This window comes from Pleuronectes platessa, chromosome 12 (assembly GCF_947347685.1).
Source record: "Pleuronectes platessa chromosome 12, fPlePla1.1, whole genome shotgun sequence".
In the NCBI taxonomy this organism is placed as follows: Eukaryota; Metazoa; Chordata; class Actinopteri; order Pleuronectiformes; family Pleuronectidae; genus Pleuronectes; species Pleuronectes platessa.
The window spans coordinates 16,357,330-16,475,768 of NC_070637.1; the positions used below are offsets into that span (position 1 = coordinate 16,357,330).

A 118,439-nucleotide genomic window follows, 5' to 3' on the forward strand; every position below is an offset into this window, starting at 1 on the left:
TGAAGGAACTTTCCGCACTTTTTTTGCTTATTTCCTCTAACTAATAAACAATATTTTAAAAATGTTGACTTTACTCGGCTTCGTTATACATGTCTTTTCTAGCTAAAAAGACTTTTGGCTCCACTCAGTCATTATTTGCTCGGTTGGTCAATCTTTCACAGTCCTCCCTCGTGGCCCGATCTTCCCACTAGGAGGCAGTGTAGAGCTACTGCAAGGCAGAGCTTGTTTTTTGAGTTGTCAGCTTTGTTTTTTTAATTTCTTCTGGTTGAATTTCATCTTTATCTTTTTATTTATTTTTGTAAAAACATTATTTATTCTTTCAGTGAGAATTTTCCCCCTCAAAGCTATAAATGAAATCCTCATTTTTTACCCTCTTGTTTTCTGTTTGTGATTATTTAAATTTAAATGAGCTGTGATCCAACATTCTTGCCATACAACACAAACACGGTGGTGTTGTGACCCTCCTGCTGCTCTGGTCTCATGAGGAATCAGGCCGTCTGGCACCTACACATCGTTTTACACGCTGACCTCTGGCCCGGGCTGGGTTCTTAAGGTGCCCTGTCAGTCCACAAAGCTGGCTTACCCGCTGTGACATGGCCGCCGGGCTGTTGTGCATGAGATGCTCCGTGGTTCATGTATGAACAAAATAAGTTTACACGCCACCTGTCAGTCACCTGCCTAAGCAAATCATACGAGAAAGGTCATTGCAGTGACGCAAAATATACAGGATGATATTACGATCCTTACCCAACATAAGGAATGTTCCTTCCACTGCAGGGAACATCTGAGGAATTGGCTTTAACCGTAAAGCACAAAACTCAAAGCAAAAACAAATAAGTTTGAAATTACATTGAAAATCTGTTCTTAAAAAATTTCTTATAGTCATGTCACACAATTTATTCATTCATTGTTATTACTAACCTGTATTTGTGAAAAATTAAGAATTTCACTCATTGGTTTCACATGGCAGAGATAATTTCTCCCAATGGGAACTTCCTAGTAAAAAAAAGGATAAAAAAAAGTAAATAAATAAAATATTTTCTATTTTAATATCTTTCACTTATATCAATGAGGGTTAAATACATATTTCCCTTTTAAAATGTAACGATATCTTTACATAAAAAGCGCTTCATTAAATCAAAGTTTACAGAATAATATACTAATAAAAAGATTGTGGAGTTGATATATTTGTTATGGTCTAACTGGTCCCAACTGCTTTACAAGCTGATACAGTAATTCAGTAATGCAGGTCTCTTGTAAGCTTGTTAGCGGTTAATTGGGAGGTGATGTTTGGTCAGTCCTGCTTGGCTAAACCTCCCCTGAGCTGATCTCAGAGGTGAGCAACATTTACATGTGGGTTAGACCTGAAGTCAATGAGTAGCCAGTGATCGAAGGGAAACGTTTTCAACTAAAAAAATAAAGACAAAATTAACATGTTGACCTCAGAATGTATAAAATACAACAAAAAGGCACAAAGCAGACATGATTTGAAAATAAACTTTATTGACATTTTTTGCAATCATGGTATTTTTGCATGACAGAGGCAAATTTATTTGCAAGGTCTTATGCAAAAAGACACCAGAATAAAACAGGACATGACGTTGTCCTGTCACAGACTCTCTGTAGAGTGTTGGATGGGATTTTGGAAAAATATATCTTCTTATTTCAAGAAATCACAACATAATCACACGGTAAATACGACGTTTCAGTCAAACAAGTCCTTTCTCCTGTACATGCTGACTTGTGCTGCACAGCGTTTCCAGCTGACCCCTTTCTTCCAGTGCAGTGCCACATGTACTCTGGACCGCTGACTTATTAGCCGTGCTTTTAATTTATGTAAGCAGGCGACTTAAAAGGGAAAGCCTTGTGGCTTATAACCAAATCCAATTCTTTCAAATCTTCTTACATCTTCCACCCATTTGCCGGGGACGTATGCTTGATATTTACGTGGTGCTACTTGCAAGTTCAAAAAAGGGAACAACTCATTTTATTTATTCATCTTTTTCCACTACAACAAAAGATCATTTATTGTAGTTTATATTCCCCAAATATTCTCATGTAACAGTTCAAACTGCATTGCAACTGTAGCCTAATATTTCTATTCACATTAATATTCTTCAATTGTATTTAGTATAAATATTCACAAGTGAATGAAGACAATCACTCTTTGTCATGATGGCAAGTTCAGTTCACTGGAGCTTTTTGTATTTACAAGAATTTGTTAAATGTCTGTTTTCATACTGTCACCTTCGTACGTGACTCAGTTGTGCTGCTTTCTGAAGAACTGTACATTACAGGATACAAAAATAATGATGAGGATTTTTGCACATTTCAATTCCCTCATTTGTGAACACGTGCTCATGCACGTACACACTGTACAAATACACATGCAGGAAAACCTCCATAAATACTTTGCAAGGTCTTGGATGTCTAGCAGATCGCACATGTCTTTGCCTTCCCAGCATCTTGACCTGTGAAAAGAACAAATGAGAAAGATAGTGAGTGACAATGTAAATACCTACTGAGCATCTGGAGTGTAGCAGCATGTTGGCGCTCACCTTCACTGCCTCCGCCCTCCAGCTTCTTCTTCTCATCTTCGATGGCCTTTACCTTGGCCTCGTGGACGTCAGCGAGAGCTCTCCACTGGCCCCTGTTTACATTCAGCCCGTCAAACATGGGTGTGATCTCTGGGTGGAAGCGAGAAAACTCCTGCAAACCATCAGATAAACATAGGGTGGTTGTGTCAGAAAAGCAACATCAATATCAAACACAAACAAATATACACACGCGTTTGTTTCTAAGACAAATATGATGAAGATGTGTGTATGGTACCTTGTACACAAATGAGCAGACAAAATCTATGAAACCACACTGCATCTTGGGAAGCTCGGCAGCATGGTCTCTGTCCATCATGGGCTGACCGAGGAAAAGGAGATGTTTATTATTGCTATTATTACGACAACATAAAAATGCCAACATCATTACAATAGATCAAGTTTCTCTTACAATAGGCTGCTGGTCAAGAACTGTCCTCTCGAGGTCTCCCTGCTCCCAGAATTCTGAAGCCACCATCAGAGCGACCTATGGTCACGATAAAAATAAATAAATTAATGCAATGACATGTGAAGGATGCCTTGTGATGATGTCACAGGGCCGGAGAAGCGAACACACCTTGCTCTGAACCTCCCATGGCTTTGTAATGGCTGACAGGTCACAAGCTGTCATCATCATTGCCCTGCAGAAAACACATTCAGGGATGTTTGAATTACACCGAGAGCATCAACGTGGAGCTATAGAAATGGTGATATGACAAATGCATCCCAGTGGATTTTCTCCAGTGTGTCATGAATAATGAATTTACATTATAATCTCCTTCCTGGTTGCATTGTTGGAGACGTGGCTGATCTTCTCTTTCTCCTCCGGAATCCCCTCCATGCATTCCACGATTTTCTGGAACATGGTTCTCTTCCTGAAAGACGAGAAATGTTTCAGATGTTGACTGAAGTCCTGGATTATCATTAGCAGGCATTCAAAGTTATAAATACTTTTGTTAGTTACTTGAAATAAAGTGCGAGATCAGTGGCAATAATGCAAACTTCAAACAGATGCTGCACGGTTTCAAACTGACGCTTCTGGAGGTTTTGGAAGATATTCAGGTTCTATGAAAGAGAGCAGAAGAGCAAAGTGAGACAACAGCACTTTATTTCAAAGCACACGGAAATGTGAACATTTCAAGGACCCACCTCATCCTCCATCAGAGTCTTGCTGTACTCCAGATGATGCCGCTCCATAATTGAGGTGCTGTGCAGCTTTGCCAGCGGGGCTAAGCTCCTGTGAAAATCCACCGGAGAAAAGACACAACAAAAGAGTGAGATTCGGTTCCTCAGCATCAAATCGACACCGAAGTCATGAACAACGACCCACTAACTCTTACTTTGTCTGGTAGAGATTGTTGGTTCCTCTGTGGTCAATATCGTGGCAGAATCCAGCAGCAACCATGGCAAAGGCCTCGAGATCCGAGTAGTACTTCTTCAGTTTACCTGTCTGTTGTAAAGCAGAGGAGGAAAAAAATGTGTGTCAGGTAAACATAGAGCATAAATGACAGAAATAGGAGGCGTAGATACAAAGAGACGTCTGACTCACTAGCAGCAGCGCGACCATGGTTTGTCCCACATTGAAGCCGTGCCTCCAGTTGTGGTAGGTGATATCGCGGTATCCCTTGCGAACGGTGTACATCCAGCGAGTCAGGATCTGCAGGTCAAAAGTGATAACATAAAAGATGGCAACGATGATTCTTTGCAAGAAGTGGATCAGGGAAAACACGTCCTGTCTAACGTCTACTGTACCTCAGCTGGGACTTTGAACTTCTCGACCACGCCCAGCTCAAAGAAGCAGCGGATTCCACACTTGATGAGTTCTATCTCCGACAGGGGGAAGTCACTGAACCGGAACTCACGCAGCTCCACGACGTTGGCTTCAGGGATGGTGGATCGCTGCACGGAGGAAACACAGTGCGAACAGTCGGTGTGGCATCACAACCACAAACCACCAACCAGAGATTATGATGAGAAGCATTGTTATCTTTAAAAAACATCAGAGTCACAGCACGCACCAGAAGTTTGTACATCTCCTTCTGGTCGCAGTCCTCAGGTGTGGAGCCAAACTTCTCCTGAGTGTTCTGAAGGGAAAATGATCAGTAAAACAAATGTCAAACTACAGATCTGTGAGTTTAGACTCTACGAAGAAATATCTCATGGATCTGGATCTCATGGAGTAATATCAAGTGTGGGAGCAGCTCACCAGAATGGTCTGCACGTTCTCTGGCGTGGCCTTTGTCTGGTACATGAGCATCTCCTGGGAAATATCTTTACCCCACTCAGACCTGTTCAGTTTGTCGTACGTGTCGCTGTTCAGAGTGGACCAGCCCAGGAACTGGGTCAGAGCCTGAGGACAAACCCATTCAAATCACTCTGTAATTTGAATGATTACCTCATTCTTCAAAACTAGCTATATGTCATAGTTAAACTATGACAATAAATTAACAAATACAATTTTTAACTTCGAAATTAAACAAATAAATCGATCCATTGTAACGTTATGGGAACAAAATAACGAACAAGATTAAATAAAAGAGTTTGAGCCAATTTTCATACCTCTGTAATTTGTTCATCATTCTCATCGAATGGTTTTCCGTCTTTCCTGTTGAAGAAAGTTGCAACACCAACAATTTCTTCCTTTTTGTTGACGATAGGGAGCGAGAGGACATTCTTGATCGTCCACCCAGACTCATCCACCGCTACTTTCTGTCAGACGAGTCAAACCACATGATGTTGTGTAAACAAAGAGAGCTTAATAGAAGAGACTGATGTGATCGGTCGTCAGTGAAGAGCGTCTGACCTGAAATGCGAAGTATTCGTCATTAGCGACGTTCATCATGTTGCAGATCTTGAAGATGTAAAAAAGGAAGAAGAAACAAAAAATTAAAGTTTGAGCAGACCATTGTGGGAAATAATTGAGCCTGGGGTATTTGCACTACATATATTAACACACAGGTGGAACTTACCATTCCATTCTCAGCCACATAGGATGGGAGTCCGCTGACCAGAGCCCAGTGGTCTGCAGGAGGGCCACTGGGAGTAAACACAGGAGTAAGAAACTCAGATTGGGAAAGCACTTAATATCCACAAAGAGGAAAATAAACCTGTATAAACAAGAATGGTACCAGTGCTGCATTAAATCATGACACTTACGGGATAACTTTAATCTCCTCTTTGTCTTCCAGCAAGTAATCGATAATCTTGTAGAAATTGATCTCCTGAAAGTTAGGAAATATCTCTTTAAAATGTTCAGATACTGGTGCATTGGAATAATGTAACAATAACAAACCCAGTGTTGGACTTACTCTGCCATCAGGGGTCTTAGGGCCCTTGTAGGCCTCCTGCTCTCCAAGTTTGATTGCCCACTCGTCGTAGAATTCCTTGTGAGGAAAATGGTATAATCACGTCACTATGTGTTATTATCCGTTCGTCTAAACGCTGAGGCACAGGCAGCTTCAGACCGGTTGTTTGCAGTTAGAGTAAAACAACCTCTCATTGAGGTTTCATCTTTTCTCTTGACTTTCCTCTACACACCTTGTCTTTGGTCATGTCCAGCAGTCCCACAGAGTATCTCTCACACTTGATATAGATCCTCACTGTGTACAGGGCTTTGTGAAACTGCCTCTCAATGTCTGTCAACTCCTCAAACACTTTGCTGGCGGACCACAGCAGCACCTACAGATGCCAGGGAAACAAAGAACCACTCAGGAAAGGCTGGAAAAGAATCGTGTCAGGAAAATTGAAAAGTGGACTCATTGCCATGTTGCCTTACCTGGCTCCTCCTGGACTCTACATCCCACATGTAAGCACTGTGGGCTTGGAGAATGACCACGGAAGCAAAGTTCATGTATTTTGTGAAGAGCTGAAGCAAAAGAATCACAGTGCTTTATGAAACAGTCCCTTTCAATCCTCTATGACAACAGATCACCCCTCTGGCAAAGCTTTGCTTGGACGTCTCAGCTTCTACGCTCTAACAGGATTATATATGTTGATCTGTCATAACGGTGACCCACAGTCCAGCCTGTTAATATACAGGTCAGAGGCAGGAAGCTGTGGGGCTAAAATTGGCCATTTTACTTAGTCGCGAAAGGGATATGACCGTCATACTGTTCACAGTGTGAGCCTCAATGACATATTCCCGGGGTCTCAACACAGTGTGTGCACGTGTGTCATTCTGCTACGTGTGGTCAGTAGGATTATGAAACGTCCGGCGCACCCACCTCCTGATCGCTCTTGGAGAACTCGGCGGCCCCTTGTTTGTTGAGAGCCATGATGACACCGATCGGCTCCTTTCCGTTCATGACGGGAGCAGTGATCATGCACTTTGTGGTGTATTTGGTCTGTTTGTCCACAAAGTCACTGAAATGAGAGTCCTGAAAAACACCACAAAAAACACAGCAGAGTTATAGGCAGTTGAGTGCTAAAGACAGGATGGAGCCAAGATATGACAGATCCAAACTTCTGTCGTGCATGCTGCAGTCATAGTTAGCAACACATTTCCTTATGTTTATAATGCATGTTTACTTATGTATCGCTTTTTTAAATGGAGCCTCTATTTTGTTACCACCTTTATTGCTGCAATTGAGTATCTTACCTTATCTGGTCTAAAGTATTATCTCATCTAATGTAGTAATATCTTATCTTATCTACAGTATTATCTTATCTAAACTTATCTTAAATTAGCATGAGAATCACTCCCAACAGAAATATTTGAGCAAGATTGCATTTAAAAGAGTTATTGTACTTTGACGTGTAGCTGCGGTAGTATGTTATTACGCAGTAATAAATGGATATTAATATCTGAAATGCATTGTCTTGGTCCATCAGAATGTCATTCATCCGTCTTCACACTGTGGGCTAAACATCAGCGTATGTCTGCAGAGACAACACAGTGTGGTTGTGTTCAACCTTTGCCTCACCTACCTTCTTCACGTCAGCAACATTCTGGGGCTTCTTGGAGTGCGCCGTCCACCCGACAATTCCCATGTCGGTGGGGAAAACAATCTCTACGTTGGGGTTCACGAAATTCTTCTCAAACGCAGAATTGTGCGTCACATCGAAGAGGACCGTGCTCAGCTCAGGGGTTCCGTTGCGAGCCCTGCTGCTGAAGAAGCTGCAGCGGTCGGCTTGGATCAGCAGGGCAATCCTCTGGAGGACTTTATGCAGGGCTTTCTCCATCTGGTTGGGGCCGTGCATCTCCTTTATGAGCTCGAATATGAACGCGGCCTCCTGGATGGTGGTGACATCCTTGTAAGAGGTAGGGTCTTTGACCTGCACCTGGTTGTTGAAAGCAGCAGTGATCACGTCTGCCTGGACTTTCTTTTCGTAGTACCCCTTCGCAAACTCAGGATTGCTGTCGAGGAACTTCTCTACAGTGTCTTTGTCTGCCATCCTGTCCGAGTTTGGATGAACGATCCCGACTGCACAGGGGGGAGTGGGGTTAGGGTTAGGGTTAGAGAGATGCTCCCCTCAGATGGGTACAGCTGGATGGAGGAGGAGCAGAGCAAAGCAGTGAAGGTTCCCTCCAGGAGAAACAGACCCTACTGTGATATTTCCCAGCCTCCTCAGTGCACACAGGACCAAAGCTGCAGCACCAACCCTCTCCCTGGTAACAGAAGGTAGTGAGTGGCTTACTGGGTAAGGGGATCCTAGGGGACACTAATAACAGTGACGCAACATTCATAAAGCCCCAGAGCTTTCTTAAGTTGTAAATCCAGCCACTTGTCATTTTACAAGGGGCAAATCCCTTCACAGGGAATGATGGCCTGCAGTCTGACCTGCAGTGTAGAGGAGGGCAGGGAGAAAGACTGGAATTCTTCCTGGTGGGATGTCCTGATAATTCATCATAAGATCTTTTGATCAGTGGTTCATTTTCTTCTCAAAATACACAATAACACTAGAGGGGAAATCAGTAGGTCCATGCAGTCCCCCTTTGACACCACATTTAAATTCACTGGGTCTGGATTTGTATATGGATCTGCACCAAATTCCACACACTCAAAAACATCAGCCACCCAAACATGCCTGACTTCTTTCATCAAGATCCATGAGTTATCCTTAAAAAAGTGAAAAGGAGTCCCTGGATCCAAATAACTATTGAAATATTTCAAAAAGTAGCCAATGTTATAGTGGAAAGACTACAATTAGTTACACCAGGTGAACAGGAGCTACAGACCACTTTTTAAAAGCTATGTTTTATTGGTGTCTGACACGAATTTAGAGATTATAGAAAGAATAGAAAATCTCCTGTCTAGCATCAGTTATCTGTGATCTGAGGAGTCATAGATCACAGAGGAACCTTTATGATATGGTGACACCTGGCATGTTGAAATAACTATTCATCCGCTGGTCACATCAGCTCTATGACTGACCGCAGAAGTCATCTCCAGCCGCTCCTCCAGAGAGAGACTGGAGTGTTTATCTCATCAGCCTGCAGGGCTCTGCTAGGCCACCTCTGTCAGACAGCGGCTACATTTAACCATTGATAGGATTAAGGGAGATTGTTTACTGCTGCCTGGAGTTTAATTGCTCATGTTGGCAAGCAAACAGCCACGTGTTAGTCTGTGAGACACGAATTCTCTCCTGCTGCAGATGACAAAAGACGGAGATGACGTCACTAAATCATGTGTTTTAATTTGCTACCAGCTTCTGAACATCTTTACTTACGATATTTTCAAAACACTAATGGAGAATATTATTAGTTTTGCTGACCTAGGAACAGTTCAGATAATAAAATATTTTTTGTAGACTGATAAAAGAGCTGCAAATAGCAAAACTGTTTTAAAAATATTTATTATAAAATGAAAGTCTCTACAGTGTTAGAGCTTTGAAATGTCTTTCAGTTTGAATGCACCAGCTCAGGAGCGTAGCAACCATAAGAAAAGTGTGTGCTAGGTGTATTAGGTTTAAGGCCAATATTAAGTGTCTCTCCGCAGTGGCACCACGGCAGAACCACAGCAGAGCTTTCGCCAGCCGTTCTTGAACTGGCACACCGAGTATAGAATAGGATTGAGAGCCGAGTTGGCCAGTGTGAACGTCATCACCCAGAAGAACACGGTCGAGGAGACGTGCAGGTGACCGAGGAAGTTTCTGGCCAGGATGAGGAAGGTGTTGATGAAGATGGGACTCCACATGAGTAGGAAGGAGAAGACGAGGACCAAGAGAGTGCGGCTAGAGCTTCATATCCTGGTGGGAGATGTGGAGGTCAGAGGATTTACACAGAGGACTGGAGGTCACTCATCTCAGAGCTAAAATCAATGTGTGGCTCCTCAGTATCATTGTCCGCATCATGTTAATGTCCTCACTGCTAGGACTGATTGTCCTGTGTAATATTGACAATTGATAAATGCAAAGCTCTGAGATCACACACATTGTTCCTTTTTTCAGCTTCAGTAATTAATAAAGCACATTGCCACAATGACCGAGACATGTCTAATACTTACAGAGGGAACAAAGAGGAAGGTCAGAGTCTGTTAGTGTGACATGCAAGTGCTGCTTTCTTCACACAGTTTTACAAATGAAGGAAAAATGCGTTTTAAATAATGAATAATCATTATCAACATAGAAAACGAAGATCCTGTTTTTTATGCAACATCCCAGTGAGGCTAAAAAGGAAGAAAAAGGAAGCTAATATCCATCAAGATCCATTCATTATTTTCTGAGAAATCAAGGAGAATTATAAAAACAAAGCAAGACCTATCTCACAATGTTAAGTAAGTGAAAACTAAATCACTTACGACCTATATGGACGACCTTTCCAGGCAGCTGGGGGGATGCAGAACAGGTTGTATGTTAGGTGATTCTCTGGTCAATCACTTTATGTATGCAGACGACCTAGCTTTAATATCCCCTAGTAGCAGTGGGTTTCAACAGCTGCTTAACATCTGCACTAATTATGGGGTTGATTTTGATGTGAAATATAATGCCAAAATGGTCTGTAGGACTAAGGATGACATGGATATTAAGTTTCCTGCCTTTCATCTCTCTGGGCAAACTCTGGGGGTGTCCAATAGTACCAAATACTTAGGCACATTATTACAGACACGTTAGAGGATGATGCCGACATGTTCAGACAGAGGAGATTGCTCTATGTCCAAGCTAACATGTTGGTTAGAAAATTCCACCACTGTACAGTTGATGTAAAGATTCATTTGTTTAGAGCCTACTGCACCCCTCTCTATACAGCTCCACTCTGGGTGAATTACAAGAAGGAGAGCTTGCGTAAGCTTAAAGTAGCCTATAATGACTGTCTTAGATTACTCCTGCATAAACCCAGGAGTACTAGAGCCAGTGAGCTGTTCGTTAATATGGGTCTAACCACCTTCATGGCCTTGCTGAGGAACCTTATTTTTAAGTTTATGAGTCGGCTGGACCGCTCAACAAATTCTATAATTGATCTGATGACAGACCCTGTCCGCAGCTCTGTTAAGTACACATCTAAGATCTGGGAACACTGGCATGAGTGCCTTTTTTAGCCCTTCTTTCCTTGTATATTTCTGTGTAATGTATTGATTGTATGTTTTGTCTTTTGATACTGTGGGCCTTGAGCCTGTAATAAAGTTTAATAAAAATAATAATAATAATAATAATAAATCCTGCTTCCACCCACTGATCCAAATCCACACCAATTTAGTATTGAATACTTGTTAGCGTCTTTCCACACTTTACAATAAGAGAACAGAAAGCATTGTTTCTTAAAAGTAGCTGGGATTCCATGATCCTTAAAAGGCCACCACCCTTTCAGTGGTCCCTTCCAACACTTCCCGGCACTGTTGCCAGTTAAAGAGCACAATAAACCCAACACAATAATGAGTCCTGGGAGAAGGAAGCACAGGGCGGTGAAGGATATATTCCACACAATCTCTGCAGTGGAGTCAGGCCACTTGAGAGTACAGATGTGTAGACGTTCCTGAGTGGAAACAGTGGAAATACACAAGAAAGCATCCATTAATAACAGGAACCCAGTGTGGAACTTTCCTTTCGTTGACTGATTCATGGATACCTGCTCAGGAAAATCCACTTCCACCACAGTGAAGAAGAGGCTGATGGGTAGAGCAGTGAGTCCAGAGAAGGCCAAAATGAAGATGACGGTGGCGGTCACCATCTAGGGGTTCAGAGTGGGCGCAGTCTGCATCGGAAGGATCACCTGGACCGTCTCCACGCGGATGGAGGCCAGGGTGGTGATGGTGACGGAGCCGCTCATACAGATGACAAACAGCACCGTGTGACAGGCGGTGAACCCCAGGGTCCAGGACACGGTCCAAAGCACTGCCACTATCAATGGGATCATGCTGACAAACAGCAGGTCGGCCACAAACAAGTTGAGGGTCAGGATGGTGTTGTTGGCGAGCAGTCTGCGTTCCCAGGTTACCAAGGCTGCTGCAGCTCCCTTGTTTGCTGCCACGGACACCAGGAGCACAGTGGAGATGGCCACAGTCTCAACAGCAGTGGCAGCAGCATGGTCAGAGTGGTGCAACTCAGAGAAGAAGGAAAAATAAGTGAAGTTTCTCAAGTGGAGTAGGTGAGGGTGAGGGTCAGTATCCATAGAGGCTGGATCTAAGGTGCAGACTGAGTAAACTGGGTGCCTGATAAATGAATGGGAAAGAGAAGCTGATAAGTGATACGGAGGAGGAGGAGGAGGGATGAAGGGTGGCGACTAACCCTTTACATGCTGTTTGCTCCAGCTGCTCCATGAATGGAAGTCAAATATAACAATCCCCTGCTGTGTAGTTGAGCATAATTTGAATCACATTATTACATTTATTGTTTATTTCAACTTCATCTTCTTTATCTGAATTGCTTAGTGATGTGGCAATTTGCTTTTGACTTCTCAGGTTGGTTTAAAAAAAAAAAACAACACAATAAATACAATAAGCAACCACAATTGCACACACTCAAAATGCTGCATAAGGTACACACATGCCTGATTCTTTCAATGAATGAATTATTTACTGAGAAGTCAAGGAAATGTCCTGGATGTCACCCCCCATAATCAAATCTGCTCCAAAGTTAATGGTCCAAACCCCACCCTTCCACCAAGTGCCACGGAAATCAGTCGTTTTTAATAACAGCACAAGCACTATTGTAGTTTCGTGGGAAGCTGGTTGAATATACAAGGCATATTCAACAAAGTTATCACATTTGGTGTGAAAGCATCTTCCAGAGGGCAGTTTTACACATTCATCCAGTTGGGTATGAACGGCTTCAGATACATTTAGTTGTTGTATCTTTATTAACATCCAAATTGTTTCAAAACAATTGGGATGCCACTGGTCTTACAGTCTATGCTCATAACTGTCGTCTTTTTTTTTCTTTTTTTCCCAACTCTCTCAGCAGCTGTATGCTATGATGCTGTGGGTCCTTTCTTGAGGAGCTCTGGATTTAATTATAACACACGCTAGTCTGTTGTTGAATGAGACTGAGGCGACGTCTCTGAGGGTTTTAATCCTAATTTTATAAGTGCACCTGTTGAACGGTAATGTTGGGTAAATCTCAAATGAGCTGCAGGGATATAATTAATTGGATTTCGCTATTATTTACTGGTTTGAATTCCTGATGAGTGATACACTAACTGACCAGAGTCTGTCCTGAAATGGGATTTTCTTTTCATAGTAAGCCTGCAGGGACCTGCAGGGACTGATAATTATTATTGTTATTGATATGCTCTGAGGGTATTTTTTGTCATGTCTGAGCTCACAGACAGGTTAAGCTCATATTCTAACTTCCCATGAAAATATTTCCATATGAAATGTACAGAGGGTTAAGAGGTGTTCAACCAATATTGTTCTAAAGCTGGCTTTAGCCCTTGGAGTCATGTTCCCAGTACAAAGTCTACAGCCATCGCGCAGACCTCTGACTCCTTATAATGTTTGCCAGCAATACTAATCCATGGCCTTAAATAGGACTAGAGAGGGATTAACTTACAAGCTGTTTTGAGCTATTCATCTGGTTTGAACAGTGTGAGAACTTGGGAGGATCAAGGACCTGCAGCATCACATGACATGTCATCACCTTTTCAGGTAGTTCGTCATGAACTAATAAAGGTGTGAATAAATGAAAACTTTGACTTGTAAAACTTAATTTATAATCTTGGCTGAAAAGCAAGAATCACAACCCCTGCAAATGAACACATTACTTTATTTACTTGAACTTGGTTGAACAGAGTGGCTCAAAAATCAACGTGCAGAACCTGCAGAACATTGCAGAACTAGCAGAACATTGCAGAACCAGCAGAGGATTGAGGCTCAGCTCACTCGGAACAGGCGTCTAGGTGCTTCATCAGTTCTCTGTACTGACTGACAGGATACTCGACCTCGCAGCAGGGACACGCCAGGAAGCTTTCATTCAGCGAGTGTCTGCTAGTGGAGGATGTCACGTGGTCACTGCAGAACTGGGAGGGTGGGAAGTTTTGTATAATGATTGAAAATCAGATGCTGTTCATAGTGTCAAACATGCAGAAGATACATATCCCCCTAGATATTATGAGGAGTTTAGGCTATTTTGGATCATTCATTTGATTTTCTAGCCAACATCTTCAGGGCTGTTTTCAGTCAAAACTGAGCATTTAGCAGCTAAAGAGTCAGATATGGCCCTCAGGAGTTAGTGGAGATCCAAACAGAGCAGAAAGGGCAGTGAATATTGGGCTTACATGTCTGTGTGAACAGTTGTTTCCCACATTCCCCACAATAACTTTACGAGGTGAAATATCAGTGCTTTGTTTTCTGCCTAATTCTCCGGCCCAGAGTTTAAAAAAAAATATCAATAGCTGCAGCTTTGAGTTTCATCACTAATGCTAAATACATATGTAGTCAATAGATCTATTAATGCCAACCTCTGTCGTGTTTGTATCTTGGCGTACGGTCTTCTTCAGCAACTTCAGGACCTTGACCATTTGCTTCTTTAAATGTGAACAATCCTGTCTCGCATCCTCAAGGTCTTGTGTAGAAATCTGGATCTAAATGAATTAGTTAACAAAGATTAATAATGAAGTCACTTATGTGAGGAATAACTTTCCCTGGGAAGGAAAGCAAAGAGGTTGTCAAGTCTCCACAAAGTGTATATTAACTGTAACTGGGTTACAAATCTAAGACATTTCACACAAAGTGACTATGACTGTCATCAAGTACCTGACGCTCCAGATCTGCAATCTTCTCCTGGTCTGCACTGTGATTATTTAACACAATCTTCTGGAGGAGATTAACCTGAGAAAAGAGAGGTTTGTGTTTTATTTGGTGTCTTTCCTTGTTTGCATAATGAAGTTACGTCATTATTTCCTGCTGAGAAAAATGATTCAATAAATACGTACCTGCAGCTCAGAGTTAGTTGCCCGGCGCTTCTCCTCATACAGCGTGTCCTCAAGGTCTTTGTTCTTATCTGCCAGTTCTTCTAATTCATTCTCAGAGTGATGATCATCTTCTGGTGAACTTTTTACACTCAATTCTTTATTCTGCAGATGCTGCTTGAGCTCCTCCAACTCCATATCCCTTTCCTTGCACCTACACATCAACTATTCGGTCATGTGGCTGACTAAAATCCAAACATTCTCCAACTGAATGAGACCATGTATAGATACACATTAAGCAGACTTACCAGTTAGTGGTTGTTGTCAGGTTCTGTTGGGTGATGTCGATCTGCCCCCTGAGCACCTCCAGCTCATCTTTGGCTTTCTGTAGGAGTCTATCATAGTACTCCTGCATCTGGACTATTCGCTTCTTCTCTATAATGAGAGACAGTGAATAAAAATAGTTTAAAAAGAGCGGGAGACTACACAATTGTATACTCAATCAACCATGTTAGACATCGCTTAATACATGCACAATGAAGTATTAAAACACAGTTTTGAAAATGCAGTGCAGGGCTGCATATCCTGCCATGCAGCAGGCTACGCCAGTGTAATCTAGATATCTTAAAAAACTTGTTGTGACAGTCTGTTGCCCTTTGTTGCCCCAGTGTTGAGTTCCCACTGCCCACTGCCCCTCTGGCTCACCATCTGAATGGTCCTCATTGTGCTTCCTTGAGCAAGACAGATTGGCTTCGTTCAGCTGCTTCTCCTGCCATGACATTCTGTCCATAATGGCCCTCACATAGGCATCTCTGTGCTGGTCATAATCCAGCCACTGCTTGTTCCTCTCCAAGGCCTCCAGGGATTGAATAAAAAGAATGAGAAGCACAAAACGGAGACAGAAAGAAACAGAGCTGTGCCAGGGGGATGGCCCCATTGCACAAACATTCATCAAGACATTCACTCTGCACACAAGCTCCGGGCTTACTGACCAACAAATGGACGAAAAGTAGAAACTAAAAAGTTACACAAAATACAGATTTGGTGTTTATCGACAAATGCAAACAGAAGAGAGCCTGTCAAGCTGTGTAGAACCACCAAAGTGCTTACATCTCTGAGCTGATTCTGGAGCTCTGTTACTTTGGTGCTGGAGGCCTCTTCATCCAACTTGAAGTCCTAATAGAAATAAATAAAAAACAACACAACCTTACACATAGTGTATGCAGATAGATGAAAGTATATGTGATGGCATCTTGCCATATCACAACGAGGACCAAACACAGGAGTTAGAACTTCAACTTGTTGGGACCTCTGCCACCTCTAAATGCAAGAGAGACATTTATATACAAGTGCTGCCATCTAGTGGAACCGAGAAGGTAACTCCAGTGTCATTTAGACACAGGAGTTTTTTTTCCTATAATGACAAATAGAAATATCTATTTATTGTGTATTATTTAACACTTCAATGATTTAGGTCCCAAATATAATAAATTGTAGAATACACATTTATTTGAAAAATAAATATACACTATTCCATAACATCTTACATATTGTGACTTTTGTCTCATGCTTACATTCAGTCACTTAGGCAAAACATGAGCCTGACTGTACCTTCTTCCCTGCGACTTTGCTCTCAAGAAATTGACACTTAGTAGAAATGCCTGTTCTTGATTTTTTTTACTTTTCTGGCGGAACCAGAGACTCTCTCCGTACTCACCGAGTCTGTCAGGTTCTCTCCTCTCTCACTCAGCTCTGATGGCAAAGCTGTCTTCTTGTCATTGTCCGTCACCTGCTGAGAATTATCCCGCTTCACAGCGTCAAGATTCAGTAATCTCTGCAAATAGACACAGAGGTAAGAGTGCATCAAACCCTGAAACAATCACTGGAAACACCATTACAATGAGTTTACAGTACGAGCTGTTAACACTGACATGAGTCAACAAGTAGTTAGACTGAAAGTTTGAGCAAGTTTACCTTCACTAGCCTGTAATGATCCCAATGCTGGCGAGATAACTCGGCCAGGCTCTTCTTCAGATAGGCGTTCTCCTTCCTCAGGATGCTTACAACCATGTCAAACTCTGAGTTGCGCTTTTTCCTGACGAAACCTTTATACTTGGAGGCTGCCATCTCTGTCACCTCTAAACAAATGCTACGAGAGACGGACACAAACACAACACATCTGAGACGAACGCGAGGGCACACAATTTCAAGCAGATAAATGTGGAATTGGTAAATATATTTGCTTTTAGATTTTGAAATTAGCAAACCAACCACCTGTGTCAGAGAGGCTTCGATTCAAACTCTAACATGATTCCTGAGGTGTTGGCATTACAAGGTGTTGCAGAAACATTTGAAACAGCCAGTAATAATATATTATTCAACTAAAACGGGGCCATTGTTATTTTAAACAGCCATTAACGTCCACAGAGAAAGCAGCACCCTGTGTGCGTAGCTAGGCTAGCTAATGTTAGCCAGCTAACGTTAGCTAGCTAACGTTAGCTGGAGTAAAGACAGGTTTAAACAAGTATGTTAGCTCAGGCTAAGTTCTTGTTAAAATTAAATAGATGTTAAAATTCTAACCCATTCACAACTTACAAAAAATATAATGTATCACCAAGTTCAATAAAGTGAATGCTAAGCTAAACTGTGCTAACCCTTCTTCTGCGGCATTTACCTGTCAATGACAACGTTACCAGTTGGTTAGTGTTAATGCTGCGTTCCAGACAACTCGGATTTTTCATATATTAATTCAGATATTAGTTTGTTTTTCATTATTATTGTTATTATTGTTATTATTGTTATTATTATGCTTGATAATAAATCCCATAAAGGTCCTTGGACCAATGGTACTAAATCGTTTCAATGTAGATTTATGGAAAAGGATTTTTATACAGATTCATACGCAAAGTCAAAACAGGAACTGAAAGTCCATCACTACAATGAAAAGAACACAGAAGAAGGAAATTAACCGAGTAAACAAAAACCAGACAAAAGAGAAGAAATGATAGAAATAAAAGAATCATAAATTAATATCATATCTTCATCTTGAGCATTAATAGAATAATAATTAAAAAAATATATTATTATGAATCAGTCATTTATTAATTAGTTGTTTTACTTTTCTCTGGATATTTGAATGCTGGTGGACACGTGAAACAATCTGATCTGAGATGTTTCATGTTATTCTTGTTTTATTATTCTTCCACAACACCGGTGACATCAGTGTTGGCGTGAACATCAGCAGGCAGAGGAGGCGTAAATAATCCTGCCACTGGGAGGCGCTGCAGCACCAGAGGGACTGATCACCTGGCTGTTGGGTGAATCCACAAATTGATCTGCATATTGATCTCAAAGCTGTGACCAGGGACGGTTCCTGAAAAGATGATGAGATTCCTCTGCACGGGTCGGTTTTGACTCTTTACATGTCATCTGCAGCGGCACAGCCCGGCGGGGTGATGCATGCTTCCTGTGGCTGTGACTCATGAGAGGAGCTGCCCTCCTCTCCTCCTCGCATCTGTGCCTCAGTTCCTCCTGAGAGGAAACTCCCCGTGCCACAGCTGCAGCGAAACATGTTTTCTTTCTGCGAGTAAACTTGGACCCTACGTGAAAAATGCTGCGGGTCATTGTGGAGTCCGCCACTGGGATCCCCAAAAAGAGAATTGGAAACCCAGATCCAATAGCTGCAGTGACCTTCAGAGGTGAGAGATCAAATTTGACTTAAACCTTTTTTTATTTCCTCCTCTGTAAACTGCTGCGTGCTCTATCGATGCCAGACTGTTTCAGTTTCTGTCAAACTTTCCTATGTTTCTGTCATCCTCAAGGATCAGGACAGGACTTTTAAATATAGCAGCTTATGCTTCAGTGATTCCTATAAAGTCTGCATCCTTATAGGGTCAAAACAATACTTCTGGGCTGTGGCTTAATTTATCTATTTATAATAACTTTAGTATATTTGATTCCTTTTTGCAGATGTCCTCTCAATATGACTCATGCCAGTAAAATATATATTTCCTTTGTTGTTACAGGTGAAAAGAAGAAAACCAAAGCGATTGATAACGAGTTGAATCCTGTGTGGAATGAGGTAAGTGTTGATTTGAGTTAATGCTTCATAGGGAACGATTAATGATCAACAAGCTGTTATTAAAGTTGAAACTAGTTGAGACTAATCCTGTCCCTGTCGTTGTCCTGCAGGGGCTCGAATTCGATCTGAAAGGCTCCTCCCTGGATCCATCCTCATTCATCAGTGTGGTGGTGAAAGACTATGAAACAATCGGCAAAGATAAGTACGTGCATGACAAGCATCACTCAGACAAATGGTCACATTTGCATGTGTCATAATGTGACTATCAATGCACCACATATTCCTTGTATCCATGATTGTGAAGTGCTTTGCCTCAACTCCTACTGCTTTTGATGTGTCAGTGAGAACAATCAGTCTTGACATGATATGACATGTGTTCTGCTAAAAAGCCCCCCCCTCCCCCAACCAAACACTCCTGTTACACCAAGTAAAGCAGGTAATGACTGAAAGTGAAAAACACCACGTCAGAGTTTTAGCTTTTGAGAAGGTACCTGTGTGTTTAAAATCTGTGTCAGTGCCTGATTCTCAGCAGTTCTTCACTCTACAACTAATATTACTTTACTGTTTATACAGTGTGGTTTAAAATAGTTATTATGATCGTTTCCCATGGAGCAGAGCTCCGTCTTTTAACTTCACAGAGCTGCAGGACGCACTGCGACCATGTCAAGACTTGCAGTGTCAGTAAACACAGTGCCTTGTCTCCGTCATAACAGTGCTTCAGCTCGTGTGGGAGGAATGTTGCCTTAAAAGGAAAAGATAGCTTCTTTCTAACTTTCCCCTCTGTAGAATCCGGCTGCGACGATGATGCTGATGAGATTTATAACTCTGCTTAATTTTCTATTGGTTTTCATTATGTTCACTGCATTCTGTACATTATGAGTCAGAGTCACTCTGTTTTTCTCAGTGCATGCACAATGGTAATGACATATCCACCCTGTCACCAGTGAGTGATTGTTTATGATGATGTATTTTGAGGATGAGGGTGGAGTGCCGACCCCCTCGGCCACACACGCACACACAATACTTTTCCATGATCACTGTTTGCAACGCTACAGTGGGCTGAATGAGGGAGCTTGCTCTGGCTTGTCACTGGCACATCTGTAGTGACTGGCAGTGGTTCAGCCTCGAATGCTTTGCAAAAGTATTATGCTGACTGTGGGGGAAAAATGGGAAATGCAGGAAACACTTTGAGAGCAACACTGCAATATTGAAAATATTCCTCAAGGAATCTGACTCACAGACAAGCAGGGGTATCTAATCTGTGGAACCATCAAGATCAAGTCTGTCCCCAGCTCAGCAGCAGTGAATGCCAAGTTGATATTTTTGTTTTCTAAAATAAGCTTGTGTAAAGTGATTTGTATGTACTGTAGTAGAAAATATATCAGTTTACCAGATACATTATCCACTGGCTCTCTCGTTGCAGTCAAAATGTAATTTCCCTTTTCCTGCTCTGGAGCAGACCCAAATACATAAAACCAGAGTTCAACTGGAGTTTATTTTCTAGCTTCCTAGGAGAGTTTGTTATATATACAAAATCTTAATCTGTGTAAACCACTCTAGGCATGTGGCGTTTGCAGTGGCAGGGACAGTGAATACCGCATTTCGGCTGACCATCATTTTCAAGCACATGCCCAAAGTGAGTTGAAGGGAACCTCTGGCTTTCAGGCCCATATGTTTTTTTTTTCCTGCACTCAAGGAAAGTAAGATAAAATAGCAGACTAACATTCATGGTGGTCCCTTCTGGCTGTATGCCTGTCAGGACAGGGTTAATAAATGATACACCCACTGTTCTGTGTCATCATGGCATGACAAGCATCATGGCAAAGGTCTAGAAAAGAGAATAAGACGAGGAAGGTTGCACTTAAATGATTATTATTATGTTGATTATTTATTCTGTTGGCCTTATTTGTAGGGAGGTGGTTGCGGTGATGAAAAAGTAAAATCTAAAAAACTAAAACATGTTGTGTGAACCTTGAGTTACAAGGAAAAAGTTAATACTCTTAAGTGGAGGTTGGTTTTCCTACAACCAGCTTACGTGAGACTGCACTTGACAGAATTTTAACTGTTGTAGGCCTACTGGCATATAGTGTGGTCAGTGCTCTAATAGCTAGGAGGGTAAAACCTCCTTCAGAAAGAGAATTTGTGAAGACATGCTGAGTTGCTGCTGCAGAACTGCTAAACAAAGTAAGATTGTGGATTGTATGCAAACACTGTGTATTTTCCTAGAACAAAAGCGTGCTATGATATCTCAATATGCAGCTAGGTTTTCCAAACTCCTGAAGGGAAATTGGCGAGATTAAGAACATGAAAGTAAACAAAAGGAATGGAATGTATTTGTTAAGCCGCTTAATCCCAGATGATTTTCTATTGACCTGCAAAGCAACAGTTAGCTCCGAGCTCGGTTCACCAACCTTCCCCTGGTTGAAGTTTACTCACAAGGCACTTGGCCCTCGAAAGATGTTATAAAAATTGAAATGGCCCTTGATAGCTCATATGTTTTGAGGATAAGAGAGAATAAGAGAGTACCAGAGCATATCAGGAGTATGACTCGGCCTGTACTCATGTTACTTACTTTAGACAAGCTTTTAGCCCGCCTCCTTTCTTCTGTAGTTTCCTACTTTCAACTGGGCAGAGATCGCCCATCACATGCCTGTGGTAAATGATAATTGTTTCCATCTTCCGTTTTTTCCCCTTGTGCTCTAGTTCCCCCCTGTGTAACCAGCAGGGCCTTGTCATGCAGCAAAGTCTCGGCCCCGTCCAATGATGCCATTTTTGCTCACATTATAAATGTAGATTCTTAGTAAAACATTTTTTAACATATGAATCATAGCCTCCATTTGTGTTTGCAATTAATCTAATACTTTAAATCATGGCATTCATATTTGTCTTCTTCCCTATTGTTGCAATCCATCACAGTTATTAATCACCGTTGCTACACGACATCTGTTTGGTAGACAAAGAAACAATGTAGGTGTCGTTGCTTAGTTCGTCATAATATGTGAAGAAGTGAAATTAGGAAGTAGAAACTGTCAAATATCCAGAGCGGCCAGAGATCACAGCATCTAATTCCCTCATGTTAGAATTGCACAAGTTTGCCCCCCTTGTGATTCTGTTATAACCACCCATCCATGTGATTGTTTCTCACCAGCTGTGATTATTCATTTGCTTATGTGCGTACGATCAACTGAGCAAAGGAATGTTTCTGTCTTTTTTTCAGACTCATCGGCTCGGCAAAAATCTCTCTGAGAGACTTGGCCAGTGGTCAAGTGAAGTCCCTCCCATCCAAGAACGTGCCGCTGATCAATGAGAAGCAACAGGCTACTGGGGTGAAACAACTTTATCCTAAACGTTGCAATTTTATACCAAGAGGCCGCTCCTGCTCTGGCAGCAGATAATGCCTGGTATCTGTGTAGGTCTGCAGGAAGTGGCTGACTTTGCTGAATCCTGCAACATGACATTATTTATCAGACATATACAGCAGAGAAGCAAATACTAACTGAGAAAATGTTCTTTTTATTCCCAGGCAACTATTGATTTGCTCATTAGGTATGATCCACCTATCAGCGCCACACCAAACATGAATGAGCAGCCAGATGGAGACGTGACTCAGAATGTGGATGATGGTAAGTAGACAGTTAACTACTTAAAAGAGATGATAAGGTTTTATTTTTGTACACAGTGTTCAAGTCACAATTATAAACAAACAAAAGCACAAATTCAGGACAAATATAAATAATACAATACATAATATATTATATATTTATAATAAATATAATATATAATATAAACACAGTTTAATAAAGTAAAAGTAGCAGTAAATGGATTACAGCAAATGAAGGCCATGATATCTCGAGTCTGTCTTTAGGGAACTTTTTTCAAATTTGTACCAGTTGTCACTTGGGCTCAAACAATCGCAGGGCGGAAAGTCTTAAATCAAAAACAAATTTCATATGGAACCCTGGTTATCATCACACTGACCCACATGCATCACACGGATAAAAAGTTGAAATTTTGCTTGTGCTTATCATCAACAAGAATGTCCCCAATTGAGAGGGAGCATGTTGTCTATTTGTGTTGGATCCACACCAAGCTGAGAAAGCAGTATGTCAATTATTTTGAACGTTATTTCAAATGAGTTAATTGTGACAGGCCAAAGTGACGAGGGTGAGGAGGGGGAAGCTGGCATGGAGGGAGGAGGTCAGGGGGGAAGTCCGGGAGCTCCCACTCAGCCAAACCAGCCTGGAAGACCCAACAACAAACCAGTTCGTATGAACCGTAAGAAGCACAGAGCTCTGGCCAACAAGCCTCAGGACTTCCAGGTATTGTTTAAGTTTTGATTACTCTGTTCCTTGGTAATCACAAATGCCAGTGTAGAGGGAATTTAGAACTGTTAACCACATGAATGACAGCCGGCTGCATCAGTGTAGATTCACATTGAAGGCTGAACATCATATTTATGTTCCCATCACAGGCCCAGACACTTCTTTGAGCAGCCTCTTGTCTATAGTGAATCTAGTGTTTGTCAACAGAAATGGGGCCTTTTCATAAAAAAGACCCAGATAAACGGTTGCTATGACTGTTCAGCCCCCTTACCGATTCTTGCAATGTCCAGATCCGCGTTCGGGTTATCAAGGGTCGACAGCTGCCCGGAAACAACATCAAGCCGGTGGTCAAGGTGAACACTTGCGGACAAACGCACAGGACTCGAATAAGAAGAGGAAATAACCCGTTCTTCGATGAGGTAACAATCCGTGCATCGTTTCCCTTTCTGCATATAAATATATCAATGATTACTTCCTGTACTTGTGCCTTTTATCTTGCTTGTCTGTTCCCTCCAGTCTTTGCGACCTTATCTCCGCCAGCTTCAATAACCTTCTGAGGTATTTCTGCCCTTAACCTTCTCCTCCATATTCACTTCTTTTCAATTTTTGTCTTGCCTCACCCTCAGCTTTTTCCAAAAGAATAAGCATCTCAGATTAATGACTTGTAAAATGTTGTCACAGTCATGATAATAACACGTGTCAGACATCAAACTGTACTGTTCATGCAGTGAAAGGAGAAATAATTAAGTTATTGCTTTTTTTGTCTCACAGATGTTTTTCTACAATGTTAACATGCTCCCATCAGAGCTGTTTGACGAGAGCATCAGTATTCGGGTGTGTAGATCAAGTCTTTATAATGCAATGGTTTTTTTACACAACTAAATGTGTGCTTTTAAACTTCTGCATCTGCTAAAGCTGTACGCCTGCCTTTCATTGACAGGTTTATGACTCCTTCTCCCTCCGAGCTGACAGTGTAATGGGAGAGTTCAAGGTATTCTGGTTCGAGTGTTTCAGAAATCATGATCTATGTTGTGTTTATCTCAGCATTTCGATCTGTAGGGATTTATCTAGTCCGTAATATAACAGAGTTGTGACAGATTTCCCTTTTTTCAAATAATTTTTCTTCTTTTTTACCCAGTTGGACGTTGGCTATATTTATGATGAACCAGGTCAGTGTTACCAAGTCTGTAAAAAAGTTTATACAAATTATATATAAATATTTGAACATGCTTAATATTATACTTTGTCCAGCTCATGCCATAATGAGGAAATGGCTTCTCCTGAGTGATCCTGATGACCCCAGCTCAGGGGCCAGAGGTTACCTGGAAGTCAGCATCATTGTCGTTGGCACTGGGGATGAGCCACCTGTACGAGTTACCTTCTTATTCACCATCACATTCCTTTCAATTAACTACAGAAAGATTTCAGTCTTTAAAAAGATAATTTAATAATATCTTATCCTCTCCTCTCCTCTCCTCCCTTCCTCCAGTCTGAGAGGAAAGAGATAAGTGAGGAGCAGGACGACATCGAGAGCAATCTTCTGTTGCCAGCTGGTGTCACAATGCGATCGGCTACTCTGCGCCTTAAAGTCTACCGCGCAGAGGATATGCCGCAGAGTAAGTGACCTATAATGTCATAAAGTTTCCCACACCCTGCTGGGTAATGTGCTCAGATCCCCTCAGAGAATTCCTACTGATGAATGACTTAATGTTGCAGTGGATGACGCCTTTGCTCAGACTGTAAAACAAGCCTTTGGAGGCAATGGAGACCGGAAAAACTTAGTCGACCCATATTTGGAAGTCAGCTTTGCTGGGAAGAAGGTACTTCATCTGTAAAAGTAAAACACAATGTTTCTGTAATGTTCTTGCTCTGTGAATATTTTTAATTGGGATCTTTCGTCTGGTTTTAGTTGTGCACCAAAATCATTGAGAAAAATGCGAATCCAGAGTGGAATCAACTCATCAATCTCCAAGTCAAGGTGCTGAAGATGCACGAACAGAGGAGTCAAATGAAGTTGCTTCAAATAATAAAAAACTTTTTAACTTCAGCACTAATTAACACACAATTCTGCCCTTGTAGTTCCCGTCCATGTGTGAGCGCATCAAGCTGACTATGTATGACTGGTAAGACAGGACATTTCATTCATACACAGCTTCACAAGGAACAGTAATATCACAACCAGTATTTAACATGGCCGTTTACAATTTGCAGGGATCGTCTAACCAGGAATGACGCCATAGGGACATCATTTTTGAATCTCAGCCAAATGTCTTCTTCCGGTGGAGAGATTGACGGTAATCACGGCATTTGTATGCTGATCAGTGCTCTAGATATTGCAGACTGACAGGCACAGCAATAATAGATGTAACCTCATGACAAGCCACATGGTAGATACTTGGATTTTAGCCTTGAAACTGTCCAGGTCGATTTTTGAAAAGCATCTGTGTGTCACAGCGAGCACCGCAGAATCAGAAGTTGGTTTCCTCCCGGCTTTTGGTCCATGCTATGTCAACCTGTACGGAAGCCCTAGAGAGTTCACCGGCCTGCCCGACCCATATGAGGAACTCAACCTTGGCAAGGTAACACCCCCCACCCCCCATCAGCTCAGTGCTAAGGGTTTACAACTGAAAAGAGACAAAAGATATTTCACCTTTATCTTGAATATGTAAACGTAACGATTTTACATGGATGTGTTGCAGGGCGAAGGGGTCGCCTACAGGGGGAGGGTCCTCGTTGAGCTGTCCACTCAGCTGGATGGAAAGATCGACAAAGCTGTTGAAGACATCCCCTCTGATGATATCCTGGTGGTTCAGGTAAACACTACACACCTGTTTTAGTCAATATTCTCAGTGTCCATCTTTAGGGTTTCCTAAAGAACATATTGATCGGATTCTAGCACAAGAGGTGTTTGGAAACTGAGTGAAAGGGGCAAAACAAAAATATTCCTCACTTAACCTTTTGCACTGCCACATCTTCTTTTAATAACTTGCAGAAATACCAGCGCAGGAGGAAGTACTCTCTGTGTGCCGTGTTCCACGGAGCATCCATGCTCCAAGAGCCGGGGGAACCAATTCAGTTCGAGGTCAGTATCGGTAACTACGGTAACAAGCTGGACTCCACCTGCAAGCCCCTGGCCTCCACCACCCGGTTCAGCTTTGCTGTGTTTGATGGTACGAAAAGAAGTCAGAAAGGATTCTTGAAACATGTTATCAGCCCATTACCCTGTTTTAAGGCTCTAACAACATGACACAAACAATTAGATTGTTCAAGTGTTGTCTAATGGTGCAAATTTAAGAAGGGTTAGGGTACATTTCATAGGACCGTGAAGGTCATTTAAATGCACTATATGTAATTTCAACCATGTTAATGGTATTTTTACCAAAATATAACAAACAATTATCAGTGTAGTATATAAGAAAACATCAACTATAGTAGTGAACATTGGGCAATTCTGTAGTTCCAACTGTCCCTCACAAAATAACCCTCCCCTTTTGTCTGTGGTAAAATCTACAACTTGTATTTAAAATGATTGTGTGTAATTTATTTTGTGTACCTCAGGTAATCAGTACTATTACCTTCCCTGGGCTGACACCAAGCCGGTAGTGATTCTCACGTCATACTGGGAAGACATCAGCCACCGTCTGGACTCTGTCAATGTTCTCCTCTCTGTCGCTGAGAAACTGGTGAGAACTAGTCACAGTCACATGTTGGCAGAGTGTTTGCCTCAATAGTGCACATCTACACAGAAAGTATGACTCAATAATCTTTTATCTGTTGTGATTTATTTTAGGAGTCCCACCTCACCTCTTTAAAAACTGCCATCTTAGCCAAGGTGTCAGATTCACGTCTGGGAGAGATTTGGCTAAAACTCATAAACCACATGATTGAGGATCTTAACGGGTGAGACAGACGTGAATGATCATACACTACAATACGGCGTAACTTATCACTAGGCAACTGTAACGTGCATTACCAAGTGGCTGATTTAATTCTTTTGTTAAACTTGTCTCTGACAGTTTGAATCTTCCGGTGATGGAGGGCCAACCCAACGTGACTGCACTGGACCTCCAAATTAAAAACCTGCGTGATGCTGCTGTTGACAATATCACACAAATGGTCACTCGCATGAGAGAAGAGGCCTCAGACGTGAAGGCTACTGTCAGTGACATTGAAGACTGGTTGGACAGAATCAAGGAGCTGGCAGAAGAGGTTAGAGTCTTCCACTACAAGCATAAATATTTTAAGTAGCTCAAAAAGATATGGGGGAAAGTTTAATGATATAAGTGAAATGTCTTGTGTCTCCATTAGCCTCAGAGCAGCATGCCAGATGTGATCATCTGGATGTTGAGAAAAGAGAAGCGTGTGGCCTTTGCCCGGGTGCCAGCCAACCAGATCCTCTACTCAAACTTTAGTGAACAAGCCTGTGGCAAACACTGCGGAAAAACCCAGACCATCTTCATGCAGGTACAACACCTCACCAATAAACCTTACTGCAATTATAAAAACATTCTTCATACATTGGGATTCATTAACTCAACAAACGGTATGGAAGTTTGTCAAAAAATACATTAATTATTATACTATTGTCAATAAATAACAGAAGCAAGAAGGACGCAGAATGAAATAAAAAAATTATTTATTTATTTTCATCCATTCATCGATAAATGTCAAACACATCTAAATGCATCTGATTCCTCAGTACCCCATGGACAAAAACAAAGGTGTGAAGATCCCTGTTCAGCTGCGGGTCAACATGTGGCTCGGTCTCTCTGCCCATGAGAAGAAGTTCAACAGCTTTTCAGAGGGGAGCTTCAGTGTGTATGCTGAAATGGTATAGTTTTTATACACCGATTGTTTAACATGTGTGGTTTCCCTTTACTGTTCTTTTTTGTAAAACATTGTTCCTAAACACAGATGTTGTCTCCCTGCAGTATGAGAACCAGGCTCAGGTGTTTGGGAAGTGGGGAACCACCGGACTGGTCGGGCGCCATAAATTCTCAGATGTGACCGGAAAAGTGAAACTCAAACAAGAACGCTTCATGCCACCGCGAGGATGGGAATGGGAGGAGGACTGGTTCGTTGACCCTGAGCGATGGTAAGCTTAATTAGATCACTTCATCACGTACAAGCACGCACATACATAGACACACACACGGAAACCTGCATCATTCATGGCTTGTACAGTTTCAAGTACAAACATGCTCTTGTCACTGTGCACTTTATCAGATTCCTGTTCACAGTCCAGATGCACATCAAAAACACAATTAAAGGAAATGAAAAGGAATTTCAGCCGATGTTTTGGTTCCAGGCTCCTTCCCTCTCTCCCCCAGTGCCTCCTCCTTCTGGAGTGCTTACATTCTCCCACAGAGGCTTGTGTAAATAATTTTAGCTCTCTCTGATCCCACCCTTCCTGAGCTGTTAATCATGGTCCTGCTTTTTTCTATAGCCTGTTAACAGAAGCAGATGCGGGCCACAAAGAGTTCACAGATGAGGTCTTTCAGAATGAGACACGTTTCCCTGGTGGGGAGTGGAAGCCGGCAGGGGAGCCCTACACAGACGTGGTACGACAAACACACAGTTCAGCTTTGAGACACTATGTGAAAAATGGGGGTGAAGATAACAGGACACAAGCCTGTCGAGTCATGCTTGTGTCCAATGATGTCAGATGCTTTTGTTCTGTTATATACTAAGGACAGGAATATGGCCCAATGTCTGTCTGGTTCTGGTGTGTAGATTTCATCAGGGCTACTTATGATAGCATAACTTTGGGGGATTTTGTCTGAATAAAACCCCAATCAAGCTAAAGCTGCTATACTCAATATGCAATTATTATAGGTGCTGTAGAAGGGGTCCTGTGTCAGCCTTATCAACAGCTTCCCCTTGGATATTTGGAATGATGTAGCATCCACCAGCACAGTGTTACGGTCCAAAGCTTCACCCTCATTCAAGACAGAGTAGGCAGTTGTTTTCATTTAAAAAAAAAACTCTGATAAACCCACTGCAGATTACTCACTTAGCTCCAAACAGGAAAATGACAAAGTTAGAGACTAGTTTATTAAAACAGTGAAGAATTTACAGTGCAAAAAACAAACATTTCACTCGGAAGTTGGTGATCGAGACCAAGAAACTAAGCTAAAAGGAAAGTAAGGTGGAAGAAAATCTAGTAATGCTGATTTAAAGTTTGTAATTAATAATAATAGTATGAAAAGTGAAATCTTTGTGCTTGGGAAGCTGTAATAGACTTGTACCATTGAGAATATTTCCTTCGATAACTCAGACAAGCAAATAGCAGTCATGGTTGAAATAAACAAATTTAGAGTTTATTAACCGAACCCGGAGTAGTTTGAGCTAATAACTGTTATGCTACAAATACACAGATATACTTGACGTAAATGAGTCTCTGTTGTGCAGAATGGAGAAAAGGTTCAGAGCCCAGCAGAGTTTGACTGTCCTCCTGGGTGGACCTGGGAGGATGAGTGGAGCTTTGACAGCAACAAAGCTGTGGATGAGAAAGGTAACACGAACACATAGACTGAGATCAGAAGCTTCATTTCTGAAGTACTGTGAGCCTCACAAGGTCTGTGTGTTTGTCTGTGTGTCCTGATGTCAGGTTGGGAATACGGACTTACCATTCCTCCTGATGATAAACCCAAATCCTGGGTTGCAGCAGAGAAGATGTACCACGTCCATCGCAGGAAGAGACTCATAAGACCCAGGAAGAAGACGTCTGATAAAGTAGTTGTTGTCGAGGTGAGGAAGTGGTAGATGAGAAAAAGAGTGGATTTGAGAGATCTGATGAGTGTAGCTTCTCAGTCTTTCCTCTTGCTTGTCTCCTGCATAGCGACGAGAATCGGTTGAAGGTTGGGAATACTCTTCCCTGATTGGATGGAAGTTTCACAGGAAGGAGCGCTCCACCGACACGTTCCGCCGCCGCTGCTGGAGGAGAAAGATGGTCCCATCCGATTGCATCGGGGCCTCCGCCATCTTCGGACTGGAAGGGGCATTAGTGAGTTTGGCTTTACCACACTAAGTAATGTTGCTGAATATGCATAGCATTCTTGAATGTCGTCCAATTCCAAAGCAGTTGACACAACACATTACTTACAGGAATAGCATGTGAGTCATATCCTGTCATCACTCTTCTGCATCTCTCTGTTCCTGTCTTTTTGCATTATTTAAGCATTTTTATTTCGCTTAGATAGATTCTCTGAATGTTTCCTTTCAGCTGCTCACCCTGCATTTTGTCAACAGGGGGTTGATGTTGATGAGAAGGCCAGTAAAATGGATGCAGCCAAACGATTTGGTGCCAACACCCCCACTGTTTCCTGCCACTTTAGCCGTAAGTAGATGCGTCAGATAAAGTGCATTCCTGGTGACTAAAGACCTTGTGTTTCTTCAAACTTCCCCGACTGACCCTAATGCAAGATAACAATGAGTCAGAAAGTCAGTAAATCCTGGATAATGTGTGTCTTATCAGCGGTGTCTTGGTTATCCTGTGAGATTAACTTGTTTTTAGCTGTGACACAGTTTGTCAGCTGATCAAAACAATCATCTTCCTCCAGGGTCTTACATTTACCAACTGAGGGTGTACGTGTATCAGGCGAGGAATCTCTGTGCCATGGACAAAGACAGCTTCTCAGGTACAAACAAAGCCGTCCGTTTATTAAATTAAGTCTACTCATGATGCGCCATTTACCAAAGTAAATATTTAATTAAAAAGTCGTTTCAGTCCAACACTTCCCTCGTCTTCTCCAGATCCCTACGCTCATGTTTCATTCCTGCATGTGAGTAAGACCACAGAAGTCATCAAAGCCACTCTGAACCCCACATGGGATCAGACTCTCATCTTTGAGGACATTGAAATCTACGGAGACCCACAGACAATCGCTCGCAACCCTCCGGATGTGGTCTTGGAGCTTTATGACAGTGATCAAGTTGTATGTTGAGTTTGCTAAACTTGTGATCAACTCACAGAATCATACAGAGTTCTGAGCAGACTTTGCTAATTCCTTGTGTGCTGCTGCACTTTTTAAACTAGGGTAAGGATGAGCCTTTGGGTTGCTGTACGTGCCCCCCAGTGGTGAAACTGAATCCCAGTGTGGCCGTCACCCCGAAGCTACTGTGGTTCCCAGTCTCCAAAAAGGGTCGCGGTGCAGGGGAAGTGCTGCTCGCTGCTGAGCTCCTACTGAAGGACAAGGTACAGCAGACACATACAAATAAACATATTGTAACTCAGCTTCATGAATCTAAATGCAGGAGGGGGTGCTGGTCTTTGCCCTACAGGCTAATCAGGGAGAGCTGCCCTTGGTCCCTCCTCGACGAGGGGAGAAGCTCTACATGGTTCCTCAGGGAATCCGGCCTGTGGTACAGCTCACTGCGATAGAGGTAAAGAATCAAGTCATCCAGCTCCTTTATTGCTTCAAACACAATTGCATGATCAGACAAGACCAGCCCAACCCTAAGATTTCTCACATTTCTCTCTGTGTGTCTCATCTGAGAAATGATCTGCCTGCAGTATTTTTCAACTGTGTTTATTTGCTTCTTTGACACCAGGTCTTGACTTGGGGTTTGAGGAACATGAAGACCTACCAGTTGGCCACGGTCACCTCTCCCAGCTTGATTGTGGAATGCGGTGGAGAGATTGTTCAAACTGCCGTCATCAGGAACTTCAAAAAGAACCCGAACTTCCCTGGATCTGTGCTGCTGCTCAAAGTGGTACTAACCACACGACTCTGTGGAGTCAAAGTAGAACGTGTCCTCTTCCAAATATCCAGGCATCTGTAAACATGTAAACACACGTGGATTATCTTGTTCTTTACCCAGCTCCTTCCCAAAGATGAGATGTACACCCCTCCCATTGTGCTGAAGGTAATTGATCACCGACCCTTTGGAAGGAAGCCTGTTGTGGGTCAGTGCACCATCAACTGCCTGGACGAGTTCCGCTGTGACCCATATCAGATTAACAATGAAGTCTGCATGTCTGCTCGAGGTACCTACACACATGCATGGACTGTTACACAAGTCCACACACTAAATGTGTGGACTTGGCTAAATACAGATAATATTTATTTGAGGATTTTCCATGAACTCTGCAGTGGCAATGATCACTGCTGCCCAGGGAGATGTGGTCATAGACATTGAAGGGAGACCAATCATGACAGCTGAGGTAAAGGAACCTGTTGACACTAAACTCATTTGCCAAATTTACATCTATTGTTATTTATTAATAAGAAATGTTTTTGCTTCACTCTTTGCAGCTCAAAGCAGAAAAGGTAAGAATCTCTTCTTCCACAAATAGTGATCGATATCAGCTGTAAAAATACTGAGTTCATCACGATTCATGTGCAGGAGGAGGAGGCAGTGGACTGGTGGAGTAAGTTCTTCGCCTCTGTTGGAGAGAAGCAAAAGTGCGGGCCCTACTTGAAAAAAAAATACGACACATTGCAGGTGAGAATGTGTCCTCGCATGTTGTGAAAACACAAGAACTGATTTAATCAAAGCTTCATTTTGTGCTGTAACATCCAAAACAAAATTATTACTCTCATGCTGAGGAGTCAAGCATCAGGAAGATACAGAGTGACTTCTTTGGAAAACCAAAAGTGGGAGTTCTGTGAAATCTACAATTTAAAATATGGTTAGACTGAGTCAATTATAGCAAATCATTATTTTGTTTTAGATGCCAAACATTATGTTTAAGTCCAATATATCTCAATTGTAACTTGATATCTGTAACATGTCAGTATCACTCTGATGTGTGTGATTATCAGGTTTACAAATGTGAACTGGAGGAGGTGGAAGAGTTCCAGGGACTCACTGATTTCTGCAGCACTTTCAAACTTCAGCGAGGAAAGACTGAAGACGAGGAAGAAGATCCCTCTGTGGTGGGAGAGTTCAAGGTAACAAAGCATCATTGTCACTGAGCCTGTTCTTATACCTGAACTTTTGTAATGTGAAAAGTCACAGCTTTTACTGCTGCATAGCTTTTGTCTGCCCCCTAGTGGAGAATGTAAATGTTTTGCAAGAATGGTAGCTGTTACTAAATATGAACAGCAGGGAGCAGCAATGTCAACCAAATATAATGTTATCTGTTAAATAAAATGATCTGGTACTTTTTGGACAACTGATCATGTTCCTTTATTTTCCTTTTATTGCATTCATCAGATGGTGGTTAAAGTCACATAGAAAAGAAAAGTGCAGAGTTTCAAGTATTATCTACAATCTTTGGAGGGAATATTAATGTTAGATTGTAATGGCTCAAGTCTGGAGCTATTGAGCCATTCAAAATTAAGAGGTGTTATATTAATAACTGGATTGTCCTTGTTGCTGGTGAACAGGGATCATTCAAGATTTACCCACTGTCAGATGATCCAGGGGCGCCAACCCCAAACAGGCAGTTCAGAGAGCTTCCTGAGAGCGGACCTCAGGAGTGCGTAGTCAGAATATATGTGGTCCGCTGTATTGACCTGCAGCCAAAGGATACAAACGGCATGGTGAGTTTTGTATGTAGATATATCTGGTCAACCATGTAGGAATGGATTTAGTGACAAATCCCTTCCATCATTTATGTCTCAACCGCTGTATTCCCTTGACTTTTTTAAAGTGAAAAACATGCTTGGAATTACTGGAGTTAATATATTTTTCATTCTCATTTCAGTGTGACCCATACATTAAGATTGCACTGGGGAGTAAAACATTGGAGGACAGAGATAACTACATACCAAACACCCTTAATCCAGAGTTTGGGAGGTAAGACAGTGAAATGACCTGCTCAAATAACCTCCGACGTTCAAATGATGATGACTAATTCAAAATTGTTAATAACATAAATAAAAAACATAAACATTATACGTCTTACATTTTTGTGCAGGATGTTTGAGTTGTCCTGCTTCCTGCCTCATGACAAGGACCTGAAGATCGCTGTGTATGACTTCGACCTCCTGAGCAGAGATGAAAAAGTGGGTGAGACGGTCATCGATCTGGAGAACCGACTCCTGTCTTGTTTCAGGTCCTGCTGTGGCCTGCCACAGACGTACTGTGTGTGAGTATCTTTCTGCATGGATACAGATACCAAATCCTCTGTACGATGACACATCCTACAGACCTTGACGTCTTCTCTCATACATTATAGTTTCTGTGTGGTTCATATGAAGACAAGGCTCTGCCGGTGCCCTTTCTTGCAGATCAGGGATCAATCAGTGGAGAGACCAGCTGAAGCCGTCTCAGATCCTCATGAACACGGCCAAACTGCGGGGTGTTCCTCCTCCACGCATAGAGGGAGATGGCAGCTCACTGACTTTCTCAGGAAAAGAACACTACCTGCAAGATTTTGGTTGGTACTGTTTGTCACTGTGTTTTTATTTAAAGGATGATTACATCTGTGTTCTCATTGGTTGTGTCATTGTTTTTAGTTTGTGTTGTAGAGTTACGAGGATGCTACTTTGTTCTTAGTTTGTCTGTTGTTTGTTATTGATCATAAGTTATCATATGAATGTCTGTCACACCCTCTGCAGAGGCAAACACTGTGATCCACCAGCACATGGGCCCAGCCAGAGAGAGACTGGCCCTGCACGTCCTCAGAAACCAGGGCTTGGTACCAGAACACGTGGAGACGAGAACCCTGTTCAGCTCCCACCAGCCCAACCTGTCCCAGGTTTAAACAACAGCAATAACATATGATAACACACTATTAAAGGATACAATACAATTAAGATGTGTGAAGTATTTGTGCTTTAGTTTTCTTCAAAAGTCACATCATTCTTCTCCGCTGCAGGGACAAATTCAAATGTGGGTTGACGTTTTCCCCAAGAACCTCGGTTTGCCGGGGCCTCCGTGTGAAATCACTCCACGCAAACCAATGAAGTAAGAAAGTCTTTACCTAATCAAATATTTTGACTTGATGCATTGAACGATGAAGTATAATAGTATATTTGAAACAGGTACTCCTTGCGGGCCATCGTTTGGAACACAACTGACGTTATTCTGGATGAAACAAGCATCACTGGAGAAAACATGAGCGACATCTATGTGAAGGGGTAGAACACTCTTCCCATCTGTTACCTTTAGCATTCTGAGCATGTTTGTATTAGATGGTTTTTTCTGCCTATTGGACTGAGCTAATCTGAGTATACAATTACCACGTTTTTTCTTAGATGGATGCCAGGGATGGAGGAGGACAAGCAGAAGACGGATGTCCACTACAGATCCTTGGACGGTGACGGAAACTTCAACTGGAGGTTCAGCTTTGGGTTTGACTATCTGCCTGCAGAGCAGCTGTGTGTCGTCTCCAGGAAAGTGAGTGTGAGCCCGAAACAGGAACAAGGCGTATAGGGGTTGTTTTTCATCTTCGTAACATTTGTTGTGTGATGGTATAATTTCTAGTAATGATATAAAGTAAAGTGTCTGTTTTTTTTCAGGAGCACTTCTGGAATCTGGACAAAAGTGAATTTAGGATTCCTCCTAAACTAATTGTCCAGATATGGGACAATGACAAATTCTCCCTGGACGACTACTTAGGTGAAAAACATTTGCTGTTATTTACCTCATTTTACGACATGACCAGACAAAGTAATGGGGTTTAATTCGATGTGTGCGCCATAATGATATACACAATCATTTTCTGTACTCTTTGTCACAGGTTCAATTGAACTGGACCTAGTCAATCTGATCCCCCCGGCTAAGACCCCCGAAAAGTGCAGCCTGAAGATGTTGCCAGGGATGTCAGCCATCTCAAAAAAACCTCCACCCAATTCACTCTTTTCTCAGAAGTCTGTACGAGGCTGGTGGCCATGCTTTATGGAGCAGGACGGGAAACAAGTGCTGAGTGTATGTTAATGTCCGCAGGGTTTCGTCCTTCTTTAGGTTTTTTTTCCTGTTCAGTTTAAATATGGGTTTCAAATTTTCACAGGGGAAAGTAGAGATGACCTTGGAAATCGTGGAGGAGAAGGAGATGGAGGAGAGACCAGCTGGGAAAGGCAGAGATGAGCCCAACATGAATCCCAAATTGGAGGAGCCTAAGTAAGAAATGTAGCTTTTTTTCAAACAAGATTGTGGATTGTTATATATTTATTTACATAATGTGAATGTCGCTCTTCATCAGCCGCCCCGACACGTCATTCTTCTGGTTCACAAACCCCTGCAAGACCATGAGGTTCATAGTCTGGCGCAGATTCCGATGGATTTTCATCGGAGGGATTCTTCTTCTGCTCGTGATCTTGTTCCTCGGGATCCTGCTCTACTCTCTACCTGTGAGATCACTCACTCTGCCGATAATTTCCTTTGTCTAAACCATTCAATGTTCAGATAGTGTTTTTAATGCAGTAACTTTGGAATCCTTCTTTCCACAGAATTACATCTCAATGAAGATTGTGAAGCCTTTTTCCTGAGGAGCTTCCCAAAGGAGCTTCCCTTCTTCCTGCTGAAAATTCTTCAGTATTATTCATCATCACTGTCCCTAAAAAATATGCAATAAGTTTTGTCATAGCAGGCTGATATTCATCATGTTCTCTCATAATCAGATATGACAGTTTTTTGTACTCTCACTATTGCACTGTATCTCATTTCATAATACTCTCTCTAATGGTCAATTTTAGAAAAAAAAAATCAAGAATGTCAAGAATCCTTTTCTTAGTTTTGTATAAAGAAATTGTTGATATGTTGTTGTATTTTGCGTGTGTCATTTTGTAAGGGTGATCTCATGCTACAGTTTAGTAACATGTGTGAAGATGTGTGACAATAAAAAACAAACAATCAATCTTATCACCAACATTAATTGAGCAATAAACACACAACACAACATAATAGCAAATCAATTGAGTTACATAGCTGCCAGAAATTAGGAAATCAAAGACTAAACAAAGGATAAAATCAAATAATTTATAAAAAAAATGAACCACAAGAACAACATTGTCTTTTTCAGGTTGACTAAGCCACTATGCAACCAATCAGAGACCCCTAAAAACACATGGGATTACAAATATCATTAATTGAATCAACCTTCACTTCAACATTATTCCGTTAAATAGCACAAAATTCACATATAAAAACCAAACATTTGAATAAATGAACACATACCTGAAGTTTAGGATTTAAAATAAATGTATATTCTTGAATTATATACTGTTCTTACCTAAAAACTTTAAATGTCATTCACCTTCTACCAGTCTACAGCATCTCTTTTCGCCTCCTTAAAGTTTGCACGACACTAAACCGCTTTCTGTTCCAGTTGCTGGGATACCAGCTCCAGATCCCGCCTCCTCTCTCCAGGAACGCGTTTTGATTGGTCACTAAATGTCCTGCCGTCAAGCAGAAGCATTCAACAGCGAAGTGAAAGTAAAACAGATGCTGGACGTTTGGAGCCAGCAAGAAAAGGCTGCCTTTCAAAATAAATGTTAAATAATGTAACGCAGCCAACGCAGGGGTTTCACAGAGAGCGGGACATGCCTGTAAGTCGTATCTCTTACGTGTAATAGACGCTACACTGCTAGCTGGATGAGGTTGAAGTACGTGGGCGCTATCAACAATAAACGAAGCTAACAGCTAGCGGTTATATTTTTAGCCTGTCAAAGCTAAGTTAGCAGAAGGGGACTTGTGTTGTGACGCACATGACGTGTTTGATATCAAGATTAAAGCGAATAGCCGAGTAACTATTTACACTATGAAGACAAGAGTAAGATATAGTTACCGGTTAGCTTGGTGAAGCTATGTCAAACCTGTCAGTGTCTGCTTTCCCTCATGATGCATCTGCTGTTTGTGTTGGTCAAAATGAATCTGATGGAGGTTGAACTGAAATATGAAACCATCATTACGGAAAACATTTGGCAAGATTTCGGTTTCACCTCAATAGACAGTTTATAAAACGACTTCCACCACAGAGAGCTGCTCAGCTTCATGATTCGGACAAGTGGACAGAGCTCTTCAAGTTTTATTGAGAACAGATCTCTGATAGTAGCCTCCTCTAACCTCAGGCTTATACAAACCTTTTATATTTGTCTCTTCGTGGTATGTATGCTATACCAGAACTCGGATGTCCTGTTTAAATTGATCTAGAATTTTTTTAACGTGGAATGTTTTCCTTCCTCAACAGCTTTTGTTGGTTTATTTTGAATAACCTGTAGAAGATGGATGAAACGATGGACTCTCAGAGAGGGTAAGACGTTCATGAGGCCTTGAGGATCTCTTCTGCTCAAATACGACTGGTCTATATGGCTAAAAATTATATCTGGAAAGAGAAAGACTAACATATATTTAACATACATTTGATAAGCACCAAAGCATTTTACAATTCTGAAGTTGATCAATTATAAGCTAAGTCTATATACTGGACTTATTCTATATTGATATTGATGGAAATTGTTGATGTTGGTTAATACCATGCTAAAGCTCTTTGATTAAGTTTTTGTTAAGTTATATGCACATATAGTTTAATCGTTAACCCGAGGTTGTACAAAGGTTGATTTTATTTACTCAACCTCCTTACAGAGCCATCTCTCTCTCTGTTCTCTCTCTGTTCTCTCTCTGTTCTCCTGCAGTGTGACTGGTGAAGTCATCCCAGTGGTCGTAAACAATGATGCATCCCAACCAAACTTAACAGATGGAGAAGATGAATCATTTTGTGGACAGCAAAAACCTGATACTGCAAAAGACTCTGTACCATCAGAGAACACACAGGACGACATAGCATCTCAGATTTCAATGGACTGTGGGTCTGCAGGAGGGCCAGATGAATCTGGCCTTGCTGAGAGCAGCAGCAGTAGCAACGCGACTCAAACACACTGTTCCAATGGACAGAAATGTAAGAGGGCCGGTTCACCTGGTCCCCATCCTGTTAAAACCACCTGCGTTGATGTACAGTCTCCAAAGCCCAAGCTCACCCTCTGTCTCAGTTATAGTCCCAGAAAGGGTGTAAGCACACCCAGTGATGTGGAGATGCTGAGCCCTGACAGTCCGGTCTGTAAATCCATGGTCACCAGCATCTCTGCAGACAAGGATCATGATGGCGGTGCTTGTGTGGAGGACTCTGGCTCCACAAAGGCTCAGGAAGTGGAATCACAGCCGTCTGTCAAAGACTCTGACTCTGGAACGTCGGCCAAAGAAGGAACCCCACACCTGGCTGCCACAGGGACTGAGGTAGCAGAGTGCAGTGGCTCATCCGATATGAGCCAGGAATTAATCAGTAGCCAGCCAGACAAAAGGTACTAGTTTACTTTTCCACTATTGTTTTTATACCCACTTCCAAAATACTTTTTCCTTCATAATTTATTTTTCTTTTTTCTGTACAGTATTTCGTTTGCATTGCATGACATGGACAAAGGATGGCTGGGGACCCCCATAGATGAGCTGAACCGAATGCCCCAGTGTGCCCCTCCTCTCTCTCACCTGAAAGCAGTGCCTAACCACACTGTCACAATCCGGGTGAGTCTACAGCCACTCGTTTTGGCTGTGTGCGTGCATGTGGGGGGATTGTATGTGACATTTTGTTGTGAGACTACATTGTGTTGTAGTATGAGACAATATAAGACGAAAAAGAGTCAAAGGGAGTGTGACAAATAGGCTGTTTTAGATACTGACTGCGGGAATGAGGAATAGGGAGACACCACTGGGCAGGGTGAAGTCGTCCTCCATGATCCCCTCAGGGTCTCTTGTCAGAAAAGCTTTAATCAGACTGTGTCCTCCACTGCTACTCCCACAGGAAGCAGTGTCAGTGCTGGTGTGTAGATACAACTTGTTCTAACATCTTACAGCTACTGCCACTCAAGCACGACTCTGCCCATCACCCTCTTAATCACAACAATGATATTAGATTTTAATTACTGTTCTTAGTTAATCATAGCTCTACAAGCTGGACAGCTTTCAGTTGTTTAGTCGGCCAGCAAATGAATATGTCATTTAGTAAAACAAAAGTAAAGCTCTAACAAAACAATTTAAATGTAAACAAAGCAACAACTAAATACAGTCATCTGTATTGACATTTATTTTCCCTGTTGCAGACGGATCTCCTTAGAGAGGGAGAAGTCCCTGTGCCGTATCCCACAAAGTTCAAAGATGCGTGGGAGGATATGTCAGTGAAGATGCCCTGCTCTGAGAAGAACCTGTTTCCTATGGAGACTGAGGTAAACTACAAGTTGTCCCACTCTTGAGCTGCATCACAGGCTTTCATCAAACTATGTAAATGTGTTACAACAAGGTTACAGTAGGGACATTGTAGATACTTTTTTTTTCTAATGTTGCTGCATACAGGACGGAGGTGGTGTCCAAAGTCGGTGGGATCTGATCCGCACTGCCTTGCGGGGAGGGTTCAAAAGTTCTCTGGATGTGAAGGTAAGACGACTGAATTTGGTGAACGTATTGCTCAAGTATTCCAGCAAGATGTAAGTCTCTTTACATATGGAAAAGTGCTTTCTTGCACATTTTTGAGATTTCCAATGACACCAAAACCTAGAAAAAAACCTCTTTTTGTTCTTTGTGTTTTTACTGTCCACTTTAACATGTGAGACTGTTTTCAGAGTTTCATTATTCCAGTTGCTGCAGGTTCACATTTACATGACTCCTTCCACAAACAGCCACATGGTGGCAGAGTTTGCATTAGTTGTAGAATGAATTAAAAGACTATATATTTTTGTGTCTTAAAATGCTATGTTATTCCATTGCCCCAAAAAAGTTATTTTCACAATTTGTCTTTTATAAATGATTAACTCATATTTATTCTTTTCAGGATGCAATATTGAGATACAACACAACACATGCAAAGAAATGGGACTTCACTGCACTGAACCTACTTTGCACGGAGGTAAGCTGTTTAAAACATGGACTCTGATAAAACACTGAAGTTTTCTCTAATTTCGTAATTTGCAGCAAAGCAGCCTTTCATATTTGTAATTGAAGAGACATGTAAACAAACTCCTCATCAGTGAAATGCAGCCTGTTGTGTTGTTCTGAAAGTCAGCCCCAATGAACCTTACCTGGCAGTGTTTGTTTACCTCACAATAATTAACTATGACTTTGAAATGTACCTTAAAGAAGGATGAAGCGTGAGTTGTTATAGTGAGTGGAGTCTGCTCTCCTCTGTTGCACCAATGTGCCTCGTCCCCTCCCATTACCTGGAAGTCTCACAGGAGCAAATAAGCATCGTACAGTTAGGACAGACGAGCACGGAGCATGACGGCAGCAGCTGCTGCAGGTGAACCTGGGGAAATCATTTCCTTTTCTTTCTTCAGTAGGAAAATGATGTGGGATAATTATTAACCATTTTCTGTTGAGATTTTCTATGAGATTCGTTATTAAAAACAGTTTTATTTTTTAAGTCTGTTATAACAGTACAGTATTATTGGCAGTAACTGTCAATTGTCCGTGTTTATCCGAGGAACTGAGTCAACATATCGACTTTATTGCCACTGAAGGTGTCGTTTACTAATGTGCATTCTTGTGGTTTGTTGTCAAATTCTTATGCAAGTGGATTTCTTTTGATTAGAGCCATTACAAAAAATATGATTTTACTAATGGACCTCCTTGGAATTAATTACATTCCAGTCAAATCGATATTTGAAACCTTAGTGATTATTTACACAGCTAAATTAAGACCATTAATACAAATAAAATCCCTCCGTCTTCTGAAATAATTTTTGAGAATAATACAGAGAGCTTGAGAGATCAATAGACGTCTTGGGTCTTTTTAAAGCTCAATGCAATTTAATTAAAGAGACCATTTAAAACTGTAAAAAACGCAAAGCAAGGCCAATAAGAAGGTTTCCCCCCATGTCAAATTGTTCCTGTATCTTTAAATTTAGCATAGGAGTTGCTAAAAGTTTTGTGAAAGGCTGCTGAGTTAAATACATGTATAGATACACAGTGCTCACTGGTTTTTACCATCTTCTGTCTTTTCAATCAGTTGATGGATGCCGTATGAGGGCGAATTTGTAATACTCGAGCAGGGATGATTAACAGCTGCCATTCCGCAGCAGCCATGCATCTTCTAAGTCATTTGTCTTTCACACACATCTAATGCAGTAAAGAATCACACTGAGTTTACGGCCGTCCAAACAGATCTGAAATTGACAGAATACTTTGTGCAGCTTCTCTGCTCACAAACCGATTTTTTACATTTTACTCCTCTTTCGCTGCAGTTTGCGGAGAGTTTGAATCCTAACTGTTGCACTTCTCAGCCAAGAACATCTAATTAAATCTGGAGCAACATTGCTGCAGCACTGGGGTGACTGTCAAGAGGTACATTGGCCCTGGGCTGGTGATTGACACTCTGCTTAACGTGTAATAGCCATAGGGGGGGAAAAAGTGCTATTCAAATTAGAGCTTGTCTGTAAATTGTCTTAGGGTTTCTCTCCTGCCAAATGAAACTGTCACTGTGTCACTTTCTGATGAATGTGTGAAGGCCGAGTAGGAGAGCAGTCCAGGAATAAGTGCAGGTGATGCTCCAGTAGTACATGACCACACAGGAGCAGGACCACAACAAACTATCTCCCCTATCACTTGTATTGCTTCTATCTCAGAAATGGGAGAATTGTAGACCTCTAAATAAACATTTTTAAATCAAGACATGCTTAAGTTGAGCTGCAAGGAAATGAAAATAACATGTAAAAACCAGAATGGATGGAATATCGGCGTGAAATCGAACGTCAGTCCATGCAGCAGTAAATCTGGAGCTCATCCGTCATATACATATTCAAGTGAAAGGTATAGTTTGTTGTTGCAGCCCATCCCGCGCTGTGTTACTGTTGTGGCCGGGCCTTTTTAGCTATGGAGAGCAGGGGGGGGGGTCTACTCTCATCCTGCTGCATCACCATCTACCATCTATTAGTCCCTCAGGAGCGCTTTATGATGTCTGCCAGCTCATTACTTCTGACAGCGTTTAGTCAGACCTGCTCTGCAGCTATATAAATGCCCCCGGCCAAATCGCCCACCAAAGACTTCCTGTTGAAAATCAAGCCACACTGCCACTCTGTCCACAATTGGTCATTTGCATCTGCTCCAGAAGTTCCATTTAATCAGGGCGAGCTCCCCCCCGCTTACCTTGATAGAATAAGGCAAGTGATTGATGACGGTGACGCTCGAAGCCAATACACTCATAAGTGATTGCATTGTAAATCTGGGTCTATGATGGAATAACGGTGTTTATTTTAGAGGGGACTGCAGATGGATGCTGAGGTAAGCTATAGGTTGAAGTATGGATGTCTCGGCCGTGGCGGGCTCTCCTTAGATTGATGGTCCGTTTCCTCTAAAACAAGTTCTGTGTAGCGAGTAGCTCTGCAGCGTTCGGTTTCTTCTGTCACCGCTGAAGTGTTGGGGTTATTGATAACTGAGCAGTGGGAGCGCCTCCCTATAACAACAATAAACCTCCGTTGCCTTCACCGACACTGAGTTTTCTTCTTTGATATGAAAGAGCTTTCCTTAGATATTGGTTTACTGGTATTGGGTTATGAGCTCAGACTCACTAACTGTTAACTGTTGTTACACCATCTGATATTTTCATCCAGTCATTTTTCCTGTCTTTACTCGGTTTGAGAGCAGGACTTATTGATTTCACTCTCAGTTGTTTTGGAATGCAATGTGGGACAATTTCATTTGTCAACACTTCACCTGGCAATCTATTGGTTGGGGCAAGGAGAGCAAATCCAAGCACAAGCAGGGACAATTTGAGTCAGACCGCAGGGTTTTGAGTGAGAGCGTTAAAAAATCTGAATGTGAAATCAATAAGTCCTGCTCTTAAACGGCAACACTATGCTCTTGATGAAAGGTTTGAAAAAAAAAAAAAAAAAATGCTAAATTTAAATGTATTTGATATTATTGGCTCACATTTGGGTGTAAGCAGTTTGTTCATAGTGTTTTATACCAAAATTTATACTATAAACTATTAATTAACAAAATAAAAATGAACAAAAATTAATGTGGTTGTGACTTTAATATTCTTGATGAAATGGCTCAAAGATTAGATTTAAATTAATGGCGTTACGAGCCAGTTTGCCACTTCAGATGTCATCAGTCACTCTGAATGCTGGCTCTGAGTAACTGCCTGTTCAACCAGGCACTCAGCGCCACAGAGGTATCACATCTAACAATAGTCTCTTTTCTCCAACTTCTCTACAGTATCTGGAGCACTGCGAGTCACAGCACCTGTTTGAGTCCATTTTACCTGCCATGGTAGAACTGGCGCTCAGCGCTCCTCGTCTCTGCACATTGGTAAGTGCAGTTCACAATTTTTCTATAACTACACAAATTCACGTGATTGTCAGGAGGAATGTGAGTAAAATAAAAGGTGAATGTTTGCATTAAAGTGGGTATAAAAAGGCAAGGGTTCACCGTACAGAGGAGGAAGGACATACCTCTCCTTAGATGGTACATGTTGTACAGGATCGGCTCATGAGTTACGACTGGTCGGTACTAAATGCCCCCTCTTGGGCTACATCAAGAACTACTTCATTAGAAAAGAGGATGGAAAGTGGAGAGGTCCGTCTCATGTCCTGTCATCCAGCTGCTTGTGCACTTGAGAAAATTCCTCTTACTTTTTTGCATTCACCGCTCTGCTAAGCCGGAACTGGTTATGAACTTAAATGTCAGTCTCTTCCCATTTGGACTTCCACACAAGCCTCTCATCCTCCGAGCAGTGTGTTTTGGGGGAAATAGGCTTTGATATCACCCCTGATGGATCAGCTCCATATCAGATATCAGATCTTTTAAAATGTCATCTCCATTTGTCTTCATTTTTTGTTCCTTGTTATCAATTATAGCAATGCAAGAATGCCTGGATTGATATTTATGTAATCCACTTATCTATTTCTGAGCCTACAGTTTGATTTAATAAAGTTAATTTAGCTCCCACTCTGGACAGCAGAGGAAAACCCCTGTAGCTGTAATTTGAGACAGAAACGATGCTCACGTTTAACACACGGAGGGAATTTCTGGTACAGATTTCCCCTCCGAGTCATTTGTAGCGGTTGGATAATGAAGCTTTCTGATGCTTTGTCTTGCAGTTGTAAGCATCAAGGCTAATGTTTATGTGTGTGTTATTAGAGTGGGTATTGATCTGCTAACTGGGCAGCCTTGGGAGGCTCTTTAGCCCTAATCAGTGAAGATAGATGGGCCTCGTGTGTCTGACTGAACGAACCTGGGGGAGAGCAAAAAAAACAGGACCTTAATTACTACCACCCATTTACCTAATGGAAGTCTCCTTGTCTTCTCTGCTCACTAGATTACTAAACCAATTATCTTCCCCCATTAGACCTACAGTATAGCACCCACATAACCTTGTATGTTTCCTCAGCATCTGTCCTGGCGTCGCTACATTTCCCCGTCTCATCCCATGTGAATCAGATTCTTTTGATTTGATTTGACTTCACACTTTCAGTCTTTTTTTTTCTATTTCTAGCCAATTCCCCTGCTGAAGTCAAGGATGAACCACTCACTGACTCTGTCTCAGGAGCAAATCGCCTGCCTTTTGGCCAATGCCTTCTTCTGCACATTCCCCCGACGCAACTCCCGCAAGTCGGAGTACTGCAATTATCCTGAGATCAACTTCTACAGGTAAAAGTCACACCATCCCCTGCAGAAAGCAGGAGAGAGAAAACACTGATCAGAAGCTCATTAGAGGAATAGAATAACCCGTGGTTGTTAGTATTTTATTCCGATTTGCCCCATGAGTCACTTTGTAAGTCGTTACTTAAAGAATAGATCTCATGACACAGGAACATGATTGTACTGTTTGGAGTCAACAAATCTTTCCTAGTCATCAATGACTGTGGTTTATTCTTATTTAACCAGGGCCAGGTTTTCTCTAAATCTTTACTGCAGTGTTCTGTCCAATAATTGGACATTGCACAACGCCGTTATACAATCTGGTCAGATTATGTTTGAGTGGCTCTCTTTTCAGTGATTCCACCATTCAGAGAAAAAATAAACATATTTCCATAAGGGGGCACTACTGCCTTGAAAACCTCTAATGAATGATTATTTTTATTTTTCAGTTGCTACTTATTTGTCAAGTGTCCACTTATTCCAGTGCTGCATATTTAACCTGAGGTGTTTCATTAGTTATTTTTCAAATCGTATATATTTATGTATTATATATTTGCTTTTTCCATAGTCCTGCTGTGACACAGTGTGTGCGTGTGTGTGTGTGTGTGCGTGTCCCTGTCACCTTATTGACTTGAGGAAAAGACTGTGGGCAGAGACTCTCTTTGAACTCCATGTTTGTTATGTCTTCCTGTGTGGGAGGGAGATTCAGAGTGGGAGTTTTAAATCGGTGTTCTCTGGTTCTACCTACTCAGACCCAGTGGTCTGTTAAAGAAAGCCTGAGATGGTTAATTGAAAAACATAGTTTTGATGGAGTGCTTTAAAGTGCACACACCCATCTTAAATCCAGGAGAGCAGTGGCTGTTGTGCAGTTGAATGTGAAGTAGATCCCCAATGATTAGGGATATATGGGCCAATATATATATATTTTTAAATTTGCAATGATTCCTAAGATGTCATTATCAAACCTTTGGATATAGAAATGTAATGGAGGTTTGATATTTTAAAGTTAAACAAAACCTCTTAGTATAAAAAACTATAAAAGAGGACAGAGAGTGGCAACACATTTTTTTTCAGAAAAGACTGAAAAAGGCAAATGAACAGTGAACAGAATTTTGATATTCCCTGCAATCCGCATGATCTCTTACTGCTATCCAGAGTGTAATTAGCCAGCTGCTTCTCCTCTGGGGGTCGAGGAGTATTATATTAGGAATCTCACTGACAGTCATATTGATTATCTGTGAATTTTGGTCTCAGTCCCTCCATTAATTCCCTCGTTTTATCTGAACCGTTATCATACTCCACAATCAGTCGTCTGTGTTCATGATATCTTCCTCCACATCAAACGTTAGTGGCAGCCTGAGTGAAGAGGCCTCTGTAATAATGTAAGTATTGATTCCAGTTGCAGGGCTGGCTGTTTCAGACCCGTGCCAGCACTCGGTTGCAGGCACTCGGGCCGGCCTCAACTATCAGCATCTCTGCCTGCAGCCAAATACAGGAGAGAGAAAGGAAAAAAAAAAAGTCTGAGAAGATGAGACAAGACAACCAGTCCGGTCTAAAATGGTCCTCTGGATCGTTACCAGCCCTCCTCCCCTCCTTTAATTGAGGGAGTGTCCGTCACTTTGCTTATTGGTTACAGTAGCGCTCTGTCATGGACAAGCAGAGCAGCAAGCAATCGGCTGATTGCTGTTTTGGCAGAACTGTCAAGGTTTGTCCTCCGTTAAGTGATGGATAGACTTGAGGGGGGAGGAGAGAAGGCAGAAGACTTATCTCTTTAGCCTGCGCTCGCCTCTGCTTGAGAAGAAAATGACACCGGAGACCCATCCAACAATTTAACTTGTGATGAAAGCTTATTACCAAGGAATAAATCCTCTTCTTTTTTTTGTTGGTGGTGCACTGAGTGACCACGGTGACCAGGCCTGTGATGGCTTAGGAGAATAGCTAAATTGGAAAGGGAGAAAACTGTCGGAAACATCCTGCTGATTTTTATTAAGGTTATAATGTATAAGAGCCAATACTTAATATGAATGTCCTTGAAAATTAATATTACTGCAAATATATTTTGCAACTAAATCTTTCTTAATTAGTTAGATTTCTTTCATCGGCATTTATGATTTGTGACTCTTGTGGAAATTTCACACTTTCACACATTGGATATGCAGCAAATGTCTTTTAATAAATCTGATTTTCCCCACACTAAAGTGCTTTGAGTGCATTGCTTTTTAATTTCGTTTATCCCCTCGGTTTTTGTTTCTGGTCTGGGCAAATAGCGGCAGGAGGGAAAGACGAATGCTGAACTGTGATTAGTCATCAGCTTAGGTTGCTTTTATTGGAGGGAGAGTACCAGTAGGGGGTGATTTAAGATGTCCAACGAAAGCTCTCTCTATTCCTCTCTTTCTCCCTCCCTCTATCCCTCCACTCTAGTTTTTATGGTAACTGAGGAACTGAAACATGGCCTCAGGCAGTGCCATTGTATGAAGGATGGAGATGGATGGGAGAGACATCCTGTCAGTTTGAAAGCTTGACCTCACTCATCACATGCCTTAGCATGGTTGTGCACTGGGCTATAGATAATGACTCAGAGTGAAACATTAATACCTCTCATCTGCTGAAGTGTAACATATACATAAACCAATATACTCCCTTGTTATCCGTTTCCTTGGTAAGAGACTCTGAAGATCATCACGTGCTGTTAAATAAAGTGTAACGATTTTACATAGTTCTCTTTTCCCATCTACTTTTTGATCCAGGTTATTTGAAGGTTCTTCTTCAAGAAAGATCGAGAAATTGAAAACACTGCTGTGCTACTTCAGGAGAGTTTCACAAACCAGTAAGCATCATCACAGTATCCCACATGAAGTTGTAGGAGGTCTTTATTTTCAATGCTTTTCAGTTAATTGTATTCTGATTATAACTTTACTTCTTTTTAAGAGCCCAAGGGTCTTGTTACATTCACAAGACAAACACTGAACAATCCTCCAAACTGGGAAAGGTAATATTCTCTTTTCTACTGATATTATCAGTTTAATGAATTAATTACCTAAGTCCTTATAAAACTTATATGCACTAATCAACGTTAAACCCAAATGGTAATTGCTGTGTTTTGGCAAATATCACACATAACATTTTATTTGTATAAAAATATATATTTAAATGTCTGCACAGCTTGATTTAACAGCTTAACATTAAGTCAACATAGTGAAATCTTAACAGCACATTAGTGACGAGGAAAGTTTCAGGGGATATTTACAGATTTCCATCAAATGTGCGATCATTTTCCTTTGTTGAATATCCTGTTTCAAAAACTGTACAAGGGAAATCTTTCCACAAAAGCATGTTTACCTGGAATAGCTGAAAGCTTTATACTGTTGTGTTTGTCAAGCTGTCAGACTCAACTGACACGTCTACACATCACCTGTGAGGGGACGATTGAGGACAACGGATACGGGATGCTGCAGGTTGGTGGTATTTCACAGTTTTTCTAATGCCATGTTGAACTACTTATTCAACCTGGCATGATATAATAAGATAAGACATTGTTCCCTGAACACTGTGATACTCTTCTTTCTTTTTTTTAACAATGGTGCCACAATCTCAGTGTCTGGATTGGGGGATTATAGCATCACATTTAATGTATCATACCTTTTTTGCACTTGTTGGTTTTGTCAAACCTGACATATGACTCTGACTTTCACCTTGACTTCTCTGTAGCTTTCAATAGCAAAGGCACTACTGTTCTGTCCGAGAAGTTGTCCACCACTTCAGCTCACAATCTTTTCTTTTTCTTTTTGCATACCCATGACGGTTATTGGTTCTCTATCTGTCTGAATTGATTCCCCCCGTCTCCTTACTCCCCTCACTGTTCCAGGGTGGGTGTTTTATTTTTTTCTCTCCTGGTGACAGCTGATGTACACACTTGAGTAGCTCAGAGAAGCAGGGGTGGAGGGAAGGACCCTGGGGTGGGGGGATGAGGGAGAAGGAGGTGCATGGAGGATAAAGATGAAGAGGGTGAGCCGACCCTCTGCGGCGACCCAGTGGGCCCGGAGTCTTGCGGGTGGATTGATGGCTACCTCAGCAGGCTTGGGCACTGTCAGTGTGTTGAGTTTCAAAAGGACTGGGTGGGCTGTCATTCTGTCAGGAGGTGAGATTTAAGGGTGAACCAGTGGCGGAGGCGTGGAGTTGAGCGACTGGTTAAGAAAACATACACATGCACATACAAACACATTTGCTGTCACACAGGCTGACGTAGCTGTGGGCCAGTAAGCACAACCCTCACCCCTGACAGGACGTTTAAACAGCAGCATCGTGCTTGGAGGAAGTCTCCTCTTATCCATACTACAAAAACAAGGAGTGGGCTATTATCACATAACATCCAAAATATGTCTCAGAAATAACCACAAACTGCTATATCTTGTTATTACATCATTTTTGGGGGGATGTATCTTGGTCCATTTGTTAATGTTACAAACACTGTTGCATACTTACATTTAAAATACTTTAAGAAGCTTTAGAGTCTGCAGCCAATGCCCGCAGATATTTGGTGTTAACCCAAAGAACTGGTTAATAATAAATGTTTTTATTCCAATCAGTTTGGATTAAGTCATCTTCTGGGGAGCATGAATGCAAAGTTTCATCATTTCCTAATCAGACTCTTTCCCAGCAGGAAGCCGTGTTATGATGCTCAGACATTCATCTGAATTAAATGACCACAGGGGGTGACACATAATAAGGACACATTAATAGTATCATTTGTTGAACGGTGGGAGCGGACAGAAGCTAAACCTAAGTATGGGTTTAATGGGTGGGACAAAGGACAATATATTAAGATCACCTAGAATTGAATTAGTTCTGAATGTATGGTAACTTGCAGCAACTGCTTTATTTAAATGGTCCCATTGCATTTTGACGATGTATTAGACTGTAATTGTTTCAGATGAGAACTTATTTCTGGATTCTCTCATCTTGGTCTCAACGCCTCCATTTATTTTCCTTTATTTCCTGAGGTGGACTTTGCAAATAGGTTTGTCGGTGGAGGAGTAACGGGACATGGACTGGTGCAGGAAGAAATCAGGTTCCTCATCAACTCTGAACTAATCGTCTCTCGTCTTTTTACTGAATGTCTGGAGCCCAATGAATGCCTCATCATAACAGGTACGTTGACACTTAGTCTCAGGATCTGCTTTGTCACACATTAATTATTGTACATGGGTATTGTACATGGGTTCTACCTCCATCCACGTGCTTTATTTTGTTTAATTATTTATAGGAAATAAGTCACCGCACAACAACAGTTAAGTCAACAATTAAAAATCATTCAGGATTCAATAAAATAAAAATCCTTTTAAAACACAGACAGAGGTTTTTGTAAAAAATACTTAATTAAACACGTTCCATCTTCCCTGGTGATTGTCTCTCAGAGCTTCACTGTTGCCACATTCAGCTCAATCCTGTTGTGTGGTCAGTCAGACTGATATCAGCTGATTGACCAAGACAGTCATCGATATTCCACCTCCTCACCTTGAATAGCTCTTTCCTGTAAAGGCGGTGGACTAGTGGCAGAAACTTGGACTATGGGCAGAAAAGGTCTCTTGTTCGTCTCTGGTTCGACTCCACGGAGAAAAAACATAAAGACGAACCTGGATTGATCTGTCCAAAAATCCAAGAGGATTCTCCCTAGCCTGTCTAGTGCCCCTGAGCAAGGCACCTTACTCCCCCAACATCTGCTCCCCGGGCGCCGTACATGGTTGCTCACTGCTCTGTGTGTCCTTCACCAGATGGGTTAAAAGCAGAGGTTAAATTCCCCTACAATTGCATGAGTGTGCTTGTGCATGTCTGTGCATGTGTTTGGGATAAATAAATGTATCTTAATCTTAATCTAGTAGGTTTAGGATTGTTGCCCAGCCATGTGATTAAAATATCATCCAGTGATATGTTTCTTTGTCGGTTCGGTTGAATATGAGCTGACAGAATGCTCCTTTATACTTCTGCTATTCATCTCTTGGTTCTGTCAGCAATAAAATCATCAATAAATGCCAGTGTACCAGTTCCATAAACCCCCAGGCTTTAACAGAACCACCACCGTGTTTGACAGATGAGCTGGTGACCAGAGGTCTTAAACTGTGCCTTATTTTCTCCGCACTTTCCTCTTTTCATCCTTTTGATAGAGGTTGATGCATTAAAAAACTGTTAAAATGACGAAGAAGCATTTAGTACAAGTGTCAAATATTAACCTAGTGGCTCTGTGTGTTAATGAGCTCTATCTTGTAATGTAAAAAAAGATATATCATATGCAACACAGAGAAACAATTATTTAACTTGACTGCTTGATCTTTGCTCTTCTCTCTTACTAAAATGATAAAAGGTATCAGGTAGTAAAAAGGACGAGCTGACTCTGTCTTTCTTGTATTCTTTCACTGGAGTCTCTGTTCCTGAGATAACAGACCTATTGTGAGACAGCTCCAGGGAACAGGGACTATCATCCAGGAACTGGTTCAAGTAAAAGAGAATTTCTTATTATGGTCCTTTTTGTTTTTGCTCTTTGCTGTGGAAACCACTGAGCTTTGTGTGCTCTGAGTCCATTTGCAAATGCACTGAGAACATCTTGCATCAGACAGACAGATCTTTAAATGTTACCTTACTGATACAGATTTAGAGCACGATCTCCCACATAGTTCCCTCTATATTTGTGTAAAACCAGTAACATTATCGATGAAACTTTGCGCTTTAATTAAATATTCATTGTTTTATTTCAAGATGTACTGTCGTCTATACGTTTTTTCCTTTTTTCAAAAATGGGTCATTCACAGGACCAGAGGATACGCTCCGTTTATATTTTTATCATGATGCTGAGCTAAAAAGAAAATATTGTCTATCCAATCAAAAATCTTTGTGGACTATGGCCTTGTCCCTCTGTGCAATATGAGATATATGAGAAATATTTATAGGTTTCCATGCAGTTTAGACTGTAGTCGACAAGGTGCTTATTCGTAAAGAGGGAAAAGAGCCATCGTTGAGCAGACAGCGAGTGTTGTTTATTTATTTGATTATGTCTTGTGTGGATCAATACCTTCAGAAAACCACTGTCTTTTCATCACATCGTTTTGAGAAAGAGGATATCTGTTGTCACGTTGTCCTGTTACACACTGTGGATGTACTGCATGATTAAAAGTACAAAGTAAATAGTAGAACTAGAACCAGTTATAGGGTGCTGCCACAGTGTGAATACTCTGAACGCTTGGTGTTTTTCACATCTTTTCTTTCTCCTGTGTAACATGTGGTGAACATGTTTTGTGGGTCTCTGAGTTATTCTCTGCCGTTCACTGAGTCCTGTGTGTTTATTCGTCTCCATCCCCCCCCCCCCCCCCCCCCATCCTTCCATTTGGTTTAAAAGTAAATCCATTGCACTGACTCACTTGGGACAGCCCAGTTATCCTTCATTTCTCCCCAGCAGAATTGCCCTATTTTTCAACCTCCAACTCACTCTGCTTCGGTCAACCTGTCTTAAGTGCACTGGCCTCTCATTTGCCCCCTCCTCCTCCTCCTCCTCCTCCTCCTCCTCCTCCTCCTCCTCCTCCTCCTCCTCCTCCTCATCCTCCTCCTCTGCTGACCATCATACTTTTTTCGTCCTTCTCCGCTATATCTTCTTCACTGCAGATCACTATAACAAAATGCACAGAGATTTAAGATCATGGAATTATGTTTGTTATAGACGTTGATTGAAATTTACCTTCAATATTTCCGGTTTAAATTGTCACTTCATGGCATTGCCCCTCAATGTGTTTTCAAATGGCTTTAATTTATTAATTTGTCACTTCATTTATTCCCTTATCATATTTATTTAACTAGTATCTATAAACCTGTCGGATGAGCAGTTGTCCAAAAAAAGTTGGAAGGACAAGCATGCACTTTATCTATTTAGCATAGCATAATGAATGTAATATGCACTTGTCCTGTTATGGTATTTGTATCATCTGGGACATAAAATTCGTTTAGCTTTTGTTGCCGTGCCAGACATGGTTGGACAGTGACTCAGCAACACATGGAGTCAGTCAAACCAGCAGTCAAACAGACTGGTCTGCCAGTTTTAGTTTATTTTCCTTTTAACCTTCCCCCAGCGCTGTTTTCAAGTGTGTATATTGTCAAGTTTCCAATTTCCTCTGAATATCATCTTCTACAAAAAAAAAGCTTTAACTCCATGTCGATGTGTTGACCCACCAAAAACAAACTAAAATATGAAGGCACAGGTTTTTAAAGATATAAAACACTTTAGCACTCAATCTTTACTTTACTGAATACTACCCCCCCAAACTGAGACATTAAAGGGCGCTCAAAAATTTCCTTAGACTTCTTTTAGACCCTGATCCCCACGGAGTTCCTGCAAACGTTCATCATTTCTGGGGAAAGTTCCTGCAGTTCGTAGGGACAGCTTAAGCGAAGAAAACGCAGCATTAGATTTGTCCTTGTTGACACAAGAGTCCTCCTGACATTTAGCTGAAGATAAACTCAAATATAAATGTTGTTCACAAATTTTTCATTTGATAGATTCTGTCTGTGGAGTCTCCTCTGAACACGTGACCAGCAAGAAAGACACAATGACATCAAAGTATAAGGAGACGGAAAATGTGGTCTGTTGGCTACAATCTGTACTTAACATTACTTGTTGCTATTCTTCTGGTTGTGACGAGCAGAGTAGTATGAGCTGCGAGAGCCCCCTGACCCACACTGATAGCAGCACCAAACAAATACAAAACGTAAACATCGACCCCGCTCTCTTGATTTCCTTTCGAATTACCTTTCGCTCTGTAAAGCTAGCATAATCTGTTTTGTATGGCGCCGTGTTGTCTTCTTCGAAAATCCCGTCTCTTGCAAGTCACCTTCAGCGGTTAGTCACCCCCTCCATGCTTCCCATAATTCTGCCTCCCTCCCTCTTTCCCTCCTCCTCCTCTCCACTTAACTTTATTACATTTTGGACAGAAAGGAATTTATAGCCCAACTAAGGTCATCGCTCTGCTAATGGAATGGGCCAGTTACGCCATAGATTCATTAAAACCTTCAGAATATTCCTTGCACGCAGCCAGTGTTTCCTCTTTAAGTCTCGTCTCTGTTTCGAGACTCTATATCCGTCTCTCTTCCCGTCTTTGTTGTCCGCCTCTGTCTCGTAAAGAATACTTCCGTCTCTTTAGAGGTTTCTTCGTGAGGGTCTTCGAGGTGCATTCGGAACTTGAACGTCATATAAATGTTTGTCCATGAATCGGAACCTAGAAATCCTCGATGTAATGTAGTGATGGAGGACTATACGCAACAATGCTACCATGGGCCGTTGCCAGACTAAAAGTGATCAAGGTGAAGGGAGAGGGATTAAGATCTGTCGATGGAGGAAGTGATAGGGGTTTCCTGTCGTTTGACGTTAGGAGTCGCTAGTGTTGTAGAAAGGACTTCATTGAACCCACTGGACTGGAATTGGCACTATATGCTAAAAATAAAGTACAGCCAAAGCTTTTGGTCGAAAACATAATTCTTTGCTTTACTGCCATTATCATCAGTTTACGTTCTTCCTCCAGTAGATTAGCTATTAACGTGAGTCATACATTGATGTACAAAGACGTTTAGAAAATTATGCTTGGGAAGTCAATTTTAAGCAAGTAAACTCTGTATTTTAATACCTCGTCTCAAGAGATGCTGTGAAGAATGACATTTAGCATTGCTTTTGAAATAGCTTGTCTCATTATTGTGAACTTTATTCTACCCCACTCAGCTAGTGGCACACTTAACTCTGCCAGTACATACAGGCAATCCTCTTGGGCCATGTTAATCACATGTTACACTTCACTGATGTGCTTTGTAACCACCTAATGCCTAATTCACAATATAATAGGCAGAATGTTCAGTGTTGAGTGCTGCTGTGTTTGTAATGACAAACGATGAAATCTTTGGAGTCCGGACACGTTCTGTTTGAAGTAAAAAATAAAAGAAAGACTTGCTGTCTTAGTAACAGAAGTGAGTAATTTAATAATATACTGATGTGTCATGGTTTGCAAGTATTTTTTGCAAATGTGGCCGAGTTTGTGTCTTCTTTTCAAACCACTGCTTTTATCATGGCTGAAAGCTTTTCATTTCAAACCCCAAAGTGGATTACTTATTAAATCAATGGCTTTTATTTACGGCAATCCAATGCGGGCTGATACTGTGTACTCACATGGGGAGCATAGAAAGCACCTAATTAGATTTAAGAAATAAGGCGGTGAAAGAGATTTAGGCCCACTGTGCGCTCTGACCGCTGAATACTGAGTAATGTAGTTTTTTTTTTTTTATTCTTCGTTCTCTGCAGGCACTGAACAGTACAGCAAATATTCTGGTTATGCTGAGAGTTACAAGTGGAAGGAGAGCTACAAGGATGAAACGCCCAGGTATTATGTTTATCTGATTGTCCCAGATTGTTATTGTTTTGATGTTTTCATTTTTACAGTCGTTAATTCAGGCAAAGACATTTCTTAAATTGTCTCTCATTTCCAGGGACGACTGGCAGAGACGATGCACAGAGATCGTGGCCATTGATGCTCTTAAATACAGAAATTTCATTGAGCAGTTTCTCCCAGAGAAGATGACCAGAGAGCTCAACAAGGTGAGAGACAGTTGAATTGTCAGTAGTTAACAAGTGGAGACAGTGTTATGTTGTTTTTCACTAAAAGCTCTTGGTATTGAACTTTGACACATTATCAGGGGCCACCTGCAGAGATGTTAATTAAAGGCTTGTTGGTCTGTAACACCATTGACTTCAACTCAGGGCTACACACATCGAACTAAACAGCACTTGCTTACAGTAGTGGCAATAGCTGTGCTATGCAGCTGTAGTTGTATTGTATTGTTTATGGCTCTACTTCAGGCTCACACTCTGTTATTTGTGCCTTTTGTCCAACCTACATAAGACCCACCAATTAAAAAGGCCACCAATAAGATCTCTCAGTCTTTCAATTTAAAATTGTTGTATATTTTGCAAAGAGATGTTTCTCACTTCTTCCCCCTTCTCCCACCCTGCAGGCGTATTGTGGATTCTTCAGAAATAACACCAACAAGCGCCCCCTTTCTGCAGTCGCCACGGGCAACTGGGGTTGTGGAGCTTTTGGTGGAGACACACGTCTAAAAGGTACCCTTGGTTAATTCAAAAACTTTGTGTGTGCGTGTTCATACACGAGAGCTGGAATTATAAAATTGCTAACAGATGCATCATATTACTTATTTTTACTTTGGAATCTTAAGCAGCCGCTTAATATCAGTAGCTCAGACAGGATCCTTCATTCATCAGCATTCAGCATTCCTGCATCCTGAACGTTGTGGCCCAGTCCCAGATGCCGGCCTCTCTCAAACCCCTCTGGTCAATTAGTTGCTCTTCCTGGGTGTCACTCAACCCTTCCTTCCCTCCCTCTATTGATCACCTGACGCACGTTTATGTTTTCCATTAAAAGGGCGATTGATTACCGGGTAGGGACACCATAAATCCAGGCTGATGCAGGTCTCTGCGGCTTCGCACCACATCACTCTTCATAAGCATGGGCCCCCTTTACTGTCCCCTCGAGTACGCCAATGCCGCAAATTATCGGCAGTTGCATTTCCAGCTAATGCTGACACATTTTTGTTACCATTTAATTTAGTTCACACTTACACACCATGTTATTAAAAGAGCATTCGCCGTGTTATGTCTGGTTTCAGGAAGTTCGAACTGTGACAATAAACATTGATGTGCTTGTGTGCAGCTCCATGTAGAACAGAAGGTGTTAATTTCCTCTGCGGCGTGCTATGAATAGATCCACTGGACTTGACAAAGTCCCTGAGGATGATATTAGCTTCCGGAGACCCCCGCCCATTAGCCCTGGAATTGGCATAGCTGTTATTTTTAAAAGGCAATAGCTGTATTTTACATTCCAGTCCCGGCGCTGCCTTGAGATGTGGTAGTTACATGAGACTAAGCTGTTATGTTGTGTGTAAAGATTACAGACATTTAGCAAATTATGGTTTGTTTTGTGCGTTCATAAATCTGAATTCAATATCCATTCCGTTAAATATTTAAAAGCATTTAGACCCAATTTGCAAGAGCTAAAAGATGGATTGACGTTGATGAGGCTGTGCTGCCATTGGTGGATTATTTACTCTTCTGATACAAATTGCTGCTGCCACTGGTCCTTTTTTTGCCTGCACCTGGTTTATTGACCAGTTAGTTCCTCAGTGGCCACAATTACACATTAATGATTTCACACTGAAGCTGAAACATTCATATGACCTTATAACTTTGTCTTTCCCCCCATTATTTCAGCACTGATTCAGTTGATGGCTGCGGCAGAGGCCGGTAGAGACGTGGCGTACTTCACATTCGGTGACGCTCAGCTCATGAGAGACGTCCACGAAATGCACACGTTCCTCACCGAGAGACAAGTCACCGTTGGTAAGACCCGCACACCAAACCAAAAGTTATTTTAATGTCAATGCGTTATCTGCCTCTGTTCAGCTCTTACAGTAGATGACATAACAACCAGGAGCTGTGATGATATCAGCCCCTGCTGAGATTGGGGAGCTCGTACAGCACATGGACGTTGTCCTTGTTTGTGTCATTACTGGGGACAGTGTGCATAAATAACAGGACACAGTCCATCTCTATGTTAAGTTATTCCACCTTATGGGCCAGTTCTCCTCCTCAGCTCATCCATTCAGCCTCCGCCGCAGAGTGGATTACTGCTTGGACTGACCCCAGCCTCTCCCCTCCCCCTCTTTTCATTTTTCTTCCACTGACATTTATTGAAGCCTTTCAGAGAAATTCCCCTCTAGCAATCCATTTCCTAAAGTGGAGCTACGGAGAAAAAGCTCACGGCGTGTGTGCGTGCGTGCGTGCGTGCGTGCGTGCGTGCTTGACTCATAAATGAGCACGAACAAACTCGTATTTTGTTAGTGTTTTTTTCCCTCTTGTAGTTTTGTTCTCTTGTTTTTTTTCTTTGACTGGGTGTAGTCTCAGGTAACAGTAATTTCTAGAAATTCAGCAAAGGTGACATTTTTAAACCACTGAATCTCATCCCGTTTGTCGTTTTTGTCTCCTTCTCTCATACTCTGCTTCATCTCCCTCCATAAATCGTCCTCCTCTGGACCCCTGCACCATCCTCCCCTCTGTCTCATTGTCCTCTCTTCCACTCTCCCAGGACGGTTGTACAGCCTTTTGAACCAGTACTCGAACGTGGTGTGTAAGAGCTGCCGCACGCTTCGGCCTGACGTCAGTCTCTACAGTTTCATCCACGAGAAGGTCTCCTCTCGAGCAGCAGCAGCCGACGCCTCAGACACAGACAGAATTCCGGGATGTAACCTGTAACGTCAGATTTTCATTACAAGGGGGAGAGGTGACTCATCCTCCCTCCAGCTGTCTCTTTGCAAAATAGAGACTCCAGGTTCAAAGACCCCAATGTGCTCTCAGTCTTGTGCTTACAATCACTTTTTTTCTCTCTCACACACTCTCCCTTTAAATTTTCGATCCTAACATACAAACTACCAAAACACAGTTTTGCCTTTCTCGCTGATGGTGTTATAGGAGACTCCGGATGTGGTGAAATGTTTCAGAGACTTATAGCAATAGTAAATCCTGGTTGCTGTTAGGCCTTTCTCTAGACTAAATGTGTTGTGGAGTTCTTTAGTTTTTACACACTTATTACAAATATGGCCAAATAGTCATCATATGCATGGTTGTAGACACTTTTCAATACGGATAATCCAGGAGACGATACCTTCTTGTTATCTCGTCTTATATTGTGTTTGCTAATCTTTTTGAATTTGACATTTTCTCGATTTGACCATACCCAGGCTGTGGTGAGGTTCCTAAATACAGAGAGATGATGAGATGCCATACTGTAGTCTATGCATGGGTAACATTTATGTATCAAGTACAAACATATGCTGCTCTTTTCGATCCTCTAGGGATGTCGAAGTTCAACACCCATGTGGTCCTTAAGGTTTCTATCAATACAAATGAAAATTGTCTATAAAATGGTCCCTAGTATGAGATTCCTTTCAGACAGTGGATTATATTCTGATTGATGTAATCGAGTGGGGACCGAGATCAGTCCTCACTCTTTATTCAGTGTGAAGAACAGTATTGATGCTGCATTAAAAAAATGAAGAGGGGAGCAGATTAAGAAAGAATTGCACGCAAGGTATAATCTTTGTCAATGTTTTAACCTTTAACATTTACTTTAGGAATGTGATTGTTTTTTTTAATTATTATTATTATCATTATCAATATTCACAGTATTTTCTGATTTGAAAATGGATTCTGTTGAATTATGGATACACAGATTTAAGACTGTAAATGTATTGAATAGTACTGTATGCTAGGTTTTTAGGTTGTACTATTTTTATTATAATTTCTTAATTAAAGTATATACTGTTCAAATTGAAACTCTCCGCTCAAATCACTACGATTTACTGGATAATGACCAAACATATTCAGGGACCAGCTTCTTAAAGATTTCAAAACCACGCTTTAGGTGACTCAAAGCTTTGTATCTTATCCAAAATTTATTTAAAGAGATCATTCTGCATTATTCTCAGCTTGTAGTTTCTTTACATCTGCACAACTTAATAATTCAGATCATGTAGAAATAACGGACTTCATTGCAGGACTGTTGCCTTCATCAGAGAGAATCCATTCCTTTTCTTATACATATATTTGTGGCCCGGTCTCGGCACAGCAGATTTGTCACTTAATGTAATGAAATCATACATTATTTAATCAGTTGAAATGTGATGGATTTTTGTGACAGCACGTGTTCCAAGGGGCTGTCAGGGAAAATTTAATTCCACCTCCAAACATGCTTAATTTGATATATTAGGGTTCCTAAATAGCCCCATGACGTGGACCTCCATAAATGGTGTGTAGGCTTGGCTGGGGTAAGTGGATTACACAATATCTGCTCCTCTCGCTCTTTGTACTGAGCCCGGCACCGACCAAATGAGCTCTGGACTCGTGTGCACACACTGCAGTCAATTTGGTTTGGCAAACCTAACTGCTGCTGGCGGGCGTGAGCCTGAGTCACCTGAACATTAACTTTTTTTCAGGTTACGGCATAGTGCCTCTTGGATTAAATATTTGGAAACTGGACAACGGCTCGATGTGTCAAGCAAATGCTATGAATCAATAACCACAGACAAAAACATAGATGATGTATTTCAACTTTTTTGCACAACAACCAGAAACGATAGGTTGGAGGATTTCAATTCCACCCATACACGAGAAATGTCTCAAAAACACCAAACAGCTGGTCCAGTCTCGTCCTGAGTAGTGATGTAATTATTCTAAACAGGATGTAATTTAACACGGAGCCCTGTTACCCAGAGGCACAGGTCTTTTCATCGATGAACACTATTAATAAAATGCCAGAAAGCCACTGGTCTCTGCTCCGTCTCTGTCAGGCGGCAACGCCACTACAACAAAATGGCATTTCAGTTCATAATTGCCTGACCCTTTGTTCTTTAGGTCAGCCTGAGAGCCGTAGCGAACACAAATGCAAATAATGAAGGGAAGAGGTCCCTTCCGGGGAAAGCTCGGGGTTATTGTAGGTTGTCTGGTGAAGTAAATACACGCGGAATATATTGTTGTAGGGGAAAACCCTTGATCACACAACATATGCTGTGGTGCAGTGTTAAATGAGACATTTTGTGTTGTTAAAAGGAGATTTTGTGCTTCAATTTGATATAATAAAAACAACAGGTATACTTCACTAATGCTGTGGATAAAGGGATCCTCTTATATCTAGACCTACATTGTTTTCTGTCTTGTCCTCTTACAACTTGTTCCCAATCCCTTTTCCCTCCCTCATTTTCAGTGGTGTGCTTTGTCATGATGGATAATACTGTTCCTCCCGTGCCTCCAAGTATGAATGATGAAAATCTCGATGAGGAGGAGGAGGAGAGCAGTGGCGGAGGGGAAAGGAAGGAGGCTGGAATGAGGGAGCGAGGGGGAGGGCCAATTATCTTATTGTTTAACCCACTCAAGGTAGAAGCCCATCAATCAGAAACCACTTGCTCAAGTGTCTCAGGTTCAGCCTCTATAAAAGTTTAATTGGGTCATATAATTAACACTGAGGGGAGAAACATATGTGTGATGTAAGTTGTGTGTGTGGAGGGGCCTGGCAGGACAGGATTAATGTAAGTGTATTGATTATACATCTGATTGCTATTATAAACAAAACACCACAAACCTAGACCATAATTAACAGATTCCTGTGTTGATATTTTTTGTTATTACTACAGTTAATTTCGAAATGCATTAAGGGAGGGGCCTGAAATGACAGGATTAAAGTGTATTGATTATAAATATGATAACCGACTGGTGTTTTTTTATTATTTTTTATTATCAAGAAACATTGTTATTGATTTACTAATAAACTGATTCGTTTTCTTCTGCCTGTGTCTGATCCGGTGCGTATGGTTTTGCATGGGATGCACCACCTGACACGGTGAGCGTGCGTGTTGCAGGGGGGCGTTTCCACACCGACGTGGTTGCTAGCTCTCTGACGTGTGTCACCTCCTCTGCTACCTGTCCTACTTCGGCGATGCCAGTAGAGTTAAAGAGCAGTGCGGTCTAAGGTAAATGCAACTCTTCCAAATAAACAAAAAAAAAAACACGCGACACTTTTAAACCACTGTCCCGATTCCTCCCTCCAGTGACATCGCTGCGCTTCTGCAGTGTCAGAGACGAGCAGGGGTGGATTATGGGGGATTTGTGTTGACGTTGAGGGATTAGTGGTTTCAGACCCAGAATGAAATAGACGGATGCTGGTAATGGCGCCGCAGCCCCGAGGCAAACACTAAAGCATCCCGCAGGAACCAGGTGAGGAGCAAGTCACACTCCGCCGCTCACTTGGTTACGTGCATTCTGCAGCTGGAGCGTCTTTGCGCAGGAAGAGACGCGCAGGCCGTTACGTGCCGTCTGTGCTTGTGCACTGAGTTGCAGCTCAGATGTTTTGCTGCACTGAGAGAGGAAGCTCGATGTAAATGTAACGATCGTAAAGGTTATTTCATACAAAACGAGTCTGCGCAAAAAGTATGCGTTACCTACAATCACTTCAGAAAATGCTATTTGGCGTCAGAACCACTAATGCATGTTGCTGGTAAAAATGTTTTTCAATCAAAAAATGAACCCATCTTTCCTCTTCCTCCAGTCATGAGTCAGCTGCGGGCTTTAGCGGGTGTGCTGCGAGGCGGATGTGCAGGGGGAAGCCAGTGGTTGCGCGGGTGTGGTGGAGGGGCCCCGGCCTGGAGGCGCCGCTGGGTCGATCCCAGGAGAGGCTGCTCCTCCGGGGCTGCGCCTGTCCCCTCAGCGGTGGCCGGCAGCTCCAGCTACATGGAGGAGATGTACTTTGCCTGGCTGGATGATCATAAAAACGTCCACGAGGTAACCGTGTGCAACATGTGTGCCATCCATTCACGGATATCAGTCAATCAATCACCACTAATAAATTAAGATATGAAGTAGAATCTTTTTTATTTTGCCCACGAGAGGAAGTTTACAGAAGAAACAATGTGGAGCATCTATGGTTTAACAGATACATTACACGCACTTAGTTGTAGTTGCCAGTGTTGTGTGACAGTTCTGCAGATCTCTGTCCAGTGGGCACATGATAAACCAGCACTTCGGTATACTGGTAGCTTGATTGCCTGTGCCATGTGCAAATATACTGTAGCTGTAAATATTCAAGATGACATGTCAGCCCCCAGACAGTTTTCCTCCCTCTCCACACTCACCTTAAGCTAAGAAAACACTGAGACGCCTTACAGTCCACTGCTAGCAGAACATGTTTGGCCCATGTCTGAGATGAACCTCATTACCTCGGCTAGCTCTGCCTCCCTCTCTCCTCTAGTCCTGGGACACATTCTTCCGCAGCATCCAGGCCTCCAGCCCGTCTGGCGAGGCGGGTGAAGGACGCCCCTCCGCTCTGCTCCAGGGCCGAGTTCTGTCCCACTCACCAGACATGGCACAGAAAGTGGTGGAGGACCACCTGGCCGTGCACACTCTCATTAGAGCCTACCAGGTTAGTGCTCGCTCACCCTGCCCAACTGTGAGCAACACACGCGTATACAGAGACACACACATGAATCAGCCTCTGTAATGTGGACTTATGTTATTGACAAATTACAAGATCGGTCTCATATCTCATGGGCATCTGTTTAAATCTCAAAGCAGTGTGTGTGTGTACTGAATTAAGATATCTGTCTTGAACTGGCTGACTATTTGTATCTCCAATGTGTGTGTGTGTGTGTGTGAAAAATGCATAAAACAAATCAACTTGGCTCGCTGTGACAGATGTGACCGGCATTGGGAGCTGTTTGTGTCCTTTCATTAAAAGGAATACACGATCTGTTTGTCTATGCGCGAGGCTATGCAAATTGGCAGATTAAGTCTAACCTACTTAGCCCGGCTGCTTTTTCAAAATGGAAATATCAAAGAGACTGCTTCAACAAAACAGGTGGTAACATTTCCCCTCGCTCTCAAATTAATCCAAGGAACTATCCGAGGGATTTATTAAATTCTGTCTTTTGGCAATGGCGTCACTTCTATTCCCAGCCCGGTGGAGTCCTGGTGGGAATGTGTGAGCGTGTTTACGTGTGTGTATGTGTGTGTTTGTGTGCGTACATGCACATTAAAGCACCTCAATGGAGCTGTTGACCTATAAGCAAGTGTTAGCTGTTTTTGTCCAGTTGTCAATACTCGTAAGCATCATGAGGTTTGCAGCCCATTGTTGATTCAATAAGTAGTCTCTCCTGGTAGTGACTTCTTATTCTTTTTTACCTGATTCTCTCCTCCTCTTCTTTCTCATCTTCATCTCTCGAGCAGATCCGTGGTCACCATGTTGCACAGTTAGACCCTCTGGGAATCCTGGATGCTGACCTGGACTCCTTCGTTCCCTCGGACCTGATCACCACCATCGATAAATTAGGTGCACGTCACACTAATAACACTACCACTAACTGTTGAAATGAACAGTTAGTGTTATAAATACTTGCGTTATAAATAGAATAGATATATAAAGGTTAACTACTGGTTTAATTATACATTTTCCTGTGCAGACTTTGTATATGAGAGGTGTAGTTCCTTCTTATATCCCCTTTTAAGAAAGTAAAGGATTAACCCACAGGCAGTTTATATGCTTATGAGACTATTTCTAATTAACTCAGGAGATATGTTGGGTTAAAATACTTCAGTTAAAAGCATAGTATTCTCTTCGACAGGCTTATACTTCAAACACTCTTCTTCATAATTATAAATAAAACATTTTTTTCTGTGCATTTATACCCATACACACACTTCCAATCTAGGGCTGCGTGGCTCATCAGACTCAAGAATATGAAAATATGAAAGGCCCCATCCTTTTCTCTGACAAGTCTGTATACGGGTTGGTCAGCAAAACGCCATCTCAGGCTGAGCTGGTGTCTTTCTTCATTTTATTTAGCTGACTGAAGGGGAAAAGATGTGGTAGAGAGGCACAGTAATATCCAGTAAAGAGGAGAGAGAGAGACAGAAACCGAGAGAGAGACTTGGTTTCTGAAGTTATCCGTGATCAGGACATAGCGTTGCATTATGTATTGTCATCAGGGCTCTAGCTCCTCTAATGAAAGTTAATGACAGGCTCCACGGCCCCTTATTTGCTCAGCCGATAGTGCACGAGTCTATTCCTGGCCCCTTTTATCTTTCCTGGTTTCCTGATATGATTTGCACCTGTCTCCTCTTATGTTGCTTGTGGTCTTGAGTTTGAGCAGCTCTCTCAGGTGGGTTTTGTCCGAGCAGATGTGAGGCTTCCGATACTGATGCTTTAAAACACTGTATCTCCTCGGCTCCTCTGGGCTCCCACACTCTGGCTAATAGTAAGGTATTTTATGCCCAACCTTTATTCTTACAGGTTTTGCCATCAAATTAATCAAGTCTGATTAATATGTGCTGAATTTTGTCAGTTCATTCACTGCAGACGTTTGCTCAGAGTTCTGAGGCAGCAGTGCAGTCTCATTTAGAGCTGCAGCTAATTAGTATTCTCGTTTTCAATTTATCTTTTGGATATTATACTTTTTGATGGATTAGTTAATCATTTAGTTAAATGAGAAACATATCCGTCACAATTTCAGAGCCTAAGATGACATCCTCAGATTGCTTGCGTTTCCCTGATTCCCAAACTAAATGACTCAACTACATATTAATTTTAAACTGACATAAAACAGATCAAATTAGTAAATGCTTTTGAGTAACTGGAACCAATAGTGTCTGACATTTGCTTCATAACTGACTAACCTGATCAACTAATCAAGTTATTTGAATATCCATGATTAAATAATGATCATAGTATATCACAGTAATAATAATAAAACATGTTATGAGATGAAGTGAATTCAAGATCTCTACCGTCAAAATATATCAAATTTCCATGTCACTAGACTACAACATGGATGAAATCATGTTTCTATGTTATGAATGTTATTGTGCCGAAAAGGAACTTTTGTTTTAGCTTTTCTTCGGTCCTAATCTTTTGAGCTTTTTCTTAAGCCTTAATAAATTACTTTATAACAGTTCTCCCTGGACACAAAGAGCCTCATTCTTCTGCATAAAATTTGAATTGGGAGACTGTATGAGAAGGAGAAAATATTTATTGGAAATGGAAGATGTGGTATATTACATATGCATATAATATATGCATATGTAATATGCATATATGGTAGGTCGGCCTAACCATGTTTCACATGGTATTATTACAGGTTTCTATGGTCTTGATGAGTCTGACTTGGACAAGAGCTTCCAGCTTCCCCCTACCACCTTCATCGGAGGAGGAAACACCACTCTTCCTCTGAGAGAAATCATACGCAGACTAGAGGTATTTTGTGTTTGCGTCCATACATTTTTCTACTAAGGAAAGCCAGAACGAATAGATATATAACATTAGAATGTTAAATTTTCTTCTTTTTCAGACATCCTACTGTGGTCACATAGGGATGGAATTCATGTTCATAAACAACGTGGACCAGTGTCAGTGGATCCGTCAGAAGTTTGAGACTCCAGGGATCTTGCAGTTCACTAATGCTGAGAAGAGAACTTTGCTCGCCCGCCTGGTCAGATCCACACGGTCAGCAGTGACTAAACATTTTCCAATGTACACTCTGGTGACAGCGCAATACTTCACTTTTAGTTATAGCGCACATCAGGGACTAGCGTAACATAAACAAAACTGTTGTGCATCTGATTATTTTGAAAGATAAACACCCTATTCTTCATGTGAGCTCATTTTCATTCTTGATAAATTATCCTAGAAGTCACCGGAGGTTCCAGCAGGTGATCCACCTATTCTTATGTTCTGCATATTCGTCTACTGTGACATATTTATTCTTTGTGCTAGTTTCAAAGTATAGTAAATTTGTATATGCTAATATCCTGTTGACACAGAAGGTTACCTATAAAAAACGTTTAATGTTTAAACCCTCTTGATGTTGAAAAATACTTGGGCGGTGCATTAAAAGAGATCTGTTGTGCTTATATCCAGGTTCAAATATTTTAATGTGTGTTATTACTGGAAAAGGTTGACATGCTTTAATGTTCAGAAAACACATATATTTCTTCAAACCGTCCACTGCTGCAGCTCCTCTTTTCAGCCTCCGTCTGAAACACTTGGTTCAGCTTCTGTCTCTTTAAGACCCAGGGGAGGAGCTTCCTTAACTGCGGACTTTGGGCTTTTTAGTGTTGCAGAACTTTTGAATATAAAATATAAAACACTAGAGGAAAGGGAGAACCGGACAAATGTGTCTCATTTAATATCATACAATATCTGCAGTTATGAACCTTATGTCTTAGTTGTTATAAATAGAAAACATTTCTGTTTAGGTTTGAGGACTTCCTGGCCAGGAAGTGGTCTTCAGAGAAACGTTTTGGTCTTGAGGGCTGTGAAGTGTTAATCCCTGCTCTGAAAAGCATCATTGACAAATCGAGTGAGGCGGGCATCGACAGTGTGATCATGGGGATGCCACATCGGTAATGTGGATTACACCGTCTCTCACCTCTCAGTTCATTGTACTGTATGTATGCAGCCTGTAACTCTCCTCCCATGTCTGATATGGATTTTGTAAACTATATTTCCAGAGGTCGATTGAATGTCCTCGCTAACGTGATCCGTAAGGACCTGGACCAGATCTTCTGCCAGTTTGACCCTAAGTTAGAGGCATCTGATGAGGTGAGGAAGCTGCTTATATCAGATTAGATGGGAAAACTATCAGAGAAGAGCATTCTGGGAATACAACTTGATCTTCATATCATTACCTGTAGGGTTCAGGTGATGTTAAATACCACCTCGGGATGTACCATGAGAGGATTAACCGCGAGACTGACAAGAACATCACGCTGTCGCTCATGGCCAACCCCTCCCACCTGGAGGCAGTGGATCCAGTGGTTCAGGGAAAAGCCAAAGCTGAGCAGTTCTACAGAGGAGACACAGAGGGAAAGAAGGTAACGGTTATTATGCCACGTACACAACGGCTGAGTTTATGTTTTGGAAACAAAGTGGCAAGGGGTTTCCACCTGTTGAGTCTGTGATGTGATTTGTGTTCCCAGGTCATGTCCATCCTGATTCATGGAGATGCTGCTTTTGCAGGACAAGGAGTTGTGTATGAGACCTTCCACTTAAGTGAGCTCCCCTCCTACACGACACATGGTACAATCCATGTGGTGGTCAATAACCAGGTACTGGAGAGATCCATTTCACTGTAACATGTGACCGGGCACATTTGCTAACCTGACAATAATTAAGGCAGTAATAGTTGTACACATTCTCATACTAACTTATACCCACACTCATAAGCATAGTCAGACACCTGCTCATACACAGATTTTTATACTCATACTCATTCTCACTCATTAAAATTTTCATTGTGATACTCACAGTTATACTTATGCATACTCGTACACATTTTCAAACTCGTATTTTTTCTCATAGTCATATTCATTACCATACTAAGTCATACTTAAACTCATATTCATCCTCATTTTCACACTCGTAGCCATATTCATACATACTCTCATACTCATTTTCATTCTCATATAAAGATTTACGCTCATTGTCATACATACTCAATCTCAATCTCACATTCGTTTAAATTGTCATACTCATATGCACAATTATACTGACAATAATTATCGTACTGGTGTAATTACCGCTCCTGCTACATTTGCTTTTCACAGTTATGTCAAAATTATGATTGTTAGTTAAAAGTGATTTAGAAACGTATTAAGTGAGTTGTCAAAGTTGTAGTTTTCTACATGCTTTTGTCCAATCACAGTGGAACAAAGTTGTGTTTAATGTCTGTTGCCTCCCAGATTGGGTTCACCACAGACCCTCGGGTCGCCCGCTCCTCTCCCTACCCCACTGATGTTGCTCGGGTCGTCAACGCGCCCATCTTCCACGTGAATGCCGACGACCCAGAGGCCGTCATGTACGTTTGTCGGGTTGCGTCAGAGTGGAGGACCACCTTCAACAAGGATGTGGTCATTGACCTGGTTAGTCCCAATCAAGTTTTAATGGATCAACCACTACATATTAAAGCTTATCTTGGGTTCTTAAGGTTGGTGTGTGTTTTTACAGGTTTGTTACCGACGTTTTGGACATAACGAGATGGACGAGCCCATGTTCACTCAGCCGCTGATGTACAAACAGATCCATCGGCAGGAGCATGTGCTGAAAAAGTACTCTGACAAGCTGATCGCTGAGGGAGTGGTGACACTGCAGGAATACGAGGTTTGTGATCTAGTGCGGTTTGCCTTTGTTAAATATAGTGTATATTGGTAGCTCGTCCTACATATTGTTTTATTTGATCACCATCACCATCTGCAGGACTATAGCGTATTAAATCACACATAGATATTACCCAGGCCTTTGAGTAACTATATATTGTGAAAGCGCTGCTGTATTTGAGTTTCAATTTACTGACAAAGTTCCTCGGCTCACAATCCCTCTCATGGAATATATATTGCTCAATGAAGTTGAAGTATACCTCGGTTTCTTGCACCATTCAGTGGAACTGCTCGGGTTCTTCATCCAAACCATAAACTTTGATCACAACATCCATTCTGAACAGTTTTTTTTACACCACACCGAGAATTACTGCAGTGCCTCTGTGGTGTGCTAGTTCGCGGCTGTTGATGGACATGGTTTGGTATTTGGAGTTTTGCACAAGACTCGTTTGTCATATAGCAGGGCAGAACCATTACTGTCAGTGGTCCTCCTCCTCCTCCTCCTACAATATTTTCTCTTTGTCTTTGACTCAGCTACACACTTTGATTATGCAGGTGCAGTCCTTTCATTAAACTAACCCTAACTAAACAATTTTTACATCAGTAAATATGTGTGATACCACATTTTGTTGCAGGAAGAAGTTGCCAAATATGACAAGATATGTGAGGAGGCATACACCAGCTCCAAGGATGAAAAGATCTTACTTATCCGACAGTGGCTCGACTCCCCCTGGCCCGGTAAAACCCTTTGAAACATTTTCTTCTTTGTCTGTGAATACTTGCTGTTCTTGCTGAAATGAAGCCGTCGCTCGCTCTCTAGATTTCTTCACAGCGGAGGGAGAACCCAAGAGTATGAGCTGTGTCTACACGGGACTGGAGGAGAAGGTTCTGCAGCACATTGGCCAGACTGCCAGCTCCGTGCCTCTGGAAGACTTTAAGATCCACTCTGGTGAGTCTAGTGGCTTTGTGCAGGAATAGTGATTTTACCAATAGGACCAGGTCACACATACGCAAACATTTACCTTCTGCTCACTTTCAATCTGTGAGAGCAGGGGAAAGTAAAACATTTGCTTTTTGTGGTGAGACAAATCAAAGTGTAGCTTCACTTCGGATATTCACTTCACATTTGTATTGAGGCGGCTGTGGCTGAGAGATAGAGCGGGCGTCCTCCATCCCTGAGCAAGATGCTGAACCCCGAATGGCCTCTCATAGAAAAGAGTGCTGCTCATAAATAGACTGTATGAATGTGTGTGTCAGTGGGTGAAAGGCAAACTGTACTGTAATGCGCTTTGAGTGGTCACCAAGACTAGAAAAGCTCAATATAAAATACAGGCAGTTTACCCTTTGCATATGTGTGACCATACCCTAATTCTGAGATACACCTAACTGAACTAGAAATTGACACAATGACAGAAGACCACACTTGACGGCCATATAGGAGACATGCCCCTGAATGATATGCTTTAAGTTAGTAAAATACAAACCTCTCTGCAGTAAATGCTTAATTTTTTTACTATTTCTCTTTACAGGTATGACACAAGTCAATTAAAGCCGGTCACCTGTATATATTTTACCTTATCACATGAATTCATTGTGTTCTGCAGCACCTCTCCATGTTTTTTTAAGATATCACTTGTCTGTGTGTCCAGGGGTGTCTCGTATCCTGCGAGGTCGTGCAGACCTGGTGAAGAATCGTCAGATGGACTGGGCTCTAGGAGAGTACATGGCCTTTGGTTCCCTCCTCAAAGATGGCATCCATGTACGACTCAGTGGGCAGGATGTGGAGAGGGGCACCTTTAGGTGAGTCCGTGTCAACACAACTTAAAACTTAATCCTTCCTTTGCTAGGATTTATATTACTGTTTTTTTAAACCTCCATGTCTGTTAGAATTATCATCCACTACAAGGATTGCCTGCTACCAGCACGGCAAGAAACCTCAAGGGTAGTTATTGAATAAACAGTGTTTTAAGTATATTGATTTTTCTCACTGCGATTTTTAAAGCTTATAAATCCCTAAGGGAGTCATAGTTTCTCCTCTTATGAATGAGCTCAAACACAAACCAAGAATTAGCTTTATCTGGCTTTAAAAGGACGTGCTGGGGCTGGGTGAGTCGTCAGTATCATTTATTATCAACTTTCAGCTTCAAGAACATGAGCACAGTTACATTTTTTGAACATATTAATTTAAATCAGGTTTTGCATACATTTTCCATATTGTAAAATACAGTCGCTGGCAACATAATAAGGTAAACTTATATAGTTTTATCTAATCCATTGCAACAAATCTGCCACAAATTCAACATTCAGTAATATTTAGAGCTGTGAAAAATAACGCGTTAACGCGTTATGATTAAATTACAGGATTAATTCGTTGGTTTTTTTTAACGCATGCGCAGAAGGACCTTCCAATTCCGCCGCCTCTGCACTAGTCGCCGCTCTAATGCAGTCAGACGGCAGCTGCCATTCAAACAAACAAACAACATGGATAATTCTGATGAACCTGAGGACCTTCTGGACGGGAAGATCGTGTTCCAAAAAAACAAAGATCGAACATTCAGTAAAACCAAGGTGATATGCACACTCTGCGAGAAGACGTTATCGTTTCACCGTAGCAATACCCGCCTAACCACCGCAACGCGAAGCATGTGTTGGTCGGCGAGGGGCGTTCAAGTGGAATGTGCCAAACCAGACTCACTCGCCGGACACATTGTGCAAAAGAAGCGGTCAGCTTTACTGTCAGAGAATTTGAACAAGTTAGTTTGCCTCACCAACTGGCTAAAGACCGAGTAGCTAAGAGGGCCTTTAGAGGCATTAGATTGTATCATGGTGTGGTTAATGGTTGTGTGACAAAAAAGCTCAAATAAAATTAAAAAAAAAAAAAAAAAGTTTTATTCAACCACACAATGGCTGAGGAGCCCCAATTCTGTTTAGGATGAAGATTATATTAATGTCCCATATGGAAAAGCAATTACAACTGTTGAAGAACTGTTGAGTTGCAGCACAAAAGAAAAGTTAAATGTCATAAATCTTGTTTTCACAAAAATATTCCGAGAAAATCGGTAATGTGATTAATCATGATTAATCCATAGAAACCTGTGATTAATTTGATTAAAAATTGTAATCATTTCACAGCTCTAGTAATATTATAATTTCTTTTTGTCACTGTCAGAGAGCAGTTAATTCATAGTAGTCAGTAATGATATATGTTTACAAACTACAACCTGAGTAATTATGATATAGTTGTAAAGGTTGCACTTATGGCATAACAGTTGGATTTGACTACATTAGCTTTTGAAGGTGTACCTAATAAAGTGAGCTCTTAAGCGTATGACAATATTGGAAAACCTATAATTCAATTTTCCCCTTTAGTGAAAATCAAGTATTTAAAACATGTTAAATGCCTTTTATATCATAATGCACATCCTCTGGGTCATCAGCATTCCCCTGATGCGTTCCACTGCAGTATTTAAGTATTTACACCTTAATACTGCAACAGTTAAGACCATGAGTCAAATGTTTTCATTAAAATCTTTTTGAATATGTAATTTTGAGGAAGAAAGAAGTAATAAGCTGCTGGAGTGGGACTTCAATATTGTGCCATCAGCTCTACAATGACTCTCAACGTGAGATTGTCCCAAATGTACTATTTCTAACTGGCACATTTGTTGAGTTTGTCAGGGTTATCACGCCTGACCTGAGATAAAGTATATAAAAAAAAAAACACTCTCATGCAGATAGGGAATTAAGAAGCTGGGTGGTGGGGGTACAGTGGCACAGTGAGTCTGTCAGACAGAAGACGTCAGTGCAGTCTCCTGAGATCTGTGAAGCCCACATGGTGTTGTCATGGTATGGAGGGAACGGGTGACACATGAACAAAGCCAGCCCCCCCCCCCCCTCACTGCGCCTGTCTCATCTGTCCTCTATCATTTCTCCAGCATCTCATCTCTACTGACACCGGCTCCCCTCCACCTCGCCGCGACATACATCACACTAACTAACCAGAGGCTACGGGGCTTTTGTCTTCTCCCTCACATTTACAGCTGACATCCACTTCTCCCATTTCACTGTCCCCTCCAATAGGGCAATTTCCCTGACCTGCAAAAAAACAAAACACTTGAGTGCTACACACACCCTTCATCTCGCTGTCACCTGTTGTTTTTTCTCCAGATTGTATCCTTTTTTTTGCCACTTCACTCCGGCTGTACTTTACCTCCCTTTATCGCTATTTTCTTTCCTCGACCTACAATTTTTTTCATCCCCCCCTCTCTACCCTCGTTTCCCATCTTAGGAGCTGAGCATATTGGCACGTTCCAGTTGAGTGGACCTGCTTGCGTTTCTGTGATGTACGTAACAGTGTGGACTAATGGATTCAGTCGTTGTGTTTGGGTGGGTTGCATGCGCGGCGTCGTGCACCCCTTTCCCCTGACTAATGGGGCCCCCAGGCAGAGGAGCAGTGTGTTTGTTTTTTTACCGGCGTTTAAAATACCAGAAAGATGAGAGTTGGGTACCCAGTCTATGAGGAAATCCCAGTGAAAGACCTCATGCTCGTATAGTTCTTTTTTTTGTGTGTCCTCTTTGGAATATGTAGAACTGGATTGAGAAAATGAGACGGGAAATTACATTAACTCAATTAATGCTGGATGCTCTTGATTCTCTTCGAGCATCAAAGGGTTTCTTGTAGTGAAAATGTATATCCAGCAAAATGTGGAGCAAGGATCAAACACAACAATTATGCAGTACATTATGTGGCCTCATTAGTCCATAATTATGGATGGTATTATTCAGATGTCTGGAATCATGATCGTCTAATCTTCTAGGAGGTAATATATCAGATTCAAGATTATAATCAATAGATGTTTGCTATTTCCTGCAGTTGTTCCGCCTGACAATTACATAACCTCTTGCTCTGTGTAAGCCTAGTGTGTGTGTTTGTGTGGACGTTATTAGAGTGATGTTAAAGGGCTTTAAGTGATTGTCTGATCGTGCTGGTTTTGAGGGCTGATTCCTGCACCGTGAGTGAGCCGACTGGCAGAACTTGTTAACGCTCGGCTCTTTGCTCCCATGAGCTCTTGTTGGGTCTCACGCTGCCTGAAGCTCAGGAGAGAGGAGCGTACTCTTCATGGAGGGCTGAAATACAAGGCTGTAGAGTCTGGGTGTGTGTGTGTCCGTTTGTAGTAAACCTGTTGTTTTCACCGGCATCATTGAAAAACAGCTTATACAGAAAATGTGGCAGGATGGTCTGAATTGGTCTTGGTCTTAACACACTTTGTTTTGTTTCCCTAAATACTATTATTGAAATATTTAGTCTTCAATTCAATAATGGATTCATCATTTAATCTTTTTATAATGCATATACCAGAAACATTAACTAGTTCCATATTTAACAGTAGTTATTTTCTGTTTGCCGGTTTCAGTTCTTTCTGTCTCTCTTGTGTTTTTCAGTCACCGTCATCATGTTCTTCACGACCAAGAGGTGGACAAACGCACATGTGTTCCCATGAACCACCTGTGGGCCGACCAGGCTCCCTACACTGTGTGCAACAGCTCCCTGTCAGAGTACGGAGTGCTGGGTAAGGGTGAAGTGGCTCCGGCTACACAACGAGCTATAGACGGATATAATAGATTTATTTTGATCTGTTTGATGATGATTGTAATTTCAGGTTTTGAGCTCGGCTTCGCCATGGCCAACCCAAATGCTCTGATCCTATGGGAGGCTCAGTTCGGTGACTTTCACAACACCGCCCAGTGTATCATCGACCAGTTCATCAGCTCGGGCCAGGCCAAGTGGGTCCGCAACAATGGTATCATCCTCCTGCTGCCTCATGGGATGGAGGGAATGGTGAGAATAGAAACTCCCCCAGTTGTTTTTAGAAAGTATATCTGTTGCCTTTATAGATCAAGTTGAATTTCTTTATCAACCACATGTGTAAATTCCTCTTCCAGTCTCTCATCACGTGTCGTCCTCCTTTCGTCTTCTGTCCTCAGGGTCCTGAACATTCGTCAGCTCGACCCGAACGCTTCCTGCAGATGAGCAAAGATGACCCCGATCACTTCCCTGTATGGTCACATGTACAATTTACATTACAGTTATTACCCAATGATAAATGTCAAAGAATTTGACAGTGCACTGCAGTTAACATCCAACAGCTTCCCGTTTTAATGGCTACGCTGATGTCACGACTGCTTAAGTGATTATTGCCAATGTCTCTGGAGCTTTAGGGTCTTTTCAATGTGCCCTCCAAAGGGTTGGTATTCAGCAGTAAGTCAGGGCAAAGGGTTTGCTCGTACACAGGAACATTCACGGAGGGAACCACAGCATCAGCAGAAGCTTCCTAGATTCATCTTCAAATGGGATATTGATCAAACTATTAGTGGGAGCATACTGGGGAATTAACGTTCTCCGCTGTGTGTGCATGTGAGAGAGAGAGGGAGAAAGAGATAGATACAGTGCACTGATGTGCTCAAGCGTGGAAAGAAGCATCACTACAACCTACAGTAACTTAATGATTTTGTGCACATACATTTTTTGTTGTTTTTATAGTTGATAACATTTTTATTTTATATTCTTTTTTCAAAACCAGGAGTTTAATGGAGATTTTGAAGTCCAGCAGCTGCACGACTGCAACTGGATCGTGGTGAACTGCTCCACGCCTGCTAACTACTGTCATGTGCTCAGACGGCAGATTCTGCTGCCGTTCAGAAAACCGGTAAAGTGTAACACCGTCCTCACTACATCTGTGTCTTGCTCGTCATCTAACGATTGATGTGATTTGATGTTTTGCTTTTATTGCGTTCAAATCACACATACAAGCCACTGCTTTTCCTCAAAGAAAAATCCAAGGCGTTGCAACATGAATGTCAAACCTGTTCTCCTTTATGGCTTGGAATGCTGGCGTGAAGTAAAAGGTGACATGAAGTTGGCCACGTAACAACATGGTGGCAAACTGTGATGGCTGAGCTGAAAGAAATGGGTTTTTCATGAGGAGAGGCCAAACATGGAGCCCCAGATGGAGGCAGATGGTCGATGCCTTATTCCCCTCAAGGGATGAAGAGGACTAACAAATTGACTAGCTACCTACCTAAATAACTAACCAGCCAACTAACTAACTAGTACTCAAATAGATCAGATGATGAATTGACAGCAGATATTGGTCTAGCATTGGTGAAGTATTCAACAACTCAAAATATATAAAAAAAATTGAAACTTTATCTAATTTGTTGTTGTTATTTTGTCTAAACTATGAAAATCTGGAGTTTATTATAAAAATTTGTTTACCATCAAAATTACAATGTTTTGAAAAATGATATATCACAACCATGCTTCAAAAAGAATTTGCAAAAACAAGTTTAGTTTGTGATAATGGGGCGGCTGTGGCTCAGGATGTAGAGCGGGTTGTCCATTTACCAGAAGGTCGGCGGTTTGATCCCCGTCTCCCCCGTTCTGCATGCCAAAGTGTCCTCGGGCAAGATAATAACCCTGTATGAATGATGTGTGAAAGAGAAAGTGCTACACATAGAGGCGCTGCATGAATGGGTGATGTTAGTGGTCATCAATACTAGAAAAAGCTATATATATATATATAAATGCAAACCATTTACATTATTATTCAAATTACTCACATACAGTACATATATGGTTCTCTGTGTTCTTTATTTAATATTTGAAACCCCTAGAGAAGAACTACTTTTGGTTTAAAGTTGTGAGAAATAACTTGTTTCCCTTTTCTGTATGTGCACTGCTCTCTTTTCCAGTCTCGGCTTTCAGCCACAGTGAATGTCTTAACTGATCCCCTGTCGCACATAAATGCGATGCTTTGTGAAGCATGAGAAAAGTACTTCCCGAGCAAATTAGTGAGAGGGCCAATAGGGGATAATATTGTTTGTTTTTTTTCTAAGAAAAAGTCTGGACCTGGTTGGCTGAGCGCAGAGGGTTTTATTTATTTGATTTTTGAAGAAATGTTTTGTTTTCCCATTGCTGATGTTGCTGGCTATATGGCAGCAGCAAATTAGCGTGAAAAGAGATAAAAACTTTATCTCTGGAGTTTATCAGTGCGTGCGATGAAGATACGGATGACAGGAGCAATCTGTTGTTTGTCACTGACAGAAGCTCTTGTGGTTTTCCCCCTACAGTTGATTGTTTTTACTCCTAAATCTCTGCTGAGGCACCCAGACGCAAGATCCAGTTTCGATGACCTCGCCACAGGTGAAGTTTGACTTTATCTCTGGGAAATGTGACTTGATAATATGTCAAAAATGTTTTGTAGCTTACACACCACTTTCAATGGTTGCAGGCACTAGATTCAAGAGGCTGATTCCTGACGAGGGTCCTGCAAATCAAAGCCCAGGTCATGTGAAGAGGGTGATCTTCTGCACTGGTAAAGTCTACTACGAGCTGGCTAAAGAGAGAAAGCTGCACAACCTGGAGAGTGATGTCGCCATTGTCAGACTTGAACAGGTGTTTAACCTCTCTGCTCTGTCTGAGCTTATCATGGACTGTGGATTTCAAAATAAGAGAGATGCCTTGAGTTATTTCACTTATTCTTCTGCTTCCCCCACAGATCTCTCCGTTCCCGTTCGACCTGGTCAGAGCAGAGGCAGAAAAGTTTGCCAACGCCGAGTTGGTCTGGTGTCAGGAGGAGCACAAGAACATGGGTTACTATGATTATGTGCGGCCACGTTTCCTCACGGTGGTGGCCAACAAGAAACACATATGGTAAGGGTCTCGCCTGAATCAAACAGGAGGAATATGTTATTGAATCTGGTGACGGATTTGAACCGTCAGTGTTTTCTTCCAGGTACGTGGGACGGGGCCCTGCAGCCGCGCCTGCAACAGGGAACAAGTCCACCCACCTGAATGAGCTGAGGAGGTTCCTGGACACTGCTTTCAACCTGAGCGCCTTCCAGGGGAAGCACATGTAGTGGAGGCCTGGAGTGACAACCAGGCTGGAGGTGCAGTTTCATCTCCAACCACCAGAGTTTCATTGTTATTTCTTCTCATGGCCCAGTTTTACAGCTCATATAGATTTATGACAGTCTGGTGTCAGTAAACACAATCCTAACCCTTGATGAGTTTACAAGTCTGCACCACTAATTGACTTAATTCTGAATTACGGTGCCAGGAGAAACCTGGAAGACAGTGTAGATATCAGAAACTAGGTTTGAGGGTTCAAACTAATACATAGTAGTAACTCCATGAGATGCCATGTTTGCAAAACCAGTGATCTTCACTGCAAAGCACTAATGTAATGCATTAGATAGAGCAGCAAATTGTTGGGGCTGGTGCTCACTGATATTCCCTGGCCATGCTTGTCAAATTAAATCATATTTGTTTATATAGTCCAAAATATATATTTTATTTGTATTTCCATAATTTATAGAAGGATATTTCCACACAAAAAAAATCAGGTAGTATGATCCCAGCTTTACTGGGAAAATCTGCACTATATTTAATCATATATACCACATAAACAATCATAAACCATTTAATCATATACCACAGAGTTTAGTCTAAAGAAAACTAGAAACACCTTTATTTCTAAATAAAAGCTTAAACATGATCACTCACAGAAATGCCACATGAGCATCCACAGTAGGTCAGTGTTGAAGTAGCAACAGTAAATTCCTTGTACCTCTAACAGTCAAATATCTAAGTTTAGATTTGTGACAATCACGGTTTTGTAGCAGCTTTAGTAATGTAGATACCTCCATTGTTGCTCTGCAGAATAGTTTATATATATATATAGTGCTGATTTATATTTGTAGGGATTTTTGTATATGAATAGCAGAAGCAAACACTGAATGTGAATCACACATCACAGGTATGAAGACTATTGTGAGAGGAAACACATCAGTGGGTTTTAGTGCCTGTATTTGCTTTGGCTATCTTAGCAGTTAGTGAAGGAGTGTGTATTTATTGTCACACCTCACTTCACCGGGAGACATGAGCCAGCTGGCACAGAGACTTGCAGCCATGTTTTCTACTTAGGACATACGGCTCGGCTTCCTCTTCGGAGGCTGAGGGACGCACACAACATACAGCAAAGCCTTGGATGTTGTGAGAGCAATACTGACGCTTGGTTGTCACATGGAAATCCCCAGGTATTTAACAGCACTGGTATTATCTGCTCCTTAAAAAGTATGCTTCCTGTTTAAATGTACTGTAGCTTTTCCTTTTCCTCTTACAGCTGTAAGAATTACTTATAAGCCATACACAGACATGATTCAATGACTATTTAGGTATATGTATTTTTATTTATTAATGAAAAACAAATGTTCATGGTCAATGGGGTTTTACTTAGACCAGGAATAATGTCATGTGCAATAAAATGTTTCAATCCAATTAAGTGATGGTGATGTTAAGTTCAGTTTGATGCTGGAAAAAGGTTTATGGTTTAATGAAACAATTAAAAATGATATAATTATAAATGGAACAAACTATTAAGGGCAAATTAAATTGATTCCTTTCGATTTCCCAATTATCACTCTCTGAACATTGTGTATGTAGCCCACCCTGTTGCCTCCAGGTCTTCAAACGGCTCAAAGCATTGTTTACCTAGCCTGGATGCCAGACGAACTTAGCCCCGCCCACAACATTTTGGTCAGGCAGTTCGGTCTGGAGTCGCTCCATTGGGAAAAAATTATGGGGCGTGTTTCAACTGACCAGGAAGTAAAATTCCTCTTCGCTCAATTGGATAGACCTACAACCAATCAGAGCAACGTAGTATGTGACGTATGCTAAGCAACGCATTGTGAGTTATTTGCTAACGCCGGGTTCACACCGGACGCTTCAGCGCAGCGCCAAGCCTTAAATAACAGCTGGCTCCCATCCACTCCCATGTTAAAACTTTGTGCCGGTCACACCGGAGGCTGAAGCACCGCGAGGCAGCCTTGGCGCAGCGTGGTGCTTCAGCCTCCGGTGTGACTGGCACAAAGCCGTGCAGCGATCTACTGGATCAACGGGTGATATTATTAGCGCTGCCCGGCGGTTCAGCGTCGCTTCAGTGTCCGTTGTGAACAGCCAAGCGCCGGGGCGATAGGGATTAGCGCGGTGCTCTGGCGTCGCCTCCACGTTCTGTGTTCCTCTTTCAAAATGAATGCGCTGTCGATGTCTTCTAAAACAGTCTCAATGGCAGCATCTACACATCTCAGCTCGCCAGCGGCAGGCATGTTTGTTGAAAACGAATTCAACCCGAGGGCACTGTGATGACGTGGTTGATTACGTTACCGTTGATCATCTGTCAATCATCGTATAAAGCCCGCCCTGACAATCTGATTGGCCCGGTCGGGCCATAATTTTTTCCCAATGGAGCGACTCCAGACCGAACTGCCCGACCAAATTGTTGTGGGCGGGGCTAAGTTCGTCTGGCATCCAGGCTATTGTTTACCCAGAATCCCGCAAATCAAGTTTTTTGTCACCCTGAAACATGATTCCGGAATATGCATATTCCATCGATCCATTATCCATGTCACTTATCTTTTAAGGATTGCCTGAGGGCTGGAGCCAAACCCACCTGACATTATGCAAAGAGCGGCGTTGAGCCTGGTCCATCACTGGCCTGACATGCTGAGGCAAACAACCAGGGGTGGACTGGGACAAAAATTCAGCCCTGGCATTGTCTGTCCAGACCAGCCCACTACATTATCAGCGGACACCACATAGAAGTCCACAAATCTCGCGGCGTCTTCTCTCATGCATACTACTGTTACCACCTATCTCAAAGATGGCAACAAGAAGGGAGGCCACACACAAACCTCTCAAGCCAAAAGTAAATTTATTTAACTCCAAATCAAGATAGCTCTAACTACGTAGTGGGATGTGTAAAATATGTTACGCGTCAGTGGTGTTAACAGTGTTTGGATGTGTGAAAATAAGGTGGGATGTATGTTGTAAGGTGCAGAAGCAAAGAAAAACAAAGGCTGAGGGCCCCATGCCCCTGGAAGCAGCCTTTAGATCTGCAGCTGAAGCCCAGCCCAAAAGGGCAGGCCCAGGGTGACGCCCCTGCCAGCTCTACCTTTGTCTGGAAAACAACTCCTCAGGCTCTCACATGTCAAGTAGTCAACCTGAGAAGGACATGGATACATTATAATGTCTCTAATCATCACAAATTAAGTATGATTTCATAAAACATAAAAAATGATAAACTCACCAGACTAGAGGAGACTCAACAGACAAACTTTGGTACAGTGAAGGCAGAGAGTGGAGGCAGACAGAGAGCAAGTCCTCGAACATGGACAGAGGGTGAACAACTCCTCAGGCTCTCACATGTCAAGTGGTCAACCGGAGAAGGACATGGATACATTATAATGTCTGAAAAATAAAGAAAATGTTTTCCTCTGTCCACATATAAAACAGAGGGAGAACGACTCCTCAAATATATCACAACAACCTGTAATGGAGAATAATTGATCATTTAGTGTACATGATCACATCATTAAGGATCAACACATAAGCACAATAAAACTTGTGTGATAATAACAATAATATTAAATATTTCTCACCTTATCAGTGGAACATTTACACACAAATTATACCTATTAAATAGTTATCACCTCAGTAAACAATAAATTAATTGAAAGATTACAATAAATTCAATGGCAAATATTTCAAATTAAACTAATTATTCCCTATAGGTTTACTTGTATTCTGTTTTCAATACAGCTTGATTCTGCATCTCTATTTACAGCTCAGCTATGGCAACAGTAAACGACGTTAGCAGCTCTTAGCTAGCTTAGCTAAATCATCTGAACAATAATAACCCATAATATCACAATTCGGCAAATTAAAACAAAATCAAAAACGTTTTCTACTTTGTTTTGGACATGTCTCAAAAATGTAGCCTAGCCAGCGCCAGGCCAACGTTACTTAAAGACATACATATTATGCCCATTTCACCACATTTGATATGGTTCCTTGGGGTCTTAATGAAATGTCTGTAACATTTTTTGGTAAAAATACCACAAGGATCATTTAAAGCACCTTTTTACTCTGTCTAAAACAGACCTCCTCAGATCGACCTGTTTTGAGGGCCCCGCCCCCCTCTCAGCCCGCCCCCATCTTACCCCACCCCCTTTCACCCCTCTCATCCCTCCCCCTCCTCACCCCTCCCCCCTCTCATGGAGGTGTAGGACATAACGTTTTTACCTCCATTAATTAGCCTGTGTGTTTGAATGTGTTCTCACTACAGAATGCATTCAACATCTAAAGGGGAGATTATGGGCCTTTATGTCCAAGAGGAATAGAGCAGTAAGTTTTTTTTTTTTTATGCATGAGATATCAGTCATTTCTGCAATACAAATATGACTGAGGAATAAAACACATAAATTACTCTTCCCTCTGTATTACTTTGCTAACTGCTCATCTTACACGTGTCAATTGTTAACATGTTACATATCAAACATTAAAAGCACACAACTGTTTCTATAAACTTTTATTGTCAGAAAGATTGCTAGAAAGAATGCCACAGAGCTTTTTAAAAATAGTTATTAAATGTACTGGCTGGGACAGAGGTAATAAATACAAAAAATACCAAGTATAATGAAAACATTGATTACAAAAATACAATTTGTGCCATCAGTAGCCATACTGTAAACAAAGGAACACTTTATATTTGTGTGTCACCTTTATTCTCTAAATACAATGTAAACTTTGCTCAGCTGTTACAGGGATTTGGCGTACAGAAGCTTTGTGAGCTGGTGTTGAGGCCACCTGGGCCGGAGAATCAGGGTGGTCCTGCCCTCCTGCTCGGTGCTCCAGATAACCAGAGTGTTCCCTGATGCGCAGGGAAGTTATACAGGGTTCAGACCTGCCCTTGATTGAAACTCGTTACATAGCTGGCTATAACTTCCTGCTTGTCAGGTTTCTCATACTTAGCAGAGAGGTCCTCAGGTTTTGAGATCTTCAGCACCTCATTCACATATGGGGCCGGGTCCTGAAAAACCTTGTGAAAGATGAGGTCCAACAGGTTATCCACGTAATCTGTAATACAAATTGAGGGGAAAAGTTGGACAGTTTGCACTTTTTGTATTTATCATTTTCTTTTTATAATTATTTTATTCTATTTATCGTGAAGACGATAAATAAATGGTCTTTAAATCGTGAAGACCATTTAATTACAGCAGTTAATCGATATGTTATTTATGTTTCACATACTGTTTGTACATTGTTTGGCTTTTAAATAAAGCCTGTGAGAATCACGGAAGGTTGCATCTGCTTTCACCGGCTTTGCTGTGGACTCTCCCTTCTTATATATTACATCTGTCCCCCGCCGACACACAGGACAAACCTCAAACAGCTCCAGGAGGCAGTTTTCATAGACAATATATGTGGGTGTCTTATGAACAGGGTAGATTCCATTCTATTAGAACGACAAAGATTTCACCAAAAGGCTGCAACAGCTAAAAAAGTGTAGGATGGTAATCCATCTGATTATTGAAATGTTTAGATTAAATATTGAGTCACTCACGTCACATCTGCTGACTCAGTCAAGACTGTGATTGAGTCATCAGGATCATAGGTAGCATCCTGTGGCTCTCCGAAGTCCATACTTGAACAACTTGGGTTGTCCTGTCCCTCCTCCAAGCGAGGTCTCTTACAGCTGAGGTCCCAACACCAACATCAGTGCAGCACAGTTTTCTGTGTGCCTATGATAAAACAGACACAGTATCCATGGAGTCACAACAATTGAGATGCTGTTACAACTTTAACACGGAGACACAATCAATGACATGAAGAAGTAACTGAGGGTAAACCAACCTGTACTTTTGTAGTGAGGTCGCAGTGTTTTCATAGAAAGCTGCGTTCCATGTGTGCGCATCTGTGGTGGGTCCGTCTGGCATGCTACGTGATGTAGCCTAGCACCGTGAACAGATGTGCTTGCCTGAACACCAAAAGCAGCAATGTTATTCATGTTTGTACTACTGTCATGCATACAAGGATACAAGGGCACATTTCCCCAACTAGGGCTGGTAATGAATAAATGTTCTAGTCCCGCACATTATGACAACAACATACTCCGGTATCTTGAACGAGCGCCCGTAGCAGCAGCTGTAGCTGGAAGTTAGGTTCGTGAGTGTTGTGCTCTCCATGCTCTTTCCCTCCGTCCGCTCGCATGTCCTCCCTGGTGTACTGTGCCGCCGATTTTTTCCCACGGCAGCACTGGGCTGGAAGTTAGCTACAGCGCCAGTAGCAACCATAGCAGCTACTGACGGCCGGCGCAGCTACTGACGGCCGGCGGCCGCGGCAGCTACGGGCGGCCGGATGCCGCGGCAGCTACGGACGGCCGGATGCCGCGGCAGCTACGGACGGCCGGATGCCGCGGCAGCTACGGACGGCCGGCGCAGCTACGGACGGCCGGCGCAGCTACGGACGGCCGGCGCCCCGTAGCAGCTGCTTATGGCCGGCTGCCATAGCTAACTTCCAGCTACAGCAGCTACTAGGCACACACCAGCGGAGGGGGGAAAGCGCGTGGAGAGCACAACACTCATGAACCTGCCATGCGAACACCGTTCACAGTGGACTCCGACGCCGTCTTCTCGCTAAGACTCGCCAGCCGTCCTCGATTAATTGTTCAATAACGTTATTAGCAGTCGAACATGAAAACTCCTGTAAAGTCTCTCCCTATCCCCCACCACTACATACTAGCCCCCCACCCCCTCACACACGGCACAACATGCTAACGGCACTAGCCTCCACACAAAATGTCTAAAAGAAGCAAATACCAGAATTATTTAAAAAAAATACTTACATTTCCCTCGTCTTCAGTATTGCGATGGAGCAAGAGCTATGGGGGAATGTACTAAATGGGCATTTTTCGACTATGACGTCTATTTCGGGGGAAATTCCATTGGACGCACTTTAGCACATAGTTTCTGAAATAGAGGAACCACAACAAATCGCGGGAGTGATTTTTTTCCAGAGTTTTTGGGACGGTAGACATGCCAGATACCCAAACTAATGTGTAGAAGCACTACAAAAGTGGAATTTTCATAATATGTCCCCTTTAACATGTCTGCCTCCACTCGCTCATCATTGTCGAGTCCTCCTCGCTCGTCTCCCGGCGCACCTGCTGCTGCTGGGCTGGTGAACCCGGCACCAAATAGGTCCGTCAGTTTGCCACATTTAGCAGCCTCCACCTCCAGAGACTTAGGCTTTTTTTCCCGATGCTTCTCAGCGCCACCCGGGCGTTTTTTACTCTTATTATCCATTTTAAGTTTCTGTCTCAGCAGCAGCCCGTCCCGCGACTCCCCCCCCAAAATGGAATGAGGTCCCGCCCCACCCTGGTTTGTGTTGTGATTGACAGCACTGTACAGCTACGATGCCCGGTATGCCAGATGGCCAGTCCACCCCTGCAAACAACCATTCACACTCATATTTACACCTACGTTCAATTTAGAGTCTCCAGTTAACTCACTTAATAATGTGAGTCCAGTATGTTGATAAAGTTGATATCAGACTATGGTGGTGAAAATTCCATTACATACCCGTACAATGCCTTGAAAGTAAATGTGATAAATATGTGACCCCTGTTGCAGCTAACCCCTTAATAAACCTCCTTTTCAATCTGTTAAGTCCAACACAAACAAACACAAACAGTGTTTTTCTTACACAAAACCTATAGTTTGTTTGAATGAGGAACTTTGAACTGTATGTACACGTTTTATATAAATATAAGGTTTTAAAGGTGTTTACAATTATTGATCTAAATATGAGATATACATAGTTAATAGTATAATAAGTAGCCTATATATTATACCTTTAATACGTTTGAACAAAGACATACACAGTGTTGTGCATGAACGAACGCAAAAGAACGCGTTCAATGAACACGTTCACTTTTATGAGAACGAAGAACTGAACGCATTTTCAGTGTCCTTATGCTAATGAGAAAGGCGGGCCTAACCTCAGTCTCGAGCAGGATTGGTCAACTGAGCTACACACACACAGCCCCTGCGCTCCGCCACATACTCGCTCAGAGACACGGGCAGTGACTGAGACTTGAGCTTTTCACCGTGAAACAGCCGGTCAGTGACTTTGTAGAACAGTGGAAACACAGAGCTTCTCTGGTCACATCTGCTCAGAGATCAGCGGCTTCATGATCAGAGCAGAAGCTGCAGGTGGTTTGTACTGAGCTGGAGTTTCTGTTTCCTCCTTCTCCTCTCGGCTCGCTCCTTGTGCTCAGTACAACACCAGACGTGACGCTCACAGTCAGGACTACCGACACCTAAATCATCCCAATAAAAAATAACCTTAACTAACCCTCTGAACTTGAACTAGTTCATTTTAAGTGTGAACTGGCTCAACGCTGCAAACAGCTACTGGACACCAGCATTGAGAGGCAGAAGTAGTAGGGCTGGATCATTACACTCCTGTGACCAATCCTGCATGAGACTGCGGTTAGGCCCGCCTTTCTCATTAGCATAAGGACACTGCAAATGAAAAGGAAATGTATCAGGGAATAAATAAATGTGCAAATATATTTAAGACATTTATTTTGACATTTATTTTCGTATTAACATATTTATTTATTTATTTCTGTATTAATTAATTAATTTCCTTTTTTATTTATTTATTTATTTCTGTATTTATTTATACATTTATTTATTTATTTATTTTTACTTAAGTCATGTATGGCCCTCCATAGCTGAAGTGGTAAAGTCGGTAAAGCGTTCAGTCTACAACAAGAGCGACCGGGGTTCGAATCCCACTCTTTCCCATTTTCAAGCTGGCAATATGTTACACTCAAAATTGGCAGGACTTCTCCTAAAAATTGCAAAATATCTTACTCTATGTTAATTTAAATTAATTAAATATAAAAACAGGAAAAAAAATATTTTAAAAAAAAAGAAGCTGCGCGCAATGGGCTTCTGCCCAGGATGTGCGCGCGCAGTTTATTTTTTTCCCCATTTAATTTAATTAAAAAACTATATATATTTAATTTGATTAAATTTTTTTATATTAAATTTTATATTAATTTTTTTTTTTTATTACATTTCATCATCATTTCTCCGCGCTGGTTCAGGGGTAAATGATGCTGGTCTTCACAGGTGACTGACCTACGCAAGCCTGTAGCCGCCACCCCCCCACAGGAGATTATGTGCTTGTGTGTGTGGCTGCGGCGCTTCCTGGTTCTTCCCGGCACTACGCTGCCGGTGCGAACAGCCAAAGTATTTAACATGGTCGAGGAAAGGAGGAGGAGCGCTTTTCACAACGCTTCTACCACCGGTGCGTCCCCGGGGTTAGAGGATGATGGTGTGACGTTAATGTATTGTTTTACATTGCATGTGTCACGTCATGATAAATCAGTCTCCTATGTCGCCTGTACCAGGAGCCGCCCCTGTCACTGGTTATCTTGGCTCGCTGTCTGGCCGGTAACCAGCCGTCCTGACCACTCCTTGAAGAAGGAGGAGGAGATGTTTCTTTACTTGGAATGCGGCCACTTTATTTCTCGGATATGCAACAGGAGCAACACTCGCATCACCTCTAGGTGCTCCGTCACTTCTCGTTATAAACACACTTTTAGCATATTTTCCCACAATACCCTGGTCCACTACGTCACACACTACAAACTTTCCTTAAAGGGGCAGGCCATACCTGCAACACAACAGCTCTCGGTCTCATATACAGATGGGAAGAGAAAGCAGAGACGCAGACTCAGCAACTACATCCGAGATCCGATGCACCTTATTATTATCTGAGGGATTTTTAGACACTGTCTGATAAACATTCCGACAGTCAAGGCAAGGGGTAGTGATGGATAAGGTTTTCTTTAACAAGTTAAGTCTTTCATTCTCACTGTCCACCTAAAACTATGAAATGAACTGAAATATGAACTAGTTCAGAATTTAAATGGTGAACTATGAACGTGAAATATTAATGTTTACTTGTATGAACTGAACTTTGAACTAGTTCATGAGAGTAGTGAACTTGCACAACACTGGACATACATATGTTTACATTCACTAAGTGATGAACCGGCTTCAGAGAAAAACGTACTTCATACTTCCCTCCTTGTTTTTATGTTTTCTTCAATATCAGAGAAATTCATTGATGCTTGTTCATACATGTAATTGTTCAACACAAACAGAAACTGATAATAAAGAATCTGGCAAACATCATTTTCCAAAAATCTAAACAAAAAGCTTATTGGTTGAAATTGTTGTACATTTTAAGGTGATGGGGGGCAAGGCTCTGATTAGGATACCTGTTTCAGCCGAGCCTATGAATACACTTGAATACATAATTGAAATATGCAATTTATAATAATGTACGATTCTGTAATTCCACCACAGGTCAGTGAAATTAACCTTTTAACATTCACAGCGAAGTAAGATAAATAAATAGATTTTACATTATTGATCTGGAAACAGCAACACCAACAGAACAATTTCAATATTGGTTTCTCTGTTTTAATCTCCAGTAATACTCTATAAATACAATTTGACGGACATAAACACAGTGATCACCTCTGCTCAATAAGTTTCATCTTTAAAGTTACATTAACTATAATTTATAAATTACAAAAATAAATAGCTTGATTAATATTCTGCTCCTGAACTTACAAATTCATGATAATCACACTCAACATTCACATTGATTAACTAAAGAATATCCCCTGGAAATCAGTCGTATGTATATTTCATATAATCTAAATGTCTAATGATTTACATACATTTTTTAACAGGTATTTTACTTATACCACATGTATGATAACATGTACGTATATTGGTGCAATAGACAATAATTTATGAAGACAACATTGGGGAGATGCATAAGATTGTGGTTTTACAATGTACCATAATCTTCATTATGATTCGAAACATTAGATAGCAGCATGCAACTTTGCAAATTGACACATATACTGAGACAATCAACCATTTGTCATAAGTCACAGACTGGTTTGGTCCTGTCACACTGACTGACGGGCGTGATGCAGAAATATCGAAGAGAGAATAATATATATATTTTTTTCATTTAAATATTTGCTCATTTCCCAACAACCTTATCCACAGCTCTGGTTGTCATCATTCTCATCCCTCTTTTCTTTGGCCGATTTGTCTCAATTTAGTGCAAAACAAGAATCAGAAGCTCAAATTTGCGTCAAATTTCTATCTACGTATATATTTGCTGTTTTTTTGACATTTCAATTTCTGCTGTATGTTAGATATTAACAGCTTTAAAATGTCATATAAAATTATATACTGTTATATTCTCAGAGAAAAGGTTCATTCAATGTTCGTCAACACTTGACAGATTTAACGATACTGTATATGACACAACAGCTTCACATAACATCTCGTCTCACAGTTAGATTGGATTTTCTTTGAAGGACTCAATAAATTATTGCAGCACAGAAAACACATTTAAACTGACGCCGCCACTAGTTTCACTGGAGCTGACAATCTCCTAGGATTTACTGCCATTCTTCAAAGCTGGGGCCTCCTCCTGTTATCAAGTCTGGGTTTGAGCCTCCACTTGAGTCTGGTCCGGCTTCTTCACCAGAACCTGTGGCGGCGCTTGTTGGTTCTTGGACGACTCACACGGTCTCTGCTGTGTTTTGCTTTGCCAGTTTGTTTCCGTTTGCGTGTGCGTCTCCAGCGTCTGCTCCTTCCTCTGCTTGGTCGGGGTGGAGACGCAGTTGCATTTATTGCACAGGTCCCTCATGTCCAACAGTCCCTGCACCAGACACTTGACAAACTCTGCCGAGCACGTCTGAGGGCTCTCGCGGAAACTGGACACTGAGAAGATGATGTGGTCTGACTGAGGATTGTAGCAGACTCCATATCCGTTTGGGACCACGGGTCCGTAGCAGCAGAACATCTCTACAGTAGTCGGGACCTGGGGGAAAAAGAAGGCTTCAGTGATGTTTTTATATCTGTACCTCCACCATTGAGGTTAGATTTTATTTTGCATTTTTAGCACGATTTCACAAAACCTGGTGAACGGATTGCCTTGAAACTTGGCGGAGGGATATACAGTAGTATGGGTCATGGAAGGACCCAATAAATATTGGTTCAGATCCAGGATTCTTTCTTTAACTTTGCAAGATACTGTATATTTTTCATCATTTTTGTGAATTTCCTAAGAAATAATCTGTAAAATGCTGATATCTATAAACAGTATTTTAGGGGTTTTATCTTTATATATTTACTTGCAGTTACAAATAAAGTGGCCAATCAAGTTCTTTTGCAGTTGAGGATGCTTGTGTATCATTTTCTCTCAGTTAGAGAAGCTGAAATAAAGTGGAAACAGGTCAGGTATGTACTGTGTTGCTCTCTAACTGTGCTACTCCAGGAATTTTGTTCTGAACTAACATAGAATTGGGCTTCTCACCAAAAAAGAAAAGAAAATAATTGAGATGGTTGATGCTCAGATATCCCGATAACCCTAACCCTAACCTTTTCATCTGTACTATTGTTCTAGCTCCAAAAATGCTAGATCCTACACTTTCCATAGTGCAACTCACTAGCATCTTTTATTAATGCCCACTTAATTTGCCAGTTCACACCATCCCAAGTCAGTTTGTACCTTGTAACTTCATGTGTAAAACTGGTTTAAAACTGACTTTGATGTTTGGAAATCCAATACCTGACTTGTGGAGAGAATGAACTGGTTACTGATGAGATAGGCTTCGTCTTTAAAAATCTCCGGTTTCTCCATCCTCAGCTCATGTGCAATTTCACGCAGTCCTAGTAGGTGATTGTCTATTGCCATCCCTGTGATAGTCTAAAAAACAAAACACAAGAGTATGTTAGTGAATTTTCATCCATAAGCAACATTGAAATCCTGTTGTTTTTTTCAGTGAATGAGGTTGGAGAGTAGTTACCCGAATAGTGTAATTTGTCTGTGCAGCTATGGCGCCTCGTAACATTTCCATCTTTTCTGTATCCTGCAGAAGTAAACAACAGAGAATCAATAACAGGCTATTACATTTCCTTTATTTGCAGTTTGCATAGTTTTTTATGCTGAGGAACGTCAACACAGAATGAGGTAAAAGATTACATTTCACTGTTAAAAAGCAACGACAACTGATGGCTTCAATACGTAGTTCAAACTGAGCTTTTACTTTGCAGCAGCAGCAGCCTTCACTTAACGTGATCCCATTGACTGTAGAATCTAAACAATTTTTTCTAGTTTTGATGCCTGATAATGATGTTATGAGGTAAAACATTTCCAATACTGAATATATACATACTAATATATATTTAAAAGAAAATTTTGCAATTATTCCGTAGCAGTTGTTTTCAAACTCTTGTTACAAAAGAAATGTATTTGAGGCTATTGAGGTTATTTATAGTTTAACCATACAGTTTATTATAAATTACTATAAATATAAAGAAAACAACAACCAAATTTATACATCCCGCAAATAATATGGCAAATATATATTTTTTTAACCTTTAATACAAACAAAGATGGCGCATCGTTTCTGCTTTTTTATTCTTTAAAATAAAATCTAGACATCTAGATACCAAAATGTGTGTGGTCGGCTCTTATTGATCAAATGATTATTATTATCTGCTAATCGATTCACCAGTTCCACAGCAGCTGTCAGCTCCCACAACAAACTGACACAGTGAAGCTATCTTCAGTTTTGTTGAACCAAGCTGCAAAGCTAAGATTCAGCTGGAGTCCGCACTAAAACATCTTACGTTTGTACTCTGCATCCCATCAGTCATTGCTTTGACAAAGGCCAGGGCGTTGGGAGTGGCTGAGCGGATGTTGTCCACTCTGCCCTGCTGAAAGCGCCGTATGGAGGCGCTCTCGTACGTCGACACTGGTCTGCGATGACATCTAGAAAGAGGGAGGGAAAGCCTTGTTGGTTGGACACCCAGGCTGGTGTGATACATCAGAATCAGTCCTGTTCCGTTTAGCTTTGTCTTACCGGTAGTACGCCAACTGAATAGCCACCTGAATGTAGGCATCTGGGCTTATCTTCTGCTTCTTGATGAACTCTTTCCCGTATTCGTCGAATTTGTGCACGTTCATATCCAGATTTCTCACCAGCCTGAGGAAAGTAGGACAAACTCTGTGATTTGAAAGCTGTCATGCGTTGGTCTGATTTAACAGAACGTGCAGCAAACACTTTGACCTTTGCAGCTTGTCAGCGGAGGAGGCGAGCAGCTTGTGCACCTCTGGAGTACATTTCCAGCGGAGTCTGCGCGGTGCAGGCAGCTCGCTCACACTCGCAGCTCGGACCAGCTTGGATGGGCTGCCAATCCTGACGACATAAGGGAATATTGTATAGTTTATCACTTTATTTAGGTTGGTCTTATAGCATATGCCACACACACACATACACACACACACACACACGTATTCAGCATTTTAAAGATGAAACTGCATTTCATCTCTTACATGTATTTGAGTAGGTACTCTGTGCACTGGACCAGGACGATTCCCTCGAATGGTGAGTGCTCACACACGACTCCACAGCAGCCGTCAGCTCCTACAACAAACTGACACGTGACACTTTCTTCAGTTTTGTTTAACCAAACTGCAATGCCAAGATTCAGCTCATTTGCGGTTGTAGTTATATTAATATTCCCTCATATACATTTCACATACCAATTATTTAGAGAGGAGGCCTCCAACCATGTATGTATTTGATATTAATCAAGTAGTTCATTCAAGGAATCTGAATTCTTCATCAAAACAACTCCATCAAAGTCATGTCTTAAGATCAGGGTTTGTGATCCACTGGGAATGTCAACTCTCCACCAGAGCTCCTTTAACTGTAGAATCCTAATTGGCTTTGGGATCTGCTAATGACATCCACTGACAATTTGAAAGATGAATTTGTTCATCAGTTTTGTCGGTCATTTTTCCTCAGAAATTAAAGAAGTAAATTTGCTCGACCATGGAGCGTCCACCATTCAGCCATTTTATCCTGATTTCGTTCTCTCTCTTTTTCAAATGCAATTCTTAAACCAGTTCTCAAAGACAAATCAGAGCACACAGGTTAAAGAGACAGAAACTCAAGAAGCCTGACTGGACAACAGTGCTCACTGACCTGCATTGGTTTGTCGTACCAGCGGTTGCCACCATTTTTGGCCACGCCTCCTCCGTGCAGCATCCACATGGCACGTGTGGTGTCGCTCAGCTCGGGGCCGCTGGCGTCGTCCAGACAAACCAAACACAGGCAACGCTCGATCATGTCAAGAGAATCCCTGTTAGTTGACTCTAGAGCGTAACAAGTTTTGAAAAAAAAGTGTATTTGGGAACAGATCTGGTAACATTAAGAGTTTTTGACAGAAAATGTAGGCTCGCCATTCGCAATGTACCTTTCATTAACACTCTGCGAGATTCTGCCCACTCTGTGCGTCCATCTGAGGTGAGGAGACCGATGGGTGGGAGCTGCTCTTCTCCACTGTCAGCCATCTTGACAATTTTGTCCAGCTGAGTCAACAGATCTCTCTCATTCAGGCGGCGGAAGTTGATCACCACATCCAGGACGTAGAACTGGACACAGGTTTAGATCGGACACAAAATGTCTCTGTGCACCGGTGTCTCATGTGTTTCTTTAATATTTAATCTTTGCTTTGGGCAGGACGGGTAACTCCAAATTACAAGATTGGTCTTAATTTTAGAGCAAAAAATGTATCTCAATTATAAGAATCTTCTCAATCTGATGGGGCAAGGAACACAACACAAATGATCAGTGCCGTGCAGCCAGAATATCAAAACCACCAGTAGATAAAGTGAAGACACATGAAATATTGATAATAATCCTGCAGAAATGGCACCTTGATGTGTTGACATGAGTGAAATACAGGTTAATCTGGAGTAGTTGACTCAGTCTTTACCCCCACCTCTAAATCTATGCTGTTGCCTCGTCCCAAAACACTCGGTGGGAAGGGACAGAAGAAAAAAGGCTGAAGCAAGGAACTTTATTAAAGATTAACTAAATCTAGATGCATCTGAAGTTGACCTTTTTGTCTTTAATTTACAAAATATTGCAATTAAGATTGCTTACAATGTTGATGCATTATTTTGTTTACGTCGACAGAGCTGAGGTATAAATGTCAAGCATGTTATAGATAATAACTCAATAGAGAAGACCTGCAGCCCAGAGGTCTGGTAATTGCTTTGTGGGAGATATGTTTGCACTGTGCCTGCAGAGCCTGTTTACTGTACCATCACACACAAGTGAGTGACACAGATGTAGAGTCTAATTACCAGACACAACAACAGGGCTGTTTTCATGTGTGTGTGTGTGTGTGTGTGTGTGTGTGTGTGTGTGTGTAATTGTCCTGGAGTGACAACAGCCACAGATTTTTTCTCCATGTCGTGTTGTGTCAAAACCATACAAGATACAGTCATGAAACTTCGACAGTGTGTAGTTGAGATGCAAATAAAAGCTGCGCTCAAAATGGGTCCAACCCCAGACTGAATATAAAGATGGACAACATGTGTCAACTTCCTCCCACTATATAAAAATAAAGCTAAAATATCCTGGATACACACTATGCCATCTTTGGCATTACGAGGCTGCAGTTTGCACTACTCAAGGGCCGAAACATCAACATGTTGACAGACATTGCATCTGGTATGAGCCCATCGCCAGATTTCATTCTATTTGCAAATTAGTCTGTTGGGAGGTGAACGGTTTTAAGTTTGTCTAATAAGAATAAAGGTTCAGTCTTTATCTTCACAAACCTTGAGCTTCTGGTGAAGACTGAACAAGATATGGTTGAAATCTATTAAAGGACTTATTTGTGGACCTTCAATGGGGAACCAATTCATTCTATGTTGAGCAACACAGATGAGAAGTCCTGACATTGCTGAGCTCACATACAGATTGATCCAAGCACCTCCAATGATCGACTTTGACTTTGTGTTGTGGTTGAAAAGTTTAGTAAAAGGAAATCGTGTTGTGATCGTTTTGTCAAATTCAGGATTTGCTCTTTCTCTTTGTCTGACCTGTTTTTTAAAAGCCACAATGACGTGTTCAGGTTCTGGCATCACGCAGCTTTCCTGGGCCACTAGTGTGTCCCTCTCAGGTCCCGGTAGGCGGTAGGAAGTGAAGAGGCGATAGTACTGCTCCATACACATTGGGGTTCCAGCCAGCTGGCCCCGGGCGTAGTCCACAGGCAGGGCACGTCTACACACACACACACATACACACACAGACACACACAGACACACACACAAACACACACACACACACACACACACACCGCTGTTACACCTTTTTTCAAAATCATACTGTCAACTATTTGTTCTCTGGCTGTGCTGTGTGTTTAACTTACGCATCTAGAAGCGTTTTGTATTCCAAAACACCTGAAAGTAAGTGTGCAGCAAATCTAGGAAAAACAACATTGTTTTGTTAAATACATGACAACAGACACACAACACGGACACAACCCACACAGTACTTGATCACTCCTCCTCATGGCGTTCTATTCTTAGTATTTGACCTATAATTCTTCATTTATTGTGTAGCTGTGTCAACATTATAGTTCTTTAGGTAAATCCTGTGTTTAAGGAGCTGGTGCCAGATCGATACCATGTTAACCAAACCACAGACCCTGTCTATGAACGTTGCCACCAGCAGCCAGGCCTGACCTCAGCCCTGAGGACAATCTGGGTAATGACCCCATCTGTCAATGTGTGGCAAGGAAGTGTTGAGTTTTTCTATAATCGATCAGAGCCGGTGTCCGAGTCATTTATACAGTTCACTTTCATTTCTCAAGTCTTTATGCTGTAATAAACAATCATTACCTGTAAAGGGATTTTTACAGTGCGGTGCAGTTGCTGCATTTTATTTTACAGAGTCTGTTTTGGGTTAAAAAACACTTCTTCCATGACATTATATTCACACTGGTTTATTTTCTCCAGACTTGTTTGTCTCGGCTGTGCTGTGTGTCATACCTCAAAGAGTCGATGGGAGCCTTGAAGTTCTGCAGGGGGAAGACCATCGCAGGGCTGGAGTTGACGGGCAGAGCCATTCTGTTGTTCAGGTACATGTCCCTCAGCCAGAAGTCGTACACCTAAACAGAGGGAATCACCTGAAGGTAAGATCTCAGAGGAATAGTGATCTAAAGGTGAGTAAACAGGAGGCTGTACATCAGTGCTGCTATTGTAGAAAATACCTTGTTTTGCACAAGTCATTACTCTGTGAGTCATGGTCCTTTTATTTATTTACCCAGTTGGCCTCTTTTAACCTCCTCTCGTCCAGTTTGCTCTGCAGTAGTTCTCCCACTCCTCCAGGGGCCCCAAACTCCTTCACCGTGTCCTGGGTCTTATTAAACTGCTCCTCTGTGAGCAGGTGCTTCATGCACCTCAGGTACGTGTCCAGCGTGTCTTTCAGGGGGGGGAGTGGCAGCTTCGGCAGGCCCTGAACAGAGTGCAGGATGAAGCCCCCCACCCAAAAATCCACTTCTCATCATACGTGCTTTCTTTTTAAATCTAAATGTGTGGCTTCAAATGAACTTAAAGGCTCTGAGTGTCCTCTGACACATGCATCACATCACTTTACCAAGACAATAAACACAACTTAAGATAAATAATATTACTTTGGAACCAAGAAACTGAGAAAATACCCTTTGACTCAAAACAAGAGATAACTTAATTGAAATAACACAATATAGTAATTATTCTTTTAGGATTCCTCCTTGGCTGTTATTCTGTCTGCATTTAATTAATAATTTTTCTTTCAATCGCTTTTTTACATCTATATTTTTTTTATTGAAAAACATGACTTATCTCATGCATGTTCCTTTCAAACACATTTTAAATGCATACAAGTCACATATAAGATATTTACATCGTCTCCCCCGGAATCTTTGGAGGGCTCTCGGTCCAGAACAGGCATGTTGACGGTGCAGCGAGTGGCTGTCAGGCAGCAGGTTGATTGACGAGACAGACTCTATGTCCACAAATAAAATAAAACCAGTGTGAAGTTCTGAACCGTGAAAGTATCAGACACATGTGACCGTCTGAGCTGCAGCTGCTTTTAAACATCTCATCTCTAGTTGGAATATTTAAGACAAATAGTAAACGTTTAAAATAAAAAATGTGCCACTTTTCTGAATAAAAAGTGCAAGAATGCGCACTTTTTACGCATTCAACAGCATGATGATCAGGGCTGTTGTCATGCTACAAGAATAATACCAATATACTAAACTAACCTAAGATTCAAAATGATCAGTCACTTAGAAAACAACATTTTACTCACCAACCTGAAAAACCGTCATTCCCACTCGTCAGGAAAAATCAGCTTTGTCCATCTTGACTTTTAAATCTCAACTACTTCTTCGGTCCTGCATAATTTTAAAGCATCTTTCAAATTCCCAGCATGGCAAGTGCGTAAGTCCCTCGCTGGATGAGGGGAGATGCTGAGAGGGTACCTCATCCCCCTGCACGGCTGCCAGGCTCCTCCCAGAAGTCCTGCCATTCGTCGAGAAGTTTATTTGGCGCTTCACATCCTCACTGCACCTTATTTAGACGCCGGCTGTAACTCACTGGCTGCGCACACGCTTCTGATGTGCTGAGGAACAGATCGTGGATGTGGCCTAGACTTCTTCCTTTTGGCTTTTCTATAACTTAGGCCCTATTCATGGTGCAGTCTGGAAGCATTGGTTGTTTCCACCCCTCTGCATCTGACTGATTTAATCGGCGCTGTGTGTTTGATATTAAATGCAAAGTGTGCGCGTTTTGGAGAAGCTGCGGATGCGTTACGAAACCATTTGTTTGCGCACATGTACTCAGAATACCGTTATATTGTTATTACACTCTATTCTCAACCTGTTCAAACCTTTTTTATTCAGATAAATGAACTTTCTATATACGGGATTTTCACTTCCCCTTATAATATAGGCATTCGTTAACATGAATTAATTTAAATCTTGAAATATGCCTAGTGAAAAACAAATTCTCGTATTATAAATGAAGCCATAAAATATGTTAAATTTTTTCTTGTAGTTATATTTTTGTCAGTGTGGAATACTTCAGTTGTATAGGAAAATAAAAGTGTTATTATGTCGAAATAAATGTATTTATTGCCTAAATGAAAGATTCCCATGAACTGCAAAATTCACATAATACTGATTTAATTATGTACATGAATATACACGTATGTACAGTCTTGGGTCATACAGTGAGGCTTTGCATTCCAGAAGTACATCATCCAAAAAATAAAACATAAAACATCAAGACGCAGATTTCAGCTAATTTCCATCTAATTTAACTTCCTCTAAAACAGTTTAGAGTCACACGCGGTATTGCATATTGAGTTTAGCAGCACAACTCTGGCGAAAAGAAAATACAGGTTACATTAGAAGACGCAAACAGTACATCATAATTGTTCTTTTTTTTTGTTAAAATACATTTACACATAGTCCCTGAATACGAGTCGGCTTCTGATACAGTGGTAAATAGTGTTAATTCATGAATAGACATTTAATCTCAACACATCTTTCACAATACACTCTCACTTGAAGATGAACACACGCCAGCGAGCGCCTTTCTACTGCAGAAAGCGCGAAGCTACTTGATTTGACAATATACCCGCAGGGACTGTCACCCAAAGACAGTAAATAATTGATGTCGTTACACAATCCTGATCGTGTTATGCAATTGATCGGACGGGATGCACACAACTCTACATGGGCACTTTGAGAGTTTTACACTCGGTTAAAGGTCCTTTTACGCATACTCTCCTCCCGAGGATTCCTCCTCTGAATACGACCGTTGCGCAAAGGTTTCAACCCCATTCTCGTCGAGGGTTGTACACAAACCCTTCCTCTTCTTCTCACGCTGCTCCATCTTAATTGTATCGTACAGTCCGGTCGGGCCGTCCTCTAGGAGCATGTTTCTCTCGGAGTGCGAAGTCTTCATCTGCATCACGTTCTTCAACAGGAGGAGCGCCGGTGCGTAAAGCATATTGGCGAGGCCCATGCCCAAGTTGAGCTGAACGAAGCCCAGGTCGTGCACTATCTGTCCGGCCACCACGGGCCCCAGCGCGTAGGCCACACAGTAGGAGATGTCTGCGATGGCGTACACGCTTCCATAGACCGACACGTGTCGCACATCCACCAGGAAACCCAGTGTGGGCAGGAGCGCCGTGTCCACGAAGGCGATGCCGAAGCAGATTCCGCACAGCGGGATCATGAGCTGTCCAAAGTTTTTACAGGCTGGCACCGTGCAGGAGCTGGCGCCTATGAACACCATACCTATAGCCCCATAAAACCACTGGAGATGAGGGTACTTGGCTGCTAGTTTGACAGTGAGATAAACACCTAAAACATGAGGGAAGAATGCAGGGAACCATGTCATGCCGATCTCCCACTGACTGGAATGCATGTTTTCCTCCATCCAGTTGGCGATGGTGGGCTCAAGGAAGGCGAGAGGGATGTTACAAATAGTCAGAGCACCAGCCACTACAGCTATATATGGGTCAATCATCAGTTTATATATGGGAGTTCCCACTGGCATGTTTTGTCTCTCTCGGTTTGAGAAGGGTTTCAGCACAATCAGAACCAACAGGCCATCTATGAGGCAAATGCATGCCAGGATCATGAAGGGCACCCGCCTCCCGGCGAACTGATAGAGCACCCCCCCAAAGGGGGGCGCCACAAGACTGCCAAAAGAGATGAAGGCCAAGGCGATACCCAGCGCTTTGCTCCTCGCCTTCTCCTCCGTGTACCTGTCTGCGATCAGGGCGATCCCTGCAGTGTCAGCAAAAGCCGAGCCGAGGCCCTGCATGCTGCGCGCCAGGAACAGAGTCGCGTAATTGTCAGCGAAGGCAAATGTGACAGTGGAGAGGAACATGACAGTTAGTCCGATGAAGAGCGGGATATCATACCCGACCCTGTCAATGAAAGTACCACTTAGCGGGTTCACCAGGAGCTGCAGGATGGCCTTGGAGGCGAACAGAACCCCTATCTGGAGGTCGAAGTTCCCTTTAGGAGCTTTATGGATGGTGCTGTTGGTGGAGTTGATGTACACAACTGCGTCTTGGGCTCGATCCGCTGCCTTCTGTAGCCCTTCAAGGTAATCGGGTATAATTGGCACAATCACCATGTAAAGCATGTTGTCTAACAAAAGTGCTGTACAGACTATTACGAGAATAATCCGCTTCTGCCGCTCTGGGTCTTGGATTACATTGTTGCCCAGTTGTTTAGTTCTTTCACCCATCTGGGCGAGTTTGGAGGCGGCAGTTTGTGCCAAATTGGCGCCTTGTACCGGTGTGGTCTCTTCCGGCTCCATGGTTTTCTCGTTCTCTGGCTCAAGTCTTGTCTGTTAAAAGATAAAAAAAATCGTCTGGTTGATGTCTATAAATTAACGCACGGTTGGCACATTGGTCCCGTCTCTATTTCCTCCCTTTTCTTCTCCGGCACCGGGAGCCCGACTAATGAGCTAGATAACTTTATTCTGCTTTACCTCTTCTCTGTCCCCTGCGCCGTCCGTCATCGCACGCGCATTTCCACTCTCGTGACTTGGACACGTTGTATCCCCAGTTGCTTCATTGTCTCATATCGCGTCCTTCAGGCGGAGTGCCGGTCTCGAAACGCGCTCACAGTTTGGGGGGATTCACCTGCAGCTCTCTGTGCCAACCCGCTCCTTGTTGTAGGTCCGTGTACGCTGCGCCCCTCCGGCTCCCAAACGCTCCCATGCAGCTGTCTCCAGTCACCCGTTACGCAGGGAGCTAAGTCATCATTTCACATCAACCGGACTGCTTTTTGACGGCATTAGCAGGGATACACTCTGCAGTTTGTTGACTCCCATAGGTGCCCCCTCCCTCCTCCCTCCTATCCTCGCCGATGGCTGTGACGCACGGTCCTGCTGCTCTCCAGCAGATATTTTATGCTAATTAAACACGAAATCCCCAGTGCCCGCTGCTGCCCAGTCACTTGCTTCAGAGCAGAGACCATGGTGCGTGCTCCACTTTCTGTTTTACTTGATCTTCTCAATATCAAAGGACAGTTATCAAAAGTTTGTCTAACCCCTCATTGACATAATTTAACCTGCAGTTGTTATAACGGCACTCAGTGGCAACACTCCTGCAAAGAAATACTAATACTAATTGAGACAAAAACTGTTAAGATTCAGCACCACATTGCCGCGGACAGCTCCACGGAGCACGTCACTAAAGGCAAAATTTGTTCTCTCCCCAAATAAAACTTGTTTGTTTGTTCAGTCCCTAACAGTAACGTCTCTGACACCAGGGAGTCTCTGACACTACGTAGCTGATCATTGGAACATCTAAGAAAAATAGGAAACAACTCATAAGAACTCACTCATATGCGAGATTCGTTCTCATCTAAAATTGTAATGCATTGTTTACCTTTGCTTTGCTTTCAAATTGTGTTATTTTGCACAACATGTATTCCATTTAAGTTTCTCGTTTCCTGTCTTTCTTCACTTAGTTAGAAAGAAAATAAATTCTGAATTTTTAAATGAAAAGTTGAAAAAAACATCACATATGTTAAGACGTATGTTTTTGCGATTTAATCTATAAAATGTCTCCTGTATTTTAAGAAAACTTCATGAGATCCTATTTGTGCCACTTCAAACCTGCATGACGCGAGACAACTGGAGGTTCAAATAAATGTAGTTCGACACTGCCATCTAGCGGCGTGGAAAAGGTTAAGCAGTTGTCACTGTCATTTACGCTTCAACGTGTAAGTAATGGAGCTAATTCATTACATTTCAAACGCTAATCTACCTCTGTTTCTATTTGTTTTGGTAGCATGACAGTGCAGCTAGATCGCTCTCTCTCTCTTTCTCTCTCTCTGTGGATTTCTAGATGATTACACCATTTAGAATTATATTTAACTCGGGAGAATTGAATTAGAAATAGTCTGAGTCATTTCACTTCATTAGCAGTGTGTCTGTTTTTGAGTTTTTATCCATTTGTGGTTTAGATTCACCCCATTTGTTTTTAGGATTAATACATTTTACATTGTGGCACTTGGGTCGTCAGGTTTTGCAGGAGGCCACCGAGCTGCAATATGAGATAGAACAGTACTGCCACCTAGTGGAGGAAGGGTGCGATTGGTCCAGGAACATTTGAAATCAGAGAAGTTGACTCAACCAGATTCCCTCCAAATATTTTGTTGTACAACTAAATATAAACCCCAGCTTCTGGTTTGTTGTAACCAAACAGATCAAAAACTGAAAACAAGTAACAGTGATTAATATGAAGACAGTTTGCCTGTCTGTGAATGAACTCTTGTTTTCAGTCAATCATTAACCAGTCATTTTGCTTTAAAATTTCAGTCCTGTGGTTTTAGTTTCACATCTCCTCGCTCAGCCAGTAGATGTCCTCATATCCTCAAACATGTCCAGTAAATACCAACTACAGGATTTCAGACTGTATAATTGTAGTCTGTAATGATGTCCTTACGGCCACCACTCTGTATCAGAACGTTAGATAAAGATACAAATATATTCAAACAGTTATTAAACTGAAACAAGGAGCGTGAGGTTTGTATTTGACTAAAATACTATTCATTTTGACTAAAGGCCTTCCTCAGAGAACAATAGGTTTCTAATAGCAAGTCACTTACGCAAAACAAACCTATTAAAATACTGTTTATTCTTTCATTATACTTAAAAGCATCCTACCACTATAAAAGCACCATGCTCATTACGTCGCTCACTATGTCGTTTGTTTGTTAGTTTGTTTGAGCCAAACTGTGTTTAGGGATTGGGAACTGGTAGAACCCACACTACATCCTTTCTCCTTTTATTTTTCTATTACAGGAATTACACAAACACGTGCAATGTTAAACCTTTTTGCATGATCTCTACTGAGTTTCAATTAATCAATCAAACTATTTATAAAACACCTTTCAAACATTTCAAATTCTATTGAAAGTGCTTTACACATGATTGACAAAACATTGGATGTTAAAAATGAATGAGATTAAGAGACAAATACACCCTAAAGCAATCAATAATAGAAAAGACAACAACAAAAGAAAGTTAAGATGACAGGTTATATATAATCAAAAAATGATCTAATCTGTGCCACTGTGTTCAAATAAGACTTTGTCTTTGTGATGCTGCCATTGGTGCCTATTGGGATAAAATGCAAAAACAAACAGTAGCCATGAAAAGCATGGAAACTAAATACAATATTTCCAATATCAAGCCTTTCTGAGAGTTCTGAAAAGTCACGTGCATGTATTTTTGTCAGCTTCTTATAACCGTGCTTATACATTTAGTCCTCAGTTGAATACAATCAGCTTTTCTTTAAACTATCAAACACGCTGTTCTTTCCACCGACAGTGAAATCCAGAGATTTGGTTTGACATAGACAGGTTAAGTCAAGGCAAGAAAAAGAGCGAGGAATGTATACAGAAAGGGGGCTCAAATATTTCCAGTTTTATTTTTAGACGACCTGTTACGTCATATTGTCGAGAGAACAGCTTTGATAATCACATTTATTTCCCCCAATGAACATACTGGCACTGCAGAGCTTATGCAGCGTCATGGAGGCCGGAACTCTGCAACGGCTTCTGGTTCACCCAAGAGACTGCTGGGCTCAATCTCTCTCTCCCACACAGACACACACACACACACACACACACACACACACACACACACACACACACACACACACACACACACACAAAAACGCACACACACAGGAAGAGGAGATAAACGAACACAAGCAGTCTGTGTAAACACATTTCAAATTTGGTGAACTTTGTCATTCTGTTTTTAGCTCGGTGTCCTCTTGAGCGTTGTCAAAGGGCGGAGTTGCCTCTGCCCTCATAACTGGATTGGCTGTGTTAGGGGATCAACATGTTTGTGCTGCTCTCCCTGGGATTCTGCTCTGATCTGATTTGAAACTAGCTCGGGAGATTCAAGATCACCACGTAATCTTGAGCGCTTGCCAAAGTATTAATTTGTAGCGGCCGTACAAAATCCCAAGCCCCTGCAGCAAAATGCACTCGGTCTAAACATCAGAAAATAACCCTGACGCACTTGAATGATTACAATGTTAGGTTCTTTTTTAGTATATAGTGAAATATGTAAACGGATTTAAGAGATTTCAAATTATAGATGGACTTAACATCCATAAATGCAGTTGCTTGCTGCAGTAAAGAGACGGATGTGTTTCTAAACTCAAACTCCCCCTATCATGACTCTATCAAAGTTCACATGCTTTGCATTCCAGCTATAATCTACTGTGGTTTGAGATTCCTTCATTAAAACCAAACAATATCACTGTGGCAAAACACTTAGACACAAGTCTTGCATTTACATTTATCATCGGTACAAGTGAGCAAATGCCAACAGTGCAGTCAATTTGAGCAGATGGAGGTTTTCTGAGGAGGCAAAGAAAGGAAAGTTGGAAGGAATGCAGGAAAGGAAGGAAGAGGAGAGGGGAAAAGTACAAAGCACAGAACTTGTAGAGGAGAGTGGAATTTAGCTCATGCATCATCAGGGATATTTCACGCTTTAAAATCACTTGAAACGAAATGTGAAGAACACCAGGAATGTCATAAGAGACATTAAGAGGGGAAGAAGGGAAAGAAAAAATGAAAGCGAGAAGGAAAGTCTTAAAGAATGAAATGGCTTCTTTTTTCCCCGAAGGGCGCCTGAAAAGTTAACATTTTGGACATGCAAGAACTTCAGGCATGTTAGGAATGAAAAAATCGGACAAAAGTCTGCACACTGCACAGATGACTCCCTGCAAATTGAGATTATCTGATGTTCTGATCACAAAGAAGAACAAACATTGTATTGATAAATTCGTCACTCTGGTGGTTTGATCTAAGATAAAGAAAAGATAGATGTCATCACCCTGAAGGAAATTTGGACACACACACTATCTGCTCTACTACAACAACTATTGCCTATATACACATGCACACATAGCACGTTGTCGACCAACACATTGCACACGGCCCAATATGTGGCCTTACATGTACAAGCGAGTAGTCAAAAATGAAATCTGCATGATTCAATCTCAAAATGGACCAATCAGTAAAGAGTTTGCTAATAATATGTATTCATTAATTATAATATAGGCATTATTAGCATGCTAACATGCTAAACTGATCCAATGGTAAACATTGCACCTGCTAAAGCATGCAAGCTAAATTAGCATGTTAGCCTGGTCATTGTGAGCGTGCCCCCACGGCGCTGACATTAACGTTTGGATCAAAACACGTAGTAGAGCTGCAGCATGACCGGGCCTCAGTAGTACTCAACAGCGATACAGAATTTCATAAGTTTATCTGATGTTGATGTAAACGATAATATTGCAAAGAAACACGAGCAGCTGTCGGATTAATGTGTTGGATTACAATAGAGTGTTTGTACAGTGCAACAGTCTATAGTTGACATGGGCCTCTACCTTGTAAGATGTGGACTGTATAGGCTACTACGCCATTCAAGGGCAGGGCATTTACATATTTTAACAAGTGCTGTGGGAATTCTGCATTTAAATAAAAATAAGACATTTTGATTGATGGCTAAATCCCTCAACCTGAATGGATTAAAAACATTCTCTCCATGTGTGAAATCCGATTATTCAATCAAAGCGTAGTGTAGCTGACTGAGTATTAGTAATTGACTTGCAGGATTGCATGTGTATGTACCGTCCCCACACAAACCATGTGTCAAGATGTGTCACCCTTTCGTTTCAGTGAATCAGCACCAGAAAGATGTCATGATCCAACTTTTGGAAAATGAAAGACATTGACTTCCACTTGTTTGTATGGAGCATATCTGATGCTATGAAATTATGTTGAAATGATGATCATCACAGTGACGTTCACTGCTCAGTACAAGATGATCTCCCTTTATTTGTGTGTGCATGTGTGTGTGTGTGTGTGTGTGTGCGTGTGTGTGTAAGTCAGGGTGTGAGCAGTGTGAAGCGGTCACAATACTGTCCACCCTATACTGATAAAAATGAGCGGTTTAATCAATTAAGACAGAGCAGTGACGCACAGCTCCACTTTAATCCAGATTACACAGAAACATTAATCCTGTAAAAATACAGTTTCTTTAAAAAAGATGTGCTTTTTTCCCTGTGTTAGGTGTGCATTTGATTTTTGTCTCAAGATAGAATGTGTGTAAAATATTGTGACCTGTCCATTAGTTATTGTGCAAAAAAACAGTGTGATCTCTGGGGGTCAATGAATTGATTGGAAAAGCAGCTGGGTGCAGCATGAAAGCTGATTGTCCTGTGGCTGCTCAACTAGAGTGTGTGCATTGGTGTGTGTGCGTGTGTGTGTGTGTGTGTGTGTGTGTGTGTGTGTGTGTGTGTGTGTGTGTGTGTGTGTATATGTAGTCTTATGCCGTTGGTGGGGTTACATAATCGGCTTCACAGCTGACAGTGAAGATCACTGATGAAGCAGAGGAAAGTGTGGTGGACCTGAGGCAGAACACTGACATTTCACCTCCACGAGTGTGAGGTCGATCATGAGGCACCATCGGATTCTGCCAAGGAGGGAAGCATAGGAAGTGACACTAATTTGTCAAAGTTCTATGCTCATGCAGGTCGGGCAGACTGTTCACTACACCCTTCAGCAGAGGGGTTCCGTAAACAAGAAGGATTTAGACTAAGGCTGCTCGGGGGGAAAAGGGCACGGCTCAACATGTTTTTCATTATCTGTGACTTTGGGCCTTTGTGGTACATGTTTTAAAATGCACCATAAATGTTTTAGCTCCATGTAACAGAGAGTTGTGACCTCATAATAAAGAAAGTTAACATTACAGGGAGAAACAGGAATTCATTTCAAGTCATGAACAGAAAGATGCAGAAATAATGCAAGAAATCATGTTTCATAATCCTGAGCTGCAGCACAGTCTCACAGAGCTATGAGCACGGCTAAAGACTCTTAGTCTTGTATCATAGATGGACAGAATGAAGACTCTCCAGTTTCTAACAAATTTATTGGGAATTGTGTGTTTAACAAGCATAATTGCCCCAGTCTGCAGCGAGGCTATGTTTTTTTCTACTTTTATTAGTTAGGAGGGTTACGCATAATTTACTCAACGATTTTCAGGGAAACGTTGTGCGGGGGGGGGGGGGGGGGGGGAGCTTGACCCAAGAAAGAAGTAATTCAATGTTAGTGTGGTTTCAAATCAGGAGGCAGTTCCAGTAAATCTATTTGACTTTATTTAACTTTCATTTTTTTATGGATTTTGGAAGAAATCAGACATGTTTAGGTGTTAGTGTGTGAAATTTGGTGCAGATCCTGATAAACTTCTGGATCTAGTGAAATTAAAAGTGCTTTCATAAGGGGACTGTTGGACCTTGGCAGACGTATGAAGTCTACTGTGTGCTATTCTAGCTCATATACTGTGTGTGTTTGATGAACTGGGTGAGAACACATCATTTGTGCTCATTTACACATTTTAAAATCTCCAAACTTGCCTCTTGGTTTAAGACAAAATTAACCTGGAGCATCCCGATCACAACGAAAACCTTGTTTATGTTTAGTATTACATCCTCTTAATCCACTGACTGCAGACTTGAAAGTGCAGGGGGCACACATACAAAAACCACATGATCTGTTTCAATGAGCCTCTATAATGTTGTACTGCCCAGAGATATGCTGATGCATAAAACTTTCTTTCTCTCTGGAATTGTCCTGACTCTTTGATTCTTTCTTTCTCCTGCACTCGTGCTCATGTTGCTGTGTAATCCTCTCAAAAAGCCCATATGAAAACTTGATTGGGTGACCAGACATAATCCTCTGTGAACCCTTAAGTACCTGAATATGTTTGATTGTAGGAGAGCGAAAGCTGATGAAAAAATTAATGATAAAAATAACTGTGGTCACTGAACTAAATCTTTGGCCAATTTAGCTAGTGATGAATTAGATACATTAGTAAATAGGATGATAATAAACTCCATGAACATAGAAATCCAACCCATCACAAACCCACCAACCCATCACAAACCCACCAACCCACCAGCCAACCCACCCACCAACCAACCCACCCACCAACTCACCCAGCCACCCAACCACCCACCAACCAACCAACACACCAACCAACACACCAACACATCAACCCAAACAGCAACACACCCACACACCACCACACCCACCAACCAACCCACCGACCAGCCCCGTGGGTTAGGGAGAGGGGTCAGAGTATCTCTTCCCACCAGCTGACAGCTCCACATGTCCATTCCTCCATATGTCTGGGGAGGCTCACACTCACGTCATGAAGGTTCTTGTGGAAGTGTTACGTTTATTATAAAAATGCTAATCTCTTAAAGACTCATCCATGTAATCCAAATTAATCTTTTAACAAATACATGCCATCTGAAAGTTTACTCCACCATGATTGAATTAGCTGGAATAAATAAGAACAATGCTGACGACAGTGGCTGGGTTTGCCCTCTGCTTCTGTGTCATTACCACATAATTATGCAACAAGCTGCTCCGCCGACAGACTGTCAACAATTAATCTGCTTAATACCCACCACTGGGGTCTCTACTGTAAATGCTGCAACCTCAGGATGTTATCTTCCTCTCACTGGTCGTATGTCTAATTCTCCTGATTGCACTGATACGTATATGCGGTGGAGGAAATAGTGAGATGTTTAAATAAATGCACTTAATCTAAAAGGAGGCTCATTTTAGAATAACACATTTTAATCAATTTACACATCAGTGTAATGTCACAACTGGTTAACAGAGGTCAATTTTATTAAATGCTTTGAATCGAGAAAATAATGGGGTTGAATCCCTGTTGAGGATAAAAAGCAAATGAACTGAACAAATAAATCCATATTTTCTAACTGTAATGGAAAATTCCACTGATCAATGTCTTTGTTTTGACTGTTTTCTGTGCACTTAGCGGATGCAACTTCAAAATGCATGCCCTTACTTGGTAATTTCACCTCCATTTGACCTTTATCTGTGCAACTGGGTGCTGGGGTTGATTCCTCTTCTTTCCAAAGAAGTAATGCCAGCCGTTTCCCGTCTGCTTACTGTTTTGTTTCCTGTTTTATCACAATGTACAAAAGCCTTCCTTTTTAACTATCCGTGGTTGCACTCTGGAGCGATGTGGCTGACTGTGTAACCCTATGCAGAGCTTACAATTAAAACTCAAAGACAGCTCCGATCTTAGAAACTATTTATTTCACAACGCGAGATAAATTTCCACTACAAACTCATCACAATTAAATGGAAATACAAGGTTTCAGAGTTTACATGATTTCACTGGGACTGATACATATATCAAATCGACATGTCACTACATGGTGATTGTACAGAATGGGATAATTGTCATCTGGTCCCTCAACATCTGGAGTCCAGATGTTCACCACTAACTAATCTTAAGATTTCTAAGAACTTCACATGGGCACAGGGGAGAGTCGGGGTGAGAACAGGGCAGTGTTACGCTGATGAGGATTTTACATTGTGGTGCCATACATCACATACAAGACGTGTCGTAGATACTGAATCTGTTGAAATCTGTGACCACTTTCTTCATTGGATCAATGGCTCTTGTGATGATGTAATTGAATTTAGAAACACGCTGCACTGTGAACCCCGAGTCTGATCATGTGTTGTATGTCGATAACATTCCTCATTATCCTTTGCTTCACTCAATCAAATGCGACAGTAGAACGAACAGCACAGTGGACTATTTTGGTTTTTGAAACCTACGGTAAGAATATTGATTATATGATAACCAGCATGTAACTGTGTATTGTTTACCGCTGTGGTCCCACAATACCTCTCAAAGAAATGTCAAAGTAATGTCTTGTTTCTTAAAGTACATAAAATCACACGTATTTAAGTATAGTTGTATTATTCAATGATGATCAAGAGGTTGATTTAATCTAAGGCTGAATTGTAAACCTTATTCTTAATTGAAACCGGAATCTTTTCTATGTAAAGACCAGGAGTTAAGTCGGACTCCTCTCAAACGTCACACACACTTCTGTCTTTATTTCATATGTAAATCTGGAGGCGAGAAGTACGTCCAGTTAATCTATGGGCAGCGACTAATCTCTAACTCATCGTGGGGGCTGTGTAGTGAAGAATGTGACTCTTGTTTGATGGATTAGTGCCGCTCTCCTCTGGATACAGCGATCGCTCGCTGCTCCACAGAGCTTTTCGGGAAACATCATTGGCATGCACACACTTTCACATTCACTGACAGGCGTCGTAAAACAAGGACAGACACTGTATTAAGACATCAGGTCATAAATCGGCGATATTAGTCGTCTTTTGGGACTTTTTTAAGATTCAAATGATTTCGTTTTGGACCTTCCCGATCTCGACTAGGATAACAACAGGCAACGTTTGAGAGTAGCTGTTTCGAATGATTTTAAAAGATGAATGACAAAGCTCAGAAGGCTGCCTCTTGGCAATATAAGTGTTGTTTGGTGGGCTAGTTACTTATAATCATTATAATCATACAGCATCCATGTTCCTTAAAACTTTCAATAGCAATATTTGCTATACTCTTAACATGGGGATCCACACTACCTTCTTCATAGGAATGTTTGTATTTTTAATCAGCCACCATGGATAGTGTCTGTTTACAATAAGCATTTGGTTAGGATGAATTCAAAATGAAAGTCATCCCCTACTCGGAAAAGGAATTGCATTAAATCTGACACTGACTCAAAAAAATCACGTGTTTGTTTACAGAAGCAGCCACATCCAGAGTATTTGATTGTGAGGTGCAGTAAACAACACACAGCAGGAATTGCTTGTCTGTTTAAAGTAGTTTAAAAAATAATGTGATAATTATTTTTTGTTCACAATCTCATTCACGAGAAATCACTACGCTGAAACAATAAACAGTGGGAAAATTTGGGACAGATGTCTGCAGGTGTGTGTGTGGGGGGGGCACCATTGTTCAATTCACGACACGTTCACGTACACACTAACAGAGATACTGAGGTACCTGCGAGAAACCACCAGGACAGAAAGTGTGCGATATTGCATGCTCAGTTTATTTGGACTTGTTCTCAATTTGAGGCACTTCAATCTTTTCCCCGGTCAGGAGCTGCCAGATGCCTCCTCTGTAGTTCTCATTTCCCAAAGCGTACAGGAAGACATTGAAGGTCGGGGACGTCTTGGCGAAGATAGGTGCCATCTGCAGGGACGGGCGCAGGAAACACACGGATGTTAGCGTTTAAAAAAAGACGTTGCAGAAGAGTAAAAGATTCTCCAATGTTATTTCTGCATGTAGAGACTGGAAATTTAGGCAGATCCAACAGTCAACAGTGAGCAGCTGGTGGTGTGTGAGCTGCATTTCAAACTATATACATCAATATGTTTGGATTATGGTGAAATAATATTTGTGCTCATGTGTTTCATGTTTTCCTTACCATCCTGAGCTTAGGGGAGACCAGGCTGGCATTCTCCACAATGGCGTAGAAAGACAGGAGGCCATAGGGGCCCCAGCACAACAGCATGGTCTTAAGAGGAGTGTTGGGGTTGAACTGCAGCAGGGGATAGAGAGAGAGGTAGAGGGGGAGGGATTAACGGGGAAAGGAATGAAAAGTGGAGAAAAGAGAGAGGGAGCGGGAGGGAGGATCAGAACAAAAATGATTAGTTACCGATAAACCATACAAAGCGAAGGAGACCAAAAAATGCCTTGTGCCTCGGCTTCTTTTTTTTTTACTTGGGGGCGAATCACACGCCAGGGATAAAGTCTGGGATAAAAACAATATCTGTGTTAAGATAATTCGGGCTCAGTGAGAAAACAGCAGGCAGCCAATGAGTAAAGAGGCAGGTTGTTGTAAGCCAGGGGTCAGAGCAGACATTATTCTGAGCTTGAGCGTACGCATGCAAAGCACAGTTTAACCCTTTAATGTCCAGTTTACTCCACATAAAAGGCTTTAAGGTTGGGGAATAAAATATTGTTCCTGCATGTTTTACATTTGAATTTGATGCTAACACTGATAACACATTCAAGCAGGGAAATCGAGGAATACACAAGTTGAAGAAGCTAAGCTACTACAACTTTCATTGTGTTCTTCGTGTTGGTTTAGTGGGTTTTTTATGAAAGGGACAAAAACTCTGGAAGACTTGGGTGGTCCGAAAAGCTAAAGGAACCATGAGTCACTGGCATGTTGATTCCGGATTGTTGCTGCTAATTCACTTTGGCTTAATTAGTTACATGAATGGGTTGGACAGTGTAACAAATCGCCCCTCTGAATCACAGACATTTAATGGCTGCATCTTCAGTCATATGGACATACAGTATTCTACATCTCTTGTGCATTATCTTACACACATTTCACCCTGATGTATTTGGCATCTTGATGAACTGCAGGAGCTCCTGTACAGTTAAAAATAAAGCCCTGAAGGTGAGGAGGAAAAAGGTGAGAATAGGCTTGCACTGACAGGCCCAGCAGGAGTCTGAAAATGACAGGCCAGGGGTTAATTTGAGGATAGAGGAACATCGGATACAACCTCTAACCCAGTCTCTGCAGTGTTTTTGTGACACAGTCTGCATGCTATGGGCTTGACGTTGGGGCAATAAGGCCTTAAGTCAATCTGTAATTGCCTTTTTGTGGTGGTGCGCTCGGTGTCTCTCCTCCGGAGCCTTTTCATTTGGAATAAAAGCGTCGCTGGCCGACAGATAACTGTGAGTAATGGCCTTATGCAATGTAAAGTGAGGCCGCCTGATTCAGCCCCTGAGGAACTCCTCTACTGAATTCTCTATTCACAGATACATTGTTCTTTTCACGGCAGACCAGCTACTGTCCGCATTCCCCGGCCGGAGCACGGGGTCTTCCCCCCGAGGCAATGACCTATATACGGTGTGCAACAGCCACCACGCCCCCCATTCACTGTTTGTGTAGCTCTGAATAAGGACCACGTTGAGGGAGTTGTGCTCACGCGAGGAAGCGACGAAAAGCGCTCAGAGTGTTTACATGAGCTGATTTGTGTTTCGAAGGATTTGCGCAATCGATTTAACTTCTCTGTTAGTTTCAGCTGCTAGTTCCTTGGACTTCAGAATGATTCCTAAATTCCTCTGCATCATTGTATTGGAAAAATTGTGTGGTTGAAACTATTTTGTATTCGGAAAGTAAGCTTTTGCAGCCTTGTCTAAAGACATGTGTGATCTGAGCTGTTTTGTGGTCTGATGTCGACCTGAGAAGTGCCTGAGCCTTTTGCCACTTGTTTGTGCACCACAGGAAGGAGTATATGTCTGTTTATCTCATTAGGAAATGCATGTTAATCAGTTGTTTGTGTTTAGATTCCTCTCCTTCCCGCGCCTACGAAACCAGTCTGGATTGGTTCAGAGAGAAAGCCCTCAGTCCTTCTATACAAGATCTTTGTATTCGACTGTTCTCTATCTTCACTCTGAGATCCTTGTGACTCCCTGTATTGATCCTTTCTGCAGAAAGCCCCTAATTAAATACAACTTTGGTGTGTTCAGCCTCTTGTATTTCCAGATTTCCATCACATCATGCATGCAAACAAATCTGGGTTTGGAGTATCTGAAGCAAAACTCAGACTACTGTCCTCTGTGTTGGCATGAAAACAGAAAACTTGACTGAAATATTTTTGGACTTTTCTAACACTTACCCTGGGGTTTCCAGTCTTCTTGAATTTCTGTGCAATGGCTTGGTAAGAGGACATGACAACAAACACCTGGATGCCCATGTTGAAGATGCTCATGGGGATCAAGTAGGACGTGTAGTTTCTGTGGAGGGAGAAACACATGAGAAAGGTGTCAGAAAAAACTGCTTATCGAAGATACAGAGACATCTGTAATTATCTCGATGCATGGAGACATTACCTGTCTCCTTTGGTGTAGTCCAGGGTGCAGCAGGTCCTGAGGGGCTCGTAGTCATACTCTCCCCAGCCAATGAGGGGCATGGCGGACCAGAAGGCGGTGAAGAGCCAGATGAACACAACCAGAGTGATGGCGCTGCTCCACTGCAGCTTGGTCCCTGGAAAGCACAGAGTCAAACCATTCCTCATCAATAATGGATACATGCTTGACACACTTTTCTTATTTTTCTAAAGGTCTCCAGGGCTAATGATTAATCATGTATTCACAGTGGTTTGCTCTAACGTGCTGAACTCGCTAATCAGCTAATCAGATGTGAGATCAGCTGAGGTGTTGGATCACCTTCCTTCCCCCTGTATCCTGTGACCAAGGATGACCAAAACTAAAACAACAGTGGGGCTGATTTGGAAAATAATTAATTTAAAAGTTAAATAAAAGGTTGTTTTGTACACAATAGTGTCTCCTAGGGAACTGTCTCTTCAAATGTATTTCATCACAAGGCTTTTAGATTTTCACGCGGGCCGTTCCAAAGACAAAAGGCTGCATGATGATCAGCTGACCACTTCAGAGCCGGAGAGGTCTCAAGATCAGGGGGAGACTAAGGAAAAAAACCTGTTCAGTATGCCTAAATCTTTACATGTGTGTGTATGTGTGTGTGTTTGTGTGTTTGTGAGAGTGACGCTGAGGGTGGACAGTGGGATGATGTGTTTGATTTTGTCGTCATTCAGGGCCCGGGGAAGGTGTTGACTTACTGGTGCAATACTGGTGGTATCTGTCCCAGGCGATGGCGGCGATGAAGTGGATACTGGCAAGAGCTGTCACGAAACCCTGGAAACCGTGAGTCTGGCATCCGTCAGAGCCGTATGGCCAATACCTGGAGATAAAGACATGAGTGAGTGGGTGTGAGTATTTAGCCACCAACAAAGAATGGGGTGAACTGGTCCCTAGCAGGGTGTGACCGAAAGATGTTATCGTGACCAAACATGCCGAGAAAACCTTCAAGCAGAGGCATTTTAGACCATGGATATATATATTTTTTAAAACAACATAGACAGTGTACATACTGCATATACATATACACACATATGTGTATATAGCCTATATATATAATCCCTGGGCTCATGGACAGCTAGAGCAGCAGCTGTGATTTGACAGCTTGAAAGCCCCCTGCTTCTGTACATCAGGCTCCAGCAGTGGACTGACCCTCCGACCCTCCCCCATTACTCCCCCGTTACTTCACCATCTATCGATTACATATAGTTCCATAGGTTGTATAAATCGCCTCGAGCACTGGTATAAGCAGCTGTTATTATTCTCTCACAGAATTGTATTGGTCCAGATCAGACCTTGATATTTTCCTCATGAAAGCGGCGGCCGGTTGCATCACTCACCTCAGGAAGCTGGAGAAAGCGGCGACGGTGGCGTTCATGCAGATGCCCATGTCAGCCATGGCCAAGCTGAACACGAGGAAATTGCTGGGGGTCCTCAGCTCCCTGACTTTGAGGAAAGCAGCGATGGTCATCGCGTTCAGGAAGAAGCCCAGCAGACCTTTTGACGAAGAGCAGGAGAAAACCAAAACAATAAAAAAACAAAACATGAATGGAAATCAGTGCGCACCACGGCGGCGGCGCTGGTGGCGTCACATACAGGCAGCGTGACATTTCCAAACCAGAGGCACCACATCAGAGTGTTTTCAAACAGCGCAGTGTTTTTCTCTGTTTGCGCACAACAACACGACGTGGATGTGTGTCAGCGTAAAGCCGTACACCATCCTCTCCTCCCGCCGACCTCAGCGAGCTGCCGGAGCCCAGGTGGAGTCAGGTCCTGTCACGGGTTAACATCGTATTTTGCTGAAATCCAGCGTAAAAACACGCAAACACACACACACTCACTCACCCTCCACCAGCAGGCAGGAGCCCAGGGAGAACACATCAAAGTCGGAGAAGCCATCCGGCAGCGGGTACGACGACACCATCCTGAATCCGAGTCCACTCAACAAAGTGCAGCTGTCAAATACTTTTCACTCGTGCGCGTCCGCTGGTTTACGATGTGCCACGACTAGCAGAGAGGAGAGTCCCGCTTTTTAAAGGCGAATTTCACGTGAAAAGCATGCACTCCATTATGTAAAGCCCCCCTCTCTCTGCGTCGCCCCAATCCGTGCTGGAATGTCTTAATGAACATAACCACACAAATAGTAACTCGTAATGCGCATTTGTCCGCAACCGTAAAGCCCTCAATTAGGTTGAGCCCCTGCACAACAAAGCCCTTGTGTCTGCGTCCCCCCAGTGACGAGGATGCGGGCTGCGCCGGTATCGATCGACCAGGCGACACGATGGTTGGATGCAGCCTACTCTCGCTTTAAGGAGACACAACAGGTGTCGTCGTCGTCGTCGTCCCCCACACCACGACACACACACACACACAAACACACACACAGATAAAATGCAATATATTATGACATTTCCTTGTGCAACGAAATAGGCTGTGGACCTCCAAAACGTTATAATATAGGCTACAGACAAGTAATTATATATATATATATATATATATATATATATATATATATATATATATATATATATATTAATATGTATTAATAGGTATATATGTGATAAAGCCGTCTACGCGGATTAAGTATTGCACAGTAAAAAAGGTGACATTTTTTTAAGCAGCTCCAGTTATTTGAATCTCATTCAGGTTATTGCATCTTCTGGTTCCAAATCTAGAGTCATTTCATGATGGAGTTTTCTTCAAACATGGTTTAAATCCCCGCGTTTGGCTGCAACTGTTTCACTCAAGGTTACATGCACTGGACAAAGGGTTAAAAAGATATGCTATCATATATGAATTCCATTTACTCTGGTGTATGATACAGAATTCCTGGTTTATTATTCATAGATATACATCCTCCTATATGCACATCATTGCTCTGCGTCTTATCCACAGTTTATGTGGAAACACAATCATAAATGTATATGATGTATATCAGTTCATTACATAACCCTGTCCATTCACTGATTGATGACACAAAGTGATTATTGTGAATACACTGCAGAGTCTCTTTATTAATCCACTGACTCACGTGGCTGGACTCAGATCGACTAGTGAATGGGAAACTCGACATGTCAGCCTTTGATTTCTTGACGCCTTTGTTGTTTTGTTTTAAAACTTTTTTCAGACATACTGACCTCAAGAGATTAAACTCCACATCTGACTGAAATGATGATTTTTGGAGCTGCAGACACAACATTGCTCTAGTCTGGGGTTTAATGTGTGATATGGGTGAAATGAAATGTGGTTCCAAATTAAAGTCTGTGTTCCTATTTAGCTTTAGCCGATCGACAAATGTTTGAATGACATGAAATCCTGCCATCATGCAGAGCCTCCCATGGATTTGCTATGTTTCAGTTGCGCCATCACTTGCAGCTTTTCATGCCACAGGGCTGAAGGGGGGGGAAACAAGCCGGACATTGTTTGGCTGAGGTTTGTCTCACTCTGAGGATTATAAGATCAGGAATCCCGTGAAATGTAGGTGAACATGAATAAAGTGCTAAAGCATATGGCAATGCAATTTGACATGAGCCATATACGATCCATTTTGTTATTACACTTACATCTACACATTGTGACAAAGTCAGTAAAGTCATTCCAGAACTTGACAGCAGTTTATATGGCCATAATAAGACAAATAACAATAAAAACGATTTGCAAGGAACAGATAAAGAGAAACTATGACAATACACTGGTTACATTTGTTATATCGATGTTGACGACAAACACCCAAATCTCTTTGTCCTTGCTTGACCCCAACATGAGTTTACGTGTGCACTTTTTTCTCTCCAGAGATTAATCAGGGTTAAAAATAATCCTACATGTAAAGAAATGGTGACACAAATAGGCCTGAATATACAACATTTCTGCTGGTCATGCGAAGCCTGATTAATCCAATATAACTATCTCATCCTTTCTATGCTAGACTTTCTGCACAGTAAGAATGACGTTGCAGCTTGAATAAAGTCCAGTCCTCTGGTTCAAACGATATAAAAGGGGCCTCAATAAATGAGATTATCGTCTTGCAGTGCAATGTGGAATGTATACGTTTTTAACACGAGGGAACATGATTGCTTAACACGTCAATGGCCTCAGTACCGACCTGCACGGTCC

At 41.9% G+C, this 118,439-nt stretch overlaps 9 protein-coding genes across 11 annotated transcripts; 3 read left to right on the forward strand and 6 right to left on the reverse strand.

Annotated features, from left to right (window-relative positions):
- Positions 1 to 2,430: 2,430 nt before the first annotated feature.
- On the reverse strand, positions 2,431 to 7,988 carry LOC128453676 (cone cGMP-specific 3',5'-cyclic phosphodiesterase subunit alpha'). Its single transcript, XM_053436705.1, has 22 exons — positions 7,521 to 7,988; positions 6,818 to 6,970; positions 6,370 to 6,459; positions 6,132 to 6,272; positions 5,903 to 5,977; positions 5,751 to 5,815; positions 5,564 to 5,630; positions 5,398 to 5,445; positions 5,154 to 5,303; positions 4,801 to 4,944; positions 4,613 to 4,678; positions 4,347 to 4,493; positions 4,144 to 4,251; positions 3,935 to 4,044; positions 3,744 to 3,831; positions 3,559 to 3,659; positions 3,362 to 3,469; positions 3,172 to 3,235; positions 3,007 to 3,081; positions 2,833 to 2,916; positions 2,559 to 2,709; positions 2,431 to 2,471 (listed from the first exon to the last, which is right to left on the reverse strand). Exons 1-22 carry the CDS (start codon positions 7,986 to 7,988, stop codon positions 2,431 to 2,433), a joined length of 2,544 nt encoding a protein of 847 aa, XP_053292680.1.
- A 1,526-nt stretch (positions 7,989 to 9,514) lies between these two features.
- On the reverse strand, positions 9,515 to 12,206 carry LOC128453678 (free fatty acid receptor 4-like). Its single transcript, XM_053436708.1, is given in 4 exon segments — positions 9,515 to 9,769; positions 9,771 to 9,909; positions 11,399 to 11,505; positions 11,599 to 12,206. Coding segments are annotated over 4 exon segments (1,044 nt in total). The 5' UTR covers positions 12,142 to 12,206.
- Positions 12,207 to 13,826: 1,620 nt separating this feature from the next.
- LOC128453677 (centrosomal protein of 55 kDa) lies at positions 13,827 to 21,598 on the reverse strand. Of its 2 annotated transcripts, none has more exons than XM_053436706.1 (10): positions 21,531 to 21,598; positions 16,852 to 17,026; positions 16,595 to 16,711; positions 15,988 to 16,053; positions 15,583 to 15,733; positions 15,186 to 15,312; positions 14,902 to 15,091; positions 14,723 to 14,797; positions 14,428 to 14,550; positions 13,827 to 13,986 (listed from the first exon to the last, which is right to left on the reverse strand). In XM_053436706.1, exons 2-10 carry the CDS (start codon positions 17,002 to 17,004, stop codon positions 13,846 to 13,848), a joined length of 1,143 nt encoding a protein of 380 aa, XP_053292681.1. In that variant the 5' UTR covers positions 17,005 to 17,026; positions 21,531 to 21,598; the 3' UTR covers positions 13,827 to 13,845. The 2 variants fall into 2 exon arrangements, with proteins under 2 accessions (XP_053292681.1, XP_053292682.1); XM_053436707.1 differs by lacking the exon at positions 21,531 to 21,598 and adding an exon at positions 17,552 to 17,689.
- On the forward strand, positions 18,238 to 37,030 carry myofl (myoferlin like). The gene is made up of 53 exons (XM_053436703.1): positions 18,238 to 18,575; positions 18,903 to 18,958; positions 19,069 to 19,160; positions 22,176 to 22,284; positions 22,482 to 22,581; positions 23,108 to 23,277; positions 23,571 to 23,699; positions 24,052 to 24,114; positions 24,221 to 24,271; positions 24,419 to 24,449; positions 24,532 to 24,647; positions 24,770 to 24,896; positions 24,997 to 25,100; positions 25,190 to 25,258; positions 25,360 to 25,403; positions 25,492 to 25,574; positions 25,735 to 25,859; positions 25,980 to 26,093; positions 26,273 to 26,450; positions 26,839 to 26,963; positions 27,071 to 27,180; positions 27,297 to 27,489; positions 27,589 to 27,744; positions 27,980 to 28,111; positions 28,212 to 28,375; positions 28,727 to 28,841; positions 29,692 to 29,794; positions 29,891 to 30,030; positions 30,122 to 30,286; positions 30,532 to 30,619; positions 30,843 to 30,920; positions 31,036 to 31,217; positions 31,319 to 31,477; positions 31,564 to 31,665; positions 31,834 to 31,995; positions 32,104 to 32,269; positions 32,376 to 32,446; positions 32,538 to 32,552; positions 32,629 to 32,727; positions 33,048 to 33,176; positions 33,615 to 33,770; positions 33,935 to 34,026; positions 34,148 to 34,318; positions 34,461 to 34,609; positions 34,791 to 34,930; positions 35,051 to 35,139; positions 35,217 to 35,312; positions 35,430 to 35,571; positions 35,694 to 35,793; positions 35,915 to 36,102; positions 36,185 to 36,294; positions 36,377 to 36,524; positions 36,624 to 37,030. Exons 1-53 carry the CDS (start codon positions 18,488 to 18,490, stop codon positions 36,660 to 36,662), a joined length of 6,123 nt encoding a protein of 2,040 aa, XP_053292678.1. The 5' UTR covers positions 18,238 to 18,487; the 3' UTR covers positions 36,663 to 37,030.
- A 531-nt stretch (positions 37,031 to 37,561) lies between these two features.
- On the forward strand, positions 37,562 to 60,217 carry parga (poly (ADP-ribose) glycohydrolase a). The gene is made up of 18 exons (XM_053436704.1): positions 37,562 to 37,721; positions 38,363 to 38,425; positions 38,808 to 39,470; positions 39,558 to 39,690; positions 40,266 to 40,388; positions 40,516 to 40,596; positions 40,991 to 41,065; positions 44,374 to 44,466; positions 45,653 to 45,807; positions 48,546 to 48,625; positions 48,727 to 48,787; positions 49,178 to 49,253; positions 50,799 to 50,946; positions 56,123 to 56,201; positions 56,308 to 56,416; positions 56,833 to 56,938; positions 58,103 to 58,231; positions 58,977 to 60,217. Exons 2-18 carry the CDS (start codon positions 38,397 to 38,399, stop codon positions 59,141 to 59,143), a joined length of 2,307 nt encoding a protein of 768 aa, XP_053292679.1. The 5' UTR covers positions 37,562 to 37,721; positions 38,363 to 38,396; the 3' UTR covers positions 59,144 to 60,217.
- A 2,010-nt stretch (positions 60,218 to 62,227) lies between these two features.
- On the forward strand, positions 62,228 to 80,139 carry ogdhl (oxoglutarate dehydrogenase L). Of its 2 annotated transcripts, none has more exons than XM_053436709.1 (23): positions 62,228 to 62,412; positions 62,988 to 63,220; positions 63,687 to 63,857; positions 64,661 to 64,763; positions 66,568 to 66,683; positions 66,778 to 66,932; positions 67,685 to 67,831; positions 67,940 to 68,030; positions 68,123 to 68,302; positions 68,408 to 68,536; positions 69,170 to 69,349; positions 69,435 to 69,587; positions 70,219 to 70,321; positions 70,404 to 70,532; positions 71,233 to 71,383; positions 75,026 to 75,153; positions 75,244 to 75,422; positions 75,569 to 75,640; positions 76,165 to 76,290; positions 77,714 to 77,786; positions 77,875 to 78,038; positions 78,142 to 78,296; positions 78,379 to 80,139. In XM_053436709.1, the coding sequence occupies exons 2-23, from the start codon at positions 62,990 to 62,992 to the stop codon at positions 78,500 to 78,502; spliced, it is 3,060 nt and encodes a 1,019-aa protein (XP_053292684.1). In that variant the 5' UTR covers positions 62,228 to 62,412; positions 62,988 to 62,989; the 3' UTR covers positions 78,503 to 80,139. The 2 variants fall into 2 exon arrangements, with proteins under 2 accessions (XP_053292684.1, XP_053292686.1); XM_053436711.1 differs by lacking the exon at positions 62,228 to 62,412 and adding an exon at positions 62,617 to 62,656.
- A 9,890-nt stretch (positions 80,140 to 90,029) lies between these two features.
- On the reverse strand, positions 90,030 to 97,395 carry chata (choline O-acetyltransferase a). The gene is made up of 14 exons (XM_053436728.1): positions 97,348 to 97,395; positions 96,727 to 96,918; positions 96,453 to 96,571; positions 95,831 to 95,884; positions 95,502 to 95,682; positions 93,863 to 94,040; positions 93,592 to 93,761; positions 92,937 to 93,037; positions 92,671 to 92,799; positions 92,464 to 92,586; positions 92,231 to 92,372; positions 91,405 to 91,467; positions 91,167 to 91,304; positions 90,030 to 90,416 (listed from the first exon to the last, which is right to left on the reverse strand). The coding sequence occupies exons 1-14, from the start codon at positions 97,393 to 97,395 to the stop codon at positions 90,030 to 90,032; spliced, it is 2,025 nt and encodes a 674-aa protein (XP_053292703.1).
- Positions 97,396 to 98,615: 1,220 nt separating this feature from the next.
- On the reverse strand, positions 98,616 to 101,262 carry slc18a3a (solute carrier family 18 member 3a). The gene is made up of 2 exons (XM_053436630.1): positions 100,965 to 101,262; positions 98,616 to 100,820 (listed from the first exon to the last, which is right to left on the reverse strand). The coding sequence occupies exons 1-2, from the start codon at positions 100,992 to 100,994 to the stop codon at positions 99,228 to 99,230; spliced, it is 1,623 nt and encodes a 540-aa protein (XP_053292605.1). The 5' UTR covers positions 100,995 to 101,262; the 3' UTR covers positions 98,616 to 99,227.
- Positions 101,263 to 109,640: 8,378 nt separating this feature from the next.
- On the reverse strand, positions 109,641 to 116,585 carry rgra (retinal G protein coupled receptor a). The gene is made up of 7 exons (XM_053436409.1): positions 116,172 to 116,585; positions 115,667 to 115,823; positions 115,028 to 115,149; positions 114,282 to 114,435; positions 114,068 to 114,185; positions 111,856 to 111,969; positions 109,641 to 111,620 (listed from the first exon to the last, which is right to left on the reverse strand). The coding sequence occupies exons 1-7, from the start codon at positions 116,248 to 116,250 to the stop codon at positions 111,477 to 111,479; spliced, it is 888 nt and encodes a 295-aa protein (XP_053292384.1). The 5' UTR covers positions 116,251 to 116,585; the 3' UTR covers positions 109,641 to 111,476.
- Positions 116,586 to 118,439: the final 1,854 nt, after the last annotated feature.

Coding starts and splice junctions, on each gene's coding strand:
- LOC128453676 (XM_053436705.1), bottom strand. CDS start 7,988: ATGGCAGACAAAGACACTGTAGAGAAGTTCCTCGACAGCAATCCTGAG. Junction 6,273..6,369: donor TAGAGTCCAGGAGGAGCCAG/GTAAGGCAACAT, acceptor TGGCATCTGTAG/GTGCTGCTGTGGTCCGCCAG. Junction 2,472..2,558: donor GGAGGGCGGAGGCAGTGAAG/GTGAGCGCCAAC, acceptor TTCTTTTCACAG/GTCAAGATGCTGGGAAGGCA.
- chata (XM_053436728.1), bottom strand. CDS start 97,395: ATGCCTGTTCTGGACCGAGAGCCCTCCAAAGATTCCGGGGGAGACGAT. Junction 96,572..96,726: donor GGTTAAAAGAGGCCAACTGG/GTAAATAAATAA, acceptor CCCTCTGTTTAG/GTGTACGACTTCTGGCTGAG. Junction 91,468..92,230: donor ATGGGATGCAGAGTACAAAC/GTAAGATGTTTT, acceptor TTACTTCTGCAG/GATACAGAAAAGATGGAAAT.
- ogdhl (XM_053436709.1), top strand. CDS start 62,990: ATGAGTCAGCTGCGGGCTTTAGCGGGTGTGCTGCGAGGCGGATGTGCA. Junction 64,764..66,567: donor CACCACCATCGATAAATTAG/GTGCACGTCACA, acceptor GTATTATTACAG/GTTTCTATGGTCTTGATGAG. Junction 70,533..71,232: donor AGACTTTAAGATCCACTCTG/GTGAGTCTAGTG, acceptor CTGTGTGTCCAG/GGGTGTCTCGTATCCTGCGA.
- LOC128453677 (XM_053436706.1), bottom strand. CDS start 17,004: ATGGCAGCCTCCAAGTATAAAGGTTTCGTCAGGAAAAAGCGCAACTCA. Junction 16,712..16,851: donor ATCATTACAGGCTAGTGAAG/GTAAACTTGCTC, acceptor GTCTATTTGCAG/AGATTACTGAATCTTGACGC. Junction 15,313..15,582: donor CAATGAGGACCATTCAGATG/GTGAGCCAGAGG, acceptor CTCTCATTATAG/AGAAGAAGCGAATAGTCCAG.
- parga (XM_053436704.1), top strand. CDS start 38,397: ATGGATGAAACGATGGACTCTCAGAGAGG. Junction 38,426..38,807: donor ACGATGGACTCTCAGAGAGG/GTAAGACGTTCA, acceptor GTTCTCCTGCAG/TGTGACTGGTGAAGTCATCC. Junction 56,939..58,102: donor TGGAGACACACGTCTAAAAG/GTACCCTTGGTT, acceptor CCATTATTTCAG/CACTGATTCAGTTGATGGCT.
- rgra (XM_053436409.1), bottom strand. CDS start 116,250: ATGGTGTCGTCGTACCCGCTGCCGGATGGCTTCTCCGACTTTGATGTG. Junction 115,824..116,171: donor CTCCTGCCTGCTGGTGGAGG/GTGAGTGAGTGT, acceptor CTTCGTCAAAAG/GTCTGCTGGGCTTCTTCCTG. Junction 111,970..114,067: donor AGAAGACTGGAAACCCCAGG/GTAAGTGTTAGA, acceptor CCCCTGCTGCAG/TTCAACCCCAACACTCCTCT.
- myofl (XM_053436703.1), top strand. CDS start 18,488: ATGCTGCGGGTCATTGTGGAGTCCGCCACTGGGATCCCCAAAAAGAGA. Junction 24,450..24,531: donor CTATATTTATGATGAACCAG/GTCAGTGTTACC, acceptor TACTTTGTCCAG/CTCATGCCATAATGAGGAAA. Junction 33,771..33,934: donor CAAAGGATACAAACGGCATG/GTGAGTTTTGTA, acceptor TTCTCATTTCAG/TGTGACCCATACATTAAGAT.
- slc18a3a (XM_053436630.1), bottom strand. CDS start 100,994: ATGACGGACGGCGCAGGGGACAGAGAAGAG. Junction 100,821..100,964: donor GCGCAGGGGACAGAGAAGAG/GTAAAGCAGAAT, acceptor ATCTTTTAACAG/ACAAGACTTGAGCCAGAGAA.